This window comes from Barbatula barbatula, assembly GCF_947034865.1.
Source record: "Barbatula barbatula genome assembly, chromosome: 18".
Lineage (NCBI taxonomy): Eukaryota > Metazoa > Chordata > Actinopteri > Cypriniformes > Nemacheilidae > Barbatula > Barbatula barbatula.
Genome location: NC_136781.1, coordinates 6,811,561 through 6,932,797, shown reverse-complemented (window position 1 = coordinate 6,932,797; position 121,237 = coordinate 6,811,561). Strand labels below are relative to the sequence as shown.

The 121,237-nt window shown below is 37.8% G+C and overlaps 5 protein-coding genes and 1 long non-coding RNA gene across 9 annotated transcripts; 4 read left to right on the top strand and 2 right to left on the bottom strand.

Annotated features, from left to right (window-relative positions):
• The first annotated feature begins 761 nt into the window (after positions 1 to 761).
• chrnb3b (cholinergic receptor nicotinic beta 3 subunit b) lies at positions 762 to 5,354 on the top strand. The gene is made up of 6 exons (XM_079479623.1): positions 762 to 1,014; positions 1,684 to 1,832; positions 2,876 to 2,920; positions 3,112 to 3,221; positions 3,312 to 4,188; positions 4,612 to 5,354. The coding sequence occupies exons 1-6, from the start codon at positions 954 to 956 to the stop codon at positions 4,756 to 4,758; spliced, it is 1,389 nt and encodes a 462-aa protein (XP_079335749.1). The 5' UTR covers positions 762 to 953; the 3' UTR covers positions 4,759 to 5,354.
• Positions 4,893 to 13,777, bottom strand: itga6l (integrin, alpha 6, like). 2 transcript variants are annotated; one of them, XM_079479622.1, is made up of 26 exons: positions 13,692 to 13,777; positions 13,350 to 13,543; positions 12,640 to 12,767; positions 12,413 to 12,504; positions 12,095 to 12,332; positions 11,860 to 11,964; positions 11,410 to 11,626; positions 11,064 to 11,269; positions 10,881 to 10,975; positions 10,660 to 10,787; positions 10,367 to 10,456; positions 10,217 to 10,281; positions 9,513 to 9,658; positions 9,293 to 9,436; positions 9,031 to 9,146; positions 8,538 to 8,694; positions 7,925 to 8,008; positions 7,748 to 7,827; positions 7,532 to 7,606; positions 7,270 to 7,372; positions 6,602 to 6,778; positions 6,359 to 6,469; positions 6,112 to 6,222; positions 5,919 to 6,017; positions 5,670 to 5,795; positions 4,893 to 5,479 (listed from the first exon to the last, which is right to left on the bottom strand). In XM_079479622.1, exons 2-26 carry the CDS (start codon positions 13,523 to 13,525, stop codon positions 5,438 to 5,440), a joined length of 3,111 nt encoding a protein of 1,036 aa, XP_079335748.1. In that variant the 5' UTR covers positions 13,526 to 13,543; positions 13,692 to 13,777; the 3' UTR covers positions 4,893 to 5,437. The 2 variants fall into 2 exon arrangements, with proteins under 2 accessions (XP_079335748.1, XP_079335747.1); XM_079479621.1 differs by lacking the exon at positions 13,692 to 13,777 and having other exon boundaries at positions 13,350 to 13,654.
• Positions 13,778 to 22,678: 8,901 nt separating this feature from the next.
• LOC306907814 (signal-regulatory protein beta-2-like) lies at positions 22,679 to 26,972 on the top strand. Its single transcript, XM_079480205.1, has 6 exons — positions 22,679 to 22,753; positions 23,440 to 23,790; positions 23,971 to 24,315; positions 25,124 to 25,240; positions 25,425 to 25,465; positions 25,578 to 26,972. The coding sequence occupies exons 1-6, from the start codon at positions 22,705 to 22,707 to the stop codon at positions 25,722 to 25,724; spliced, it is 1,050 nt and encodes a 349-aa protein (XP_079336331.1). The 5' UTR covers positions 22,679 to 22,704; the 3' UTR covers positions 25,725 to 26,972.
• Positions 26,973 to 28,318: 1,346 nt separating this feature from the next.
• On the top strand, positions 28,319 to 32,304 carry LOC306907968 (V-set and immunoglobulin domain-containing protein 1-like). 2 transcript variants are annotated; one of them, XM_079480513.1, is made up of 7 exons: positions 28,320 to 28,393; positions 28,905 to 29,261; positions 29,360 to 29,439; positions 29,533 to 29,704; positions 30,500 to 30,616; positions 30,801 to 30,841; positions 30,963 to 32,298. In XM_079480513.1, exons 1-7 carry the CDS (start codon positions 28,345 to 28,347, stop codon positions 31,107 to 31,109), a joined length of 963 nt encoding a protein of 320 aa, XP_079336639.1. In that variant the 5' UTR covers positions 28,320 to 28,344; the 3' UTR covers positions 31,110 to 32,298. The 2 variants fall into 2 exon arrangements, with proteins under 2 accessions (XP_079336638.1, XP_079336639.1); XM_079480512.1 differs by having other exon boundaries at positions 28,319 to 28,393; positions 29,360 to 29,704; positions 30,963 to 32,304.
• A 5,548-nt stretch (positions 32,305 to 37,852) lies between these two features.
• Positions 37,853 to 39,295, top strand: LOC306907971. The gene is made up of 4 exons (XR_013787957.1): positions 37,853 to 38,505; positions 38,589 to 38,742; positions 38,882 to 38,958; positions 39,084 to 39,295. It is a non-coding gene; the product is annotated as an uncharacterized lncRNA (long non-coding RNA).
• Positions 39,296 to 48,902: 9,607 nt separating this feature from the next.
• Positions 48,903 to 102,785, bottom strand: fgfrl1b (fibroblast growth factor receptor like 1b). 2 transcript variants are annotated; one of them, XM_079479281.1, is made up of 8 exons: positions 102,398 to 102,785; positions 102,063 to 102,230; positions 74,887 to 74,974; positions 62,044 to 62,316; positions 52,389 to 52,442; positions 51,933 to 52,211; positions 51,452 to 51,805; positions 49,630 to 50,903 (listed from the first exon to the last, which is right to left on the bottom strand). In XM_079479281.1, exons 2-8 carry the CDS (start codon positions 102,123 to 102,125, stop codon positions 50,530 to 50,532), a joined length of 1,485 nt encoding a protein of 494 aa, XP_079335407.1. In that variant the 5' UTR covers positions 102,126 to 102,230; positions 102,398 to 102,785; the 3' UTR covers positions 49,630 to 50,529. The 2 variants fall into 2 exon arrangements, with proteins under 2 accessions (XP_079335408.1, XP_079335407.1); XM_079479282.1 differs by lacking the exons at positions 102,063 to 102,230; positions 102,398 to 102,785 and adding an exon at positions 75,172 to 75,395 and having other exon boundaries at positions 48,903 to 50,903.
• Between the last annotated feature and the right edge of the window lie 18,452 nt (positions 102,786 to 121,237).

Sequence of the window (121,237 nt, the reverse complement as noted above, 5' to 3'; positions counted from 1 at the left end):
GTTTATTCCCATATTCAGAATGATACAGAATTGCATGGCGTGAAAGAAAACAGACCCTCGCTGAGGCCACAGCTGGTCCCAATTGGAGCAGAAAATCATCTGAGCACAAACTGAAGCCACGAACACTGGGGAGAAATGTTTTTGTGTGTAACTGCTTGTATGTGCTGGTGATGAGTATCTGTTGGTGCAGACTATTTCTATTAGTAGTGATGGAGTTATTATTAATGGTAGGAGTTCATAATAGTTAAGCTGTGTACTGTAGTGGATCTCTCATTGCTCCTGATCAGACAACATGCATCAGAACTTCCTTAGATGAAAAATGAAATCAGTGAACTATTCACTTCATTTTGGGGGCTGCATCTTTTCTGCATGTAAATATTTAATGCAAAACAAACATGTATAATAGTTTTGAGTTAAAAGGGTCACATGGGCGATGCCAGTAGCACATCTAAAATCCCTCAATAAAAACCTGACAAGCACACCATTGGTATTAAAAAAGATGATATACAGTTCTTATATCTAGTATATTTCAGTAATTGCAAATTTAAAAACAAATCTAAAAACATAAACCTAAGTAAAACCTGTCTTTACGCAGACACACTGCTGTTCAAACGTTTAGGGTCCTCTTCCTCATGAAATAATTGCTCACGAAAACCCTCACAAAGAAGGACTTAAAAGAAAAGGTGATACCAACGTCACCTTTGATTTTAAGCGACCTGTTTCTTTAAGGTCGCGTGCGCTCCTCCCTCCCGCCCCGCCGTAGGAAAGAAGCGCGCGGCTAGACTGTCTCTGGGACGGAGCAGCTCAATTAAACACGTTCTCAGCCTTTATGGAAATGTAGTTTTTTAATGCAAACTTTCTAACAATTGTTTTTTTTACAAAAAAGGTTATTCTTAAAGCGCAGTGGAATGCGTTCACGGTTATTTTAGTTTGTCATTATCACCTCTCCTTCAATGATGTTGGCGGTCATTGTTTATTTCACGCTGTTTGCCAACATCATCGCCATTACGCCTGGTAAGTACCGTCCTCTGTTTATGCTTGTCAATGTTCGTGTTATTAAATAACAGTTCGCAGGACTTATGACTTATCATGTTTGCTTATTTATCGTTTTAATTAATGCGTTGATGTATTGCATTTTACCGGTTATTATATAGGCCTACAATACATTTTATTTTTCTATAGTTGACCTAGCTAATCAATATTACTTCAGACCAAAAGCGCAAGCTAATAAGATAAGTCGTAAAGTTCGGAGTTTTTTCTTAGCCGAACAGGGGGTTCTACACTTCTTTGCTTGTTTGCTTTTTCATAATTTCTTTGTTTTTCATATGTATATTTACATATGATGTACGATCCAAGCAGTCTGCCTTGTACAGTCGATGAGTGCGCATGTCCTCATTTAAGGTCAGTAAATGGCCTTCTGACTGTCTAGTATCCGGTTTCTGTCCTTGTCTGTACTTTGGCTATATTCACGTGACTCTTTTACTTTAGTATCAACCTTTAATGAAGTTCTACAACTAAATCGAACACTAATACCTAGTTGAGATGTAGCTTAAGTGTGAAAACATTGGTTGTACATAGTGCAGAAATGATAATGGCAAGGTCATGGAAATAATTATAGTCATTTTCTTATTATGATCATTTATCTAAAGATAAAATAATGTATCTTTATTGTGTTTTTATCAGCAAAAGACTTTGTATCTCTGGCGGAGAGAGAAGATTCTCTGCTGAGAGACTTGTTTCAGGGATACCAGCGCTGGGTCAGGCCTGTTCTGCATGCGAACCACACTGTTAAAGTCCGCTTTGGCTTGAAGATATCTCAGCTCGTGGATGTGGTAGGACAACACACACTAATTCAATCTGATAACTTAATTTGGATACACAATCTTAACGGCTTGGTTTATCCCTGTCCATGGTACTGAAACACAACTAATGTCGCTGTCCAAGGTTTTGAAAGTCATATAGTTATATGTATATAGATATGTATTAAAAAGATCAATATTTCAGTTGGTCTGCTTCCCTGTATATTTCATATCATCTCTCCCTGCCTTTCTCTAAAAGGGTTTTACTGTTCAGAAGACTTGTATGATGGAAAATAAATTATTAACAGAGCTGAGATTCAGTAAGCTCACTTTTGTAAGCCCACCTTCTGTGATTCATTTATCCAAAACTGAACTGATAGGAACAGCCTATCTTTTAAAGCAGTATTAACAGCGCTCTTTTGTGGGTATTAATTTCGTCTCAGTTTCGAATCAACTACATACAAACAACAACCACTGCAGAAGTCACCCAAGTTTATTTGAGTCTGAATGGGTAAATAATATATTCAATGTGTAAAAACTAGTTATGATTTTACACACTGGGTCTGATATTGGCAATAGTGTAAAGTCTCTATAGGTTAATAATAGGATTTTTGGTATTGTATGTAATGTATATGTTAGTTCACATGAAAGCTTTCCTATAAATATAAGCAAAAAGTATGACGTCAATTTACTGTTATGGAACCATGCAATCTGATTTACTAGAGAAGGGCTCAGATGTGCCTATTTGATGTTATTGACTTTTTATAATTCAGAGTATTAGATCACTTTTAAAGTGGTTATGTTGGACATTTATTGAAATAAATGATTAATAATATTGAGGTATATAAAAATACCACCGTTATGAACTGAATCAATCCTGTCAGTTCGACTTTGCCTTACATATCTCATAACAGAAAGATGTTTATTTTGTGGTTGTTATGTTTTTTTAATGGTAATTAATAATGAGTAAAGTCATCTAATATATTGAAAAAATACATTTATAAATCTTATTTTATCGTTTACATCTCGGTTTTGGTTTATGGTGTTACATTCCTATTTTCTGTTTTTTTATTTAGGATGAGAAAAATCAACTTATGACCACTAATGTGTGGCTTTGGCAGGTATGTAACCTCATTTTGATGCATTTTGATTAATATAATGAGCTGTTAAGTTGTTGTGCATGGTGACGTTTTTGAATTCATTGCATTCTAGTATAAAACTAATTCAAAATATGACAAAACTAAAAATGCTACCTGACATTGGTTTTGTTGAAATTTAAAAAAAAAATCAAGTTCAAAATCTGGCTTTGTAGGAATGGATCGATTATAAACTGCGTTGGAACCCTGAGAATTATGGTGGCATCACCTTTATCAGAGTACCCTCGGAGAGCATCTGGCTTCCAGATATTGTTTTATATGATAAGTAAGTTGCTGTAAATTATTTTAGAAACTAGAATAATTTCATTCTGAAAATCATATTGAAATATTAACAATGTCATCCTGTCAAATTTAGTGCTGATGGACGTTTTGAGGGCTCGCTTATGACCAAAGTCATCGTGAGGAATAATGGTCTGATCACCTGGAGACCCCCCGCCAGCTACAAGTCAGCTTGCACCATGGACGTCACGTTCTTCCCCTTTGATCGTCAAAACTGCTCTATGAAGTTTGGTTCCTGGACGTATGATGGAAACATGGTTGATCTTGTCTTAGTCAACCAGCAGGTGGACCGAAGTGACTTCTTTGATAACGGTGAATGGGAGATTCTCAGTGCAACCGGTGTTAAAGGCAGCCGACAGGATGTCCATCTTTCCTACAACTACATCACGTATTACTTCATCCTGAAACGTCTTCCTCTCTTCTACACCCTCTTTCTAATTTTTCCCTGCTTGGGCTTGTCTTTCCTCACAGTGTTGGTTTTCTACCTTCCTTCTGATGAAGGAGAGAAAGTTTCTCTCTCCACCTCCGTCCTGGTGTCCCTCACTGTCTTCCTACTAGTCATTGAGGAGATCATTCCTTCTTCATCCAAAGTCATCCCATTGATTGGAGAGTACATGCTCTTTATAATGATCTTCGTCACCCTCTCTATCATTGTCACTGTGTTTGTTATAAATGTACACCATCGTTCCTCAGCTTCATATCATCCCATGTCTCCATGGGTGCGTTCACTGTTCCTGCAGAAACTGCCGCATTTGCTGTGTATGAGGGGAAACACAGATCGCTATCACTACCCCGAGCTGCACCCCCAAGGCCCTGATCTCAAGCCCCGAAGCAAGAAAGGGCCACCTGGCCCTGAGGGTGAGGGTCAAGCTTTGATCAATATGCTTGAGCAAGCTACCAACTCTGTTCACTACATCTCACGGCATATTACAAAGGAGCATTTCATTAGAGAGGTAAGATCCCTGGGTAATAAACACAATGTTAAAGGTATAGTTCCCCAAAACCATTTATTCCCCTACATGTTATTTCAAACCTGTTTGACATCTATGACCACAGACATATTAGGTTTTGAACAACATAAGGGTGAATAAATAAGGACATCATTTATATTTTTGGATGAACTCTCATTTAAAATAAATACACTTGCCCCTGACCTTTGAATGAGCAACACCAACATATTCCTCTGGGTAGACAGTAGATGACATTGATGATGATTTGTTGTAATAAGGTCACTCTATCATGGCTATCATCAGTATCGCTTTATGTCAAAGATGACTTTTGATGTTAGCTAATGGCTGCATCAGTGATTATCGTGACTATGACTGCTAAAGATAACAACTGTAATGCTAATAATGATGATTATTTGGCTCTGCCAGGTCGTACAGGACTGGAAGTTTGTGGCACAGGTCTTGGACAGAATCTTCCTCTGGGCATTCCTTACCGTGTCTGTGCTGGGCACCATCCTCATCTTCACACCTGCCTTGAAGATGTTCCTGCGCTCTCCTCATCCTCCTTCCCCATGAGACACATGGCAAATTTCACCCAAATCTCTAATCACAGGCAACCTCACATCATGCAAGAAAACTATTACTGTCCTTTCACCAATATTACATTCAGAGAAACATAGGTCAACAATACACCAATACAGTGAACAACACAAAGTGGAGGAATTTTTATTTTTATTTTGTCAGATATAGGATTACAAAGTGAGTTGTTTAAAATATAATACTGCTGTCCTTCTGAAAGGAGGTCACCTTTTAGGTTTGTCACTGGGTTTTGCAAATACCTAACCAATAAAAAGTATTAAAAAGTGCTTGTCAACTTTTACAACACAGTGTTTTTTCACACACACACACACATTTTTTTCATTTCCTGAAAAACTAAATTTAGATAAATCTGAGTTTTTGGAAGGACAGCGACGATATTGTGGTTAATACCGGCAATTAACATTAACAGATAAGTTTTTGATAATTATCCAAAAAGATTAGTGTTAAGTAAAACATGTTTTATTTGCAGACATTTTTGTGGTTCATTTTAAGACATTTATTTACAACAGTAAAAAAACACTGATAAGTGCACAACAAAATACATGAAATAAAGATCTATTATTGACCTCTGCAGAAAAAAACATTGAATCAGAGAAGTGTTTGCCCCTTTTTTGACAAAACACTTTTCTTTATTGTTTCCTTGGTTGATGTCTTTTTACACATTCTTCTTGCCACCACACAATTCACCCTTGAAGAACTTTAATTGAGGAGAAAAAACTATTTAGTGAAAATAATATAAAACAGAAGTATACAATTATTTTTTATTATTTTCTTAGCTTCATACTGTTCATAAAGATGAAAGTGTTTTTCTATTTACAGTGTGTTCAAACAATACATTTATTATGATTAAGTAGAAGTGAAAGTTTTAAATAGTAGATACACATTACCTTCCACAAAAGATAACCCAGCAGAGCTGTTAACATCAGTGCAGTCAGTACACTGAGAAAAATAACCCACCACGGGACTCGGCTGAGCAAAGCTGGTTTCTTCTCAGGAAAAACAGTCAGCCTCACCTGTGTGCGTCATAGAAATATGCTGTTACTGCAGGGAACCCCACCTAACATTGCACAATTTTACTAATACTGCATGATTAATGTGCTCTGGACATATTTTTATACAGTACTCATCCAAATAACCTTAGTCTCAGATGGCTGGATTCCAATATTCCCAACAGTTCCATTAAGGCTTACTGACACATCCAGTACAATATCCAGATAGTTTAATGAGCTATACTCCTGTAAAGCAAACAATGTTCGGGATGATTTTATCACAGCAACCGAAAGTCAATTATTTGCATTTTCACTGTTCCCAATCTTAAAGAACCCGTACCTCCAAAAAAGTGCTGTTCCATAAGCGGGAGTGAAGAACAATAACTGCAGTACTGTCTACTGCCTCAAGAGGACAGTGTACCACCACACATTCCAGTTCATCAGCACAAGTCTGAATCAGCAACATGAAAGAATATGTACTCAGCATAGCATGTGGAAAATCTTTGATTAAGCTTTTACAGACACAATTTAATATTGTAACTAGTGATTTTAAAAGCATGGGCCATTGAGATCTCATAAAAAATTACCAGGATTTTGTACTTTCTTGAATTTCCTAAAAACGGCAGAAATCCGGCATCAGTGCTGAGAGCCTCTAGCTCTGTCCCACGCCCCACTTCACGCTTTCCTCTGGGTAACAACTAAAGAGTTAAAAAACACATAAGTCACTTTATGACTAAGGTGTGTATTATAGCGGTGATTCTCAACCACGGTCCTCCTTTTATGTCTCCCGTACATGACACATGCAAATATTTTATATCCCAAATGATTACCTCGATTTTTTTGAGTGGGTTGGTCGCTTCTGAAGGCTTGCATTGAATGACCTTTTGTCCTTGTCCAGTGACCGCCACAAGGTACAGGAACGGTTTTCCCTTTTTGGTTTCTTTTGGCCACTGGATGTTCAGCACAGCAGAAGCGAATGACTTCAGGGGCCGGCCAGTGTTACTAATCTGATCCAACAAAATAATTCACAACATACAACTATGCTCAAATAGGTAAATATGTAGTTACAAATTCTTTAACTAAATAAGCTAAATTCTAAATATTTTCAGACATGGAGACAAAAGAAGGTTTCAGCGGCAACAACATAAACAAACATTATATGGCCCAAACTTAACTTCCAGTAGACCTGTGCAAATAATCAATAAGTGTTGAGTAGTTTATATTATAAAAGCTAAATGATTGCAATTAATGTTCAATAAAAGATTAATATATTGTAAATTAAATATAAAGTAAATTGTTATATTTGCCCCTAGCCATACTTATAACCAAACTCATACCGTAACTTAACTTCGGGCCAGGCATCATATTGGATAGGAATAAACAGATTAACAGCTTAAATATACTGTAATATTTTATCTATTACATTAAGTATTGTCATTTTATATAGTAACTAAATACGTTTTTTTAAGAGTGACTTTGTTTCCCATTAGATACCAACCCGGAACTCATATAGGACCGGTGAACCAATATCCTCTTCTTTTTTAATTGTTTTCTCATCTCTCACATCTCCTCCAAAAAACAGCTGGGAAGGTTTAGCAAGACTACAAAGAGAAGAGACCAATATTATTATTATATTATGAGTCATTTCCTTAGCAATGTAAGAGCACTGAAAGTGCATTTAAAGAACTCTATGAATCAGAAGTATTGTGAAAAATTCATTTTCTAAAATGAAACATTTTCTAGTATTTAAAATGACTTACCCAAAGACTTGCAGATGCATTTCAATGAGAATCTTTGCCTCTGCAACAACTTGTGGAATGTTCTGAATGCTTATTCTAAAACAGAGAAATCCAAAAACAACAAATAAATAACATGAAGTGCAACAAAAAGTTGTAGGTGGTATTCATACTAAAATGCTGTTATATACTGTTGGTTTATTTAAAGTATAAAGTTGAAAAACATAGCGGTTTTCTTACGTTTTAAGAGACATTGTCACGTTAGCCCCCGTCACACTCAATGACAGTTTGTCAGTATTTAGTATCAGATAGAATGAAGTCTGAAATTGGTGAACAAAATGCATTAGGAGACTATAAACTGAAAATGCACTTGATGGACTGAAATAAATAAAAAAACTAGTTATGACATCCACTTACATTTGAGTCTCTTTTGAAAGGATTTCCAAGATAGCAATCAGCCAGTGTTCTGTTTTCATTGGCGCTACACTGCACCTGTGTTTTCTGCACAGTGGAAAAAACCCCACAAAATCCTTGAAATAATTGTAATACCTCAAATTCATGCAAACAAAACCTAGCTACTGTACACAATTCATATAGAAAGTTTCAGCGGCAGCAACATAAACAAACGATATGTGGTCCAAACTTGACTTACGGTAGAAAAATAATTAATAACTCTTAAGTAGATTTAATTAAGTTGAATTAATATACAATAAAACATTAATATGACAGACAAATGAAAGCTTTTGTTGAAACTAGTCACTTTGTATAAGCACCTATTTTACTATTGCTCTTTGTATGACATATCGCTTATTGCTCTCTTTGTAAGTCGCTTTGGATAAAGGCGTCTGCTAAATGACTAAATGTAAATGTAATGTTATGTAAATTAATATTATTAAAAATGTAAAATGTTATATTGTTATATTATAACTAAACACACACTGGAAGTTTACTTGGGGCCAGGTCCGTGCGTCCAATGAAACTTGTCCGAAAATAATTTGATTTGTTGTTTCATGTACTCTAGGTGACTCACACTGTTGCTCTTTGGTACAATTGATGATAAGCGCAGATATTCCGGAAACTTCACAGCGAGTTGACTCTGATGTGCATCTTCTCCACCCTTGTTGGTTACAGTAACCTCCAGGGCAACATTTCCATCACCGGGAGAGATGACAGGCATGTGAGGATACCTTTAACAGACACACCCACAATCATGCATTCCAGGCTTACTTGTTTCAACCCCTATTTAACAAGATATTTGAACAAAATGTGCCAAATATAACAAAAAAAAGCAAATGCATTGCCTAACTCCACTATATTATTCAACGCCTTATAATTGGACTTGCATTCTTAATGTTCAAATCAAGTGTTCTGGATTTGTCAGTACATGCAAGTTTTGGAGCTTCATTAATATAACTCCAGCCAAATAATAACAATGCACTCCTTCCTCTTTAGACTTATCTGGCTGCCAAATGCACAAAGGCAGATACAAAAATTCATGCATGAGCCAAAATAAATGTCATTACCCGCTTAGTGGGATGCACTTGTCCTGGTATTTGTCTTTGGTGCAGAATGTGTACTGGAGTTGTAGGTTACTTTGGCAGATATTGTCGCTTCCACAGTCAACATTCATAAAGATAAACTGAGGGGACAAAAGATTTAGACAAGATGGGATAAAGAAAGGTGAGGGTACATCCTAGATTTAATTGAAAAAGTAATATTGCAGGGTTTTATGTGTTATTTTGATCAACTAAATGCTTCGAAAAAAAAACAGAATGATGAATTTACTTCTGCTTTGGTTGTGTTTTCTTGCAAAGTGTTGAGAACAGGTTGTAAGTCAGGGAGGTTTCTAAATGTCTGTTTAGGGGTGTCAGATGGCAGAGAAACTGATAGATCGATGAAAATGCTCGTCAGCTTGTCTTGGATATCTCCCTAAAACAAAACAAAATGTTTTTAGCATACATTCTTGGAGTTCTCAGAGGCAGTAAATCAGACTAACTGAAAGTACCTGCAGTTTGAGCTTGGTTTCGACACACTGCTTCTGACCCTGGCCGGGCAGTTCATGAAATCTCTGTGCAGGATCTACAAAGACCACTCGTGGAGGAAGACCCCTTTCTCTGCGTTCTGCGTCGGCAGTTAGGCTGTACTCGATTCCTGTAAAAGGTTCCTAATAAATATGATTCTTCAAAACTTTACTACAAGCTAATTTTATGCATTAACAGTTAATGCAAAGGTAACATAAGCTGGGAATAAACAACACTTCTTCAGCTTGTATTAAAGGGACGGTTCACCCATCATTTACTCACCCTGTTGGCATTTTTGAAGAATGTTAGTAACCAAAAACCGGTCCCCATTTACTTCTATTGCATGGACACAAAACCAATGCAACTCAATGGGGACCAACGGTTTTCATTCACCAACATTTTTCTAAATATCTTATTTTGTGTTATGCAGAAGTAAGAATGTAATACAGGTTTGAATTGACATGAGGGTGACTAAATGATGAAGGCATTTCTGTTTTTGGGCGAACTATGCCTTTAAGCTAGGTTATTCATGACTTGGCATTTAAGGAAAAGCAGGAGAGAATACGTTTTAACAGGCTGATGTTTGCCATCCACACCCAGTCTGAATGACTCACAATAATGCAGCAATATCGCCCAAAGCTTACTTTATTTAAGAATGCTCTATGTGATTCAAAAGTAATGGACTCACTGATTTTGTGATTGTATGTCGCTGGTTGTGCAGTGTAAGAAAAACAGGAGCGTGCTGTAATAAAGCTGAAAGATGTCATTAGAATGTGTGTCAAAAAGACAAATGTATAATACAAAGAAATTTGTGTGTTTCATGTAGCTGTTGTCTCACCATGGATTGGTCTTGCAGTCCTGTTTTTTCAAATCAATTCTATCAGGTGTTAAAGTAAAGCTCTTTTCAATGTTTATCACTGGTTTAGACCTTCAAAAAGAAAACGTGAGCTTAGTATTCCAACTTGTACAGAATCTGTATGATAAATGATGACAGTGCAAAATGTGGTGTGGGAATAGCATGCTCATTGAAAAGTAAATACAATAAAAGTGCACAGGGAGGCCAGCACCTTTCTCTTACTTTTTGGATTACTGAATGTGATAGCCCTTTAGAATTTTTTTTAAGAAACTAACCTATAAATGAGCACAGAATCTGAACCTGAACCCACAGCAAGGTCCGGATAGCCATTGCTGTCTACATCCATATTGCTAGCCAAAGAATAGCCAAACAATTTGATATCATTGTCCCCAGCTTGTAAAACCTAAATACGGAGAGTAAAAAAACATGAATGAGAATTAAAAATATCAGAGTAACCTGTGATCTATTATTGCGTTTGCTGAACACTTTTACACACCTGCTGTGGTTTCTGATGGAAGCCTGCAGGTGAACCATGATACAAATACACTCGACCTTTTCCAGAATCCTCATAGGGAGAGCTCACTGCAAAATCTGTCCATCAGAAAACATCAGTTGTCATACAAATGCAATGTAAATATTGTAGCTTAAAACAGAGGTGAAAAAAGACCTTTCCATCAACCTTGGTATCCATCTTGATTTATGTCTCCAGTCTGTGCCACTGCCAGTCCAAACATGGAGTCTCTTTTCCCATAGAGAGCCACTGGGTCGATTCGGTCCCATCGCTGTGCTCCACCCTGGTTGATGTAAACAAACACGGCCCCTCCCACATCTTTGTCCATGTCTTTCAGGGAGAACTGGGGTGCACCCACAACAAGGTCATCCCACCTGCCACAAGACAGTCATCATTATAAACTGTCATTAATATAAACAGAGATGTGAATGTACGATGCCCCGATTACTCATATAATATTGCAGAACCACATCCTGTTTAGTCATGTACGTTTCTGTGTCTAGTGAGGACTCACCCATCTGAGTTTAGATCAAGCACAGCGAGGTCATAGCCAAAGGAGGAGGCCAATTCAGGACCTTTAAGGATTTGTTCTGCTTTCAAGGTTTTAGGCTCCGATTTTTCATCCGGACTCAGCAGCACAACCTCTCCACTGTGGCCTGAGCGTGGAGCCCCTGCCACTACATTCAGTTCTCCTTGCTTGATAATGTTCATCCCACTATCGAGAGCATAGCCTGAGAGATCATCATCAAGTTATTTTTTGTTTCGTGCCAAAAGCAAAACATTTATCCAGCATATCCCCATACATGCACAAATAATTCTTCGGACAAAAATGAGCAAGAATCAGGTGTTTAGAAATAATAGCATATATTAAATTAAAAAAAAATATTGTTGCTGATGTATTCACATTAGTGGAAGGACATCTACATCAAAGTTTATGAATAGCATCTAAAAAGTGGACAATCACCTAAATAGCTGCTGATGCCGACAGGAATAAGATCTTCTCGACGCTGATCTCCTGTTTCATAGGTGTCTAATAGGAAATCATCAACAGGCTCCATCTGCACAGTGCCTTCCAAATGAAAAACACATTTTATTTTATTATAGTAATACGTCTGACATAAAACGGTTTAGCATTTATTGACTATGTTTTTATTGAGTACTTTTATATCAACAAATCTGTCTATAAAGCTTTGTAGTACCTTTCCACTCATATGCTCCTGGAGCTCCAAAAACAACGTATTTGCTGTCTCTGGTAAACGCTACTGAGAGGCCCTGTTGACAATATCCAAACATATGCTTCTCTGCTGGACGATTCTTGCAAAATATCCTTGTGTCCTCGTCACCCGCCTCCACCTTAAGGTCTTGTCCCAGAACAAAACATCTGCCCAATACTAGCTGATTATCAAAACTCCAGTCTTGATACCTATGGGCGCAAGTCTAGATAAAACCCCATTTATACATTAAACATAGCATCTAGAACGTTGGGATTTTGAATTTAAGCATTACTTTCCACTTACCACTACTTTTTTTCCTGGACCTTGACTTTTTACACGAACACCCAACCATTGGTTTTCTCTGTGGTCTTTTCCTGCCCTCTCCTTTGGACGAACTTCAAGTATAGACAAGGGAGTTAAGACCGAATCTTATACTGCTAACATTAATGAATAGTCAATAAACACAAAGCACTGTGCATATTGGTACCGAATTCAACAATAACACATAGTATAATTTAACCACAACTAACCTTCTACGTCCAAGACGATGCGTTCACAATCATCAGATCGTGTGGTGAATTTACACCGATACAGACCTCCAGACATATTGGCTTTTTGAATGGGAAACCCTTTTGCACGAGGAGCTCCGATAAGCAAGCTGAGGACGCACGTGATGAAGTTTAGATCAAGTGTTGGTATAACAATACAAACTGAAATTGTAATATTGTGTATTATGTCTTCTATTCCTTTCTTAAATATATCCTATTTTATATTTGTTCCCTTCCAACTGATAACGTCCCACCAAAAGAACCCAACACATTACCAGTAGAGACCCACAGAGGCTATTCCAGTTTCCATTAAAATCAATGCAGTTCCAATAATGACCTTTAAATCCTAATGAATTAATTTGATGTTTTCTATTGTTTTTTATTGCTTTACCTCGGATGTTAAATTGTTGATTTACTGCAAGGTTTTATTGTTTATAATAACTGCTGAAAAAACTATAAATAAGTGGTATGTGATGAATTCTATTGTTGGATTGTTATCTGGCAGATTAATCACAATGGAATAATGCCACAAAACACACTGCATTTTTGCTAAATAAGAAAAAAAGTTGTACTATTAAAGGCACAAACACCTTACTGATTTAATAAAAGAACATAACAAAACAAAAAACCACTGTCCATTCAATAGTTTGCATGCGTAAACCAAAGACTCCATAAGGTGAATAATGTCTCACAAACGCTCGTCAGACGGCTGGAGCTGATGGTGCATGGCCATGGAAAATCCAAACAATGTGTTTGCCTCTCCGCGTTTCTTGATGACGCTCTGCGTATCCAAGTTAAAAGAAGAAATCTGCTGGATGATGCTGAGTAGCCACACGGTCACGGCGATACCCCAGTGCTGGGAGATCATGATGATATTTCTCTGGAGCTGAATAGGAACCGAGTGAACGTCTCTTGTAAAATCACAGAGAAAACACGATAGAACAAACACAGGGTGAGGCCTTTTATATAAGCCTCGGTTGATTTATCGCTCCGGGGTGGGGATAATAACTGTAAAACAAAGAGTTAATGTTTACCTGCACAGGAAACTTCAACGCACGCCCACCTCCTGGCAAGTTTAGTCAAGTTCAATCTGCCTGTTTCAACAGCGCAATGGATTGGCAATGAAGCAGATCAAGTTGGTAGATGAAGCGTAGTTTATGCGCACTATGCAGTATACAATAGCTCTCCAATAAATATGTATATATATATATATATAAATATATATATATATATAAATATATATATATATATATATATATATATATATAAAGTCGAGTATATACCTCCAAACCAAAGGAAATTGTGTGGCTGCTTAGTAGTGCAAAGAAAAATGTGATTTGTCCACTCGCTGGGGTGAAGTCAGGATAGCGTTTTTAAACATTGCACCACAAGATGCCGCCAGAGATTAATAGAGTAAAAAATGATGACCGATCGATTTGAATTAAGTGGATGTGGATATAAAGACAGAGAAACACACAAAATAGATGGAGGTAGTCTTCACAAAATCAGGCCTATAAATAATATTAGCAACGGCAGTAATGCTTGTGAGTTTAACTAAGAATGCAATATATTTAATACTATATTTAATGATTTAAAAAAGGCTGGAAACACACATCTGTTTCATACATTTAATTCATACAGTTTTAACGTGAAATCACATCTTATCTCTTTTCTATTTAGTTTTGATTAACTAAAACAAATAAACAATCAATAAGGGATAGTTCCTGGTTTGAGGCCCACCTCTCTCTGTGTCAACGTGGGTTTCCTCACGCTAGTATGATTTCCCCTACAGTCCAAAAACATGCAGATTAGGTAAATAGAAGTGAAGAAATTTATTCCAAGAGTGTGAATGTGTTCTGGGATAAACCTGCCAACTATTGAGGGTCTACCCTACCTGCAGCTCAAGATGCAATAGGATCCAGCTCCCCATAGACATTCAGAGTACAAAGAGTTTCGGAGAAGCGATAGAAATAAAACAACTGCGGCAACAGTTGGGTAATGGTAAAGTTTATACTAGAAAAAAAATAACTGCCCTAAAAAAGTAGGCCAGTAAAAGATATAAATTAGGATAAGAGATGCATGTATTATTTACTGTATATGTGTTTGTCAGATTATGACAGTAGTTGTTTCGAATAACATCCACTACTAAAAAAGGTACTTGTTCTGTATTCTTGAGAAATCTTTTTTTTCTGAAACCTGCTGACCATGGTTTGGAAACTTAAGCATCAGCGTGGTTTCAGCTCTGAGAGGTGTTAGCCCCATGAGCTGCCTTCCTGTCTACCAAAGAGTTACAATGAACAATTATTGAAAATTAATAAAACTAACATCTAAAGTATGGCTATATTCTTGTGCATGATGTGTATCAGTGTTATCCAAAAATCACATTATGTTTTTATAGACACTTGCAAATAAAAACTTGCAAACATGCAAGCAAAGACACAGACAAACGGTGATATATGTGCAAGAATTTATGCACCCACACCTTCCTACATTTAATTTACCTTTTTTATTGATAGCACCTGGACACCTTTACTTGAAATGACAGCATGCATTCAATATGTGCTAACTTCAACTGTGCATTCACTGAGTATTGCAAATAAAAATAGCATTACATCCTGTGGAAATTTTAAAGTTGCGGTGAGTTGTTTACTGCAAAGCCAAAAGAGGACGGTTTGAAGGGTTTCGAAAGATGACTGGTCATGAGCATCATAAGCGAGGCGGTGGTGAAAGATCACTATGGTAAAGAAAAACAGCAGTTAAAAGAAACCGCTTAAAACAACACGTTGCAGATGCACAATGCCAACCTACTTTACATACAGTCTCACACACCTCACACCATCTCTCACAGATACAAACGCATGCTTGCACAAGTACATGCCCATGCACATAAAAATCCATGTTTTAACTCCAATAATACACACACAAACACACACTTACATACTTTCATGTAAACTCCATCCTAAATTAACTTTCCGATCTAAAGTGTTGTTTGGTCTGTTCTCCTAAACGTGTTTAAGGGTTAGAACTAATGCATGAACTTGTCTAATCCTCTAATAAGTTGTGCTTTTGTCTTCTCTGAATCACAACCAGAACAAACTTGGTTATTCAAGCTCAAATACCAAAAGCACATTAAGAAAAGACAGACAGACAGAAATGGGCACATACAGTGATAAAGGAGTAACCTAAATCACAGGGGCGGTACTAGACGTGCTCCTTGGAGAGGGAGGTCAGAAGGTTTGGTTGGGCACTTTAGAAAATGCACTGTTCCTTAACCGTAATGCTTTACACAATTCATGCATTCACTATTTTCAACTTTAAAGGGGTATTATTTTGCCCATTAGATGTATGATGTGCTAAACAATAGGTGTTCCTGTTTGATTTGCAAAAAATGCTTTATATTTGACAAATTTCTCCTGGGCTGCATGAAGCCACGACAAAAGTTAAAGTAAACGGTGGTGCTTTGAACACCCTGTTCTGATGACACAAGAGTTGCAACTATGGCAGCTGAGACGGCTATTCATTGTGTTCTTTTTGAAGAATTCAGAGCATGATGAAATCGGTATAAAAACATGTTTAATACTGCAAAACTGCTTCAATGTATCCCTGTTTTTGACACCATTATCATGATTCTTAGAAAAAGGTCCATTGAGTTCCTGGTCCTGTGAAGTCCCTCATTCTGAACACTCTGATGTCCCACCTCTATCCATGTTTCAGGGGGCCATTCATTATAATGTCTTCCTTTTCTGTGAACTATGAACATTGTGACTTGGCAGATGTAGTTTATGCTAAAACAGCTATATCACTAACTACATTTAAAGAAGTGAAATTCCCCCAGACCTCCCCTGTAAGTCATTACTTGCAATGTGCATTTATGCATAAGCACATACTTTTGTAGCATGTTGTTCCCTGAACAATACTTGAAACTTTACATATCAGCACTTTTCATGCTATTGCATCCCTAGGATGAATCGCATTGCTTGACTTTAGATAAAATCATCCGATGACACATAAATTTAAACAATAAAAACAACGATGATGGATAATGGTGTTCATGGGCTCCACAAAATAAAATTAGTTTTAGCCTCAATTATCATGTCGTATGACAGGTTATCACGCATCATCTCAGCTACAACAGAGGATGATATTACCACACACAGAATTCACACATTTGCAGCACATCAACACCTGCATACCTGTGTTGTCTTCTGGTGCATCAGATGATCAGTGCTATAAATAGACATTTCAAGTAAAGTAAGTAATATCGTTTATGGGAAATATAAGTGTGATGTAGGGTGATGGTCCACAAGCTTCAAAAGTGAACACTCATCAGTAAACCTTTGTGATGAGTTACACCTGTTCATCATAATACAAACCGGCAGTATTGTTTTATGTATATTATTTTTTGTATTTTTTGCAGACTTGGACTTTTACTCCACTACATTTCCTGTACAATATGTATACTAATACTCACTTCCCCTAAGCATTTCCGTTACTACAAAATAAAAGCAGAGAAACTGAAATAAAGGAGTCAGTGATCCGGTCACCATGACAATGCTGAACATATCATTGGTTTAAGCTCAATGTGCAAATGCAAAAAAGTGCTCTCTGCAGTTAATTTCAACACAAGGATTTAATTTCAGGTTCTTTTAAAGATAAACCACACATTTTTCAGTTTCAATTAATTATCAAATTACTGAATTGTTACTGTAAGGGAAATGCAAAGAAAGAAAGAAGTATAGGGCCAGACAGATTTGTTCTGATTTTGTTCCAAGTCAAATCAAGTCAACTTTATTTATATATTGCGTTTTACAATTTTCATTGTTGCAAACTAGCTGTACAAGAAAACATACTATAAGCAAAACATATAAGGTTATGCAAGTCAAAGCACAGGTCAAATATCAGACAGACTATAAATTCCTATATGCAGTGTTAAATGAAACTATAAAATTCTAGCAAGCCAGTATGCAGTATGCAATTAGTGGCGAGGAACCCAAAACTCCATCAGAAGAGAAAAAAAACCTCAGAGGGAAACCAGGCCTAACCAGGGGGTTCCAGTTCCCCTCTGGCAAAAGCTGCAGCCGCTGCACAAGCTCGACAGTGCCTGCATTAAAAGGCAAAATAAAAAACGAATTGATTTAAGATTATCATTAATAATCTAAAAGTGGCTGAAATTTTGTACTGCTGCTGCTGGCGACATGTTGACGTCTTGTGAAGCGAATCGTTCGATATTTTTAATCAAGTTGTTCTCTCACTAATATTGGGGGTGGGAATGAACTATCCTTTTACAAAGTTATAAAGTAAAGTTATAAAGATGTGGTTTCTGAACTTGTTTTTATAGTTTAGCAATCTGGCAAGATGTTGTGAACTCTTAGACAGATGGACCCCATTGACTCCCATTACTGTATATGAAGCAAAAGGGGCTGCGGATTTACCAAACAATCTTCTTTATGGTTCTACTAAAGAAAAAAATGTCACCTACATCTCGGATGGCCTGGAGGTGAGTAAAGAAACTGGTAAAGAAATCTCTACAATATGTATCTGATACTTTAAGACTTCTACTCAAGTCATATTCTAAAAGGTTACTTTCACTTCTACCAAAGTAATTTTCTCGGAAGATATTTGTACTTTTAGTCAAGAATTGCTTTTAGGTACTTTATTAATCAATGATGAAAACAAACAAATTGACACATGCTGTTAAAAATACAAAATAAAAATTGTCATAAGTATGCATTAATAAATGGATTAAAGCAATGCAATAGAAAATAATAATGAAAATATACATGTGGTAAATCACAACTGAATCTCAGATTAATACTACATTCCAAAAATATTCATCCTATTTATTTACTCCTTTTTTGTAAATCATGTGATATTGAAGTTTACACTCTGCTGGGATTGTTCTTTCTTTTCTCCAGATTTATTTTCCTCTGACTGAATCGCAGAGCTGCATATGTCAAATTGTCAGCATCAGTGTCCTAAAGAAAATGTTTAATAATAAAATTATTGATTTAACATAAATTGCAGCACAAAAAATATTACCGTTTCAGATTTATCCTGCTCTAGTTTGGTTCCCTAGTATACATAGCATAATCATTCTCTTACCTGAGCACCTGACAGCCCTCCAACTCTGCTGTCTTGTCCAGCACCTCCTGCTACTGTATATGAAAACAACAATAAACATTTATAATGATGATGCCCAAAAAGAGGAAATACACGTTTAATGTAAATATTATCAAATTAGATAATTATTTTTCATGTGCACCTACCCAAACACTGTTGACACATTCCTCCCTTTAAAATCAAACACAATAAAATGAAGATTAGAACTCCACAGAGTCCTAAAGCCACTGCCAAGCCCAACATGACTGGATCCTTATGTTCCTCTGAAATTTCAAAAGACTCCACTTTATAACAATCAAAGTTATGGCATTGACTGCGTATAGAATTGTGTATTGTGGAGACTTTTGTCAGCCAGGTTAAACTAAATTAAAGACAGCAATACCCTTTGCTTACCAGTCTTCACATGTTTTGTGTTGTTTTCATAGCATTTCTGTTGACATTCCACGGAGTCATTCAGATAGTCAGACTTTGAGATTGATGAACCTGAGGTACTTGAATCTTTTTGACCTAGAGTCATAGGATTTCAAAAAGTAAGGTTGAATAAATTAAATAATAGTAATATTAAATTAATTACATTAAATTAATGAAATGTCACAATTTAGACAGCAATACATAACAGTTTATTGAATAAGCACAGATTTTTATGAGTTAAAGATGTAAAGATTGTACCTTTAAATATCATATGTGCTCCTCTTCCAAAAGTAATGTAATGTGCCTTTGATCCACAGTGGTAGACTGCTGCATCCGATTGAATTATGTTTGAAATTGTCAGATTGAAGTGGCTCCTCTGGAATCGACCATCTTTAAATTCATTGTAAATATTCGTTTCACCCTTTTCTTGAAATACGGATATGATTCGTGGCTGGTGTCCAGCGATTTCCTTAAACCAAAGAATTGTGTTATGTTTTACAGAACACTGCAGTGAGACAGTGTCACCAAGTTCCACAGCTATGACTTTATTTTCCTGATAACCATGAGGGTGTGCAGAACCTGAGAAAACTGATAATAGGTTCACAGGTTAAAGCATAAAATTGTTATTCAATCTACATATAAATAACTGATAAAATCACTAAAACTCAAAAACCATTCAAAATACAAAATACAAACTCATTTAAAAAAAACATGACTTACGCACAATACTAGGAATAATAATAAACAACAAAGTAATCATTGTAAAACAATATCACAACTTTCTGTCATCTGTGTACTTAATCTAGCTGCCAATGGTTTTATTTCAAAGCAGGTGTTACTTATGCAGTATACTTCCTTGAATTAGCTCACCAGTTACTAAACCAAATGCCATTGGTTAGAACCTTCTGCTTCTCACACTGGTGTAACATAATTCTCTGCTTCATTTTTGATAGATCAATTTGTGACACATCAGCATTTAATCAGAAGATAATGTTAAATACAACATTACTTTCTATTGCTTTTCCTATTGTGACAACAGACTTATACAACTTATGCAATACATTTTTTTCTTTCAGTGGTGCAGTGACATAAATGTGACATATAAAGCAATATCACATGAGCAAGAGTGCATTTTATAAGCACACTGAATTGCCTGCCTAAGAGTTTACACTAGAACATTTATACTAATGTTACAAGAGTATTGGTGTTGTACGAGAGGAAGGTGTGTATGTGCATTGTGTATGTGACGTCAGCAGCCAGGTAAACAAATCATGGGTTTGATCCCTAAGAACACATACAGTATGATGATAACATGTACACTGTGAATGCAATGTTTGTGCTTTTGAAATAAGTGTATAAACTTAAAAGCCCAATTTCATGCAGAAATTAAATCAGGTTATTTGGATTTGTACGTTTCATCCAAAAATTATCATTCTTCCATCATTTACTGATCCTCATTTCATTCCAATATGATTTCCATATGCACAACACAAAATATATTTGGACGAAAGTTGCTAACCAACCAACACAAAACCAGTGAGACATTTTGCAAAATATCGCATATATGTTACGCTGAAAAACATTGTCACACAGGTTTAGAAAGGTATAAGGGTAAATTAATAATGTAAAATTCCCTTTAAATACAAAATTGTCTTTAAACTTAAAGGGCCACTGTGTAATTTTTAGCAGCATCCAGTGAGGTTGCAAAAATCCACCAACGGTTCACTCGTCCCCTCCCATTCGAAGCACTACGGAGGCTGAGAGAGGACTAGTCATCACCAATTTCCGTCAATTTTGACAGGCCCATTTTTTAAAGGCCCATTCTCTCAAATCTTTTAACAAATGTATTACATTTTTTTACTTATAACACATTTCAAACAATATAAAAACTATTCCGCAGAATTCCGCAGATTTAACAAAAAAGTCAGCAGATTCCGTCTGGCCCTGGTCATCATGTACCTGCTTGTTTCCCGAATAAAATAACGTATTTACAAAACAACAACACATTCTGTAGATCAGTTTGTCCGTTTATGGATTCTGTAGAAAACAACATGCTTAACTCCATGGGACCCACGCTGTTTGCAGACAGATACAGCTTATTCTATGTAAAGAAAAACATAACGCTTCATTATGTATAAGGTCTTTATACACCTCTGAAAATGTATAATAATGTATAATATATTGCATTTCTGCTAATAGATCCTCCAAAGTATTACACACTGGACCATTTAATGTACTGTGGCTTTTGTGTAAACTGTATGTGCTCTCACAAAAGTATGTTTTAGTGCTTTAGGGAATGTAGATATTGAACTGGCAGGGGTTTTCAAAGATGTTTGGAATGTGTTCGCATGCAGATGAACGACCAAACCTTGTATTTTTTATGTACTGACAGTGTAGTGTGGTAGGGATCATTTATTAATTACACAAACCCTAAAAGTGGGCATTTCACAGTTTTCCGTCATTCTGAAGTAAAGGTTTTTGGTTAAATGTCTGAAATAAGGACTGTGGTTAGTACAAGCACAACATCTATTTCTTTTTTGTTGTACAGCATAAAAAAACACTACTGACACTAATACCTCATCATTCTTCATACTATAAACCCACAGCTTCTGCACCTTTATCTTCTCAGGACATAAATGAAAGTGGAGTGGAGCACAACAGTAGAGAGGATGTTTTTTGTAGGTCATACTAATTCGTGTCAAGTGAAAGTGTAGTTAAATTTTTTTTAGCCTGGTCTGTCTGACTGTAGTGGGTGATGTGGGATCATTGCAATTTTTCCATTCTTGTTGCAACCTAACTGAGTATGTTTAATATCGATCCAACTGCTGTATATTTCCAGCCACCTCAATCTAAAATTACTGTACAGTAACTGACATTAAAATTATTGTTATATGCACGTTGTCAATAATGTGTATGGTACTCAATATTAACAACTAAAAACCTGAATAAGTACTAGCTTCAGGCTCAATGGGTGAGTTGACATTTAAGAAGAAGACTTTGGGAACCTCTCTCTCTATGATATGAATGTTATTTATAGACAGAGAGGTTCCTACGGTGTTCCTATTAAACCTTTAATAACAAAGGAGAGCTTGAATTAGTAATTAATAAGAAATTTGTTAATTGATGGCGTAAAAATGAAACCATTGTTATTTCATGTTCACACGCAATGTGATCACTAGTGATGCATATTAAGACAAAGATCACAAATAATGGCATCCTTTGGCTTGTAATGATCTTATAGACAAAATTAACTTTAATGCCCAGCGGTCACTGACTTAATAGTGCATTTTCTGAATGAATACTTACTGAATGAATAATCACAGTATTTTCTTGTTCTTCATGTGGTTTATCAATATTACAGTTGTGCCCATAACAACTGTAGTGGTCTAAAAATGTCTGCAAGAACGCTAACAGGAAGTCTGTGATGTCAGGCTTTCTGTGACATCAGTCAGATGTACATTATAATGTTGCAGTAGTTTTTCAAGAGGACAAACAGCCCAAGACTATGAAGTGAAGATGTGGGTTTCTTTCATAATTTTTGTCTCTTTCATCCTTCCAGATATGTGTAAGTGTATGTACATTACATTCATGATGAAGATAATGGTTTGTCGCCTCAACCTATTTTCAATGTTTGCCTGTTGTATTGCAAATTTAATCGGATCATATCATATTAATTTGATACTTGTAAATGGGTAGAAGCTTTATGTAAAAATTTAACAAACTATTTTCAAGATCTTTGACATTAAATGGTTTTCTGAAGGTTTTCTAGATTTTATTAAGCCTTGTCATATAAGCCAAGCATGGGTGAACAGTATTATTTATTTTAATTTAAGTATTTTTCAAGTATCTCTTCTGTATGAGAGATATGATTTCACGATGAACATAAATGAACTACACTATGGAGCAATATGTCATCTTTTACTCCACTACATATCACAAATACATTTCTACATGTTTTTACCTTTAATTTAAGAATTTAAATTAATCTTTCCCATTTATAAAAGTATAAATAATTTTTTAAAAGATCAGAAGTAGAAGTATTAGATTTGAGCTTGTACTTAAGTATTAAAAGGTAAAAAAACGAAATTATTTTTTAAATGAAGTGTAAAAAAGTATGATGCTAAAATTGAATACATATTTTGTAAAATAACTCTCATAAAGTACAGATATTTAAAAATTTACTTGACGGTAATGTCCACATCTGAACCCAATGAAGTTATTATATGATTTCCTCAATTCTTTCTTCTACAGACATATGCGAGTCTAGGGTTGTCAGTCAACCAGATCCAGTGATGTCTGTCTCTGTTGGTGATAATGTCATTTTGCGTTGCTCAATTTTGAAAGATAACAATGATCCAATTGTTTGGTACAAGCAAACTCCAGGACAACAACCTTATATTGTTGCAATGATGCAAAAATATGTACAAGATCCTGATTTTTATAATGAGTTTAAATACCTGAAGCGTTTTTCTATTGAGAAACACAAAGGAGAGTATAACTTGAGGATTTCAAATGTCGATGCATCTGATGAAGGAATGTATTACTGTGGATGGAAAAATTTTGAGATTGTTTTTGCTGGAGGTACATATTTGATGTTGAAAGGTAAATCTTTTAACATTTGTAAATGCATTATCAAAAGTTTAGCATGTATTTATTTTTGTTAATGTTTGCCAATTCAATTGTTAATGTTCATTGTGCAATAATGTTTACAGTTACAACTTTTGATATACTGTTTGAAATGAATCATGTTTGGTATGTAAAATGTTTTCATTTCTTCTTTAGGGTTACAAAATACCCAGCATAAATTGAATGTGTCTGTTCTTCAGCGTCCTGCATCAATGTCTGTCCACCCCGGAGACACAGTGAGTCTGATGTGCACTGTGCTGTTTGAACGCACATCAGCAGACATCAGAATGTTCTGGTTCAAATCTGATTCAGGAAAATCTGTTCCACAGATCCTTTACACTTATAATCAGAGTGATCAGTGTGAGATTTATTCTTCTACAGAGAGCTGTGCAAATAATATACAAAAAGACATTGTCAGTCAGACAGACGCTGGCATGTATTACTGCGCTCTGATCACATGTGGAAAAATTCTGTTGGGTACTGGGACAAAAATACATGTGGGTAAGTACTAATCATCCTATGACATTTATGTGAGGAGTAATAAAAACACTTGTTTATCCTTATAAAGAGTTATTTAAATAGTTATTTTCTATATTGTGGTTATAGGTTAGGTTTGTGTCAACAGCAATAACAGAGAACAGAGCAGTTCAAAAAATAATTATTTTGGATTGAGTGACCTTAACAAGTATGGACCCTTTGGACACTTGAATCATTTAAAATATATTAAATTCATTGCAATTGACAATTTTTTTTATAATTAACTTTACATTACTGAGCAACTGTCCTCAAAGACATTGATAGCGTATGTATCACAAGTGCTCTTGCAGAATAGGTGTAGTTACATAACGCTATTAATATATTTTTACATTAGGAGAATTTCTTTATTTTAGCATTGAGATAATTGCACAAAGGTTTTGGGTTCAATTTTCACTATACTGATAAAAATGCATTCTTTGAACGCCTGTTCGCTTTTGATTTAAAAACTCTTAACAAATATGTAAATCTCCCTAATGTACTGCAAATGTGCTTAATATATGTTCTAGTATGTTTTGTGGACAGGTCATTTACTGTGTATGAGTTAAATAAAAGAGAGTAGATGAGCCTTAATGTATGAGCGGTGCTCTCCAGTCTTCTGAATCACCGTGACTTACATAATTCATTTGGAATTGTGAAATTGCCTCAAGAATAGAGGCTAATGCCTATTCATATTCACAAACAATCAGAATTATAAATGTTTTATAGCAAATGTGCATGTTTCTCACACATTACATTGAGATACGCAATGTGTTTTACTCGCGCTGTTTTACAGAAAAGCCAGTGGAATATATAGTGATTATATTGGGAGTACTGTTGGGGGTTTGTGTGGTTGTGATTATTGCCCAAGCTGTCTCATGCCATAAAAAACAAAGACATTACTACAACAGAGGTGAGCATTTCATTTCATTTGTATACACTGTCTCTAAAAGAACTAACTAAATCATAACTAAAAATAATGTTATATTTCTACCCGGTATGAACCAAATAATTGATTTCATGTTACCTGATGTAATCAGGTTGATTCAGTGACATTACATAACAATTTTAAACAATCTTTTTTATTCTTCAACAAGAAAATGTTCAAGACACTGATGAAGAACATCCTTCCAGTCAGGTGTGCTTCAAACATTTTATTAGGAATGCTTTTGTGGTCAGAAAGCACTTACTTCCATTTGAAGATATACATTTTCTATAAGGTTATTTACTGCTATGCGTTACTTTCACAGGACTGTAATGCAGTGCATTTGCATTATGCTGCTCCACATTTTAAAGAGGGAAAAAACAGAAGAATAAAAGGAAGAGAAGCTCTGCAGGACAGCGTGTACAGTCAACTGAATGATCTCAGTGTTGTTGAATATAGGATAACTGAGTAAACACTGCCTGTGTGGCAATGATTTACTAGCAAGAGGTGTGGACTGCTGTGCAGAAAATGTATAAAAACATATTAAAAACGTTAACAGGAATATGCAGATGCAGAACTTAAATCATACCTCACAGTGTACATAATTCACAGTGTTGCTTCAATTGTAATGAAATGCTATAATGACAGAAATATGGGCCATAAAATTTTTTAATGGGATGGATCAACTGAAAATGATCTTCTGTTATTACGATTTTTGATCTTCCTCATTAGCGTCAGCTGCACAGACTGTGTTAGAGGTGTGAATCTGATTCCAAAAAGGTGTCAGTGCACTTTTTTCATTGTTGTGACATTAGTGAAGAGTATTGACTCAACAAATTCTGTCTTAAAAACAGTATACAGGTTATTTCATTATCAGATATTTTAATATGGATGAATTTTCTGCTGTAAAGATATAATGGCCAAAACAACACTAACACATATTTAGGAAAATCATTTGTACAACAGAGAGGATTGCGTCTGCACAAAGGTCATTTTTTAGCACTCTGCAGGTTTTATGAAATTTAACAGATACATTTGTACAACACAGAGGATTGCGTCCTGTTTTTTCTCTTATTTGCTGGATCCCCTGTTGAAAAAAACAGCATATGCTGGATGGCAGCTGGTTTGTGCTGGTTTAAGCTGGTAATGTGCTGGTTTAAGATGGTCATGTGTTGGTCCTTAGCTGGAGTAAGATGATCCTGAGCTGTTTAAGATGGTCCTAAACCAGCTCATGACCAGCTTTAACCAGCACAAACCAGCTACCATTCTTCAAAACCTACCTAACGCGCATGCTGTTTTTTTCAACAGGCTCATCGGTAAGAATGTCATGCAATATGAAAAACATTTGATATGGGTTATTGGTCAATATGTGATGAAGATGTTAGTGAATCCACGTGTTTCCATTTTGTTGCACAAAATTTACTTTTCCACCCTAATCTAAAAACCTCCTTTACCTTATCTCAGTCTGGGAATGTATGTGAACGTTTCCAAGCACATTTGTTTTGTGCGAGGCGTGGCCTGAGAAAAGCCCCTCCTTTATGCCCATGGTTGGTGATGCTATAGGGTTTGTCGTAACATGCAATACAAATAAATAGCAGGCAACCTTTTTGAGCATGAAGTGAGCTGGGTAAGTGGTTTAAGTGTGGTTCCCTTAATAAACCGAGGTGTGTACAGCATGGGTTGTGGCAGACAGCAGCCCCCAATAAACACCATTTTGTTCACAAAGACTCATTCTTGTCTGGGAATGTTACTATATATATATATATATATATATATATATATATATATAAGTGCAGCAGATAGTGAGATCACAGAAAAGGTGTTTCTTTTTTATAATAACGTATGTGTTAATTTATAATGTGCACTGATTGCTTCTGCACAACATGATCAGGAGAGATTAAAGGACCAGTGTGTAACTTTTTTGGAGGATCTAGTGACAGAAATGCATATAATCTACATTACTATGTTTTCAGAGGTGTATAAAGACCCTACATAATGAAGTGTAATGTTTTTTTAACTTAGCATGAGGTATTTCTATTTACACCTCGGGTCCCATTGCATGAAATGTTGTTGCAATGTCACCATTTTGTTTTTACAGTAACCTTAAGACAAACAGACAAACTGCTCTATAGAACGTGTTTTATATATATACAATATCTCATTCTGGAAAAAAAGCAAAACGTGATGACATCTTAGGCTTCTCTCTGCTTCAGTAGAGCTTGAAAAGCGAGGGGTGGAATGAGCGGTTGGTTGCATTACACAACCTCACCGTTAGATGGCGCTAAATTTACATAATGTTCCTTTAATAAAAGGTAGTGTTAATAAAACTAGACCTGGTCTATTATAATTTCATGTGACCCTGATGCTGGAATACTTGTTTGTGATGTCATCGGTAATGGCTGATTTGTTCTACCCTGTTATGATTTCATATATAGCCAAAATTTGCTGTCAAATGTTTATTGAAAAAATCAATAAATTTTCGAAATGGTTATTTCCTGGATGTATTTAAAAAATCACAAAAATGATAGATTCTGAAAACAACCGTTCAAAATGTATAACTCAGCATCCTGGTACCGAGAGTCAACTTTAGTGGTGCAGTTTAATATTATATGTTAATTAAACATACTTTTATTAATAACATATGAAACCATATTTTGAAATCAAATTGCTCTTTCATATTGTTTTAACTTCATGTTTTGGCTTAAAACCAGAAATAAACGTATCCAGAAATAAACAAGTTATCCCCCCAGAAGGTCTAAATTAATTATCGCAAAATACAGTGTAAACCCTCCTAAGTGTGATACAAGACCCTCCGCTTTGACAATGTGATCAAGACCCATGCAGTGTTTGTTCTGTGATAACATAAATAACAATGTGGCTGTAGCCTACATTAAAAAACACAGCAATCGTATGTTCTGGGTGTTACAAAGAATTTTATAATTGTGCCAATACAGTTGTTGTGCAAAAATGTTTACAAGAAAAGCTAACAGGAAGTCTGTGATGTCAAGCTTTTCCGGACATCAGTGAGATGTACAATATAATGTTGCAGTAGTTTTTCAAGAGGACAAACAGCCAAAGACTATGAAGTGAAGATGTGGGTTTCTTTCATGATTTATGTTTCTGTCATCCTTCTAAATATGTGTAAGTGTATGTATATAAATTACTTCGATGATTAGTATATAACGGGTTGTAACCTAATATTTTTAGATGAATTTTAAAGTTTTATGTCATAAATTTTTAAACATAATTTTTAGATTATCTAAATTTAACAGAGGAGAACATCATCTTCAGTTATTGTAAAGCATGTATTACTTTAATTTTTTTTACTATTGCTAGGGTCTTTAAAACATTTGTTTTTGAGTTTATACGCATTGATACTTGTAAACAATCAGATGCTTAATGTAAAATTCGGTGTAAAAATATTGTTTTTATGTTAGAAGCAGACCTATTAACATACTGTACATTTTTGCTGCCTTACATTTTTCTGTTTCAGGTGTAACTTGAAAACAAGTTGAAATTGCTTTAATTATTTTGACGAATAATGTAATGTAAAATACTTTTTGACAAAAAAAATTTTACATCGAAGGATTATTTTATTAAGTAGTAAGAATATTTTTTTAATTCTTTCCTTAATTCTATCTTTATTCTACAGACACAAGCAAGTCCGAGTTTGCCAGTCAACCAGATCCAGTGATATCCGTCACTGTTGGTGACAATGTTACTTTGCGTTGCTTTATTTTGAATAATTACAATGATCCAGTTGTTTGGTACAAGCAAACTTCAGGACAACAGCCCTCTATGGTTGCATTGGTGCAGATGGTGAAATTTGTGGAAAATCCAGAATTTTATAATGAGTTTAAATCCCAGAAGCGATTTACTATTGAGAAAGCAACAGGACATTGTTATTTAAAGATTTCAAATGTTACTGCATCTGATGAAGGAATGTATTTCTGTGGAGGGAAGAATTATGCAGTTTCCTTTGCTGAAGGCACATATTTGAAATTGAAACGTAAATGCTTCAATTTTATTTTATTATTAATTTAATTTCAATTTCATATTACAAAATCATGCAATCTGGTATATAAAATGTTTTCATTTCTTCTTTAGGGTTACAAAATACCCAGCATAAATTGAATGTGTCTGTTCTTCAGCGTCCTGCATCAATGTCTGTCCACCCCGGAGACACAGTGAGTCTGATGTGCACTGTGCTGTTTGAACGCTCATCAGCAGACATCAGAATGTTCTGGTTCAAATCTGATTCAGGAAAATCTGTTCCACAGATCCTTTACACTTATAATCAGAGTGATCAGTGTGAGATTTATTCTTCTACAGAGAGCTGTGCAAATAATATACAAAAAGACATTGTCAGTCAGACAGACGCTGGCATGTATTACTGCGCTCTGATCACATGTGGAAAAATTCTGTTGGGTACTGGGACAAAAATACATGTGGGTAAGTACTAATCATCCTATGACATTTATGTGAGGAGTAATAAAAACACTTGTTTATCCTTATAAAGAGTTATTTAAATAGTTATTTTCTATATTGTGGTTATAGGTTAGGTTTGTGTAAACAGCAATAAAAAAGAACAGAGCAGTTCACAAAATAGTTATTTTGGATTGAGTGACCTTAACAAGTATGGACCCTTTGGACACTTGAATCATTTAAAATATATTAAATTCATTGCAATTGACAATTTTTTTATAATTAACTTTACATTACTGAGCAACTGTCCTCAAAGACATTGATAGCGTATGTAAGTGCTCTTGCAGAATAGGTGTAGTTACATAACGCTATTAAGATATTTTTACATTAGGAGAATTTCTTTATTTTAGCATTGAGTTAATTGCACAAAGGTTTTGGGTTCAATTTTCACTAAACTGATAAAAATGCATACTTTGAACGCCTGTTCGCTTTTGATTTAAATGTCTTAAAAAATATGTAAATCTCCCTAATGTACTGCAAATGTGCTTAATATATGTTCTAGTATGTTTTGTGGACAGGTTATTTACTGTGTATGAGTTAAATAAAAGAGAGTAGATGAGCCTTAATGTATGAGCGGTGCTCTCCAGTCTTCTGAATTACCGTGACTTACATAATTCATTTGGAATTGTGAAATTGCCTCAAGAATAGAGGCTAATGCCTATTCATATTCACAAACAATCAGAATTATAAATGTTTTATAGCAAATGTTTCTCACACATTACATTGAGATACGCAATGTGTTTTACTCGCGCTGTTTTACAGAAAAGCCAGTGGAATATATAGTGATTATATTGGGAGTACTGTTGGGGGTTTGTGTGGTTGTGATTATTGCCCAAGCTGTCTCATGCCATAAAAAACAAAGACATTACTACAACAGAGGTGAGCATTTCATTTCATTTGTATACACTGTCTCTAAAAAAACTAACTAAATAATAACTAAAAATAATGTTATATTTCTACCCGGTATGAACCAAATAATTGATTTCATGTTACCTGATGTAATCAGGTTGATTCAGTGACATTACATAACAATTTTAAACAATCTTTTTTATTCTTCAACAAGAAAATGTTCAAGACACTGATGAAGAACATCCTTCCAGTCAGGTGTGCTTCAAACATTTTATTAGGAATGCTTTTGTGGTCAGAAAGCACTTACATTACTTACTTCCATTTGAAGATATACAGTTTCTATAAGGTTATTTACAGTTATGCGTTACTTTCACAGGACTGTGATGCAGTGCATTTGTATTATGCTGCTCCACATTTTAAAGAGGGAAAAAACAGAAGAATAAAAGGAAGAGAAGCTCTGCAGGACAGCGTGTACAGTCAACTGAATGATCTCAGTGTTGTTGAATATAGGATAACTGAGTAAACACTGCCTGTGTGGCAATGATTTACTAGCAAGAGGTGTGGACTGCTGTGCAGAAAATGTATAAAAACATATTAAAAACGTTAACAGGAATATGCAGATACAGAACTCAAGTCATACCTCACAGTGTACATAATTCACAGTGTTGCTTCAATTGTAATGAAATGCTATAATGACAGAAATTTTTTTTGATGGGATGTATCAACTGAAAATGATCTTCTGTTATTATGTTTTTTTTGATCTTCCTCATTAGCATCAGCTGCACAGACTGTGTTAGAGGTGTGAATCTGGTTCCAAAAGGTGTCAGTGCACTTTTTTCATTGTTGTGACATTAGTGAAGAGTATTGACTCAACAAATTCTGTCTTAAAAACAGTATACAGGTTATTTCATTATCAGAGATTTTAATATGGATGAATTTTCTGCTGTAAAGATATAACGACCAAAACAACACTAACACATATTTAGGAAAATCATTTGTACAACAGAGAGGATTGCGTCTGCACAAAGGTCATTTTTTAGCACTCTGCAGGTTTTATGAAATTTGACAGATACATTTGTACAACACAGAGGATTGCGTCCTGTTTTTTCGCTTATTAGCTGGATCCCCTGTTGAAAAAAACAGCATATGCTGGTTAGGTAGGTTTTGAAGCTGGTTTGTGCTGGTTTAAGCTGGTCATGTGTTGGTTCTTAGCTGGAGTAAGATGATCCTGAGCTGGTTTAAGATGGTCCTAAACCAGCTCATGACCAGCTTTAACCAGCACAAACCAGCTACCATTCTTCAAAACCTACCTAACGCGCATGCTGTTTTTTTCAACAGGCTCATCGGTAAGAATGTCATGCAATATGAAAAACATCTGATATGGGTTATTGGTCAATATGTGATGAAGATGTTAGTGAATCCACGTGTTACTTTTCCACCCTAATCTAAAAACCTCCTTTACCTTATCTCAGTCTGGGAATGTATGTGAACGTTTCCAAGCACAATTTTTTTGTGCGATGCGTGGCCTGTGAAAAGCCCCTCCTTTATGCTCATGGTTGATGATGCTATAGGGCTTGTCGTGATCTGCAATACAAATAAATAGTTGAGCATGAAGTGAGCTGGGTAAGTGGTTTAAGTGTGGTTCCCTTAATAAACCGAGGTGTGTACAGCATGGGTTGTGGCAGACATCAGCCCCCAATAAACACCATTTTGTTCACAAAGACTCATTCTTGCCAGTGGAATCTATAGTGATTATATTAGATTCAACTTTATTGTCATTACACATATACAAGTTCAGTGTAACGAAATGTAGTTTAGGTCTAACCAGAAGTGCAGTTAGCAAGTGCAGGATATACAGTTAGAATAAATACAGAATACAATATGGGAGAATATAATACAGTGGGCATGGACTATAAAAATATTTTGCAGTAGGAATGTTCTATGAAAATATGACAGTAGGTATATACTATGAACAATATATACAGATGACTATATGCTATGAACATTAATGTACAGGTGGATATGAACAGATAATAATTTAGACTAAAATAGTGCAAGTGACTTAGGTATGCATAATTTATTGACATTCGGCTATTTTTGAGTACTGTTGGGGGTTTGTGTGGTTGTGATTACTGTCCAAGCTGTCTCATGCCATAACAAAGAAAGATATAACAACAGAGGTGAGCATGAAATGTCATTTTCATACACAGACATTTTAAGGAGGGTAAAAACAGAAGAATGGGAAGAAAAGAAACTCCTCAGGACAGCGTGTACAGCCAAATGATTGATAGTGTTGTTGAATGTAGGATAACTGAGTAGACACCATAGATTCACAAGGAGTTTTGCCTCACCTGTGTGGACAAATATTATAACGTAGGACAGTGGCGACTGGTGCGCATGTTTTAAGAGGGGGCGCAACAAACCATTTGACATGTGACGTAAACGCAGGGCTGGACTGGGATAAAAAAAGGGCCCTGGCATTTTTGCTCAGACCGGCCCACCACAATCGGTCGGACACAACCAACCAGTACACCATCCTTGCGGTCCCTGTAGATATGCATATCTACTTTTCCATTCCCAAAAACCCCTACAAAGCTGAGAACTAAGTGCCATGGACCAGTGTACTCACTCTCTCTTGACTGACTCCGTGGTGACCAAAGGTGGCAGTGGAGTAGGGCCTACACAAAGTGAGGGCATCCTGAGAGAGAGAGAGAGAGAGAGAGAGAGAGAGAGAGAGAGAGAGACGAGAATGATAACTGAATGAGAAAAATGATCCCCATACAAGTATCTTTAATATATAACAATGTAGAGAGATGGTTGCACATATTTTATACTTACTTAGTGGAAATGGCTCCATGGTGCTCTGAACATCAAAGACAACGAACTACAAACGTGAGGGCATCCTGAGAGAGAGAGCGAGAGCGAGAGCGAGAGCGAGAGAGAATAACGAGTCACATTTCAGTGTACAATATTATGAATATTTTTATAATAATATCAATAATCTCAACTCACCTTACAATAACAGCAGTTTCCTCAGTAGCTTGCTCTTCTCTGCAACTCTGTCAATTACAATGTGCTCCATGTTATAAAAGCTAGTTAACATTAGAATAATCAGCCAAAGTTGCAATTGAATAAGTTAACTCTGCTAACCTAGCTACAAAAACAATGCAAAATAGCTTATGCTGTGTTATTTGACTTTAGCTGACTGAGTGGCTAGTGCAGTAGGTGACAATCTGACAGACATTATAATAGCGACAACGATTATGTTGTCTTACTATAATATTCATTAATTTAGGTAAATCATCATCTTCGTCGTGGCCCAACCAGGCCCACACACTGTGATGTCACCGTCCGGAGCAGAAGGTGGCAGTAATGCACCAAAAAGCTGTTTACCGTAAAACACGAAGAAGTCACCCTGTATGGTGGTGGCGTCACTTACTGGACCAGGATCGGAGATCCTTAGCAGTTGTGTTTCCGAAATGAGCTTGTTCTTCAGAAATGTTTGCAGACATCCCAACCTGCAAAAAGTCATTTCAGGGAAATGCTTTTAATTACATTCCATTGCCATTTTAAATATGTCTAAGGTGTTTTCACGTAACTAGTTGTTAGCCGACCTGAATAATATGCGCATGAAATCAAATAAAACTTGATGAACTCACCTCAACATGTCTTTACAATCATTAAACCCAGTATTCAGTTCGGGACTAGGGAGAAGAGACAAAAGCCCGCCCACACTGACAATTGATTGGTTGATTTACCGAAACGGGCCAATCAGGATGCTCTCTGTATTACCTGCGCTTCACGAGGCACACACGCAGACTAGCACAAACACACACGCAAGCAAGGTATCGCGCTCCCTCTCTGCTGTGCGCGCGCTACATGTGTTGAAGCACAGTCTCTGTCTCGCATGCGCGCTCTTGATCACTCGCTCTAGATTCCGGGATATTTTAACTCATTTGCGGGCATCAGGGAGCCGCTATCAATATGCGGGAGACTCCCGGAACTTCCGGGAGACTTGGGATGTCTGTGTTTGGTAATGTGTAACGTTAGCTTGTGTGGACGCTACCGCACTACTTGATCAACAAAAGAGCTTCGCTACGGAAAAGCTATTTGATTCAGAAAACAGCGACGTTACCACCACGCTACTGAAAAATGTAGTTAAGCTAGTAGCGTCACTGCTTGTAGCGCCCAACACTGCTTACCGTTTCAAGTACACTCTCCTGCTCACTCTGTCTCTCCTTGAATTCACTATCAGACACCTACTCCTCTTCCTGGGTGCCGCCATGGCTAGTCACCTCTCCTCCATGTGCTATGTTCACCTGTTTTTGCAAAATGTCGTTAGGTAAGCTACTATAGGCTTGGAAACTGAAGCTACAGCACTTAACATGTCGGTTATTTTTGCACATGTTGAGGCATCAACCTCTAGAATTTGTATTTGTTTGGCCCGCAACTTCTCCGCACCCCCCTTGCCCTTGCGCTTTTGTTTCTCCATCCTAAATCCACAGATTTCTGGCTCTGACCCACTGACTGCATTTGACACAAGAAACCGAGGGGGAGGGGTGGAGCCCTAACCCTAAGAGATGATTGGGCCAGCCCAGTGTCAGTATGGATAATGAACCAATGGGCCGCTGTCCCTGCTTTATGGGCCGGTCGTTGGCAAATAAAAAAAAATAATTTTATATCAACCGGCCCCCAAGTGCGTCGGCCCACCGGGCATTTGCCCGGTATGCCAGATTACCAGTCCAGCCCTGCGTAAACGTATCCTCACTGCTTAGATAAAAAAGGTGTGGGAGCAATTCTTTGTTTTGTAATTTTTGTACCGTAGTGAACATTAAGGTACACACAGAAAAAAATGGTTCTTCACCGGTTCTTCACCGGTTCTTCGGGATGATTGAGGTGCTATATAGCACCGCTACTGTATAAAGAACCAGTTAAGCACCTGTATGGTTCTTCAGTGGTTCTTCATTGGTTCTTTGGGGTTGTTAAGGTGCTATATAGCACCACTGCCGTACAAGTAAACCGTTAACCCCTCAGTATATAGTTATTTAGGATCTCAACTCTCTCTTAGTCTCTTTAGTTGGGGAAAGGATTGAAAACAACATAAACAACAAGATAATTCTGGGATGTGAGAGCTGTTAGTTGTAGCTTAAATTATCTGGAAGGAGAAAGGAGGATGAGAGAAAGCTAAAACATGGTGAACGGCTGTAGTCTTTGAATGAATGTAAATGGATAAGACACTTCACATGGGTGTGCGAAGTCACAGAAATTATATCACAAACTCAATTTTTGGGCTATTGCCTTTTTCTCATATATTAACTTTGCTTTGTTTTATTTAGTGAAATATTATATATGAATGTTTTGTGATTTAAGCTTATATAATGACCTTTCTGTTGGAAACTGCATTCAAGTAGACTACTAATTTCCAATGTCTTTAGTGTGTCACATACTGGGTGAAAAGCAAAATATAATAAATTATAAATAGGCAATATTCAGATAGATTATCAAAAGCATTCTCAATATTCTCAATAACTATAGTCTTGATATTAGACAAAATACAACAATGGTTATGTGTCCTGCCCACAAAAATGAGTTGGAAGTGTTTTTTATCACACCATTGTTTTAAATTATATCTTACATATATAGTTACATTTCATTTATAAAAGGTTTAGACCGTACCATCTTTAATCTTATTTACATAGATTATAAAATCCCACCATGAACAAGAATTTAAATCGCTAAAAACCTGAGTAGGACCTGCTAAGAACTACCTTTGACCAGAGCACGTCACGTAACCTAGCAACCATTCGCCAATCAGGTGGACGCACCATGCAAGCGCGAGTTTAAAGCTTCCTGAGGAGAAAACTTCATCGTTGGACGCGGATTCAGACGGAAAAGAAGCAAATATATATCGAGGTGAGTAACAGTGCCACAGAAATAGGATCTTTAGTAAATGTATTCTACAGGCGACATTTTTATTTGTATTTGTAAACGTAACTTTAACTTATAGCGTTTTGTGACAGAGCCAAACCAACCGCGTAAGGTAACGCTAAATTGCAGATTTAGTTTTCTTTAATATGCGATTACCATCCCATTCACGCTCAAAAAACACCAACAAAGTCGAACCAGCTGTAATTGCTAGTTTTAAACAAAAAAACGAACCAACCGACAAAGCTCGAGACACATAACGTTAACGTTAACCTCGAGACTAAAAAAACAGGGTTCATTTAACGTAACAGAGATAAGTTTACAAACAGTAAAGTGTAACGAAATATCCTTGGTTTCATAATTACGTGTATATTTTGTGTATCTGTATTTACAGTAAGCGATTCATTGCAAGTGTTAATGAATTGGATTTAAGACATTTAATGGCCTTGTGGTCATTTAACTGATTTACAGTAACTGTTCAGTTTAAATTGTGTTAAACTACTGTTCTAGCAGATATGAGTAATTCAGGTTTTCATGTAGGCATAATAGCAGATAATGTTATAGGCTAACATTCACCTTTATTTTATCTTTCTCTTTAGACTATGACAGACTTTAGGAGTTGGACTTCTGTTCAAGTTTGCCAGTGGCTAAAAGATATCGAATTGGGGGAATTCTGTGAAACTTTTTTGGGTAAGGTTCAAGTATTCTGCAATTGATGTACCAGTGCCCTAATTGCCATGTAAGAACATTCACTTACAACAAATACCTCAGACACCTGCAGTATTTCCATGAAAGTGAGCCACATTTCTTTGTTGTATGTGGACACAGTGGCTGCCTAAAAAGGTACAAAAGAGTAAGTTCTTTACGTATCCATGTTTTTCGGACTCATAAAATCCCAAAGTGTGCCAAGAAAATATCCCCCACACCATAACACCACCATCAGCCTGAACCGTTGATACAAGTCAGGATGGATCCATGCTTTCATGACGTTGACGCCAAATTCTGACCCTACCATCCAAATGTCACAGCAGAAATCGAGACTCATCAGACCAGGCAACGTTTTTCCAATCTTCTATTGTCCAATATTGGTGAGCCTGTGCGAATTGTAGCCTCCGTTTCCTGTTCTTAGCTGTCAGGAGTGGCACCCGGTGTGGTCTTCTGCTGCTGTAGCCCATCCGCCTCAAGGTTCGACGTGTTGTGCATTCAGAGATGCTCTTCTGCATACCTTTGTTGTAACGAGTGGTTATTTCAGTTACTGTTGCATTTCTATCAGCTCGAACCAGTCTGGCCATTCTCCTCTGACCTCTGGAATCAACAAGGCATTTTCTCCCACAGAACTGACGCTCACTGGATATTTTCTCTTTTTCGGACCCTTCTCTGTAAACCCTAGAGATGGTTGTGTGTGAAAATCCCAGTAGATCAGCAGTTTCTGAAATACTCAGACCAGCCCGTCTGGCACCAACAACCATGCCACGTTCAAAGTCACTTAAATCACCTTTCTGCCTGATTCTGACGCTCGGTTTGAACTGCAGCAGATCGTCTTAACCATGTCTACATGCCTAAATGCATTAAGTTGCTGCCATGTGATTGGCTGATTAGAAATGTGCGTTTACGAGCAGTTGGACAGGTGTACATAATAAAGTGGCCGGTGAGTTTAGTATTGTGCCTTATTTAAACATAACATGGCATAGTTGACTGGAACAGGTTATAATGTCATTGATCACTTTAGTATTGACACTTATTTGTTACATTTTATTGACAACCCTCATTTATGACAATTTAACTTCCCTTAATAGGTAGATGCCGGAGAAGATGAACGAAGCATCAAGGAACATCTGTGAGCAATGAAGGTGGAAACTGAGAAGCTTCGACCAAATATAGAGCTCAGAAAAGAAAAGTTGGCACTGATTAAATGCTACCAAAGAAATTTTATGTCCAACCACAGCACAGAGGAGGCTCTCTGTGAGTTCACGTGTTTTAGACTGGCCAAAATAGTAAATACAGTAGTATATTAATTGGCTCCTTTAATTGAGTTATGGCTATATTTTAATACGCGTCTTTTTTACTTAATCGGAAGCTACTTTGGACTTTGAGAGACCACACATCTGTTGATGTGGACCAACGACTTCTTGCGCAGCTGTCTGTAATGGCACCTCGAGTCCTTGAAGAGTCCCCTGAAAAAGAGATTCAGGCGCAAAATTGAGGACTGTGTAAATGGCAGACTAAAAAAGGTAATTCAATCTGCACTGCTTAGATAGTCTCCCTGCATGTTTCTGTCTGCACAGTAATGAATGTTTAAAAAACTAAACAAGTATTTGGTGAAAGCATCCACCATGTTATGTCAACCTAATGAGGTTATTGTATTTAAAGGCCTACTGTTGGAAGCAGCTATTTTGCTCTTACCTGCACTGTTCAAGGAGGACCCAGGGTTGCTGTTTGAGGTTGAGGTAAGCCATGAACATTTGATTACAGTTTGAAGAACTTATTGCACATTTTTTACATTGAAAACACTGAAATGGAACATTTACACAAGTAGTAAACTTAGTTAGTTATTTACATTCACACTCCACAGAAGTCATCTGCATTGGTTTGGTTCCGATCGGTCGAAAAACCAAGGACTAGTTCGCAAAAGTAGGTTTTTTACATCATCAGCGATAACTCGCAAACCGTTTGCTGGACAGAAGTGGTTCCAGAGGCAAGTTTCCTGTAGCTCAGTGGTAAGAAATAAATTGTATCCTGTATTTATTCTAACTGTATATCCTGCACCTGCTAATTGCACTTCTGGTTAGACCTAAACTACATTTTGTTACACTGTACTTGTATATGTGTAATGACAATAAAGTTGAATCTAATCTAATTTTGTATTGCCTCTGTTTATTCCCTTTATTTAAGCATAGATTTTATTTGCTGCTTAAATGCATAAATTTAAAGGTTTTTAAATCTATGGTGTTTTGATACGATTGAAAAATGTTTTTTAATAAGTGTCATTTATTAAAGCATTTCAACTTGTCTATGGTAGTATCTGGCATTAAAATGAGCCCTACTAGATAAATTAAAACAATATACGACACCTGTTATGGTTCTACCTAGCACCTTTTGATAAATGCTATAACGCTTCTTTATAAGTAGGTGCCATATAGAAGTTCTCCTATGATTATGATCCAGAGAACCATTGTTGGTTCTGTTGAGCACCATTAAGCATAAAGTGCTATATGGCACCTTTAATGGTTCTACATAGCACCATTTGATAAAGGTGCCATATAGCACCATTTAAAATAGGTGCTATATAGCACTAAAAATGGTTCCCCTATGATTACGAGCCAAAGAACCACTTTTAGTGCTATATAGCACCATTTGTTTTTTGTGTGTATAATACAGTATTTTACAGGTTATCAACTCACAATTGTAGTGGAGTGTTCAGTAAACCCTGGAATTGTTCATAATGACCATGGAGACAGTAACACGGTTTAGTGTTTTGGTCGACCATCCACCTCTTCTTTAACAAAATACGAGAGTAACTTTTCAGCTCACTTCAGGTAAGTAAAGACTAATAACAGTTCATCTGTGTCTCGTCATTTATTTGTGTTAAGCTTGCACAACAACTATAGTTAGTAATACTTCAAACGTTTATAAAATCTATTTATAAAACGGTCAGTTCTGGTTCTGTAATAAAATAAAGTAATAAGCAAAAGTAGGAGGGTCTAGGGCAAACAGAGTGCCTTGGCGACGTTCTGAAGCGAGCCAATTAGAGAGCAGCCTCAGGTCACCTGACTGCCAAAAGTTTATGTACCTAAATAAACACTAATTTGTCCGGCACCCCGCACATAAAATATATATGTGTGGTCAAAGAAATGAACCAAATACCATTTTAAATAATGACTGCTAATACAACCACCGGGCAAATAAAGTGTAAATAAATCTGTAAATCTCAAAATTATTTAGCAATTTATAATACATGTTGAACTTATTTTTAACAGTCTTCTCAGGATAATTAGGTGGGGCATGCCTCTGCACTCCCTATTAAGCAGCAGCCTCCCCCTGTTGTAAGGCTTTCATATCTGGCATATATTTTGACTGAAGGAAGAAACATTCTAGAAAATGTATCAGAACTTGTGATAAGATTAGAGCACATTTAAAAATGAATATTTGCATGTTTGCTTTTTAATCTTTTTATGCCAACGGAAGGTTTTTGTCAAGATCCCATATGAAATGCCACTTAATATTTGTATGTGACATTTTCAAGTTCAAGGCACATATTAAAATCGTGTACTTTACAATGTTTGAATGTCAAGGCAAATGTTAAATTATAGTGAAATGTTATTACAGGAATATCAGCTATACATTTTTTTGGGGTTGTCTCAGTCGATTCTGCTTTCATCATTTTCCTTTCAGACTTCAATATTCCTCATTAGCATCATCTTCACATTTTTCGCATGAAAACATTGCATATTAACATTGATACCAGGATCTCTTCATTCTCTGTCTCAATGCATTGCCTTTCTTTCTCATTCTGAACTTTTTCTGTCTGGCTCAGTTCCAAGACCTTCACTTTTACTCTGTTCAGTCGATTCTGAGGCAGTTTTATCTTAATATAGAGAATGAATAACACTCATATTTTAAATACAATTGTTAGGCTTTGTGCTAATTCAATTTATGTTCTTGTAATATAATTACTCTTCCATTCAAATAATTTAATGTCTATCTTTCTTGTTATCAAACTCTAGCATATTCAGAATCCTTTACTGTCAGCCAGTTTAACAACAATTACCTGTAAGTGGCTGATGCTCAATGGGCTCTCCCTCACTCTCTGAGCCTGCCTCTGCCTCATCTTCAACGGAGTAATAAGTAATAGACATTTAATTTCATATTAGCATACAGCATGAATCTACATAGCCTATGCTAATATACAACTCATTTAGAGCCTATGATGTGTTAGTCAGAACTAAGACAAGTGATTACAATGGGAAATACATTTACAATAATTAAACAGACAAACTGTGCTAACTGTTCTAACTTTTTCTAACTATATGTTGCTTTACCTGCTGGCTTTCTGGAGCTTTGAATCCATGTTTGCAGTGTTGAACTGCCTTTAGCAGCCTCCCTTCGCTCTTTCTCTCCCAGTCTTCTTTTTTTGTGAAGGCATTGTTGTAGGCTACATTGGTTTTTTTTGGGGGGGGGGGAGTGTCTACAAAGTGTGCCAACAATAGGACATGTAGTTATTTCTATTATTAAAATCTGATCGTTGAGTACAATAATTTGATTAGACAAGCAGCTAACTTTAATTCTAAGAACGAGGATATGTTGTACAAGTTTTTTTATTTGTTTATTTTATTTTTTATTGAAGAAAGTATCAAAACAGACAATAGAAATACAGTACATTTCAAAAGCTAGGGGGAGGTACAGTCAGTATTATAGGAATACTTTAAAGAGTGTACATGCTTGCAGAATTTTAATAGCTTTTTGTTTCTTCGAGGGCAATATTGTCTCAATATAAAACTTCACTTCATTTTCAAATGCAACAAAACACGGCTTTTTCCCTGAAAATTTGCATTTATGAATGTGGAATTTAGCCATTAAAATAAAAAAAATAATAAAATACGTGCAGGGTTGTTTATCTTTTGAGTTTACAATACCTAGTAGAACAATTTTCCACAGTAATGTAAAATTTTCATCAACATTTCCAACAATGAAACAAAGTACATTTTGCCAAAAAAAAGATACATAAGGGCAGTGCCAAAATAAATGAACAGCTGTTTCTGGCTTCTTTTTGCAAAAACTACAACTTTCATCAATATTTTTTTTAAATTTGGTTAAATAGTGTTTAGCAGGGTATATTCTATGAAGAAGTTTTAAAGATACGTCTTTAACCTTGTTTGTTAAGAGATAGCGATTGGGTAGAAGCCAGACTTGTTTCCAGTCAACATCACTCACAAATTGACTCCAGTAAGCAATAACATTTGGTCTTGAAACAATATCTTTCTAAAAAAAGGGCTCTTATTGACCTGTTATAATTATAATGACTAGAGAAACATATTTTACCTACAAGGGACTGATTTGGTGAGAGGGGTGGAAGTTGCTGGTAATCTAATCTTTTTTGTTGATATGTTGTACAAGTTGTTAGCACTAGTAGAAGACCAAGAGCAAAACATTACCGACATACAAAAAATAAATAATACCAAATGACAAATTTTGCAGATTCAACCACTGTCTCTTGCATAACCCACCTGTTAATGCGACAGCTTTCGTTAACTGTCGTGTTCACTCTCAGTTTCAAGCAGGGGCGATTTTAGGGTCAAAGCTTTAGGGGTGCTGAGCACCCAATGAGCCCCACTGCCACCACCCACCCTCTTTTCACACAAAAACAAAAAATGTGTCTATTGAAAAATAACTTAATCATTTTAACATTGATTCAACTAACTCCAAAATCCAAATGATTTTTTTGACACCTTTTTTGAGACCTTTTTTGCAGAACAGCTCCTTGCATGGCAATCCCTTTAAAGTAAGAACGTTAGAACAGAACCGTTTTAACTAACTAAACTTAAAATACTGAATGAGTGGTCGCTAACACATACAAACAAGGTTTGAGACCTTTTCAGGACACCAGCTTAATTGTGAGAGTTCACACAGACAGCCCCCTGTAACAAACACAAAACCTCCTTCACACAGCTTCTCCTGACCCTTAACTCTATATTCCTCCTTCTGTATCAACAGTCATCAGATTGGTTAGATTAGATCTTTATTGTCATCGAACAAAGTAACAGGTACTTGGACAACAAAATGTAATTCACCTTCTGTAAATTATTTACAAATGACCATCTCTAACATATCTGGTCGCACGCCAGTCTGAACTTTCATAAACCGATATAAGTCATATCAAAATAAATAAAAAAAGAAGGTAAAACCAAAAAGTCCAAAATATCCAGATAATTTACAGAGGTCTTGAAAATACTTAGAAAGTAAAGATATAAAAAAAGAAATAGAGGGAAATCTTTAAAGTATTTCCCCTGAATCCCCATTTGGCTCTACTTTAGGAGAGTTAATCTATGTCGCCACACTTTGAGGCTGGCAAACCTGTCAATGACCCTTTGGGGTTCAATTATTTCAAGCAACTCCTTCTCAATAGACATCACAGCTAGGTGCTGGAGTCTGCTTTGGCCTGTGGTCCTCCTGAGCCATGTATGGAGCCGACGCAAGGCACTAAAAGACCGCATAACAGCTTTCAGTGAAGGGAACGCGAATCCGAACTGTACCAGCATCACTCTTGCGCTTCAGAAAGAATCACTTCCTCTGACACTCTGGTCCAAACGCCAGGGCGATCATGTTTCCATGACGACTGACCAGAAAAGACGCACGTGACGTCATGTTTACGTGACTCCAGACTGTTAAAATGAGTATCAAATGAACGATAAACTTTAACAACAGAGACACAGGTCCGCAGTTTAGTTGTTTTTGTTTCACGCTCTAGCAGTTAATAAACAGAACTGAATGCGTCTTGCGGAAGAACTTATTAACCGGCGCTACTTCTCTCCGTTTATGACTATGGACGAGTCACCCAGGTCCTGTGCTACTCCACAGCTGCGGCGACCCGCTGGGCTAAAATAGTCTGAAAATAAACACTTGTTATAGGTGTACCAAGGTGATTTAGGGTACTGACTCCAGTACTCCCCGATATGGTTTCGCAATCGGAACATCTCTATGCATCTCTTGGAGCAACTTTGTTTATTCACAACACTACATAACGGGTTCTCACTCCGCGTGTGTCTCGCGCTGGATGACGGTCGCGCTGAGCGGTGCAGGTACAGAGGAGAAGTAGAAGAAGAGAAGAGGATGACACCATTTGCTAAGCGGGGATGTTTCATTTTCATCCTTAACACATACATTTTAAACAAAAAACTACGGAGTATGTTTTGCACATTCTTTAACCTTGTAAAAGACGATTTTTTTCAGAATAACAACATTTCTTACTCCAAGTTTTAGGGGTGCTGAGCTTGGGGCTAGCTACGCCCATGGTTTCAAGAGAGAGAGCGCGCCGCACAGACACAGTGAGTGATGCTGCGGATACTTTGCGGTGGGGGTGGGAAGAGGGGCACCTGTGCTCTAGCCACCGGGCCACACCCTGTGCACAGCCCTTCGTATGTTAGCATATATCGGCATTAAACCAACCTGTGTCTGTGTCTGTCTAACTAGTGCGCATAAAATAATACGAGACTTGACAAACAAAGCAACACAACACATGGTATTAATAGTGTCCGGGAAAATGAGTTACAAGTGTGAGTGTAATCATGGGACGATCGGGTGCAAGGGACTATGGGGAGTGTAGTCCATAGGGTTGGGGGCGTAGCTGACAGACGAGAGGGGATGTTACAACAAGCTTTTTACATCACCCTTACAAATAATAATTGCCGTTTCCTGTTTTTATCAGATTGATTCTATGTCATTATATAACATTTTCTCTTGATAAGATCAGTTCAAGTTACCACTTCCACTTGCGTCAACTTTTTTTCCTTTCAACCAGAAAATGTCCAAAGCCTTCCAATCAGGTGTGCCTCATCTATTCATCTATTTATAAGTGAAATCTATTTGGAGTCAGAATACATTTGTATCTATTTAAGGAAGTACATTTTCTCGAATTCTTCGTGCATTTTTGCACTAATATCAGGTTTTGTTGTCTCTGAGAACATTAGGGCTGGGAGGTGGTGAAAGAAACTGTAGATGAAGCTATTGAACACAAAAGTAAATTAGTATTTTGTGTTTAACAGTAAATCAAGATTTTCATGCACATTGTGTCAAGAGATTCATTTCAAAGATCATTTTCTAACCACACTTTAAATCAATTGACACAAACTAAATTAAGCAAATTCCATTACTAAAATATAGCATCAATATTTGTATGTGTGTTTTAAACGTGTTTCATTTAATCATTCCTTAACCGCTAATACGGCTATGATCCATTTAATGTAAAAACCTTATAAATTCCGCAGTAGTAGATGATGCAATGCAATGCAATGCAATCTTTATAATCAAAACACATTCAAGTGCCTTTGAAATAATAGAAACTGTAACACTCTTTTTAGGTCTTGAAATCGAAAGAAATACGGTTATACATAACTACTGCTGCAGTACTATTCAAATATATTTGAAGGCCAAAACAACACCTTTTTAGTAACAGCATCACACCTGCCTGGAAAGTCTGCACAAAGTTCATTTTGTAGCACTCTAGAAATGATACATTTGCACAATAGAGAGAAGTGCTTCCTGTTACTTCTTTTATTTACATTTAGTCATTTAGCAAACGTTTTTATCCAAAGCGACTTACAAATGAGGTCAACAATGGAAACAATTGGAACAACATAAGGACAACAATAAGCATTAGAGCAATAAGACGTCTCATAGCTACCACAGTATACAAAAGAGATAGAAGTCAGAACTGATGGGTCAGGTGCTGATGTCAAAGATGTGTTTTCAGATGGGTCTTAAAGATCATTGAAGACCACTTTTGCCGCTGCATTCTGGATCATCTGTAGAGGTTTTGTTGTGCAAGCAGGAAGTCCAGCTAGTAGCGCATTGCAATAGTCCAGTAAGGACAGAACAAGAGCCTGGACTAGAACTTGCGCATGCTCGGATAGGAAAGGTCTAATTTTCCTAATATTGTAGAGGTTGTGGCCTAGGGGTTAGAGCGTTGGGCTTGTGATCAGAAGGTTGCCGGTTCAAATCTCAATGCCAGTAGGTCATGACTGAAGTGACATTACCCCTGATTGCTCTGCAGTAATGTAATGTAATGTAATGTAAAAAAAACTACTTGTAAGTCGCTTTGGATAAAAGCGTCTGCCAAATGAATAAACGTAAATGTAAAACTACAGGGCCGAGTGGTGCTGGCAACCTGATCTGTGAAGTTTAGCTGATCATCGATCACCACTCCCAGGTTTCTGGCCTTTCTGGAAGATGTGATGGTTGATGAGCACAGTTGAATGGAGAAATTGTGATGAATCTTTTTGTCTTTTCAGTGTTATCTGTAAGAATTTGTGAAAGATGTTTGAAAGATACAGGAATGGGTCATGTTGTAAAATAGGTGCTAAGGTGATAGAGGTGATGAAAGTCAAACCACCTATTTCCCTTATGTCAATTTGTTGCAAAAAATATTCTGTAACGTGTAAATGTAATCGCTGTTTTTAAGAAATACATTTGAACGTTGTTTAACTTTACTTTAGCTAAAGACAGACGATGCAAATGTGAATGTCATTGAAGATCGAGGCAGGAAACGGATATCAGGAGGCTCTGAACACAACGGCTGTTTATTTCTCCAACGAAACACCCATTTTCTCAGGCTCCCGTACACAGAGGGAATTTATAATCCAAACACACACACAGAATTTGCTCAAAGGGCACATACTGCGGCCAGCAAAGAAGTCCAGACTGAAGCTGCATGCATGCTGTAATTTGTCATCTACCAAAAGATTAATAAAAATAGATTTTAAAACGTTAAAACTGTAATTTATGTAAATTATGAATAATCATGTAAGATTTTGGTTGCGTTTCCTTTTAAAACATTTTTCATTTGCTAAGGTTTGCTGCCCTCCTAAGGTAAGCTTGGAGATTGCAGTCATAAAATATTTATTCAATGAACTTGACAGTTTTTAACAATTAAAAGTTATTTTAAGATATTTATTTACAAGACATTAGCTATTTTTAACTACGCAAGCATTCTTTCATTAAAAATTTTTAGAACTGCGAAATTGCACAGCAATACAATGATAGCAGAACACAAACAAAATTTTATGTTAAATACTTGTATTTTGACATCAGGTGTATTTGAGTAAATTTATTAAAGTCATTATAAAACATATATGCTACAATAAAATTGTATTACATGCTAATTTAACCATTTGTAATATATTACAGAGAAGTATATAACATTTTCATCCAACCAACATCTATTGGTTGAAATAAAATGTTGGTTTACAATTATTTTTTACATAGTGTTGAAAGCGGAAAACTGCAAAACCTCTAAATTAAAAAGTTAAATAATCTGTTTTAAAAGTTTGACTTTAAATAGATGTTTGGTTACACTTGAGACAAAACCAAAATAGAAGATATCAAGAAGTTAATCAAGTATAAAAAAAGAGGACATGAATAGAAATGTATATTATCAACAACACCAATCTTTAAATTTTGACATTTTAAAAGTAGAGTAAAGAAAAGTCATTAATGTTACCTGTACGGTTTCAATCCTTTCAAGAGAACTTCACATCAGAGTACACACACTCTTCAGCTGGTCTCTCCGTCTCACTATTGTCACTATATATATTCAGTGCAAAGTTTTCTGTTTCATCAGTTTGAACCTACAAACACACGCATATCTATGCATTATTACAGTATTTGTGTTGGTTAGGAGTATTTTATAAATAATTTATGGTGTATCACATATCTTTTACTGTGAAAACTGTTTTAAAAATATGACTAAATGTAAAATGTAAAAATGCCTTTGCATTTTACCTGATCATTCAAGTCATTTGATGTGCCACTTCTGCACCATACAGCTAAATAATGAGCTGAAATGACAATAGCACACAGCTTTTGAATAAAAATATAAGTAAATACATACTTTCTACGAGTAAGAAATATCAGTAGGCCTACTTACTGTAAAAGTTTTGACATGCTTCTCTATATCTTGTCATGCATATTAGGTAGACATTTACAGCAACTGAAAGCAACAATGCTTGACAGAGACATACAATGACAGGAATGTATATGTTTCCATTATTGCCTGAGATATAAAAATATGAGCTTGAAATTAAGCAATGTAAATCACACAAATGTACACAAAAATAAATATTCTGCAGACAGAAAGAGATATTTTTTACCTGGACTGTTAAGTGTGCAATTTTTGTCAGAGTCTGAATAAGCAACAACTTTATTTAAACAAACAGGGCTGAAAAGTAGCAGAACAATTCTGAGCCGCATATTTCAGTTGCATTGACATCCAAATAAGGGATAAAAAGTTGAGCACCGCCTCTATAAACACTGACCACTATAGATGAAGAGCTTTATATGATCACATGACTATAACATAGGATGAAGAAAAAAATATATTTTAAAACGTGAAACTATGAATAAGAGCAAACTAAATGAAACACTTAATCTACACACGTCTAATGGATATGTATCAGCTAAAAGAGCTTCACGAATATTCTTTCTGTTCATCCAATGCAAGTGTTAATATGTACAGATCAAACGATGTCAAGTATTCTGCGGTACTTCTGCGGTTAGGTTGCGTGTATATGAAATGTAGCATAAAAAATAAGATATGCATCTGCTGCTTTTCAAAACCATACAGCACATTACAAAAGACCACAAATAGGCAGATACCAAAGAAAGCAATTTAAACGTTGCAGACAGTACTGTTGTTTTTATTATTTTACACATCTATCTAAAATAGGAACTCTTAATAAAGGTCAAAGGGGTCTTAACAGAGGATGTGAAATTCGTTGGTATTTTATTTTTAGAATTATAACAGTGATGTGCTGTGGTGAAGTACAAAAGGAAGGAAGTCCCAAAATTGACACTGAAACCTATAATTGTCTTTTAACAATCGGTGGGCCAAACAGTTAACATATAACACATTTTGTAATTTTGTTTGCACCTCTATTGTGTTTCAGTTGAGAACATGCACATCTGGTTGAAAACATTTTCATATTCATTTTGAAATAAATACTTTTTTTCATAATTAATTTCATTCCGTATTTCACATTAAGTCGCAACACCAAACATTGCCTCTAGGTGATGCCCTAACCCGATTGGCAACAATGTTAGCGTTTCTTGCCTTTGTCATCCACAGGGAAAACAGAGGAAACAGCCATATGAACTACATCCCTTCTGCGTAACCCTATCCCAATATTAATACCCATCAAATCCAGCTGGGAATATTTCCCTTCTTTCCTGGTGTCGTAAAGAATAACTTGATTTCTCATCGCATTCCTCGGCCTGTTGAACTAACAGCGGTCTGAGGCCGTGTTGGGTAGGCATTGAGTCAACAGCCACTGCGGTGGCATCCAACTTTCATTTCCCAAATGAATATATGCAAACGTTTGTGTGAATTATTTGGAGGTGAAACTATAAATGAATAAGAGAAAATAGAAAACGATTTATTTCTTACAAAAATACTATTAAAATATACTTACATGAGCACCAAAGTACAATTGCAGCATGCAGTTTTTCAGATAAACAAGTTCTCACATATATAGATTTTGTATACTATAGAGAGCATGGCTCAACAGGTCACCTGGTAACTGACTAGCTCTGGTTTCAAATATTATGGTTACAGCCCATCTAAAAGTTGAGTAATATTAAACAACTAGCTAAAATGTGGTGTGCAAAAACAGTGTGATTGCTTTGGCATAGAGAAGGTACGTGAAAGTAATACTGCAGTTATTAAAAAGTTGAGCTCAATGCAAAAAGTACCTTTGAAAGCTAATACGACAGAAGGCCTTACCCCCCTCTTCTATTTAGTCATCCATCCAGTTTCCCTGACATCAACTTCTTACAATATAACACACAATAACACAACATCTTTACATTATAATGTTACAAAACAAACAAGAAAAGAAAACACCACATCTCGCTTATATACTGACAAGTTCAGAAGGCATTGTAAACAGCTTTGCTAGTGCTACTAGCATTCATAATAGATCATCACAGTTTCTCTCAATTTAAAATAGTTCCTCTGTAGTTATCCTCAGTTTGCTTCTTTTATTTCCTTGTTCTCTGAGCTGAACAATAAAACCTCAAATACATTTTAGGTCCACGCAGAGTGGTGCTTTTACTCCTGACCTGAGACATCATAACCTAAAGGGGATTCACCAGAGTGAACACATCAGGAATGTGGTTCCGAAAATCACAGATCTTTCATCACTACTCATGGGTTGCTATGCAGCTCCACACTAAAGTTTGTGGTCCTCAAGTGATGGCTCTCAGCTCGTAGGAAAACAGACAGCAGCATGAGTCAAGTTGTAAGTAACCGGTTAACACTGGTAATGAAAATGCTGGTGCACCTTCCCCTCCACGTGTGCGTGGGAGTGTGTGTGCGTGTGCATATCTGTGTAGACCTTGGTGTAAATGTTTGGTGGACCACTGAGGGCTGGAGGGCCCATTAGTCTTTGACTGGGCATGTCAGGCGTGATGCTGCTGGGCTTGCTGAGTTCTTTGTCTGGAATGTGGTGGTCTCGATACACCGTCGGTCTGGGAGGCAATGCGCTCTGGCGTCGACGGCTGTGGCACAGCCAGAGCACGATGGCTCCAACGATGAGAAGCGCTGCAGCTGGGATGCCAATAATCAGGGGCCAGGGAAGACCGGGGCTGATGTGCCGTGGAATAACTGGCTTTTCCACTTTGGGATCTGTAAACAAAACAGGCTTTTTGTTAAAATGTATTTCCAAAATGTCTAAAATGCATTTAGCATGTCAAACTGTCACAGTGGATGAAAACCTTCAACGACATGTACATATTTTTGTCAGCAGCGGTAAAATTACTGTACGCACAGTTTTGAAAGTAGACGTCTATTGCTAATATAGTAAAAAATGTATTTCTATCTGCATTGTTCATTTTTATATTAAATTATTAATTGTAATTACTTTATTAATTATGTATTAATTATAATTTAAACAATAGTTAGTAATTATTTATTTTAATGCATTTTAATTACTTAATTTATTTACTAATCATTTGAATTAATAATTATGAATACTTACTAAAATTATTAAAGAGATAATTGCATGTCATTATAAGGACTGCATTTAATAATTCCCCCAAAAATTAGAACATAGCTTGAATAGATCATACTATGTAATTGAATTTTTCTATTTTATTTGCTTAAGATAAAAGCTTATGTAACTTCTATGAGGTGAGTAAAAACCTTTATCCATGTTTCTACAGTTTTTTACTGACCTGAGAGAACAGTAAGTTGGGCACTGCGAAAGCTGTAGCCCATGGTATTAGCGCCTAGACAGATATACATCCCAGCATCTTCATCTCGTGCTTTGACGATGGCCAGTTTGTTAAGATAGGAACCATCCGGTCTGGACCACACGTCCCCGGTGGGAAGCACCACAAAGAGCTGACCACCAACCTCCAGCGTGGAGTTATAGCGCCCCTCTGTGCCAGGATCGACTCGCTTCAGCCACTGGACCACTGGCTTCACGTCACTGTGAACTTTACACTGGAAAGTAGCCGTTCCACCGAACTCCACAGTTGTGTTGACAGGATGGGTACCAGTGAGAATGGGCTTCGAGTTTGTGCGCTCTGTGGAGGAAAGTTGTGAGACAGATTGGAAATGAAAACATTTGATTAATTTCAGTAATGGGAACACTGACCAACTGCATTGATTTGGATAATGGAGTAAATACACACATATATTGTGGGTACTCACCAATTACATCCACTTTGTATGTGGCATTGATGTGCCCAGCTACATTGGAGACGTGACAGGTATACTTGGCACTGTCCTGAGGCTGAAGGTTTTTCAGAGTCAGAGTCCATAGGGGGCGCTTATTCTGGTGCGGGCTGGGCAGCTGGGTCTGGTCTTTCCACCATGTGATGACTGGTGTTGGATTGCCATTGGCTAGACACTTGAGACGTACCGAGCTGCCCACAGGCTGCTCCAGCACTCGCCTGCGCATCTTTGTGGGCTGACTGAAGCGTGGCTTCACTGCGGAGGGACAAAGAACAACTAAAGCATGACGCTATGATTGCATGATAGAACATTATGTGTCGAGTAGTCAGAAATAATTTTTCACATCCTTCGTGGCGTATGCTGATGACCTCATGTGTTGTGTAATGCAGAGTGAAAGTGGAGGAGGGAGTGTGTCATGCAGAGCTAGCTCACCATTAGGCTCTGCAGCGGCTGGGGTAGGCTGGTTAGGTGGCACAGCTGCATCGTCTGAAAGATATCATTTGAATGAATTTACATTTAGTCATTTAGCAGACGCATTTATCCAAAGCGACTTACAAAGAATTCAGGGAGCAATAAGCGATATGTCATACAAGTACAGATTATGTTTGTCAAGCTTGACCTCAAACTCTAATGCCATCCTGGCCTTATTCTAAATAAATGAAAGATCCAAGACTTATTAACATATAACTTCAAACGAATCTCTGTATTGCAGAGAGCAATTAAGCGTCAGTTTGTTTCAACATTCGTGGATAAAACAGTACAAAGCCATTTTCAAATTTACAGCAAAATGCAGAGGTCACACTTGACTTTTCCCTCCATTGACTTCCATTCATACACATGCGAATGCGACAGACTGGAAACGCAAGCCCGTCCAACGATATTTCGCATTGCGCTGCGTAGCAAAGTTCCAGTTTGGTGAACTCTGACCTGCGAATTCACATCACGTTAGTGCGTGAGACCATTAGAAGTTAAAATGTCACAGCGTGACCTCTCGGTACAGAAATGTGAAAATTAGAGGAATCGCACCCGGCCATTTTCGTACCACCGTCTGAACGATCTTCAGATGCTCAAAGTCAAGTCTGACCACGGCTTAAGTGAACCCCTAAAATCTTTAGCACCCCCGGTCTTACATTTCAAACCAAAATCCTCATGTTCTCAGCTACACTTTAAAGGATTGTTTAGATATTGGTCTGTAAATCAGCAGACAGGTGTTTTTCTAGCAATATAAGTTCTTTCATCTCCATACCCACTATAAAATGCTACAAACAGTGTTGTGTAAATCATATTGAATGAGTGGGTCAATGCAAAGGGCAACACTTGGAGGGATTTATTTGTTGTGCTCAAAGAGCCAACGGAACCCCTCTGTGCAAAAACGAGCATTTCAGCTTGGAGATTGTGGCCCGAAAGGTGTGTGAGGGCTGCGTGTTTTGCTCCGGAACGGTGAAGTTTTAGATCTCTATGGGAACGATAACCAAGCTAAACCGCGGTGTTATTCTAAAGGTGTTTGCGAGTCAGGGGTGAGCTGACACTGCTACATTGCTTCTTCTCTCCAGTTTCCACACTGTTTAAGACGCAACGTTGTGTTGACTTAACCCTGGACAGGAAACCAATTTACTGACTTTAACCTAAACTGCGCAGACAGAGTTGAGAGCCCTTCTTTGTTTGGGATGAATTTCTCTGGCCCGGCCCACAGGAATGCACAGAGAAGCCATTCTCACTCCCCCGAATCCAGAGCAGAACCAACACAGACGCACATGCACAAGTGTGTACGTGAACATCTTTATGTACACAAAATTACTTATTCTGGGTAATCCCAAATCAACAAATAGCTCTCATATACGTAGGTGAGGAAACTACGGAATGAAATACACCCTCCCGGAATTCTTTCCACGGCTCTTAACCATCACCATCAATGGTTGGTACAGCTAGTGCTTCACTTACGGAAGAAAACACAGAAAGTTAACTGTGGTACCAGTCAACTTAAGGGTATATACAGTTTTTGATGGCAAAAAGTTGTAAAATAAGCAATGAATGGTTAAAAAATAAGTATGTTTATAAGTGTTCTATTCACAGAGTGAGTATAAAAAATGTGCTAGAAAAGCTGAACTGAAATTTAAGATGAAAATTTGGTATGTCCCGGCCCGGATTTGTTAAATAACCTTAACACTCAAGCTGCCAAGACAACTGGCACAAGTTGATGCAAAACGTTTATGAAAGCAAGGAAATCTTACATTTTGTGAAAAAGTTTAATATGCTCAATGCCACCAAATTGCTTGCATTTCATACATTACCTTATAGAATAAAATATTAAATATTTCTCCTATTAATGTTTCAACTTGTTTTGGTGCTGTTTCAATCAAATGCCATTTTTTATATGTGGGGATAAACTGCTTTTACCAAAGTCACAGTGATAGTTCACCCAAAAATGAAAATTCTATCATCATTTACTCACCCTTGATTCTTACCTGTATACCTTTTTCTCTACAGCAGAACACAAAATAAGATATTTGGAAGAATGTTGGTAACCGAACAATGGCGGTACCCATTCACTTGGATTGGTTTTGTTTCCATACGATAGAATTGAATGGGTACAGACACTGTTAAAATATCTTCTTTTGTATTCTGCAGAAGAAAGTCATACAGGTTTAAATGATAAGAGGGTGAGTAAATGATGACAGAATTAAAATTTTTGGGTGAACTACCCCTTTCAATGGGGTAAAACAATAGTCAAGTCTCAGAGTCAGCTGTATTGAAGGCCCTTCATCCAGGCCAGCCAATTTGTTTTCATACTGTCTATTTCTCAACAGTTTATGCTTTGTCCTGAGGCTGTGTGCATAGCTGGGGTACAGAGCGAGCGCCTCGTCTTTGTCCACGCTAATCCTCATATGCTGAGCCTCGGCCTTACATGCTCAACGCAGACAATCAGTCAGACCAGGCCAAAGCTAGCAAAAGTGTTTTCACCAGCCTTCAGCTCATTGTTAACATTGGCCCCGGGGTATAGGAGAAGTAAGCCTGTTCATGAGCAGCAAAGTGGAATCAGCAGAGCTTTATGTTGGCTAAAGTGGTCTTACTGCGAGCCGAACCTTGTGCTCTCCATTTCTGGTTTGTCTGTGAATTCTCTACACGTGTGTCCACAAGGATGAAGAATCCTACTGACACGGTATTTTGAAGCTGCGGCTTGACTTGAAGGGGATGCAATGCATTATGGGTATTACAATGCACATATCTATTGGGAAAAAGTCTGGCCGGGACACATTGGATTCACGGTAGTCCATGCACTTACGCTCAGGCTTACTATAGGTGTGGGCGAAAAAAAATGCTGCCATGAGGCCTCTTTTCTCAGCTGCCGCCTCAGAGGCACACCAGGGAGGGGCTTTCCAAAGAAGGCGGGTTTGGTACGGAAATGTCTACAGGCAGCCCTACAGATCAGCTTACAAAATGATCTTCGCTGGGACGAATAAGGCTCACATATTTTTTTTCCAACTTGGGAAAGACTTGAAAGCTGCACCTTCAAAAAGGTTCATTCTCCATTCATACCTGTGTGCAAACATACTTAGCAGTGGTTTTGTTATATAGAGCTCCACATGCTTGGAAAAAAATGAAAGCAAAACAAACACAAGCAGGGTGAAACGTCACTGGTGATTTTCATCGATGAGGGGAACAAAACAGACATCAAAGGAAAGAGGTCTTTTTACCTTTCTTTTATCAAAGATCTCGTAAAAAAATTGGAGTTCGTGGAGAAACATTACAGAATTCTTTTGGCTAACACACCTGGTGTATTTTAAAGTAATAATCTATCACTAACTAAAACCATGCCTGTTCCATTAAATCAAATGAAAACACTGCCAGTGCTGTTTGCCATAGTATGACTATAGTACTAAGAATAAAAAAGGTATGAGCTGGTACATTTTTTTCGGCTTTAGAAAAATAAAGGAAACTTTTTTTAACTCGAGTGCTTTCCGGTCCTTTTGAGTCCTTTCAGTGTTTTGTTTTCTGCAAAAAGTCCTTGATGAACAAATCTTTAAAGGAGACAACGGTTTTCCCCTCTCATGTCTTCGAATGTATTCAAAAACACTGGCGAGAGATGAAAGGTAAACACAGAAGAATAGATTAAACTCTTAGGAAAGCAATCAGTTACCCTGCCAAAAATATCAAATCCGATTGGTAATGTAGGTAAGTGCCCATGCTTTTAAAAATATTATTTGATATTTATTGCCAACAAATATGACATGAACTTTTGTTAGCCTTTCACATTGGTCTATTTTTCGACTTTGTATTTGGCAAATAACCATAAGTGGCGATTAAAGTCGGAAAGGCAAATTAAAGAGTGTCGGTACATTCACGGCAGGGAAAAGACATTGAGGAGAAAAGGGTACTTAGAAGTCTCCTTGGTGTCTTTTATAGAGCCATAAGTGGTTAGCAGCAACAGTCGTAGGGCGACCCGGGAGGAAATTGGCCAAATGTAATGTTCTTTTCCTCTCTATCATGAGTGGAGCGGGCCTGGAGCATACTGCAGAGGGCCCGGCCCTGCCTCTGGCCCCTCTAATGAGCCGGATGAAAGGCTCTTTAATGTGGCACTCTGATGAAGGTGGGTAATTTGCATCCTTTTAGTCTAATTAAAACCTTCGCTGCCTCTGCAGCTCAAAAAGAGCTTAGTTGTATGCCATGAAACCAAAGCCATGGTGTTCTGCTTTGAACTGCACATACAGTAGTAGGAAAACCATGCTCATCATTATGTAAATGAAATATTTTAAGCAGTATCACATTAGAAAGAGTGCAGAGTCTTTAGTTGTGTCTGTGTTATAAGTTGCTCATGGATGTATAAGACACATGAAATTGCAAAAATGAAGGAACACAAGATACATTCTATCTAAAAAAGAATGCTCACCAAGACCTGCCTGAAACACCTCCTGTAACCATGCCCCCACAAAAGCTTCGTTAGTTTGTGATATGATTTGACTAAGACCGCCCAAATGTATACTCAAGGAAGGTGTCAGTACAATTGCTTTGGAACCTGATGTTCCAAATATGGTAAGTGGCATTACATTTCCGTCACACGTTTGCAATACTCGACCAATCACTACGCACTGGTTAACTGGCCCTTAAAGCCAAATGCATAAATGTAAATAATGTATCAATATCAAGCAACTAATAAGAAACAGCTCCAAAAAAGCAAAAGCAGCACACAGAGACTGAAAATAAGTACATAAGTCGATTGAAGTCCACTGCAGCACCACTTAATGTTTGTTTGTCACTCAAACTAACCCTTTTAGAAAGAAACATCAAAGATGAGATCTCTTTAATATCTCAATTATTTCACCTAGATATCTAAATTTAAATTCTCAGGAATGTCTCTTGAGAAATCGAGCCAGAAATCTCACAAATGTCTCCATTAGAAATATTATTTAAGATCTCTAAATAACCAAACATTCGGCTCACCTAATTTACCCAAATCCAGATGATTTGACCAAAAATCTAAATCTATTTTATACCTCCTCGTGTTACAGTTTTAACAATTGTCTCATTTGTGTCAGTTTTCATTTTCTTGTGTAATTGTAGAAGAAACAGGGGAGACTTTTAATTAAATGAAACCCGCAATATTTGTCTCTGGCCAATCACTTTTAATAAAAAATAATTGAAGAAACATTTTCTGGTCAGAGTGATCAAGAGAAAGCACATCCTCTAAAAAACAGCTCATCACCAATTCAAAATCATACATTTCTAAACTCTACATATACTGTACATATACATGACACAAAATATAAGCACTCCGAAAATGTTGCTGCGCCAATGTAATTCAGCTTAATTCTAAAATCGCATTACAAACTGCAGCTTTAGTAAATAACTCAACAATTTATCAAAGTATTTTACCGTCAGCACAAACTTTCTTCAGATTGTGTTCTCATCCTCAACCAAGTTTAACTGTATCATCTTTTATCTGGTGTCCTGCTGCAGAATTTACAGACGGTTGCGTCTGCTGTTGTTTTGCTCAACTCACTAACCTTGCCTGAACTCACTACTACAGTATGCGCCACTACAAACTCTTTGTCTCTCTGTTCCGCTTAATTTCACGTGAAACCGGACTGGTTTCAATTCTATCAAGGATCCTTTCATCTTTCTCTTTTTTCAGCTACGTCTTTTCTTCTGTTACTCCCAAGCATGAATTAATTTGTGTCCACATGTGTTTGTGCTTTCAACTTGCCTGAGCTTATTTCCATACAATGAAAGAAATAAAACAAACACGCTCTTGCGAGCCCGAGTTGTTAAGCTAAGTGTTGCATTACAAGCAATCAGAATTACGAATTACATCAGAGTGCCGCGGTCGTGATGAAAGTGTATTTTTCTGTTCTTTTGTTAGACATCAGACAAATAAATACTCTTTACTGTACAATTCTTTTTTCCAGCTCTAAAACATGTGCTTCTTCTAACTTGAACTGTTTAAATAGAAGGGACACATTATCCAAATAAGGAGCTGTCACGGAAAACGGACGTAAATCAGACTAAACACAAATAATGTGAGTCTGTTCTGTGCTCAGCCATAGCGAATGAGTAAATGCACGTCTATTGGAAAGGAAAAGAGTTTGAGCAGCGGGAGAGGTTACGAGTGCCATCTCGAATGAATGAACACCAGTGCTGTGATTCCCAGTGGACCCCAACTTGTTCAATGTGGTACCTGTGTGACCCAGAGGCTCCCGCAGTGGGCCCCTCCCATATCCCACCTACCGTTTTGGGTTGGCTTGCGAGTGCAATTTTGATACAATTATCCATTTAGGTGTGGAGGACGCTGGCTAAACTGCAACACATGTAACCCGCGGCCTGCAAACAAAGAACAAAAGGCTACTGCTGGAAGTTCTCCATCAGTCCCCTCATAAAACAGGCAGCCCAAACCACCGTCTGAGTGGAAGCCACAGTCTCCCCCGCTGCGTCCCTGCACAGCGCAGGCTTCACGATAGGTGAGCAGTGCAGACAAATAGGAGCCAATGTCTGAGAACAGCAAAGTTCTTGAATAGTGTAATCATGTACAGTATAGATGCTAACTACAAAGAAAGTTAATGGAAATGAGAACTCTGTTGTCATTTTAAACCTATATGACACAAATGGAGATGTAACAATGTTGCAGGATGTACACATTACTATTTTCTATACAATGAAGGTGAATGGTGACCAGGGGCTGTCAAACACAAAGTGCCACAATAATAGTTCTGCTATATTTCAAGTCATACAATAGCAAACATGAAAATTGAAGTAAACTTAACATGTATGATGCATTTATTGATAATCTCATGCTTTCATGGTGGTTTTTGTCATTTATTGATCTTGACATGTCCTGGTCACCATGTACTTCTATTATTGGCCTATTTAAAAATAATTGTTAACTTTCTCCTATTATATTAATAAAAATCTAATCATACTGGTTTGGAGTCTTATTATATTTACTTAATGACATACATTTTATTTTTGGAGAAACTTTTTTATTTAAGTTGTGGAGAACAAACTTCAGGTCCCTGTTCATGTTAAAACTTTTATTCTGGACTCCTGCAAAGAAGTGCTGTGAGAAAACAATGCTGGCAGTGTGTGGTGCTGTTTAAAACAGCAGGGGTGTAGGGTCAGACTGCGGGACCACCGCTGGGAAGGAGGGAGAGGGGATGCAAGGAAGAGGCCCAAGTGCTAAAGGACATTATGAAGTAAAAACGGTCTAAATGAGCTTGCTATAAAGCATCAAACAGAATCTTACATGTATCATCTGTCACATACATTGTAGTAAACTGAACCTTTAACGTGACTGCTCAATAGCCCGTTCTCACAAACCCAAACTCCCAGAATTCCCGGTGCCAGAATGCAAACAGCAGAAAACATGTGAGCACCAAGTTAACAGTCCTATTAAAATGCCTTAAAGCTATAAAGCAGCACTAATATCTGTCTATATTTAAAACCTTTAGCTTTACTATAGTTCTCATGAAATGCAGACATTATTTAAAAAACAATTCTCTCTACGCATGTGGCACAAAGACTTTTCAAAGATTGTAGTTGAAAGAAAAAACGCAAGGTTAACCTCAAGCTCGGTTTATTGCCAAATGATTACAGCAAGCCATCAGTATCCAAGTTTGATAAGGGCTGAATATAAACAAAAATCTAAAATTACACATTCATGAAAAAAATATTTGGGGTTTGAGTTGCACACACCCATTAAAATACAAAAGCCCGGTTCTGCCCACGCCTGCTGGGAGTAAAACTCCTGGCAGAGATTGGACCCTCTCTGATGGTAACAGATGCTATTGAATGTCACCAAATGACTCTCCTAATACCATCAGTTGTGACTGGTGTTGCTCTTTTGTGCTTTTGTTGTACATTCATCTGTATTAAATAGGTGTTTTGAAGGAGGATCTCTCAAAAGACCACCTGTAAGTTATTTTCCAATTCATGCTTTCAAAGTCACATACAACAATGTTTAATTAAACATGTTATTACTAGTACAGCCAGACAGACAGACATATTTAAACATATGAGGAATGGAGCATCTAACAGGTATTTTGTTTTGGGTCTATTGGTCATTGCAGCTAATGACTCTGTAAACTCTGAGAGTATATTGAGGGGAGTGACCTGTCCAATGGACCATAACTCCAATCCCCTCAGTGCTCTCAATGATGAAACGGGAAAAACAGCAGGCCGCCATCACTCACCATACAGGAGACCCAAAGCACACACACGAAGGGGAGGGAACAGGAACACACTGGGCTGGTCAATTAAACGTACGGTATAGTTCGCCCGAAGATTTTGAATTCTGTCACAAATTACTCACTCTCTAGTTGTTCCAAACCTGCATTTCTTTGTTTGGTTGAACACAGAGAAATATATTTGGATGATTGCTTGTAACCAAACAGTTCTTGGACCCGATTGGCTACTATAGTAGGAAAAATGGCAATGGTAGTGAATAGTGCCCCAGAACCTTTTTGTTGTCCTACATTCTTCAAAATATCTTCTTTTGTGTTCAACAGAAAAAAATTATAAAGTATTTTTACTATTTACCATGGTAGTCAATGGGGTCCAAAAACTGTTTGGTTATAAGCATTTCTCTGTGTTCATCAGAACAAAGAAATGTATTCGGATTTGGAACAACTCAAAGGTGAGTAAATGATGACAGAATTTCTTTGGGGGGTGAACTCTGCCTTTAAACATCTCAGCTCACCAGACAAACTAATCACTGCTTTGCATCCCTACGCTGCCTCAATCCCCTATCGAGTGTGGTGAGCCGTACAGGAAGAGCTGAGGGCTCCTGGGTCATCTGAGCCTCTCAGTTCTGCTGGACCAGTGCAGATTTATAGCAGAGAAGGCAACAGGTCGTCTATGTCTCCTCTTCCTCTGCAGAACAATTTGCTTGAAAATGTCTGGGCTACGGTCCCTCAGCAGTCTTTTAGAGAACAGCAGTTTCCTCTCACAACAACTACAGTACGCGCCTCCATACTGCATTCTTTTTGAGGTGTGTATTAATTTCCTTGCCTGTCAGGTTGTGAGGGTAAAAGCCTCCAGTACCCAGTTAAAAGGAGGAACATTGTATTAAATTACATCCTACATAAACAACAGCAGGTATTGTGTGACAGCAGACATGAAGACCTCCTTTGTTCTCTGGATTTGATAATGCAAGACGGCAACAGTGCCATATGCCCCTACAAATGCTAACAAGTCATACATTTCCATCAGTACAATGCTCTCTTGTGCCTTTTTTATTCAATGCCTGAAACCACACTTGGTTTTTAGAACTGTGCCAGCGATGTCACTTTTGTCAAATATGATTCGCCAACAGCTTCACATGAATCCGACTGCCCACCCGTGCCACAATTAGCCTTTTGTGAGGACATGTAAAAGTGCGCCTGCTCTTTTTGGCCAGAAAGCTCATGATTCAAGACTAAATACCAGCTAGTTGGGGTAGAAATAGATATACAGCCCGCCTCGAACTCCAGCGCATGTGCAACGGAGCAGGTTTTGATTAAGTCTGGGTGACTGATGTGACCTCTGAGTGAGCAAAACTACGAAGAACAGAGAAATAAAGGGTTGCGGTGAATGTGGAGTTGTGGGAGGTTGTCCTTACCAATTACAATTAGTGTGAAGTTGAGCGCAATGCTGCCAAATCCATTGGTGATGCGGCAGATGTACTCTCCAGCATCCTCAAGCTCCACTACTTTGATCTTAAGGCTCTGCTTTAGAACCTTGTAGCGGCTCCATCCAGGGTGCACATTCCTCCCATCCTTCACCCAAAGAACCAGCGGAGGTGGGTCGCCCTCCACCGGGCACGGCAGTCGTACCGTGTGGCCCAGTCTTGCCGTTGGCCTCTCCTCTACCTGGCGATTGACCCTTGGTGGACCTAGAAGTAAAAATTTGCAAAATCAGACAAACAGTCATTCAACATTTCTTCAGCTTTATTAATATTTATGGTGTAAACTTCCCAAGTTGCTTCATCCGTTCTTTAAAGAACCTTTGACTGAATGGTTCTTTGTGGAACCAAAAATGGCTCTTCTATGCCAACACCGTGAAGAACATTTTAAGCACCTTTATTTTTAGTGTGTAACGTTTATATAGAAGAAAACATGTAAAGAATTTACAAATTCTTCCCAAATAAACATATAAGATATGAGAAATTAATAATAATCATTACAAAAATAAAGAGAAAGCTAGGAACAACTAATAAGAATCAAGTATTCCAAAGAGGCACAATGAATACCATATTCCAGAAACATTTCATCTGCTTACTCCTGGCATATTTATTATATGGGAAACGGGAAACATGAACTTGAGAATGCATTAAGTGTGTGCGCTACGAAAGAATGTGAAGATTCTTGCACCCAAAAGCCTTACATGCTTTTAAATTACAAAGACAACACCTCCAAAACGCCCTGAGCACAAAATCTCATGAAGGAAAATCGTCTAGAGATCAGTGGTTCTCCGGGTCTGTGGCCCACAAGGGAGGCCCAGCTGACTTACAAGGGGGCCTCAGGATGATTAATAATTTTAAATTGAGAATGAAATCAATTTTAATGCAAAAAAAATTGCACATTTCTTATTATTTGTTCTTTTTTATATTACATAAACACGTTTCCAGTTAATACCAAGCTCTGAGATGTTCTACTTATTTTCAGTTCTTGTCAGTGGGAGGGGGGCCTTTGAATGTTGTTTAATACAGTGGGGAGGGGTGGGGGTCAAAAAGGTGGAGTCAAATAAAGGAATACAGTGGAGTCAAAAAGGTTAAGAACTCCTGATCTAGATACACCTTGCCACTTCAAAAAAAAATGTTAAGGGGGACAAGCACAACAATTTACAGGGAATCTCTCTTTGCTTAGTCCCAGTGTGCACAACGTCCTTTTCATCCGTTCCTTGCAGTTTGCGTAAACTCCCATGAACACTTGCTTTCCATTTCCTTTGGCCGTGCTGAGCAGCCTAGCACTGGTGTGTGTGTGTACATTGGAAGGCACCTCTCATTCATGCCTGGTACTGTCACATCCTGTTACTGCCTCAGCAGCTGCTAGGAGAGGCCGCCAAAAATATGGAAATTTAAACGACACTGCCCCCAAATGTACTTTTTGCCTCGTCCGTCTGCCTTTCGTGTCTCTCCGTTGGAATGAAATGTTTTCACCTGAAGTTGCTGGTTGCAATCCAGGAAAGTGCCAGGAGGGCAGGCAAGGGGAAAAAGAAATGGTTGTTGTGCAAGAATTGAATTACGGTAAATTCCAGAATGTTTGACTAAGAAGGGGCTAGAATGCTCTTAGAATGACAGAAATCCTCTCTGCCAATTTAGCGGAAAAGGTGAAAATGAACATCACAGCAGCAGAGAAACCTATGTTTGATGAATTACACATAGTTTCCAAATGTTGGTCAAGTTATTGGTAGCTTGATAAATATCAGAAAGGCTTTGGAACAGAACACAGTTGTGTGTTTATAATGATGATTTCCATTATTGGAGGGCACCAGACAATGGATCTTCTCGCTGGTGGCTGTGAGATGGGTGGAATATACAGTACAGGTGATGTTTATTTTGATGAGTAGAAAAGTAGAGGGCGACACGAAATGTGTTTTGTTTCAGTATTATTAAATCAACCTGCTGGTTACAATATGGCAGAAGGTTAAAATAGCTCATGACACTTTCTTCCACAGTTTTTCCATGCAGTACACACCATGACTACGATTAAATCATAGTTCACAGAAAAATTTTGAAACATGTTGGTATTCAAACAACAGTGGTACCAATTTACTTGCATTGTAAAGACACAAAATCAATGCAAGTCAATGGGTACCGTCTTTGTTCGAGTACCAACATTCTTAAAAATATATTTTTAAGTCACACAGGTTTGAAATAACAAGAGGGTAAGTAAATAATCACAGAATTTTCCTATTTTCAGTGAGCTATCCCTTTAAAAAAGTGTCAGCAAAAGGCCACTATTCAATCTGGGAGAAACAGGACAAAAAACTTCAAATCTGGTCCATCACTCAGGCTATGTACTTGGCACAGAGTGAAGCTTTTTTGATGTGAGGTGGGAGGTGGCTGTGCATGCTGACAGATAAACATTACCCACAACAGAGGAAAAGACGGGAGGATAATTGCGCCACACACACGACCCATAAACCAAAAACATGGTCTGGATGAAACTGATGGCAGAAAGAGTCGTCTCCTATCTGATGTGTGTTTGTGGAGTACGGTCCAACTCAAAGGCTAAGCTGAAGAATGAGGTATTTGGACTTTATCAACCTCATGTTTGTCTCACGTACCTTAGCATCTTTATATGAAGCATCATCTATGTTGTATCATGTATTTTATCTGTTGGTAACTATTTTATATGTTTTAAGTGCACGAGGAACTGTGTCACTTTAAAAGCTCGACAGTTTAGACAAAAAAAGAAAAGAGATATTAGAAGAGACATCATCTTGTCTCCATATGCATGATGAGGTTCTCTGACAGACCTCCCAGAAAACCTTCAACACCACATCCAAAACCAGATCAATGAACTGATGCTCCACTGCTTTCATACATACTGTATTTTCTGCCACCCTGACCATATGCGATACATTAATCCAAAGACATAAATTAAAGTTTGATGATAACTGTACAGCATAAATTGGATATATAATCAGTTCAAGCTCTATATAAATGTCAGAAACGTTTATAGATTATCAATGTTTTATATAATCTATTTTACTGGCCATCTTTGTTTCAGACATCTTGATATGGGTTTTCAAATTCTTGGATTTATGAACGGGCCTCATAGACCGCAGTGGAAGTACTTTAAAGCCTTGGAAGCTTTCATAGATTTAAATGAACATCAGGAGTGTCACATGAGGATCTTCAAATCCAACTTGACAGTATGATGCATAGATAAATTATTGTGTGTGTGTGTGTGTTAGAGAGAGAAAGAGAGAGAGGGGGGACGCAGGGGCTACTGTAAAAGAGTAGGTGCAGGAGTTACACTGAAAACTATTTTGGCTGAATGATTCAGGCATGGCAGCCAGTTAATTCATTGCTGTTGTCAGAGGACACGATCTATCCAACAACCAAACAGTACAAACCATTGTGAGAGCAAGGGTCCGTGCGGCACATGTTTCTGTCAGAACACCCCAGATTATTTTTGCTTTAAATCACTCGGTTGCTGTTACGAATTTGTTCAAGAGAGCCTATGACAACCTAACAAAGAAATGTTTAGTAGAAATTGAATAAAATGTTAAGCGGCAATGGTTCGTAGTTCTGGTGCGACCAGTGCCAAGCTTGTGGCTTTGATTTGCAGAGAACACACTGTTAAAAGCTGATAAAAGATATACACTCGATGTACTCTTGTTTGTTTGTTGAAAGCAATTTAATGTTAATATAAAATTTTTACAAATTTCAGGTCATTTACATCCAATGTTCATTTGGAGTCTATTTCTGTAATTTTACCCTTTTAACTCATTAAAAAAATATGTGTAAGTTCTGTAAAATGAAAGAGAAAAAATATTTTTATCTCATTATTGGTTTAAAAAAGTAAAATACGAAAATGTTTGCACTTAGAACATTTGAGGAACATTGGAAATACTGCATAAGTCACATTGTGTGCATCTTTACTTTTTTTCATACAGTGCTCTCCCCTCTATGAAAAATATCAAGGACAGATAGCAGCAGTAGCCAATCAGAGGGCAGCTCTTGCCAGGTCATCTAGAGTTTGATCTTTAGCTGTCATGTGATCTAGGCAGCAGCTTTACTTTTTATCTTCTAGCTGTGTAAGGAAGTTTGATATAAGACTCTGCATGTGATCAATGATAAAGGCAAACAGACCAAACAATGCAATGCCTGGTCTTGGGTATGGAATGTGACTCTTTTATCAGTGAGAGATAATGCCAAAGATTGATGCCTGATGTTGTTTGCGCAGAGCCACTAACTCTGAAACAAACTTTAAGAGGATGACTAGGTAAACAGGTCTGTTTACACCAGGACTCCTCTTTAGTTCTCTCTGAAAGACTTAGCATAAAGCACCGGGTCTCTCAAAGCTTACACCTGTCCCTCGACTGTGTGTAATCAGATCTTGAGCCTCGATCATCTGCTCTCTGGAGCCAGGCTAACTCAATAAGACCTCGCTGCAGTCTGACGGACATGTGTGCGATTCTTCAGGCGCTTACATGCTAGAAAAAGCTTTGACGGCATGTTCAAAGGATAGATTTGCAGAGGGCATAAGATTGCATAAGGTTTGTTTGGAGGGCGTGGAAAGAGCTGTGTCAGCTTGAAATAATACCCCATAAAAACACAAAAGAGAGCTTTTTAAAGGGATAGTTCACCCAAAAATACAAATTCTGTCAAAGCTTTTACCCTCGAGACATTTAAAACTTATTAAGTATATAACTCTTCTAATAAGAACACAAAAGAAGATATTTTCTGTCCATACAATGGAGGTCAATGTGGGTCAATGTCGTTTGGTTATGTTCTTTAAAATGTCTTCTTTTGTGTTCTGCAGAAAAAGAAAGTCATACAGCACAACCGAACAATGGCTGTGCCCATTGACTTGCACTGGTTTTGTGTTTATATGATAGAAGTGAATAGGCACTGCCATTGTTTGGTTAACAACATTCTTCAGAATATCTTATTTTGTGTCCCGCAGAAGAAATAAAGTCAATGCAGGTTTGAAATAAAAGAAGAGTGAGTTAATGACGACAGAGTAAACCATCCCTTTAAGTTGTTTAAGGAGTTTTTTGCTTCTCTGAAAGTACCTACTGTATATGGACATGTAAAGAGTCTTTTCAAGATTTTTCAATAAAACATATTTCCTAACAAATTCTTTCGAATAATACTGTGCATAATTAGTATTCCAGTTCTTTCTTAACTGTCTCATGTCTATTTTAATTTATCTGAATAAATAAAAACAAATAAGATAACATTGATGCCTTCATGAAAAACAACTGAGATCTCCATTAGCTCTCTGAAAGTATGAAAAAGCAACCCCTGAGCAATAGCATTTTCTGATGCCGTACAATTGTTATGTACTACACTGCCATTCCTGCACTGACTTTCTCCTCCGGTGCCTAAAGGCCATTCTGGGGTCTCCCTCCTGTCAAATATTGAAGAGGACGCAAAGCAGCTGTCATCCACTGAGCCATTTATTACATTGACGGAAGGATGTCATGTTTCACTCAATATTCTTACAACCGTGATGACATTCATCTTACCTAATGAAGCTCACTGGCTGGTGAGGATGGGATGCCAATGATCTCAGGTGATCCCTTGACATTTAAACTGGCAGCTGGGCATTTGCTGTGCTACACTACAGCCCCGTCAACCCCCTAAACCATCACCCATGAGGGGGATATTTTGAGAGCTGAAGATGAGACTCAAGTAGTGGCTATAAGTGACCTATAGAGTATCCCAAACTTTTATTTGGTCGCCATGTTTCCATTTACAGCAGATTGACCAAAAGATGGACAATGCTAGAATATTGCTTTTTAACTATCTATTGTTTCATACTAATCTCTGTTTTATGGTTTTCTGAGAATGCAGAGAAAATGCTGAGCACTGTGTAATACAGTATATGAAATGCACATAACTGAGAATTTTATTGAAGGCTTTTGTGGTTATTGGAAACCATAATTTATTAGGAATACTACACTAAATACTGACTTCATGTTGAGAACTTCAGACCCCCCAAACGTGACGTTACGATCCAAGAACCTCAGAACCTCTCAATATAGGACAGCATCTCCTATTTCTTCAGCATTGCCTATTTATTTCCTCCTCATATGGACCACCAGCAACTTTCAGACCACAGGGAAGGGCAACGCAGCATGCCAAACCCATCCTCGTAAACAGTACCACAGCTCCGCAGGGTTTCAGGGGTAATATTGAGTAACCTGGGCTCCAGCACCTTAATGAGCACCTGCTTATTAAAGCTCGCCCTTTGTGTCAAAATCCCAGCCGACAGCTATCACACGCAAGGTTTCTAATCCTGGTTTGGCTCTCTTTTAGCTTCTCCTTTTTTCTCTGCGCGGCTTTCACCCTACTTTTGTTTACATGTTGAGTTATGCCTCGCAGCGCAAGCTACTGCTTTTGCATCGACACTGACAGAATTGCGTGCTAGAGCAGACGCAGCTGTTCGCGAAAGACAAGACTGCACACAACGCATCTGTGAATCTAAAGTTATTAATCACAATTGACCCTGAGTTACACTAAGAACAGAAAAATCCCTTTTGAATTACTTTCTCTTCTCGTTCGCCTTTTTTGTCAGATGCCAAAGTTTACATTCACAAGTATGCGTTTGACAGATGCTTTCATCTTACATTGCATTCAAAGAGAGCCGTTTTGATGGGTTTGTGCATTTCATACGATTCTAACCTGTGACCCTTGTTCTGTACCTCATAAACTAGGGGCCACATCTCTTTTATGCCACAGGACACAGCTCAGTCACTGTTTATGTTAACACCCTAGGTGCCTCTTCTGCCTTCACTCTTTGACCTACTGCAGTGACCCACGGAAAAGTAGGCCCAAGTCATCAATATGGGTGAGAGAACGTAAGAACCAAAAGGTAGGAAATTAGATCCTCTCTGACCAGACACTGGTTCTACATTTTTAGTGTTACTGCCAAAAAGACTTTTTTTAAAACAAAGGTGCTACAAAAGGTTGTTTACAGTGACATCATAGAAGGACCATTTTGGTCTCCAAAGAGCCAATTAATCAAAGGTTTCTTTCAAACGGTTTCTTTCTGACTTTATAATAAATAAATATAATACAAACTTTAAATAAATGTTGTTATATAATATATGTACATTTTATATGTAAATGCACATACATACACATTTAACAAATACTTACATAAATGTATACAGCCATTGAAAAAAGTAAGAGACCATTCACCATAATCATTTCTAGAAGTATTGTGGCCATTACAATCGTGTGTCTGTTGAATTTCAGCAAAATCAAACCTCAGGAATGACAAAGTCAACCAACAGCAATCTGAAAGCCTCACAGCATAACAAGACATGCAAACTGCATAAAAAATCAAGGTTAACACATACAAAATATTTTTTGAACTTTTCCTAAATATATGTTCAAATATTACTGTAGTATTTATTTAAAAGTGAATATGAACTTGTTTTCTTTGCAGTATTTGAGGTTTAGAAATGCAGAGCATCTTGACCCATTTCTACAGTTTTCATTTTCTGCTAATAAATGCAAATAGAAACAATATTTTAATTTTTAATTTAGCAGAAATAGTGTTAGTAATTCACAGAAGAAAACCAAAATGATAATTTACCTAAACACATGCCTGTAAATAGTAAATTAACAAAAAACTATATTATATATAAATGTAATGGATCTGCACCGGCATACTTTCACACCGTCCTACACTCCTAAACCCCATCATTTGTTGCGTTCAGCAATAAGGGCAGTAAATTGCTTTCCCGCTCATTCTCCTTCACAACTCTTTCCTGGTGGAACATTATTGCTCCTGTATGACATATCGCTTAGTGCACCCTGAACTCTTTGTAAGTCGCTTTGGATAAAAGCTTCTACTAAATGTAAATGTAGTTGTGTAAAGCATTGGAATATTTAATTTGGGTAGAAATTGAGAGTGTAGGGGCCTTTAAAAATTGTTGTGGACAAAAACAAAAAAAGTTACAATGCACTGTTTTATAGCCAGTGTGACAGTGGCAAACGAATCTTACAGCTGACAGTGAGCATTTGACGCTTGTTATGTTAGACACCTGTAATCCTGCGGTGAAATACTACATAATCCCTTTTTTGAATGGGGGATAAAGAAACTCCCACGATGCCTCATCTACTGACACAGAGAACCTCCCATACATAGCAAATTGCACATGACAAACACACAGCCCGGTCTTGTATGAGGACTCTGCTCTGACAAGCTCAGTGCACCGTAATGGGGGGAAACAAAAGTGGGATGGCAGTTCTCGATCTCGCATTTTCTCTCCCACCTGCGCAAACACCGCATCTTGGTAGGTCGCAGGTATGACAAATAGACATGCAAGGAAGGACACATCGTTGAACTCTCAAAACAATTCAACCACTAAACCGTTTTAACTAAGACCTGATTATAAAAAGTTCAAAGGTTTGGCGCCATTCCTTCATGTTTTAATACCTCCTCCATAAATACCAACACTGAAAGAGCAGAGTTGAGCCGATACCGCGCCGACAAACGCAGCTCATTAACTGCTTTGTTTACGTAAACTGACTTTTCACCCGCAAAACCAACAGCGTTTGTGATGTGAGCGCACGTGTAACATCACAGACTGCAAAGGCAAGCTCTTAAACCTTCAAAAGAAGGATAATGGGAAATGGTTCTGGTTTTCATCTAAGATTAAAAAATATGGGGTCAAACATTAGTTTTGGGTTTGTGCTGTCTTGACCATAATGTTTTTGCATGTGTGCGTAAATGCTTGAATTCTAAGCTCAGTGCAGGACCTGAAATTATGAACCTCATGTTCAAATTTAATAACTCCGCTATTCCCCATTGAAACGTGCTGCTTAAATCATTGAGCTTTTACTATGCTAAGAACCATATACACACACACACACAAACACAGGTGTTTGCCAAATTTGCATTTTTCAGAAAAGCAGTACAACAGGGGAACAACTCAATTGCCACTAATGCACACTTCAACAATATTCTCTTCCCGTACCAAGACAAAAATCCCCATCAGGAAAATAACGCCAAAGTAAAATTTGTTATTCTTGCAAAAACATGCTGTATCATTCGTCTTACAGTTTGGACACCGCACATCAAAAGGTCTGTGTTGTGTTTAACTTGTGTCAGTTTGTTCTCTCGACAGACAATAACTGTCTGCAGTATATGAAGACAGACAGGCAGATAAGCGCTGCTCTGTTTTACAGCTGTTTGTATCCTTAGGCATTTTCAACCCTGTGCCAGGTACATCATTTCTTGAACACAGAATACAGTACATACAGAAATTACTTCTGAGTGTAACACTTTCAAACTGTAATAGCCACATACCACATACAGTAGAATAAGGAAACATACCGGAATTCAAATTGCACAGTCTTATTTATGCAGTACAAATCAAAACTAGGGATATATTTGTAGAGACAACCACAGAAGACAAAATGATGATGGAAAGATATGATTGAAAAGGGTGCATGCAATGAATGCAGAGATAGTGAACATATCTACACCTATGTAAAATGCAACTTAACTAAAAGGGATGGTTCACCCAAAATGGAAAATTCTGTCATCATATTCACCCTCTTGTCATTTCAAGCTTGTATGACTTTCTATCTTCTGCAGAAAACAAAAGACTATGTTTTACAGACTGATGGTAACCAGCACTGGCGGTACCCATTGACTTGCATTGGTTTTGTGTCCATATAATAGAAGTGAATGGGTACCGCCGTTGTTTGGTTACCACCATTCTTCAAAATATATAAAAAATCTTGTGTTCTGAAGAAGTAAGTCAAAAAGGTTTAAAACGACAAGACGGTGAGTAAATGTTGACAGAATTTGTTGCAAAAGGTTTGCAGTGTTGATAACTTTAAATGTAATGAAGACAACTGGGTTGAAAAGACAAAAAGGACTGACATTAAAAGAAATGAAGCAAATATACGGTATGTAGCCTGACATTTCCAATCCATGGCAGTATTAGTTACTGGATACACGAGGATTCTGTTCACTTGTTTCCCATTTTATAAACAAATTCTAGGAGAAAAGCTGTCAAATGTATTTATATATGATATTTGGTAAACTGTGTTAAACAGAGTCACTCTGAGTACTACCGGTGGCTGGAAAGACTATAAAATTAGCTGAAATATTTACTTTGGTCTTGGCGGGGTTTCCATTCAGGACTACTAATTCCTAGCTTAATATATGAGCCTATGCTATTACAGTGCTTTTGGCTTCTCTATTATTTGGCCAAAGCGGCCCGGGGACTGACGCCTGCATTACTGTTGTCCTGCAGAGGCAGATCACAGACACAGCATGGCTCCAACAGAGCTGCTCCATTATCATTTGTTTGATAAGCAGAGCCCGTCTGCAGTTCTGCATTATCTGTCTAATAAACCAAGAGATCCTGACACCTGCCGAGAAGCCAGGCAGCGCAGCATAACCAAAGCCTGTTTTCCTGCTCTTATCAAAGCTATTTCTACTTTAAAGGCAGATCATTGAAGTTAATAGAGCATGAGGGCCAACATCTCCTCCTCGCAAACCCAGAGTCTGGAACTGATTTAAATATTTGAGAGGGGAAGACAGCCTTAAAATGCAGGGAAAGCATTTCACCATATCTGACCTCTTTATAAAGCACGATGCAAGGCTTTGATACACGTGCCTTTCTAAACAGCCGGTAACAGTGACTGCTGAATTTTTTGCTTTCATCAACCTTGAACATCGTGTAAACGGTCTGAGGCAGCAATCATGAACCGGATCAGAACTGCTGTCGAGAAAAATGGGCCACACGAGAGAAAGGCGAAACAAGAACATTTCTCAAACCGCTGTGTTCACACTTTGCGAGCTGACTGGTGTTTGTGTTTGTAAGGGTTCCTGGAGCAATATCATGTTCATCTGAGGTTGACCATGTTCAATGAAACTAATGAGGAATTGAGATTTAAATCACATTGTGGCAGATTTCTTAATCTGTATTTTGCTAAATACACACTTCTCGGTTGTACAATGTTTGCCAAGGTGTGATTCTTTTATTCAAAGTATTTTTGAGACTTATAAATAGACATTAAATCAGGAAAGACCTGCTCTGACAAAATCTGAGCTCAGTGGTGAGACAACGCAAGGTTGTGGGTTCGATCCCAGGGGATTGCAGATACCTATGTAAAATGTATAGGATAATGCAATGTAAGTCACTTTGGATAAAAGCGTCTGCCAAATGCCTAAATGTAAATGATCATGACAAAGTGACTATTGTCTTGGGCTCAATCTCACGTTTCTGCACCTCATAATAGTCACTTTAACTAACAATCAACCCTCTTAAAAGGGCACATTTGTCTGACAAACTGATGAAAGAAAATTCTGAACGAAATATACTATCACTCTTTATGTTCCTAGGCTTCAACTGGGAATACCACTGTTTTAGTAACTTCACCAAAGCAAACCACACTCAACCCAAACAAATGTGTTTACCTGTCTGCTACAGTACCCCATGTGTGACTACAAAATGTATCTAACCAACATACCATATAACTCACTCCAGTTTCCTCATTCACACCTATAAGCACACAGATAATGTGAAAACTTGGCTCCAGCATTCCAAGAATGGCTGTGGTAGGAGGAAAAGAGCAATCCAAGGATAACACAGATTGTGAAGCCCCCTCAAGAATGGTTCGTACACACATTTAGCACACAATCAGGGAGAAACAGAGTCAACAGATGGACCAATAAACAGTGAAGACAATGGATTATTTGCTTAAGCAGAGGTCAGGCTTTCAACTCGGGGTTAACCTGACATTCTTATGGGTTCAGTAAAAGTAATCACCTTTAAGAGAGTAAATACTAGAATTAACTTCCAGATTTATTATTGTGGCCGTAATGTTGTTTCAGATGAGTGATAACAAACAGTGGTACCATAAAAGATAACCAGGCAGGCATTCCAGCATGAATCAATGCATTATTTTTAAAGAAACATTTATCAAGAATAATATAAATCAAATATAAATGTTCATTTTAATAAGGAATATCTTAATGAATTAGCACATTCCGGTATATTTTTTCTTTCACATAACACATCTGTTTTTATTGTGTTTTTATAAAGTGTAATTTAGGCTCACAGCAGGATCATGACACATGTTGATAAGGTCCACACCTTTTCATAGTAAAGCGACTCTTCTAAAAACAGTAACAGTAATCTCCAGCACAGTAGGTGACACCGGGTTCACTATGATTTATGTAAACTTCTTTTAAACTTGGCAGGGAACACAGGGTTATGTACCTCTACATTTCCACTGCAGTTAAAGGGACCTCTTGTTTGGACTGATACACCCCAGTGCAGATACGCTATACTGTAGATGTGACTTCGAAAGAATGATTTTATGTGTGCCCACAGCGAGTCTGTATGTGTCAGTATATACCGCACATGTGTACTCTCTGATGTGCTTAACATGCTGTCCAGTTTGTTGATGGACCATGTTAAGCACATCAGGGCTTAAAAAACTGACTTAAAAAACAATCGCCAATACGGCATTGTTTTTACATATTTTATATACATATTCTAATTGTATTTTATACAGTGATAACTTTACTGTAGCACATTCCACATACGTCACAGCTTTTCCCCTACTAATTTATTTTGAGTCCTTCATAATTTATTTTTACTAGATTTTTCTTCCAACTGGGACCAAAGGTAAGGGACAAAAAGTTAAACTTGTCCTATACATTACTTATTATAAGATGTTAACGTTGTGTATCATCAGAGGAAACACTTTCTAATAAAGTCTCAATGAATGAATACCACGACTCACCTCTCGCTTCACATGACAGCGCCAAGATCAAAAGCCCAGTCAGAAAAGTCAAGCTTCCTCCCTCTGAAAACATTACGATGATCCAGCACTAAGAGAAATAATCATAACAATTTTAACCATTCAGAGGGTCACGTTTTACAGCCAAACTTCAGTGTGACGCGACGCGGAGAACTACAACGCGTCTATAATCGCGACGCGTTTAAGCGCACGATTGCGAAGAAGAGCCTTAACGAAAAGCTTATTCTGTCAATGTAGCGTAAGTGGGTAAATACTGAAAGTACTCACGTATCTTAAAATGAGCTCCGCAGCTTAAAGTTATACGATTTAATACCAGGATGATTACGTTTCCTTTAAACCCTCTTGAGCACCCAGGTCGTCCTTTGATGTGGGCTTGTATATTTGTTGTAAAAGAAAAGAAGTCCAGGAGCAGTTAGGTTCCACTCGCCTCTTCTCTTGACATGTCCCGTCAGCATCCCTGACCGAGCAGCGAACTGAAGATCTACAGCTGTGAATCACAGCAGCGCTCCGCCAACCCAACAGCTGGAGACGGGCAGACAATTACGTACGAGCGCCCCCTGTATGAGACTCAATGCAAGCACGGTTCTACAAAGTGCATAATAACGTGAGAAATGTTCAATACATTTTTTTTTCTGTTTTGATTTATCAAATGATTATTGATTGGGACGAATAAGACCTTATTATAATACCCCACAATATTTTGTATTTTAAAATTTAGAAAGAGTTTAGGAATTAGGACATTTCAGTGATTTATATGACAATCAACAGCAATTATATTTAACTGAATTTAAAAGTTCAGTTGGATAACTATTGCTGCCTGCTTGTTTAAAGTTGTACATCAACTATCAATGTAGTTGATTATTCATTTTATATACATTATATAATGGCTCACAACATATGGGTTTCCCGCATCTGTAGTAAAAAATCTCTGAAGAGGCAGCCTAAAAAATCATACATTGACCAAAGTCAGTCTTACATCAACCGGGTCTAGGCAGCACCACAATTTTGCTGTCAATATCACCATAAAAAGAGAAGCATGTAGCCTAAATTGACAACAAACGCAAAATAGTTTAAGTTTCGAAGAGCACCCTAAACTAAACTATTAGTCCCGCCCTCGAGAACAAACGGAACATCTGATTTGTTGACAACATCCCACACGACTAATATTACTGTTCTGATTGGTTTATCAGAGCTCGAAATCTTCGGCTTGTAGTATTTTTAAAAGTACTGACTTTGAATCAAAACCCAACTCATCTATGGTGTTCTTACAGCGGTTGGCTTACTGATTTCCAGGTAGGCTTTACGTATACAGACATGCGTACATTAATATCATCTACTAGCCGAAAACAGCGTTGAAACGCGAGCAAGTTGCTTACAGCATTTATGACGATCTCCCAATAAAAGAGTATGCACATTATTAAGCACAATTAACTGTGGTGCCGTTTTATGGTCCGCTTCCTCATCGTTGCATTACAATATTACAACACGCCACACAGGGGAAAAGTGTATGCATATAAAGTAAAAGAAAAGTCATTCTTCCCATGTTCAGAACTCAAGAAACTCGTGTAATGCTTTTTCAGATGTGGTTTGCTCTGCCATGTTCTCATGCTGTTTTAAAGATTCATATACGCTTGTACCAGTAGGTGGTGCTCCAAGTACGTATCCAGTTTCCATTAGAATTCTCTCAAAGATCCATTTGGCGTTTTTCCAAAACTTAGATCTTCCTAATAACAAAAGTTGCATATTCTTTTACCAAAGACTAACAGCATGCCAAAGCCAAAATCCCATCGCTTGGAATAACATCAATACCTTTTTAATAGCTTCCATTTGAACATAGAAGAAAACAGCAAACTAGATGATGGAATCCACCTTATATTAGGTTTTATGTGTTTCTGATTTTGTCATAAGCATGGCTGACTAAGATTAAATGTTTTAACTGGTTTGCTTCATTTCTCTATCATTCTAGTCCTGCAATTCAGTGTCATTGCAACCTTGTTCATGAATCAAAAATGAGTTTTGTGTTTGCAGAAGCTCTTGGGGGACAGGGGTGAAGGAGGGGGGTTTATGGTTTCAACTCCTTTCCTTCAACACCATTCCCAGGGCGATCTGGCGCGGGATTAGAACCCGCACATAGGCCTCTCACCACCCCCGTGAACCCCTTGGCGGTTCCACAGCATCCACTCGCTCTTTAGTTCGGTGGTGGGAGGTGATTTAACTGTACTTTATAGCCATTTATAGTCATTTCCTCTTGGGTAAAATATAATGCACTTTTCTGTTCTCATGCTTTTTTCATTGCCCAAAAGTTGCTTTGACGTTTTTACACTATTAGTAATGAGAGTAGTACAGTAAGTGATATTTGCATTAACGCATTGGGCAAATGCTTTTACTCAAAGTGAATTTTAGTGCATTCCGGCATTTATAATGTATTTACTATGTATTTATTTTTAATCTGTATGCACATTCCCTAAGAAAATCAGCCCCATAACTTTGCATTGCTTGTGTTATGCTCTACAGCAAAGTTGTTTTGAAGCATTGCTGATACCACCTAGGTTTTGACTTGGCATGTTCTATTATCAGTGTAATGATGTTGTGTGAACTATTTCAGAGGTAACACAAATCGTAGGATGACTAGACACTTGTTGAAAAGAATTGTCTGTTCTCCTGACATGTTCAATTGGAAATCTGCCGTTGTGCTGCTCAGAAAGAAAAGGATCAGCTGAATACAATCATTTGAGCTGTTTGGAGGCATTTGGAAGCATGAGTCTGATTGCAGACCAACCCAGACTGTCACAGACTTTGTAAATATTGACTGTATTCCCACAGAGACCACACGATAGAGGTTTGGATTGTAGCAGTGCTAAATCAAAGAACATCAACTTACAAAAGCATCTCTTTAAGTGGTCTAATTGAGCTAATGTTCTTTAATATAAAATACGCAGTACTGGCTTTGGTTGTAGGAGGATCTGCTGCTTCATTTAAAAGTGCAGTTTTCTGAAAGAGTTTGGAAAACAGTGTCACGTTCATCAGCTCGAGCCACAAGGGAGGGAATGCAGGGTAAATCAGGTTAAAGATATTTGAAGCACTGATAAGAGAGACTTGAAGATATAAATCTCTGGTGTGTGTCAGTGCATGTTTAAAACTGTAAGTGCATGCAGAAAGTAGATTCTTTTTTTATGTTCTGTTAAACAGAATATGTTTTGAAGAATTTAGGAAAACAAACAGTTCTGGGGCACCTTTGTCCTATGGTAGTCAATGGTGCCCCAGAAATCTCAGTTGCTAACATTTTTCTAAATATCTTTCTTTCTGAACCACTTGAGATTGAGTAATTCGTGATGACAGAGTAATTCATTTTTGGGTAAACTGTCCCTTTAATCAATCCAAATATAGATCTAAAACACATTCAATTTTAGGTGCCTTAGGTCATTTTGTCTTTCAACACTTAGATTATTCCACGACCCTTTAGAATACCTGATTCTGATTCATTTCTTCAGTCAAATATTTTTAATAATAAACTTAATACTGTGGAAAAACAGCTGAGTACATATGCGATTGTTCGAAGGCCTAGAGAGGCGAAGGAATCGCTAGCCTATAATCTTAACAACAATGTCAGTGAAGGAGAGGACAGTAGCAACTTGTGTGAATTCATGAGTGTCACTACTGGCAGACTTCAGTAACTGTCATAGTCCTGACAGGTGACAGGTGTATATCTATCGGTAACAAAAAGCAAATCTGGAAAGAGCTTTTCTCTGGACCCCGATGAATCCCCTCTGGTGTCCTTCATCGACACTCCTCGAGCCTGTGTAACAATGATCTACCTCATTTGTTGCTGGATGATAAGCTTTCTGTTTTTGCTTTTACATCTAACTGCTTAGTATAACCACAATTTCAGAGGAAAATCATGTTGCTCACATTTAAACAGTATACCCCTGTTGCCATGTAACCTCTAGAATTCTTGCTCTGTCGCTCATTGATCGTTTCCAAGAAATACATGAACCTGAATGAATCCATTCTGCTGGAGTTAGGGCTGTCATTATTAACTCAAGGGGCTTTCATGCACTTGACCCAATGGCTGCCGTAAATCAAGTGGCCAGTTTCACTTTCCATAGTTGACACTAAACCTATTTTGACTGTTTTTTAGAATAGAACCAAGTGCTGTATTTGGTGGATTTGGAGTGCTCCTTCTGAACATTTCAATGAGGCATGGGCCATTTCTTAGCACAGCAGTGGAAGGTGAGGTACAGAAGTGAAAAATCTGCATATGAGGATTCAGTCTGTATTGTTGTAGTAAATCCCTGATCCTCATTTTAAAATTCAATATTTTTGCACATGAGGTTCTTACAGGTATCTCCATAAAACGTGTGTTTATCTTTAACTCTTGATTGTTTAAGGTTTATTTCTTTTTGCTTCAGTATTAATTAAAAAAGTATTTATGCTCCAAGCTTACACTAGAAAAACAGATATGTGAGTTGAAGCTATGGAAGTGAACAAGTGAAAGAAACGCTTAGAAATAAATTTCTCACCAATAGATGGCACTGTTGGTCTATGTGGTGCTTTAAGAATTGAAAGGTCTTTTGGATATCAGAAGTTAATGTGCAGTTAAGCCGCTCACTGAACGAAACTAAATTAATATTTTAGTAAATCACAAACAGATTTATTTCAAATAAGAGATTTATTATAAAATATATAATAATAATTTGTCATATTGTGAAGTAGTATACCGTAGTTTAGTCAAATCTATAATGCATGAAGCATATGTGTAAAATCTGTATCACTCGTGTAAAAAATCCTTATCTTAATCTTGGTTTGACATTTTCCCTTAAATGTATTCTAAAACGTGTTTTCACCTTTAAATATGGCCTCATCCACCACTTTATCTACACTTGAGGTCAGATAAGACTAACATCTGTTAATTCCACCTCAAGGTTGTCTTTTTTGAATTCACATACATTAGTATTGAACATTGCCATACACATAAAAAATATGTAATTTAAAAAGCGGTTAAAAAATGTGTGGCAAACAAACTGGTTCGTCACTTGTTGTGTGAGCATTGGCACAAAAGACTTTGGTCATCCCCACATGTTTCCATTATGACATCACTCATGTAGACGCAATGGGAGTTTAAAAAAAAGCCAAATCACAAGGCTTAGAGACTGACCTTGTTAGATGGGAGCACACAAAATGATTGTTTGTTGACCTTCACAGTTGGTTAACATTAACGCATTGCAATGTATTATTGCGAGCAACTCTAACCGAACCGTGCGTCCAAAATAGCATTCTGCTGCTACTACAGTAGACACTGGATTACTTGACGTACACTGTAAATGTTTTTGCTGTAGTTATGTAGCTAGTTGCCAGTAACTTAGATTGATATTTATTTTATTTATAGGTCAACAGTTTGTTCAAAGATAAATGAATATTGAACATTATCTTTATACATTAAATAGGTCTTTATTTATTCAGAAAAAAACAAAAAACAAAAGACTCATGCAAAGCATTCTGGGAACCAGAAATCCACATACACCTTTTTCTATTTTTCTAATTTTGGTTCCCAGAATGCTTTGCATGAGGCTGATATTTTATCACTTTTCATAAATGCAAATCAACAGTAAGTTACTACTGGCAAACTGCCACCAGTAATACTGTAATTTCTACAGATTTTTTTACAGTATACTGCTTGATCATTTATATTGTATGTGTTGGTGAATGGACATACTACATTTTTCATGTTTTTTTGTCATGTGAGTCATGATCCATATGTTTGATGACATGTTAACAACAGCGGTGAGCATATTTTACTCAGGCTCAGTTTTCTGTTATTGTTGTACTTTCACATTTTAGAATTTGGCTGCCCCTCAGCTCCCATGTAGTCTCAGAAGATAGAATTGAAATAGTATCTCTCCGATGCATACTGAGAAATCTAAGTGTTTTTGTAGACCATCAGTTATTTCTTAAAAGAGGTTTTGAACATCCTGCTCATATTGCATACTGATTTTGACATTTTGTATTAGCAATAGGTGATTTTGCATGGAGGGTTGCGTTTTGAAAGGATTGTTGGATTGCAATAGAACAGCAATAGGCTCATTGTTGGTTACCTAAAAGTATTCAACCGTGTGGGTTGAGCTGTGAAATAATAAATATCATAGATTTACTGCACATCGTGTAAAATTTGCTGTGCGGAGTCACTCTGAAACATTACCTTCTGGCTGGGGTTGATAAAATATCAAGATTTGGAAAAGAACCAGCTTCAATTTGTAAGTTACTGTTGCTAAACACGATATTTCTAAGTTAAAAATGCTTCCACACTTGATAATTCATCTACACACCTCAGTAGTCACCTTTTCACCTTATGTGGGGAAGAAACATTTTATCTTTTTCTGAATGATGAATTGTGTAGAAACGACATAATTGTTAAGTTCACCAGAATCCTGCAGAAGAACATTTGAAAACATTGCCTATACTTTCTTTGACATTTGTTATGTATAACAAATACAAGAACATGGACCAGCTAACGAAGATCTAAATCTAATCGTCTGCATTTGTATTTGTTAGCAATCTGTTGATTTTTCATATGTTTGGCCTTTAAAAATGTAAACAAATAGGGACAAAATAAAAAAAGAAACTAAATTAAACATGTAAAATAAACTTAATTGGGATAGCATCCGCCTGCCTGAAAGACTTGACCCACAGCAGGAAATTATGTGGGATAAGAGCCACCTAATCATTCCTAGGCACATGACTACACACGCACACACACAATTATGTTGTGCTTTTTTATAAAAGAAAATGCTTTGTTTACTGTCTGAATGCGTCGGCACACAATTGTATGCAGAACAAAACAGCGGTGGGGAAGGGAATCAATACCATGTTTTGGATGCAGAGAAATGCCTCTGTTATGTGGTAGTGCCATGGTTAAAGATCTGAGCTCGTAACCTAAAGGTCGTAGCTTCAAACCCCCCTAAAGTGCGCCCACATAACAGCAGGTTGCTCCCAGGGGAATACCTCTGCATTAGAAATGCTTTGGAAAAAAGCATCTGCTAAATGTCAAATAGACATATTAAGAAGGACTCTCAGAAACGTCACCTATTAACCCTATAGTGAAATAGTCATTGCATTTAGGCATGACAAGCAGAGGTTTTATTAAATCACACAATTAGCATGAAAGCATTTTTCAACCTAATTCATTATTTATAGTCTTTGTTATCAACATTCTTCCACGTGCTGTCACTAAGTTCAGATGTTCTCATGGATGCTGTGGCGTGATATACATAGTAGCTATATGTTTTATTTCACAACTGTCACAATATTGCAAATACAAGCATGCTTGAACTGTTGTATTGAACAATACAGTTCCAGCACTGTGACAATGCATTTCATAATGATTGTTAAATGCCTGAAGACTACAATCTTGAATATTCAAGTTATCACTAAATAAAGCCAGACATTTTTGATACGTGAAAAGTATTATTTAGATTATTTGTGCTACCACAAGGAACCTTAGATTTTTTAGAACATGAAAAATCGCTACGTAACAACTTTTCTTAGTCTCTTATTGGACAATTCTCCTGGAAAAGCACGCATTCATCAAGGAGACCGGGAGAAGAAGCATGCGCACATGTCACTTTCACTTGTGTGCAGGAGAGAGAGAACTACATTTGCGAAGTTCAGCTGTGTTTGTCTGTTCACTGGATTTGGGTGATGAATGTTATATAAACAGTGGATATAACGATGGATTTGGAGATCGTTTGTTACTGATAGCGGTGGTTCAAGCCCTTATCGATGCCGGACATGAACCGCACGCAGTAAGTGAAACGTGCTTTGGTTCTGCCTCATCCTCCCCCTTCACACGCGTCGCATGTTTTCGGAAATAATCGTACAGCTGTATGTCTTTTATAAATGTGATCAAACTAAAGACTCTACTGATATTTGAAGGGTATGATACCATTCTGTAAGTACTCAATATTAACACGAGATATGCAGAAACGGTTCAGTTAGGGCCGCTTTAAAATATCTTATTTTTGGGTTCTGCAGAAGAAAGAAAGTCATACAAACAAAAGGGTGAGTTAATGACTCTTATTTTAACATAACATTTTTTGGGGGAACTATCCTGTAAATTCACGCCTGAAAAGAAAGGACAAAAACAAATGCTTGATATTCAAAATAGCTACAGCTGTTTGAATTCTACAGTTTTTTCAAGTTCGTAGGAAATCGACAACTAAAGTCCAAGGCTATTCGAAGTAGAGCTCCCCTTTGTAAGCGTGTGAGATTTCAGTAGCTTGTGTTGTTCATGCGGTTGTATACTGTTGATACTGTGCACAAGTGTATTCGGTGAGGTGGAACTCAGTCAAGAGAGTAATTACTTTTAATCACGAGATGCAGAAGCTGAAGACAAGGACGCAAGCCAGAATCAAGACTATTCTTCCTCGAGCTGAAGAGGCACCAATCAGTCTGCCGTTCAATGTCCCTTCGAAATGCACACACACACACACACAATCACACACTCCTTTTTCGCTTCTCATTTGTATCATCAGCTTAATGACTGGATTGGGCAGTTTGCCTGAATCACTTTGGAGCTTGGTCCAGAGTGCCGGTGGCTTTATTAACTTGGTCTGTTTCCAAGCTTCCCATTACCAAGTCCGGCTGTAATTCCCATCCCATTCTGCCTTTCCTCTCTGCATCATTTCACCCGACATCACCCTATCCACTCGCATGGCCTATTCTAACACCCCTCTATTCAAAAAATTTAATTTACCCTGCAGAGAGAAGGCGAGAAGGAGGAGAGAAAGAGAACATGACTCCACTGTGCTGTGTATCTATATGATTCACTAAGAAATGCCTGGATAACCTCTTTCTTATTTCTACTAGAGCTGCAACTAACGATTATTTTAATAATCGATTAATCTGTCGATTATTTGTTCGATTAATCGATGAATCGGATACAAATTTTTAAAAGCATTCATTTTCAACCCTTTATTGAAAAATAGAACTGACATTGCAAAACATATTTCAAAAGCTTTATTATTACTTATTATATTATTATTACAGCTGGCTGTGGTTTACATGATGCATTTCCCATCAAGAAGCCTCTCATGGTTTGCTGTTTTTTTCTGGAATTTTTTCGGGTCTCTCTGATGGTATTTCCTCTACCTCCGCTCTGCTTTTTTTATTTATTTTTTCTCCGCTATGCTGCGCGGCGCGATCAACTTTTTTTAGTCCTGTGACACACTAGATGCGTGGCGTGAGCGTCTCAGAAGCCTGGCGTGACCGTTTTTAAATCGGCTCCCATGTTAACAGGTTAGAGCTTGCACACTGCCTGCGTGAGACGAGCCGCACGGAAAACGCGTGCATGCTAGGAATTGAATCGACGCCTATTTTTCACGAGACACGCAAGCGTGTTGGAAGCGTTTCCAGGCAAAATAGAATAGGAAAAGATGTTTATATGTAATTTTGTACACGAATACATATTAATGAATGCCATTTTGATGTTTGAAAGCTAATCATCATTTATTTGATCGTATTTTCAAATTGAATTTCATTAAACCAACATCTACACGTTACGGGGTTTACATGTCCACTGTAGAAAACATCAGGACTTAAATCATGTTTATAATGCATTTTTGGAGAAACAACAAGTGAATATTGAAATAAATTATACATTAATATTCCTATTAAGTATGAGATATTATTACTAAAATGTTGCAAATGAATACTCCAATTAACTACTTTTTTCCATAAAATCTTCCTCCAAGAAAATGCTTAGGCTATATCCAATGAAAAGATACATTGCATTGAATGGGAATATTAATTTATGTCCATCTGAAACACATATTGCATAAAGTAAACTCGTGCATCAAATGATTACGTTACAACTTTAATAACATATCTGAGAATCATCTTAATACGAATTGTGGTTCGTATTAAACCCCAAAATGTATTGGTGACTGAATTATTTTTGTTTTTTATGCTCTTAACAATGTGATTAAAAATGGAAAAAAATATGACACACTACAATAACAACGTAGTCTAGTGTGTCATCTGAGTGACGGTCCAACATCAGGTAATAAATCTACAAAACATTTGGAAATGTTATTTAAATAAACAGACAGCCTACTTACTCATTTTTCGGATTTTGGAAGGTGTAGGTTATGTGAAAAAAGTTTAAACTTGTCGTGAATACAAGACCCTTGTCTGTCGGCGGCCTCCCTCTATGTCACCTATAGCAGCAGCAGCGCGCCAGCGCCGCGTCAGGCACGGTGCTGGTGTGCAAAGATACAGAAAACACGACGCAGCTGCCACAGAGCTGACACGCAACAGAAACGCCACGCTCACGCCACTCAAACATGTGGCGCGCGTTATAGTCGCGCGATACAACGAATCGATAATGAAATTCGTTGCCAACATTTTTAATAATCGATTTTTATCGATTTTATCGATTCGTTGTTGCAGCCCTAATTTCTACTCCATAGCAGTTAACAAGTCTCACTTGGTTTGTGAGTGTTTCCAATCTCTTCATATCATCCGCTGAAGAAATTAAATTAGTCTTAGAGTATAGTGAGCCAGCACACGCTCTGCCCAGACTTATATAATTTTAATGGTTCTTTTCGTAAGTTGACCCGATAAAGTATTTATTTACTAGTCCTATGTGGAAATTCTCTTTTATTGTGTTTCTCCGGCAAGCAGTAAAGCTGCAAACAGCACACCAACAAAAAAGTACCATGGTATTACCACAGTGCTTTGCGAGGCGTCTGGAAGCATTCATCATAAAAATGTGGTCCACAAAAGCAAAAATGAATGCCTATTTACAAAGATGAGATTTTGCAGAATGTGCCGACTACTTTCAGTTTCGTGATGCACGTCAGGTGGCTAAGTGTTAAGTCTGTCAGCTAGTTTGACAAACATTTAATTATAGCCTGCTAATTTCCATCGCCTACCTAATGAATGTGGTTTAATTCATGGAATTGTGATTCTAATTATAGTCATCTAGTGTTATTCTGACAGTAATAAGTTCAGCTGTGAGTTTGTACATTATGGGCTTTCAACGCATGAGCATTCTTTGCGCCTCGGAGCATCTCATTCCTCAGACTATACTCACTGTTGACCTTTGAAATGCCAGGGCTGATGTCCAGGGCTGAAGGTCTCTGTCGCTCCACCTCTCTATACTTCTTTCTTTCTTTCTCCCTCTCTCTCTCTCTCTCTCTCTCCTTCCTACACCCACACAAACAAACACCAGGCACGAATCTGCACCACACAAAAAACCTTTGAAGTTGCTTATGATCTGCCATTTAAGTTGGAGAATAGACCCAATCACCATTCTGGATCCCATCACGAGCAATACACAGATTCACAAAGTCATAATTGCATTGTTTATTGCAATGTCAAAGAATGTCAACATATTTTGTGATGTGGCTGATAATGGATATCAAATTCCATTGTATTGGCTGAAGGCAAACATTAATCACTGAATGATAAGAAGTTAATAGGATTCACAGGTGATGTTGTGGGCACCTCTTGGCAGCCATGCTGAAATGAGAGCAATATCAGCTCATAACAGAGATGCACTCGCACATACACACACATATAATACACTCAATAAATCTTATTATGCTGAAGATAAACTTTAATGACAGGGAGTAACGCTTGTATTAAGGACTGGAATACCTCCAGCAAGCCCAAGGAAGGGAAAATACAGAAAGCTCATGGAGAAAATTGTAGCAAACAGAGGGACTTTTAAGGCATGCAGAATTTAACCAAGGATGGTTTTAAAATTTCAGACTTTGATTTAGTAGCAAAGTATAATGCAGATTAATAAGTCAAATAGAGTTCACACAAAAGGGTGACTTGAATCTTGTCATTTCAAACCTTTATGCCTTTCTTTCATCTGCAGAATACAAAATAAGATATTTTTTAAGAAGATATCATTTTTCATCCCTTACTTTTGGGCGAAATTTAAATGGTAGTATGGAAATACTACAACTACTTGTGTAGTAAGTCTAGTATTAATATGATTATCATTCTGCTCCAAATAAACACTACCACAGTAATGTTTGTAAAGGTTTAAACATAAATATCTTTGCTATTCTTTGCATATGAAAATACCAGACAACAATGAAGAAGGCCCTGTTCCAATAGCAGCTTAAAGGGATACTTCAACCAAAAATGGAAATTCTGCCATCATTTACTTACCTTCGAGTTGTTCCAAGTCTATATACATTTCTTTGTTCTGATGAACACAGAGAAATACATTTGGAAGAATGCTTATAACCAGACAGATTTAGCCCCCCGTTGACTACCATAGTAGGAAAAAAAATTAATATTTGCTGTCCTACATTCTTCAAAATGTCTTATTTTGTGTTCAACAGAATTTGGAACAGTAAGTAGATGATGACAGAATGTTTTATTTTTGGGTGACGTATCTCTTTAATCCTTCTCTGTTGAATGATGATCAGCCCCCTCAAACTATCACACTATCACTTTTTAGGAAGCGAATGGGTGGAGACTAACCTTCACAAACTGCTTTCCTCTTTTCTATTCCCAAAGCCTCTCTCTCCACTCCTCTCTCACATTAGCAGTATGATTGACAGCAAGTAGGATGGGTTTTTAATGATGTATCATAGCACATTAAGCTGATGGCTGTTAGATTGGGACAATGTGACCTCACCTCTCAACACTTAATGCATCCTGAACCCCCTATCTGTGACACATATGCTTCTTTGTGCTCTTATACACTCACACACAAACATACAATTTTGCGTCATGCACTGCATTTTCACAAACAGTAAATTGGCCTTATTTATGATTCCAGTTATTTTAATGGCGTCTGTTTACTCTGAATTTGTTTTTAGACAAAGGATATTTTAATGAATAGTTGTCTTTAAACGAATAATAATTCAGATTTGAGTGAATTGAGGGCATCTGACTTGCAATAAGGTCACATTGTCTCATTTGTACTGTTCTCAAACACTGATTCCAGAAGGCCAAGGTCAATTCTCCTTGGATGTCCAAAATGAGACGAACAAACCAATTCTCTCTCTCTGCAATCTCAGACCTAATGAACTGCTGTTTCAATTAGTGCCCTCACTAGTCTCAAACAGACCTCTGTGCTGAGGATTTTACCGGAGGAGGTCACTAACACAATTATAACCTCTATCTATTTTTGAAGACTTTCACAGTGGCAACAGTATGACCTTGCTTGTGAGAGTAAGTATATAAAGTATTATATATAAGTATATAAAAAGTCCATATAATTTTTTTTAGTATGAACAATTCTCACCAAACTAATTTAAACCCAATTACTCACTATAAACATCATCAAACATTTGTCTAATTTGTATCTTTTATCTTGGAAACAACACTCAAATCTCCAGAACTCGCCTTTTCTCTCAGAATAACTTGTTAAGGCATACTCCAGTCCGCAAATGTGTCCTTCATTTACACACCCTCAAGTTGTTCAAAGCCTCTATAACTTTCTTTGATCTGACGATCACAAAGATATTTGGAAAAATGAGTGTACCGGATTCACTAATAGAAGGAAGCAACTGGCACAAACATGCCCAATAATGTGCTGTTGTACAAGCTATATTTTATCTGTGGGATACTTTTTTATATTGTAGTGTATTGTTCAGTATAAAAGCAGAGTGCTTATAAGTGATGGAAGACCTACTTTATGATTAATGAATAATTTTATGTATAAGAGTGATTGTTCTTCATAATTGCTGCAATGATGCGAGTTATGTTTTTTGCTTGATTTCACTGTATTGTGAGGCCTGACAGGTATTCTGCAGCTGTGGACCGATTCCCAATCACAACACACTCCATTACTCACTGTTCCGTAATTATGGTAACAGTGATTTTCATCTCAAAAACAAATTAATCTCTTATTTTATACTGGTTGGCCCCTAATCAATTCAGGGGCATTTTTTGTTGTTGTGTGGATATGAGCCCTCAATCATTTTGAATGTGTGTTCCAGATTTAAGCATTGATGTCATGAATCTCGTGATCAAGATATGCATACTGCTTCTTGTGCACACGTGTGCTAGTTCCATTTTAATTTCTTTAAAAATCGATTGAAGTGTTCTGTGTTTCGTGCCAGGGTGACCTTATATTCATGCACACGTACATTTTGGTTTATTTGTATAGACACTAACCATATGGGTAATGCTCCTCTCGACTGGGTTTAGTACAATCCAGTACTGGGACTCTCATTTATCAGTAAACGATGTAAAAAAACTTGTCAATATTATTTTAATGGCATGTTGCAAAGATGGGACGGATAAAAGTTCTATAAAAGTAATTTATTATCAAAGTAAGTCTGTGAGACAGTACAGTGTTCAGTGTCTATTCACAAAAGCAGAAAAGATGCAATATGGTAGAACCATACTTTATGCACTTATAGTATGAAAACGAATGAGATGAGGCCATTTTTGTGCACTTGTAATGTTATTGATGTGAGACTATTGAGTTGTATGTTTACCTGCCGTTCTATCCATTTACCTAACCCAAGGGTTCAATTAATTTTTTATGCACTTAAGCATTGTTATATGTGCTACATTTATAGAGGACACACTTGTTTAGTCCAAGCTTTCTCATTATGCACTCATTGCAATCGTGTGTCTATCAGACCCTTATTTATGAATACATATCTTTTATGATTCTACCCGTTTTATTCTTTGGCACCAGTGTTTTTGATGTATGAATAGTTTTGATCCAGCCACTGCATGTTCTTATGCTCTCTCTAGGGGCCACATTAATGACTGCCCTATTGTAATCACAGTTAAAGGATTATGCCTTATATTCTAAAAAAGCTTTGCGAGTAATGTTAAAAGATGAAGCACCTCCTTGTCAGCCGGTTCGTGTCTCTAGGTAGTCAGCGAGCCCTTTTTTCATGGTTGCCGCCTCTTAAACGTTTTATTCCTGATGACGGTCAGAAAAGAAAAACAACAACATCTAATTACACCGTAAATGTGCTCAGGGGACAAAACATCCCTCAAATGACCTTGAGAGATTGCTTACAGTTTGTTAAAATCAAGGAACGCATACTCCCACCTCAAACTTTAGCCACACCGTCAGCACGGGGCCAATTTCTGACGGTAATACATTTACATATTCTTGCGTGGAGGTCAAATATATGTAAACACCTCTCTTTGTTCTAAAATGTAAAACCGCATCCCACGTAATGAGGTTACAAGTGCACTTTACAACAAGCACAACAAGCTTCCAGCTAATTAGCCATTGTGCTAGTTGAGATTCATCTGCTGCGAACGGTCTGCGTGCCATGACCAACAATGTATCTTTATCTTTCGTCATATAAAAATCCTGTTGGTTTCCCCGGATGCAAGCTTTAGTCATTTTCAAATGTCACCTGCCAGGCTTTGCAGCAATGCACGTTTAAAGACAGTCACCAAGCGTGGTGAGGAGTAATCACTGAGACTGAGAAAAAAAAGATGAATTTCCCTATTTTTGTATAGGGGTAGTTGAAAGGGTCCTATGGTGTGACATGGTTAAAATTTAGGGGGGGGAAACAATGAAGTTGTTCTCTCTTATGCTATTTCATTAACATAAATGTAAGTATTAATAATACAAATAATATATTAATAAATAATTTGCTGTCACACCACATGACACATTTACAGACACATTTTACAGGAAAATGTCATGGTTACAGTGACGTAGTGCTGTAGTCAGAAAGGAACTGGTGACTGGTGTATAGTCTTACAAGTGCTTGGTAATTAGATTGTGATATCTTCTTTTCCCTAGGTAGTTGTTGAACAGTCAGTATACATTTTGTGTTTGTTTTGAAGTGTTTTGAAGAATGTTGGTAACCGAACAATGGTGATACCTATTCACTTGCATTGGTTTTGTTTCTATAAGAATAGAAGTGAAATGGTACCAATGTTGTTCGGTTTCCAATGTTCCTCAAAATATCTGAAAATAAATTTCAAAGTCACAGAAGACAGATGGTAAAACTTGTTTTTTTCACGTAGAATAAAGAAAGTACGTTTGAATGTGGTTTTACCCTGTTTTTGTTCAGACAGAAAATGGCAAATACATTGAACATGACTTCTCCGTAAAAATAACCATTTTTTGTTTTTTACCAACCAGTCATTACCACTTTTTTAGGAAACTTTCCGTATCCAAAAAGAGAAAATGATCACATTCCATCTAAACAGAAAATCAGAAAGAAAAATACCCAGAAACCCATCAGAGAAAGGTCGTTTATGATTCACAGGGCCATATGGAGGTATGGTGGTAGCTTTTTGCTTTGGAGCGTGAAAGGAAATGGCTTTGAGTTTATCTGAGCTGCATTCTGTAGAGGAGTGGAAACGGTGGCTGCCATTTTCATTTCCATAACAATTACTAACCCTAAAAATTAGGCAGCTCGCCTCCTGACACAACACTCCATCTTCATTCGGACTACCCTTGCAAAACAATTCTGTAGCGCTAGAGAAGAATACTTGTGTGGAAGAGCATGGCAGCTCGTTCCATTAAAAGCCGGCGTGTTGCGTTTGAAAAACTACTTTAATTCAAAGTTTGAATCCGCTGCACCTCCACACCTTCTGTCATTAGATATTAAGCTGTTTAATTTCCTGATTATTCATTCAGAGCATTTGTTGCTGCGACACAATCTGTTACTGTCTTGGCTTTGGAGGCTGAACAATACCCAGGAGTATTTTGCAACCTCAGGTTCCATTTGGGAAAAACAAAACTCTTTATTTTCCAAGATTAGTGGCACACAACTAGAAAATTCTTAAATGAAACTGAAACAATGTCCCTAAGCATTTTCTTTTCAAATCAGCATTGGAATCTTCACTTTTTAGTTGCCCCTAAGTTATAAATGTCTCAATTCAGTCTCCTGGGGGACTGATTCTTCGATGGTCACACATACGTGCAGATATACACGCTGTCACAGCGGTAATAGAGTTGCGGGCTCTTGGCAGCAGTGGTGGTGTATGGCAGTCGGGCGATTACGGAAATGAAAAAGCTCCATCTCAGAGTGGGGCCTGAGGGGGATGGGCAGGCCTGGGAAAAGCCCCCAGGGGGGTGATTTGATTTGGGAGATGATGTACAGCCGTAAACTGATAATATCACTCTATAAACTCTGCTTGCCTTTCTCAGCCCCAACAAACATCCACTCTTCACAGACAGTGCCAGGGAAAAACCAACAGCTCATACACACATGCATTGCACACACATTAATTTTACGGCCCTCATCACAACATTAATCCAATAATATTCTTTTGAGAGAATATTAGAGACATCAACTCATTAAAATGGTTTTATCATACCACAAATTTTGGTTCTGTTTGTTACAACACACCTCAATTTGTGTTTATCTCAACTCCATCATTGTAGAACGTTGCCCAAAAATGTAAATTCTGTCATCAGGACTTTCTTTCTTCTGTAGAACAGTAAAGAAGATATTTTAAAGAATCCTGGTAACCGAACAACAGCGGACCGCATTGACTTGCATTGGTTTTGCGTCCATACAATAGGAGTGAATGGGTACCGTCATTCAGGTTTAAAATAACAAGAGGGTGAGTAACTAATGACAGAATAATTTTTTTTGCCTGAACCATTCCTTTAAATGGTGAAAAGTCAAAATAAATAAATTAGCATTCAAATAAATGAAATTGAAAATGTTTTTTTTTCCTTTGAATTTGCATTGATCTGCATTCAAGACAGCCACTATCTTCAGCCATTATTTGTCGAGCTTTAAGGCATCACATTTGTTGTCATCTGTCAATTGCATAAATGTAAATGTGATCTTATATCCGTGTCAGTGTTTGCACGCATGCACAAGCATGTATGTGGAAGAACATAAACCTTAAAGATTCGGAGCGAGGTCTGATGGCCGAAACAGGTTGCAATTGTGGCCACCACTCACACATAATGTCACACATTACTGGTGTCATTTTCTAGACTTCATGAAGACTTATACAACATATTACAGGGTGTGTTCTGAAGCCTGATTGTTATTACTATCCCACAGTCAATCAGTGTTGGGCTGGTGTTGAAATCGAACACGGTGAGTGCTAGGTAGTTTAAGTCCATGTGTAATAACGCTCTTCATGGTCTACTGAGTGCTACCTTTGGATCACACAAGAGCATGCACAATGTGATTTACTAATGCAATCTCATAGTACCATGAAACCTATAATCAAGTAAAAGGGGTTTTAGTGTAAATGTGTGTTTGTATATATGATCGTGTACCAACGTCTGCCTGTTTGATTTTACGTCTAGTGGAAGTTTTAAAGCACAATTCATACAAATGTCTGAATCGAATCTACTCTAAAGAGGTAAAGGGAGAAGCTCAGTGGGGTGGCCCTTACAGTGATAGTTCACCCAAAAATAAAAATTCTGTCACCATTTACTCACCCTCTTGTCATTTCAAACCTGTTTAACTTTCTTTCTTCTGCAGAACACAAAATATATTTTTAAGAGTGTTGGTTTCAGAACATGGCTGTACCCATTGACTTGCATTGGTTTTGATCTATACATTAGAAACGAATGGGTACCGCCATTGTTTGCTTACCAATATTCTTCAAAATATCTTGTTTTGTGTTGAGGCTTATTATTTTGATACAGTATGAGAAGCATTAGAATTGGGACAGAGTTGTTTTGTAAAAATGGTGCAAAGAAATTTTAAAAACCGCAGTGTCACCACGGAAAACAATAAAGAACCTGAACGCGGCGAGCTGAAAGATGACCTGTCACCATTGCGAGTGTATCACTGCGAGGCCATCTGAAAGACAATCACAGCAGTTCCCTTTCTATTTTGCTTTATGTTTTATATAGAGAAAAGGCAGAGTGATCATTCCCATCCATTCTCTTCAGCCCTCGCCTTTTTTAAAACGAACATGGACTTTGACTATCACCTTCTAGAATTCCTGTTTTTGGCAGAAATAGCCTCAGATGTGTCATTGACCCTCAATATCTGTAGTCCTACTGTCTTTCCCTGTTTCTCTCTCTCCATCTCCATTCTTGAACCCGTATTCTCAGGCATTGAGTCAGAGGTGTGCTATTATCCATGGGTGAGTTGGAAAAGGAGGGCACCAGAGATCACTTATAGAACGCAGGGACATCCTGTTCACATCACCTCTTTTATTTCACTCTCTTCTCTTCCTCTCTCTTTAATGAACTCTTGCTGCATTGGCTGGCAGGGAAATAAGGTTAGACGCTCTCATACGAGAGCAGATACAGCCCCTCCCCTACAAAACACGATAAGGTCTTTTCACTAACCTGCCCTCCAAGAAACCTTGTTCTCTTGTTCTCTCTGTGTCTCCTTTTAAAGTGGGGAAGAGGCATCATTACCTCTCAAATGAACTGAATGCCAGAAAGGAGAGCAGGGCAGGATGGAAAGAAAAAGGGGACAGGTGCTCCAGTTCACTTTTTCTTCTCATCCATTCAGTTATTTCAGAATACCTCAAGGCAGGTCTGAGATAGAGAAAGATTAAATGGAACCGAAATGCGTTTCAGCAAAGCATTTTTGGAGAAGAATTACAAAAGTACAAAACAGGATAAAAACTCTACCCATTACGTAAGGAAGTGGAGCTTTATAGTTTTTACTAGCCCTGTAAATGTCAAACAGTATAACTTCACTATGGTTTTATCAACCCAAGCCTTTGAAACTCTACAGAACTGCCAACTGAGGTGTTAACATGCTGTTAGGTGCCATTTGGATTTGTATCCTTAAACGCTTGCAATCAGTAATTGTTTCTTGCTATAATTTATCAACGTTCACAAGTTGTTAACTGCCATCTTTTTTTAAATTAATTGGTTTATGTTGGAAGGTGAGTTGGTATAAATAAATAAAGCTGGCTGCTTTGGCTCATATCAAATTGGCTGATACAAGAGTGAATCCATTGAATTGGCTAAATCTGCTGATTTAGTCACAGGATTGCATGCCATCACTTTTGCTCATTTCTAAGTCTTCTTTGTCTAATTAGTAGTTGTTAAAATTACAGTTATCAAAGATTTATCAAGAAAATTGACAAATGAACAAATCATTCAATGAATAAAATACTAACATATATATAAGGTAAATTCACTTTTGAAAACTTCAAAACTAATAAACCGATACATTGAAAGCAAAAATAATAATGTGACAAGAAAGATGTCATTAACTGTCTTATCAGCCTGCTGACCTCTGGGCTGCAGGGAGGACCCTGTTGCCATGGTGATATGAACTTTCTGAGCTTCTTTAGTGGGCTTAGTGAATGGTAATGACTCGAAAAGCAGATAAGCAGGATGTGTCAAACATGTCTCACTGATACACACATTGAAAGTAATGCCTTGCCGGATTCAGAATAACAACATAATAGAGGGAAACAGAGTAACCAGAATAGACCCACGCAGTCATGTGAAAAGACATGTTCTCACACAAACTTCATAGTGAAGTCGATTTGCTAAATAACATAAAAACAAGTGCTTATCCAGTATCCATCAATTTATACACACACACATATATATATACAGTATAATATATATATATATATATATACAGTATAATATATATATATATATATATATATATATACAGTATAATAAATATATATATATATATATATATATATATATATATATATATATATATATATTATACATACAATATACTGACATTTTGTAACCAATTAAGAAAGGAGATAAATGTGAATAATACATGTAAGACAATGAAAGCATTGGTCTGTGTTGCCAGAAAGCAATTGGAACAGGCCCTTTGCCATTTAAAAAGTCTGCTGCAATTAGTTGTAGGCTTCTTTTGATTTTTCTGAGTCTAACTCTAAAGCTATTGTACTGTCATCGAATGTACTCAGAGAGTGGCCCAAATAATATATTAACAATTTGTTTGCATTCGATAACAAACTATCAAACCAAGTACCATTTAATATAAAAAAGTAGACTTTCCGTGTGACAACATGTCCATATCGATGATTGCTTCTCTGCAAGGAAAACTTAAAGAAAACTTTTCACTAAAATCACCTTGACTCTAGATGCCACTTTCCTCCCACAAATCTGTCAGAAATCTAAAAGTAAGAAAAAATTGTTTGCAGCTTTTTGCCACTTGGTTTGATGTACTGCTGCTTAATGAAATGGGACATTTGTTGCCATATTCTTTGGGGTTCTTCCAACATTCTTGCCATCATACCTCTTACTGTATTGAGCTTATGGACCCGAGTAAAAAAGCATATATTGTACATCAGTGAGACCCACAGCTGACCTGCAGAAAATAAGAAACACACACACTACCACACACACACACACACACACACACACACACACACACACACACACACACACACACAATAAAACAATACAAGCTCATTACTTGGAGCGGAAAGACAAATATATCCATCCAGACCTCAAAACATGAATTTTTGATTGTGTCATGTATGGTAATTTGACATTTGAGAGTGTCACACTGGCAGAAGAAAATAAGGCAGTGATTGTGGTACTTGTTAAAAGGATAATCAAGTTGACACATTTCTTGCCTATTTATGTGATTGACTGCTATTATATTGTGTTCCATTGCTAGAGAGAGCCACAGCACTGGGAGTTTCAGAGCATGTGCACGCGTGCAGATCTAGTTTTGTTTTTCTTTTTTTAATGTATTATTACCAACAGAAAGCGATACATAACAATTGTGTGGGTGTGTTTTCATTGCTTCAGACAAAAAACAACTACAGGCTTTCGAATAATGGTTGTGATAGCTGATACTCCGTGCACTCTGCCCTCTTTGTGTCACCAGCTGAGTGAACACAATTTCAAGATGGATGAAGGAGAATAAAACTGTCTTTGCCATTTCTCTGCCTTGTGTGTTTCTGTGATCATGTTATTCTCTGTGGAACCATGTGACAGGGATGCTGAATATGAGCATCTCCATCAAAATATTGCGGTGATGAATAAGGCAGGCGAGTGATGGGTTAAGTTAGCTATTTTCTTTCTTGATCACTGTCTGGATCACAGTCACTGATACATCTGGATTGTGCAATGCAGACTTCTAAATCATGGAGCATATTCATATGCTGGTCAATATGCCATGTGACCCGTAGGCTACGTTCAACTTCATATTTTTATGCCCTTGCTCACTCTCAACTCTCCTCCATCTCATCTACTAAGATACACGTCATTGCTTTAAATGAACAGACCTAAACCTTTGATCACTGCAGATTTATGGAGCCCATCTTGTATCCCATTTTCATTTAGATCTGTTATGATGTCACATTCTACCTTATGATGTCTCATGGAGTTTCCAAAAGCATTCATATGAGTAGGCTTTTTCTGACACTGTAGAAACACAATATCAGCCCTGATTCATTTCTTCGGAGACCAAAAGCATTCAATAATGCAGTAGTTATCGAGATAAAGATTTCACCATGTTTGTAGCTTAAGGGCCGGGGCAAACTGTTCTGACTGCCTAGCAGATCTCTTGTGTAATCTACACAACACAACCATCAGCTTTTAATCATCGCGGTGAACAAGTGACTAGCATGGCAAGACTGTACTTAACACATGCCGGTTATTGGAGGGATTTCACATTTATTCCAGGGTTATTCATATTTTATTCTGTGCACTTAAAAAGATGAAAGCAGCCTCAGTTTGACTGAACATGTTCAGATTCATTCACCTCTGAAAATGGAACATTTAATTATATCAAATTTCCCACAATGACGTGCGTGACTAAAAAGGGGTTCTGAAAGTGACATTTCCAAACACTGGTTCTTCTATTTGCCATTATGGTTCATTGCGGAGCCAATAACAAAATGGCATGATGTTAGTTTTATATCTGGTTGAAATGAATGGTCCCCTGTTGCTACACTTTGTGATCGGGTATCATGCTATGTCATGCATTCTGACTTCTTTACACTGTTAAACGTGCTGGCTAGCATGGACATGGCTAGTAGGGTCATGGTCAACTTTTAAAAAAAGAGTTGGACGTATGAGGTGGTATTTCTGTACTTGATACACTCCCGGCACATATTTCGGAAAGTTCTTTTATAATTCTGGATGTCTGTGTTGTCAAAGGGATCCTGTTCCTTTCATTGGCCATTCTCCCACAAAAGCATGGTAAGGCGAAGGAAAGAGCCTGCCCACGAGCCAGCCAAGATTATCTGCGCTACGTCAAGATGGGCTGCGCTGCAGCTCGTTTCTCTCGCAATAGAGAAGTTTAGTTGTGTCTGCCATTTCAGTTATGGATCTAATATAAACAATGGGTATAACGCTGGATTTGGAGATCGTTTGAAACTGATATAGTAGATGGCGTGGTCCTCGTGATAAAATATGCCGGACATGAACTGCACCCGGTAAGTCAAACTAGTCATACGTCTGTGTTTTGTTGGTAATCGGTGTGTACGTGCATAATGTACAAAACACGAAGGGATTAATGTGATGATGTGTTGCTTGCTCGTGCTGTAGTTCCATCCCAGCCTTAATATGAGATTGGCAGAAACTGCCTGATACATAAGGAAAAACAGGCAGTTTCTCTTATTAAAAATTTGAAAAATTAAAAAAGGTTTCTGTGGTGTTTCAGAGTATGAGATATAAAATAGCATAAGCAGAATTTAAAAACAACAAAAACTAGTGTGTCTCTGGATTATTATTCATTATTCATCAAATGGAATGATAAGTAAAGTGACTGATTTTAGTATGCAAGATGAACTAATATAGAATCTGTTTTAAATACTTCAACCACAGACAACTTGAAGTAAATGATTTATGTTTGATCACAACACACAGTCTCAGATGATGGTCCTCACGATTCTGAATTCAAAGTGTTCAATGCTGACCATATTGAGTGTGGGTTCAATGACACTACAGAAACTAAACTTTGAGCCGTTTCTTTGCCACGCAAGAGCAGTTACAGGCCATCACAAATATAGCTGGAAATTGTTTATTCTCAGGTCATCTAGTTCTGCTACATAACCATCATCTCTCCATGATGGAGAGAGCGTGCGGGGGTTAAAATATCTCCACAATGACACTAAAAACTTGAAATCACTTACATTATGGCGACCATCCAACTGTTCCCAGGAGAAATGGCTTAGTAATATCTTCATTTATATCTAAAATTGCAAACAAGTTTTAAAGGTTTTAAGGTTTTATAATTTGGGCATAGAATATCATTAAATTAAAGAAATTACAATCTCATATTTAATAAACCAGGATAAAGAAAACTGTGCATGCATAATGGTACATTTATTCTTGAAACATAAATATGTAGCAACAAGAAGTCTTCAGTAGTTTTCACATTACCTATATTCATACATAATTTGCATGTTTTCTTGAAAAGATCCCCATCCTCTTTTCCAGACGAAGACTGATACTATACTTGGCCAATAGGGGGCAATGTTGCCATTCAGCTAATTCTGAAGTGCAAGCGTGACAACCAGGTGAGCGGGAATGAGAGGGAAAGAAAAGAGAGACTTCTTATTGACTGTCTATTACAAATGACTGGAAAGGAAATGATATGCGTCGCCGTTCAGTACTCCCTGCAGTCTTCACTCAATACACACGCACATACACATAACACACAGCATGACAATTGAGCTTTTATTTCACACCACACACCCTTACACACAGGGCAAGAAAATATTACCTTCCACAATGAGGGAGAGCATGGGATTATGGGGGAAGACACAAACAAGAGCGATAACAACAGATTTAAAGGATTAGTTCATGCCAAAATTAAAAATCTGTCATGAAGTCATGCCATAACCAGTATGACATCGGGTCTGAAAATAAACATGTTGAAGAATGTTCCGATCGCTCCATTACAATGAAAGAGGAGTTGAACATTTTAAGCTAAGAAAGCTACACAAAATGCGTTTTACTACGTAGACCTCACTTAAGCTCAAGAATTACGCCCTAGTCCTTAAAAATCTCTGCGGAAGCAGTAGGCTGAACAAGACGTTATTGTGTACTACTGTTCAGACCAATTAGTGTATGACATACAAGTAGCGCAAGAGCAATTTGAGAGTCTGCTTCGTAAGTGTTTAAACTTCTCGCACGGTACTCTGATGTCACAGGCCGATTCATCTGCGCAACGCTGCATTAAGTTGAACACATCTGTCAGAGGCACGCCACCAATGCTAAAATGGACATGCGTCATTTCTAGGTGAAATTATTAGGTTTCTGTTGCCCCAGTCCGAAGCTTCAACAGAGGAACTGTGAACATAATGAAGTTAAATGGTTCTAGCATTTACGTTTTACAAACACAATAAAAAGGTAGAGATGGCGTCATTATCAGCCTAGTATTAGCATAGTTTTAATCTGCCGTGTTGATAACTTATAAATAACGTTTCCATTATTTCATAGTAAACACATTTATCCATTTATTGCGTTTTTAACATCATTGTTGTAGTGAATATTGTATATTTATATTGTATTGGTAGATAAAAGCTACTATGTTGTGTCTGAAAATAATGTTTTCCTAAAGCCCCTGGATTCCCATAATATCTGCCCTGAGCCGTGGTTATAAATTATTGAAACATTATTGCTTACTGTAAAAAGATGGCTGTTGCTTAACATTACAACCTGTAGTGTATTGACATACAGTGTTGTAGACTTACTTTAATATTCTATGGGTTGTAGTCTAACGTAACATCTCTACTTTTTATCATACAGTTGAGTCATGAAAGATGGGCTTTAGGTTAGTTAATGGTCAAGTAATGATAAAGGTGAACCACTGCTTGAAAAAGGACCATAAAGAGATGGAGAGAGAGGGTGACAAAGATGCAAAGACCTCAAGTGTTAGGAGATGACACAGAACTGATGGTCTGGTAATAAAACTGTCAGTGCTGTCACACCTATGCTCTATAAACCAGCTGCGGCACGCTGGTGTTCAGAGAAAAGCAGAGAGAAAGAGCATGCGACGGTGAGAGTGATTCTCCTGTCATTCGTACTGTTCCCTCCTCGTCTACCACCTCTTTTTGTGTCAGCACTAATGTGCTGCTTTTATAAGAGCTCAGATCATAGAGACCTGCTGTCTCAGGACATCGTGTTCGCACGCATTAGCCTCTGCTTTTAATCCACACATGGTGAGTGTGTTAATGTCCATGCAGGCATTTAAAGTGGTGAATGGACTTGAATGAGTTTGTATTGTTGCGTAGGTCACGTTTAGTGTGTGAATATGCTTTCTCATGTATCCTTTTTGCTGCAACGTGATAGACGGCTGTTGATGTAGTTTTCAAGTAGTTCTTAGATCTACATCCATTGTTACTTCTGGAACACCCATTCTATCATTCAATCAGAACCTTAATGTAGTTCCAACATTAACCATTAACCAACATTAAGAAATCAAAAGCTTTGATTGGTTCATGTTAAATTTCCTTACTGGGGAACAACAAACGGATGTTGATCAAATCCCGTTAAGCTACTTTTTATGTCCCAGAGCGACTTTCATGCAAATTACTCCAGGAAGACATCTGGCATGAACATAAAAGTAAAAACAGAGCATTATGCTGTATTTCACTTATACTGCTTTAAAAAATTTAATTCTGACATAATTTACAGATTTTAAAGATGTTTCAAAACTTCCCTTTAAGATTTTTCTTTCTTCCATGGAACACAAAGTAAAAGTAGCAGAAGGATGAAGCTGATTTCCCAAGATGCACACAATGAACACAGTCTAAAACAAGTGCAATTAAAGTCTATATTCACATCTTCTGAAGCCAAATGTTTTTGAGAAACACGCAAGAAACAACAGAGTTCAGTCTCATTGCCGTCAAACCTGGTGGTGCATTATGAACAATGGCTCCAAACAAAACTATTGTATAGCTTTAGAAGACTTTGCATATACTGTACATTTTGCTCTAATTATAGAAAGCTTTTATTGAGATTTTGTGCATTGACTGTCACTCCATGAAGTGAGTATAAATCATGGTGGAATATGTGTGTCCATCTAATCTCTGTTGGCTGTTACATGAAGAATGTTCATTTTTAAATATTGTAATTTATAAATTCACAGCAAAAATCGAAGATGACCTTTTGCATATAAATGTGAAAGTTGAACCTATATTTGGATCTACCAATAATAATAATGAAAGGCAACAACCACAGATAAATTGGGGTAAATATCCATTTATGTGCATCGCGGGACCACCAAGCTGCATAAATGGGATGAGCATTATATCCGATTGGCCAGGCGACACAATTACAGGCAATTTACCTGCTGAGACGGGAGGCGTGCACCCAAGTGCTTCTGGGTAATGACTTTCAGTGTGACTGACATCAACGGTGACTTAAGATGACACGGGCTTCGCGTGCCGTCGCTGGGGTAACCTTCACACAGGTTCACAAGTTGCCGTAAAGATGACAGTTCATTAACCCGTTAAACCTGAGGACATACAAAAGCAAACAGTGATCTGATAGATTGTCCTAGACAGGAAGGCACAGTACAAGTGTGGTTGGGGTGGATGTATCTGCCAGTGCCAGACACTGCTTCCTGTAAGATGTATTGGCTTATAATGGTAGGGTTAAATATTAAAGAAATTAAATTCTTACCAAAAGTATAATTTGACATGACTAAGCCCACAGATATCCTGATGCTGCCTTTTGGGTTAATGTTTATACACTGAGGGTCCATCCACTGTCTCTGTGTGGGGTTCACTGCTGATTGATTCATCTCCGGTCTTTTTTTATCCTATTCTTTACTAGTGCTCCGTCCTCTGCCGGATACCAGGCCATAGTAGCATTTCTCCTTTTGTACTTATTCCATGTGACTTCTTTTAGGCTACACTTTCTCTCGTTTTCTACCCTTTATTCTTTAGAGCAGGGGTCCCCAAACGTGTTCCCGGAGGGCCGGTGTCCTGCAGAGTTTAGCTCCAACCTGCCTCAACACACCTGCCCGCAAGTTTCTGCTGTGCCTAGTGAGACCTTGATTAGGTGCTTCAGGTGCGTTTGATTAGGGTTAAAGCTATAACGGCAAGCACAACTCACATTTTTCTTCTAGTTTTCTTTGTCGTATTGAAAATCTGCAAACGTTGCATATTTCTTGTCATTTTGACCAGTTTTTTCCCTTTCGATTTTCTGATAATATTGAAAGAAAATTACTTTTGTCACTAGTTCACAGAATCAAGCAATAATAAAAATATTACTTCAATACATACCTATAAATAAATAATTCTGAAAAACGGAAAGCCTTTAATTTTCTTCCATGGCTGTATGTCTACGTTTCGATTTTTTATGTTAATAAACTTTTTATGTTAAACTGTGTAGACAAATGACAGCATTTTTGGATCCTTAAAACTTGGGTATCACATGATCTCTATTTTCTAGTCTTATGTTGCACTCACGTTTCTTATTATGACAGTATATGAGGCAGCACAAAGTATGTTGCAGATAGTGATTATATTTTAGATAGTGAGTCATATTATATTTCATTTCTTAAATAATTTTTACCCTAGAGTAACAGCCGCGCCCCGCACAATAAATCTTTTATCCATCCTTTGATTCTTACTATTCAACAATACCAAAGGTGGCTTTAGAATTCTTAGAATGGCCATTGTATGATCTGTAGACCCTATACTTAGAAAATGCTTAGAAAAAAGCCATCGGCACTTTCCAAGACATTAAAATATGCTTTTCTATACTGACAATCTTCGTTCAGCTAAACATGCAGAACTGCATCACGTAAAGCAAACTGGAAAAGCATTTAGTGCGATGCGTGTTGGCTTTAGAATGGAAAATGTCATGTTTTGCATATCACACAAACCCGCACACACGCACACAAATTAATTCAACAAATACTTTGTTTGCGTCATTACTCATTTATGCTTCTCTCTCCCTGTTTTTTACCCTCTATCAATCTCTTGTGCATGTACCACTCGTGACTAAATACAGTATTGTGTGTGCATGCATAGTTTGACAGTGCGGATGACTGTGCCTGCAGCTCTGCTTATGCATGTTTTTTTCAAAAGGGTGCATTAAAACATGGCACCCTCAAATGCCTCTGTGTTTGAAGTCTATTCACGTGCTAAACACTGTCATACATTAACCCTGTGTAGATGGCACACAGTTCCACATAAAGAGCCTTCTTGTTCTTTGGGAAACAGCCAGAAAAAATACAATAAATTATGCTTTTCCCTCTCCACCATAGCTCGTTTTCCTCATGTCCTATCCTCTCTCTCATACTTGCACTAACACAGTCAGCCAGGAGAGTTGTCCTACGGTCCCTCCTCTGTTTCTCTCACAGAGACACTCGTCCCAAAGCAAAACATTTAAAGCGCCTCTAACCCACACACAAGCACACGCTTCAAAAGGCTCATGTTCATGACTGAGGTGAAAGTCTTTGTAGTATAATTAAATAGGATGAAGATTTATTCAGCATTAGCTTGTGAAAGAAGCGCACAATCTCATTCATACGTACGTTCTGCCTGTGCTAGGGATAAACAGTCCCCTCTCCCTGTCTAACTAATGCTGAGCTTCAGTGCTTTGAAGTCCTTCCATCCAAATGAGAACTGTCTTCCCACAGGAGCTGCGCACCTGACATAGAAGACATGTTTAATAAACATGTTTTGAAGGAAGAGACATTTCAATTTAAAAACATGTCATTTAAAAACATGTGATTTTAGTTTTGACAGGTATATACATATTGGTTATTAGAAAACAAGCATTTTCTCCGTAATTAAAATGGATAGTATATGTAATTTTTTTTTAATAATAGTCCTCATAACTCACCTCTTTTGTAGCCATATACGTGAGAAAGAGACCAAAATCCTTGTCATCAATTACTAAAAAATCTCTCTTATACTTGCCCTGTGATTGCATAATGCTGCTTAGTCTCAATGGCTTCAAAGCTGGCACATTGCATTCTTCACACAACATATCTGTATTCAGCATATGTACAAGATATTTGAGAACTGTTTGAGAACAATTATATAATAGGCCACAATGCTATAGCTTCATAAGACTTTGAAAACAAGCACAACTCGTTTGCACTATTTAAATGGACAGTTCACCCAGAAATAAATATTCTGTCATTCATTACTCACCTTCGAGTTGCTCCTTATACTGTAAATGTCTTTGTTCTGATGAACACAAGAAGAAAAAAAATTGGTAGAATGCTTGTTATCAAACAGTTCTTGGCCACCATTCACTACAATAGGAAGAATTCCAATGGAAGTCAAAGGTGTCCCAGAACTGTTTGCTTTCCTACATTCTTCAAAATATTTTATTTTGTGTTCAACAGAACAAAGAAACTAAAAAAGCAATTTTACAATATGGTCGTCAATGGTGACCAATTATTGTTTGGTTACAAGCATTCTTCCAAATATCTTTCTCTGTGTTCATCAGAGCAAACAAATTTATATAGATTTGAAACAACTTGAAGGTAGAGTGAGGACAGAATTTAGATTTTTGAGTGAACTGTTCCTATTTTTATGTCCTTTTTGCACCCTTTGTTTAGAAAACTTTAGTATTAACAGAAGTTGATTTATAACCGACGGTAACAATAAAACTGTCTGGCCAAGCGCCACGTTGGCACTGGCATATAAGAGCAGAATTGCGCTCAACAGTTTACATGGATATTTGTTTGATCGCTTGACGTGCCAAGCAGATTTTTATTCCTTCTGTCTCTCTCTTTCTTCCCACCCTTTTGCTCACCCATCCCCAGGATGCGTGTGACAGCTTATTGCTGTGTGTGTGAGCGTGGATGGGTTTTAGAGGTGTGCCGGTCTTTGTGGCTCCAGTGACTCCTTTAAGCCATGGCTTTATGATGCGTCTGCCAGTGAGCAAAGCCATCACTCCCCTCTCTAATCCCACAGAAAAATAGCAAAAAAAGATACAGGCCTTCTGTCGGAAAACAACACACAGGAAAAAACTAAACAAAAAATCTCTTCTCACGCATGCCACTTTATTTGATCCTTCTAAGACTCTGTCAAATAAAAAAACATGAATACAAACGAAACAGGCTGGAAATGTTTGTGTGAGGCAGCTGATTGAAAAGCAAAGACAGATGTCTTTATCCTCCCGCAGCTGAGCTTACAGGACTGTCAGCTTTAAGGCAGGTCCAAGATGAATGTCTCCTGGACAAAATATTAAAGGAGCAACAGGACATATTTATTTCTGTTCTACAGACACACACACATCACTGCTGTAACTAAAATAAAATCCAACTGATTCATTTTCAGAGGTTCAGGTAGACATATGCTTACCTGCGAATCATACAGCATAGAGGTAGACAGGCTGTCGTAAACAGTTTAGTGTGTGAACATCAGGTTTACTCGCACATGTAAAAAAAGAAACGCTCTCTGCTCTTTACCCTAGGACCAGATATTGTTTGCGGGTGTCCAGGTCTGAGAGCGATACACAGTTGCACACCTGTCTCCAGTCCAAACAGCACTCTCCCCAGCAAATGGCAAATCTAATCTTGCTGGTCAATACAACTCTAGTGATTGCACAGCAGATGGTCTTACACTAAATGCTTTGCTTTTACCATTACTTAACTGCAGACGCTGGCCGAAAGCATTACCCCTGTGCAGCCTCAACTATATAAAGAGAGTTTAGTAAAGGATATCCGTGCGTCTCTTGTGTTACTGATCTCTCTCTATTTAATTATTGAAAATTGCAACATCAGAGCACTAATCCACAAAAGGTGGTGCATTTTTGAGAGTTTACTGATTTGAGTTGTCACAAAAATAAAAATTCTGTCATCATTCGCTCACGCTCCTTTCATTTCAAACCTGTATGACTGTCTTTCGTATGCACATTACAAAAGAAGAAGTTTAGAAGAATGTTGAAAAACGAACCACTGCCGTAAGTATTGACTTGGATTGAATTGGAGTGAATAGGTATCATTACCAACATTCTTCAAACTATCTTCTTTTGTGTTCTGCAGTAGACAGAAAGTCATACAGGTTTGAGATGAGAAGAGGGTGAGTAAAAAATGACATGAGTTTCATTTTTGGGTGAACTATCACTGTAAGGGGTGTTGTTGATTAAGCTAAGAAAATTATAATTATTATTAAAAAAGTCTTCTGCGGGGTTATATAGTTCAATATAAGGCACGTCATGGTTGCCAGGCAATGTTAAATCTTGGTGCACAACTGTAGAATTGAATTGATGTGTTTTTTGGCCATTTTACAATGGTTTTCAGGTCACCCAATCACATTTTAGAGCCTGACCGGCAGTTTATGGATTGCCATGCTTTAATGCAGGTGATCCTGGCTTAAGTTGGAAGAATAAGGTGGCTTCATTGGATCTCTCTGGGTTTCATTCTACCATCTCTCAGAGCTAAAAGTGCCTCTGCCTCCCATTGGAAAACTTCTGGACTCCCGTTGGAAATGCTGCTGATTGAGTCATCCGCCTTCGAAAGGCTCTTAGCGGGAAACCCAATCGGATGTGGCTCTCCGATTTTCCATCCGTCTCTTCCACCTATCTCTCTCCTCTTTCTCTCTCTCCCACACGAGGCAGTCAAAAGCCCACGGGTGTGATTTCTGCTATTCGCCTCTATTCACGCGCTAAGACCTTCAGTCAGTACCTCCGGGGAATGAAAGAGGGAGAGAGTGTTAGGCTGATTTGAGCTGGATGAGTGGAAGGATTTGAAGATGACCCGTCTACTGCCGGTGGCGTGTGGAGGGATGTGGGTGGCTTGGCTCCTCTGCTGTGCCTTTTAAGTTTTAAAGGAACAGTTCACTAAAAATGAAAATCAGTCTCATATGTCATTTTTCACTGGAAAGCAAAATAAATGTTATGCTCCTTTTTCTACGCAATGAAAATGATTACCGTTTGACAGCAAGTTGATAGTTAAAAGGTAAAAATGATAAAGAAGTGGTAAACATTAATTGTAATTGAACGTGAAATAAGAGTGTAATATTTCTCATTTTGCATTCCACCAAACTAATGGCAGAATCTTCTATTGGAAACTGTTCCTTTAAAGCTTGCGACCAGACGATTTGAGACTTGATTTCATCTGATCATAATGTTTTCTTGTTTAGCAAACTGAGGTGATATTAATAGAGTTGACGGGGGTCAGAGGAACAGATGTTTTCACAAACATTATGTGATGACTCAAATTGCTCTGCTGCCTACAGAGAATCTTCGGAGATAAAAAGAAATATGCGATGCAGAGAGGTAACAGTAAAGGATATATCTGCTCTATTCAGTCTCCAGTGTAGCTTTAATAATGAAATGAATTTCAAATGTTAACAGCTGCTCTGCAGGGGCAGTCGATACAAACCGGATCAGTGCCTGGCAACTGCTGTTGTCCTGACACGGGTGAAAAGAGAGCATCATTCTGCACAATGATAGGACACAGATCAGTCTAGCAATTACTAGTCTGGTCAGGTCATTCGATGTGATGTACAGTAAGATACGAAGAGAAGAAAAAATGAAAGGAGAGAGTAAGATTGGTATGTAACTATAGAGACAATACAGTATAGCAGAAAAAGCTATTTTGTGTGTGTGTGTGTGTGTGTGTGTTGTGTTCATGCAATGTGCATCGATTGCCTGTTGAGGGGGTAGAAGCAGTATTGTATCCTTTTCATTTTACTCATTTAAATATCATTTTTATTATTTGAAGATATTGAAACAAAAATGAAATGTGACATGTTTTATTGATAATAAACAATAACAAAACAAGCATTCAGTCACCACAGTGTAATTTCACTGGGCAGGCAGAGACTTTTTTGTCCTGAAAAGTGTTTTTCAGAAGCTTGAGTTTTTAACAGGATAGCTTTCACATTACCTGCCAGTATACTGTGGTTTTTGTTTGCCACCAGATTTCCCCAGGTTACCTCTTGTGGCCTCTGGTCTAAAAAGGATCGATTCACTTCAAGTAGAATTAACAATAGCATGTCAACATCAGAGCGGTACGCAGTGACTCAAACATGCCCAAAATCTTACATTTGGTCCACTTAGCGACAGATGCCTTTGGTGCAGATAGAAAGTTCAGACACATTTTAATTTATCTTGGTGATAATTGATTAGTCAATGCACAGACTTTATGCTCTAAAATGCCTTAGTTTGCATAAGCGACAATATTGCTTTATGGAATTAACGCAGACCAGCACTTAAGCCAAGCTAAGCTCAACAGTTTTGTTATTACTCTTCAACTATAAAAGGTTCAGAAATAATATAGGTTTTGCTTTTAAACAAAGCGGGGACATCTTTACATTTTTCTTTTTAAACTGTTATTCATGGTTTAGGTGAATAAGAGGCCATTCGAATGCCATAGAAGTCCCTCAGGGAAAAGATGAAGCGTTGTTTTGTGTGCTCAGATGTTCGAGCACTTGCGTTAGACCCTGGTTTTCATTAGAATGCATTAAGGACTCTAACATACAAAAGCAACCTAATTCAGGCTATAAAACGATACCCTCCGGAGTTCAGGTAATAATGCATTCCTGAGATTCTTCATTAGCAACGAGGTAGCAACCAGCCATAATTTATAGCGTTTTAAAAGCAAAATTGTTTATCACAGTGTGTAAATGGTGGCATTCAGGTTTGGACGTCTAGATGTTGGAGCGTCTTATTTCCATTTCTGTGACTGGAGGGTAGGTAAAGCGCAGGGAACGAAGAGAGAAAAACCAAGATGGCATGGCAGACACACATTGGACTATTTTAGTGTAACTTTTTAATTATCTTTTATGCTGATTTTCTTCATCAGGCCTTCAGGACAAGAGAAAGCATCAAAAAAACAATTACAGAAGTCTCTGTGTTGTTCTTAGTATTAGAGGAATGCTACCGCAGGGCCCGATCCCCATTTGCTTTCATTTATACACCTCTTCCATGCTTCACGTTTCAAGGATGTTCTGCGGGGGACGAGAGAACGCGTTTAAGTGTCCCGAGGAGATTTCACTGGAGTACAAGTCCTTTTTAGAAGAATCTTATTAAGACATATCTGAATTAATAGGAAAGCAGGCAAAAGATAGTCAACTAAGCACACAGACATGTTAAAAACAGTATATGCTATTTTTCCTTTATTGAAGAGATTATCTTCCGAGGTGCTGAAGACAAAGAACAGTTCACATTTTTTTGCTTTTTAAATTTGCCAAAGGGGACATCTCTCTCTCCATCTTTTTGTCTCATACCAGCTACCTTTCTTTACTTGTCTGTCTCTGGTGAGGTAGCTGTGCTCTCTGTGATATGTCTATAGCCTGCAGTGGAGCTCAGTGCCTAAGGTAAATTATAAAGCGAGGGGTCTGGTTTGTGGCTTAGTGCTTGACGGGCAGCACAACTTCTGAAATAGACTGTGATGAGTGAATGAACGTAGCCTCTACTCTAAGCTTCAGCCTCAGGCATGTCACAAATCACAAGTTAAAGTAGAATATGTTATCACTATGTGACATCTAATTATTTACATTTTATGCTTATGTAAGTCATGTTTTAAAATGTATCAATAAATTGTCTTTTCGATCAGCAGAGTTGAACAATTCATTGAACACTCTTTGAAAATGCAGTTCTAAGCACAAGAAATTCATTTTTGGATTCCTTTCATTTGCTGCTTTTATATGTATATATATATATTATACAGTATAAAACATGAAAGACATTTAGTGTACAATCAATGTATACAGTAGCACATAATACATTTCTGTATTGACCCACCTTAACCAGCAACAACAACATTAGAAAAGCTCACTTTAAAGAGTAAGAAAAAAAATCAGCTTTCACACATTGCTTGAATTAGTGTTTACAGCAGTACGTGAATGATTCTCAGAGTTTTCTGACCTCAGTCTTTTCTCTCTTTTAGCAGCATCCTTGAAACTCAGAAGTAATTAATAACTCTCAGTTCTACTGTGGTCTGATCTCTTCTCAACCTTGGAGGAAAATGGAAAGGAAAAAAACAAGAGATAAACCCACAAGTGTTCAGCTCAGCAACAGGGTCTCAGAGCACGATGCAATAAATCAAAATACACACAAAAAAGCAGACTGCCAAACCCGTGTGTTACCTTGGCCTGTTCTCCCTAGAACTTTATGAGGAATCTATGCATACACACACACTTTAAAAATATGCAGAAGCATCAACACGGAGACATATGGTAGATTTTGTTTTCTCCAAGCTTGCCGGATCCAAGCCTTAAAGTCGCTTTGAACCGGAAGTTGCGATCGTTTTTACTTCTGTATTCTGACGCATTTCCAAGTGAAAAGCAATTTCAAATGAGAAAATGTGTGGGTGCGGCTTGCATTTATTACAGCGAATTGATTGGATGTACAAAAACAGGTGTTGCATTTTTTAATAAAACTGGCAGCAGACCCACAGTTGAAGGGGAGGAGTTAACGGATGCTCCCCCCAAGCCGCCTTGATCATGTGGGCACATGAATTTTAAAAAGAAAATGACTCACATTGATAAGCTATTTACTATAAAGGCTGCAATATTTTGTTACAAAAGTAAGAATTGTAGTTTTTAATTTCACTGGTACTTTAAGTAATTTGTTGCCGATTTTTGGAGCATTAACCCCTGCCATATGGTGGCGCTTTTCAAAGTTTATAGGCACGATTGCAATAAAATGTAATTATCAGGTCAAACCAAAGAATTGAATTATGAGAATTATGTCCACGTAATTGTACAGTTTAGATCACGAGAAAACATACTTCATTTTGAGTTGACTATGTTATTCAATAAATTCAGGTTGCACTTGTTGACATTAGTAAATGCATAAGCCATTACGAACTGACGATGAGCACTATAGCTTTTCAGCATCTATTAAAGATTAACGGGTTAGAACAGCATGTAGAGTTAACAGAAGCTTGTATACTGTTTAATGTCTCGCTGTGCTCTTCTCGTTTCATCTTACTCTGACTTTCTTGCTCTCTTCCTTTGGTGCACTTGGGGAAAAAATCAGCCCATTGAAACGCACACACACAATATTTTTTATTCGGCCTCATTCAGGCTTAGTGACATCTCTACAGCAGACTATATCTTCCCCTCCATATGTCAGTCTGAGGCAAAACATATTACTGCTGACACTTGCTCAGACTATCATAGACCAGCGCAATACAAAAGAAATGACTTGGGAACTGTAGTGATGGTTTTCTGGGGCTATATTGCAATATAGCGATGATTAGAAAGAGATGAGAAAAGTTTTGCGTAGGGAGTTAAGTATGGTAATAATGTAACAGCCTATCCAAATCAAATGGAAATCAGGAAGCATGTTTTTATTTCAGAATTTCTCTTGTAGAGCTGTCACACTTTTCAGTCATATATCTTGAAGATTTATAGTGCATGCTTGTTAATATGTATTTTTTTCTCTTTTTTGTCTTGAATATGTAACAAGAAATAGTCCAGGAACTAAGTTTTAGTTGGCATTATGCATGGGATTCATTCTCATATAGTTCAGCTTTCAAGTTACCCAAAACTGCAAGGCCATCCATTTGTTGGACTTATTTATAGCATATATACAGTATTTCTCTCTACATTTCTCAAAACTGGCCTGAGGATGTCCTCGCTTCCTTGCAGTCCAAGAAGGATTTTTACATTTTTTCTATCTAATAGTACTGACTTTATCTTTTAACAGGGTGTTATGACACAGTCTGATACAAGCACACCGTTAGAACAAGTTGTTCAATATAACAAGGATGATGTGAGATCTGTGAAACTTCAATGTTCAATGTGATCAGACATCGCATCTTTTCATTTTTGCGCAGATTTGTTTTCCACACTAAGTGAACTGAAAATGCACTGCAAATTTGCTTTAGTTAACATGAAGTGATGATTTTAAACTGTTAACGGTAGGAGCTGTGAGTGCTGGATGAAGACTTACCAGTTATCAGTCTATGTCTTAGCTCTCTCCCTCTCTTCCATATCGCTAATTCTTCTGTATACTTTTCACTTGAATGATGGTGGAAGCAAAGACGATCCAGTCAACAGTTCTGAACGGGAATACCTGTGCTCGTTCCTCTTTCCTTTTATCCATTTACACTCTATCCATCCACGAGCTGTGAGCTCTCATGGGCGAGGGGGCTTTGAAGATGTCTGACAGTGTCGTCCATCATGCCAGCAATATTTACATTTAACTTTTATTGATAAGGGATGATAAAAGGAAGGATAGAGGATTGAAGATTGTGGGGATAAACATGTTATGTTATGTTGTGTTGTGTTCACCATGAGATAAAACATGCATGACGTAACCCAGACCAATAGTATAAATAAGATCATACATAAAACATATTAATATAGCATTAGATTAAAAAAACAATAAACAGTAGAGATTAAGACAAGGGGAGATGCCTGTTTGTTTATAATATGTTGCTAAACAGCATTGTATGTTACACATTCTATCTAAGACAGGATAATGTGAACTGCTTACAGTACACAATAATGAAGATAGTCTGTCTTATTTTGACTCCAAACTGATAATATTAGCTGTTATTGCAAGGCAACTTTATTTCTTGCCTGCCTTTCTATGCACTTTTGTTTAAATCTTTACATTATCTGCTTGATTCTTTTCCTGTGTTGTCTCAGCGTTATAAGGCTCAAACACCTTTCATCTTAAAGCAGCCTCTTTTTTTCACCAATAGATGGCACTGCGGTACCAGAGTGCCAGCAATATCGTCAATCTCCTTTAAAAACAGCAGCAAAATGTTGAGGAGTGCATCGATGAATATGAAGAAGGGGGCTAAAGCGATGGAGAATCGGATTGAGGGGTGTAGATTGGAGCAAAAGGCATATTCAGTTACAAAGCTATTACATAAGACAAATAGTCTGAGCCTGAAAGGCATTGAAGCACACCACTGTGGACTATGAAACAGTTTATGTCCACAGAAGCCCTTTGAAACCTTGCAACCTTTTCAAACCAAGTGTCATGGTAGCGATCAGAAACAACCGGGACACCAAATGGTAGAGTGAGTCTGGATATAGAAGAACACAGTCGTGTCTAAATTCAGCTGCTAGTCTTGACAAGACCTTGTGCCCTGAGTTTGTATGAGTGAAGATGTGTGTAAAGTAAAGGACAGTGTGAGTTTTAGCTCTTCTTTCTGGAGAACGCTTTGGGACACTGTGACTGGTCTCTTTATGACCTCTTCTAACAAAATCAAAGATCTCTGTCACCTGTCCACATCAGGTATCACTTGATTTATAAGCGGGCCAATGCTTTTGTGTGTGTATTGTTAGTACTCACAGGAAGTCCCTATGACTTCTCTGTGCTGAGTCACTAAATGGTTTGCGCAGACTCATTCTGAACCTGTGTGACCCAAATTGTTTGTCATCAATGCACCGAGTAAAATGAACATTCCCAACTTGTTTTTCAAACTTCCAGGTGAGTTCTGAGACTCCTGGGTTACAGAAACCCCAAGTTTTTGGAGGTGAGGTGCGTTAATTCTGCATCATATAATGACTGACGTGCAATAGTCTCGCTGGGAACTTGGGCTGCTTTTTGGCCAAGGCCCGCCTAAGAGACATATGACTGACAGGTAAATCAGCCTATACATGGCTTACTTAAAGTTATCTATACACATTCAACTTTAAGTGTGAAGACCAGTCAATTTCAAGCTGCAAAGGCCAAGCAAATACGGAGGTATAGAGACTATACATCCTGGTGAGAAGCAATGGAAGTCTATTTGATGTTCTCACTTATATGGTGAAACAAACAGCTGTGTGTACTGAATGCGTTTGAGTGTGTCGATTGAGAATGGTGTTTCCCAAGGTGCTCAGCAAGCCTGCATGTTAATTTACTGTTAACTACCCTCTTATTCACAAATTAAAACTCAGCTAATGAAGGCATAGGCTATTACTGCGTAGTGAGAAACATCCTTAGAGCCAAAGCTGGCCTACCGCTCTAATTTTTGAACTGCGAGTGTGAGTATACATGTGTCTGTGATTTGCACTTCAGGTTCTCAAAGGCTTTTGCAGGCTGTTAAAATGAAGTAGTCCAAGGCTGGATTTCTAATCGCCAGTCCCTTCAAATGATGTGAAGTCCTTTCAGACTTAGTTGCTGAGTGGTTTCTCTCCCTCACTTTCTCTCGCTCGCTCCTCATGACTAAATTCCGAATCTCTCTGTTATTGACTGTGCCGTGAGGTCTCTGTGTTTCCAGACTGGCCTCCGGGGCTTCAAAGAAGTGAGAGTCCAAACCCCGAAAATGGGGTTAAAGATGGTTCAGAGCTGTTCCTCGAGGCCTAGTGCTTATATTGATCCCCGCAGCCATGCAGAGAGGAGGCATGCATTTAACATTAGCCGAGTCGAAGAGAGGCAGCCCGTCCCGTAAATCAATCAGTACGAAATTGAACATTATGCCTCCTGACAGAACAAAGGAGCTGATGTTTCATTCCATTTCCGTAAAGAGGAGGAAAAACTTTGAGCGAGTATTATTCCCTCAAACACTGCACACGGAGGACTCTCCATGGCAGGCTTCAGGAAGACATTTGTTAATTCATTATCGACAGTCGGTGTTCAACAGAGGAGCCAAAGGATTACAGGTGTTGCATGGTGCGACCGTCTGCATGTTTTCATTCAGCAGATTCTTTTGCTCTCAGACTTGGACCATTTTAACCATTGCAAAACCAGACTTTAGCTCTATTGTCCGAAGGGTCGTTTCAACTATTGGCTGGGCTGATGGTATGCAATGTGCTCTTTGGATTGGCAAGGTTGAGTGAGCTTGTTGCAGTGTGCCCAAGGGCTTCATGCGGTCTTAAGCAGGGCACACAGCGGAAGAGTGACAATGAAAACCTTCTGAATCCTAAATCTGCATATATGTGTGTTTGAGCGTGTATAATACCCTGCCAACAGTCCTTTTATGTTGGGGTGGATCATATGAAAATGGGATAGCCTTAATAGTTTTGCGTGCATTCGCTCGTTCATCTACAGTGAGACATTTTTCCTTTGAAATGCTCTGTTGTTGTGTCTTGTTAGCCTGTCTGTGTCAAATGAAAATCTGAGTTGACATTGCTGTATTGATTTCCTTACAGGCGGATAAAGGATTTCTCCGATAGGTGATTGCGGCAAACGAAGATGGGCTAAAGACCACACACACACACACACACACGTGCACACACAGAATGTAGATTACAGTTATTAGTTTGCACCTGTGGCAAAATCAATAGCCAGACTCAGACGAGATAGGTGGCCAGACATATCTTCTCTTCTCAGATATTGTTAACTTGAGGTTATACACTTACATTTGAAGATTATTGCCAAATAAAGAACGTTGGAGGCAGTGTGTACAGTACGTTTTCTTTGCATGAAAAACACAATGCTGGAAGACGTGAAGTTCTCATCGGCCAATTTGAACTGTTAACAAAATCAAGACCTGCAGGTTCACCTGCTTCTTAATAGTTTAACTAGCACGTGTTGCTTGTTTAACCAGCTTCACCAGTTAAGATTGACGTTTTATTGATATAATTTGCACGTTCAGTTTGCTTAAACGACAAGGTTGCATTTTTATCTGTGAAATTCTCCAGCGTAAACAAAAACAAACTAATTGGTGGAGAACATGACAGTATGACATCCTGATAACAAAGAAATATATTTCATAATTTGCTTGGTTGTTTACCCAAATCTCTACTGTATCTAAACGTGTTTTTAAAGACAGGGAATAATCTAGGTCTCTAAATAGCTCTGCTGTGACGTTCATAGGGCGCTTGGTGTTTTGTTAATAATGAAGCATAGTAGGACCTTGTCTGCCTCATCCGCAAAACAAAATGACAGCCCCTACACAAGCTCTGAATTATTCACGATTACAAATGCACTCGCTCTTAAACACGCCTTCCAAATGTAATGTATGTGTCACATCCCAAAAACATAAATAAGGAAATAAATGACGGCAGATTTCAGAGAGATCTGAATCTCCATTTGGTTCTGTGCCCATGGCTCCTCTGGTGGCGTCAGACAAGGTGGGGATATTTTATTCATGTTATCAGGAAGTTTCTCTCTCTATGCCCCTGCATTTGGCTTCTCAAATGGATGAACAAGATGAGGCTTTGAGAAGAAACACTCCAATTCGAACATTCTAATTTCAGTTTTTTGAGGTTGCCTTCTCTCTCTATGCCGCTGTGTATGCATGAGGCAGCGAGGCGTCTGTTCTGCTACGTTCAAAAAAGAGCCCTTGATATTCCTCTGCTTTTCTGTCTGTCTAGTCCCAGCTTTCATTTTCTATCTCTTTCTCACTCTCTTTCCTCCTGCATGTCGCAGCCTGAGTTTTGGAATGGGGTTTTTCCAATCTTTCCAAAATAATTACACCACTTGGTCTCCATCTCTTCTCACACTTTCTTTCCTTCCATCTGCTGTGTCTTTCTCAGTAGGGCTGAATATTGCTTTAGCAATCATGCAACCGGAGGGACCGGACTCTTACATTGTTTTTTGTGGTTCTGCCACTGCTGGAATGAGTGAGAAGGAAAGGAGGATGAGAGAGGGAGACGTTGGCTGGGTTTTAAATGGCTTGCTTTAATACTGCTTTCGCTGTAGCAGTAGTATATAGTATGCACGGTTGGCTGACCTACTATAGACTATTTCACAAGACGGTCCAAACGCAATACAGTTTTTACATTTTGTATATTGAATTAAGTCTGAAAGATGTTAGTTTTATGTTTTGAAACCTTTTCTCTTTAAAGGTACACACTAATGAACGCTTTGGGACCACCCACATTCTTGTGATGCTCTTGTCTTCAGATGTCACGGTTTACTTCCAGCGGGACATATACAATAGAAGCTAATACAAAGTTACTAGTTTCAACAAAAGCTAGACCACTACCTGGTAAGAGAATAGGGTTAGTATACTTTTTTTTGTCTGTCAAGTATTCGCCGAAGTGGTGTGTTTTAAGTAGTTTTTTGAAGGTTGTGAGAGATGTGATTGACCGGACCACATAAGGAAGAACGTTCCACCAGGAAGGAGAATGAGCGGGAAAGGGAATTAGTGCGCTTATAAGAAGGTAATAAAAGGCGCCGCTCGTTTGCTGAACGCAGGGTTCTTGATGGGGTGTAGGAGTGTAGTAGGGTGTGAAAGTAAGCCGGCGCAGATCCAGAGATAGTCCTGTATGCCAACATCAGTGACTTGAATCCAAGCTTCAACCGGTAGCCAGTGGAGAGAGATGAAAAGGGGTGTCGCATGAGCCCTTTTGGGCTGTTGGAAGATGAGGCGTGCTGCTGCTGAACCAGCTGAAGTGGTTTGATAGCCTTTGCAGGAAGACCAGCAAGGAGAGGTAGGGTCTAACCTTGCGAATGTTAAATAAGGCATATCGGCATGATCGCGTTGTATTTGCAATGTGATCATTGAAGGACAGCTGTTCATCAAATATGACTCCGAGGATCCAGGCTGACTTGGAGGGAGTGATAGTGGAATTGCCAAGCCGGATGGCGAGATTGTGTTGGACCGTGGTGTGAGCCGGAAACACGAGTAGTTCTGTCTTGGCCGGGTTCAGCTGCAGGTGATGCTCTTTCATCCATAGGTACACACAGATAGATTAGTCAGGAGGGAGAAAAGATGAGATGAGGAGGTAGAGTAAATGACAATCCACTCCTCCTCTTCCTGTATCAAAATGGGGGTCATAGTCTGGGCAGGTGCTACTAATTATGAGCCTTTTCAACAGAATCCAATCCAATCAGTCTAAATGCAATCAGTTCAGTGATCCTCTCTCTCTGTCTCTCTCTCTCTTACTTTCTCAATCTCATATAATCACTCATGCACTCTGGTCTGCAGGTAAAGTTAGATCAACCAATTTTTGACTGGATTTCAAAACATAATTCAGCACTATAGAGACGTAATTATATCTCAAAAACTCAAAGGACTAAAAATGATTTGCACAGCAATCGTGCGCATTACTGATATTCTGACATCAACATGGCAATAGGAAATGGCTTTTTACCACGCTGTGTGGTTTTAATAGCCTCCCTTGTTAGGGCTTTTTGGCTAAGTGTTCGAATGAGGTGTGAGAATGTGATGTTTATTTGCATGCACATCATTGTTCTGTTTCCTTGGTTTTGGTGATTCAATTAAAGACCAGTTGATGAAATATGAGAAGATGCAGGTGCAGGAAAAAGAATGCAGATCCAGTTTTTATGATATACGTTTTTATTTCACAAGCTCTTCTTTGGTTGCACCACGGTACCTTTTACAAAGTGTCAGTGTGCACCAACAAACAGAGCACCAACGTATTTACTCTTTTCAACTTATGAATTGTTGAGAGAGTAGTCTGCAAAATAATGCCGGGGCCTCACCAAAATATTGTTTTAATCCTATAAGAGTTTTAAACTGTGAGAGACCACAAACATTGAGGACAAAAATGTAATTGTTTTGCTCTTATAATTTGTGGTACGCCATGATGTGACACCACACACGGACTGTGAACACAGGAAATCTTGCAAAATCTCTCAAGACTTAAGAAAACGTTTTTATTATTTCACTGTATGTTTATTATATATGTGTTCAATATAAACAAATGTGTACTGTACATATGACCTATTATGTGATTTAAAAAATATAATTTATCGTTGAGAAATTGCTCAAGCAATGTAGTCTAAAGGTGGCATAGAACTAGATATAATTTTATTGCAATTTTCAAATATTGATGTATTTGTGTCTTCACAGTAACTAAAAAAGTATATAAATACTGTTTTGTAAAAAAATGCTGCTTATATTATCACCTGAAACAGTCCACTGGCTTCACTAGCTTTCTGGACCTATTTTTTCTGTTCTACCTCAGCACACTCAAACTCCTTCTACTATCGTAATATAGCGGATCCATATGTCCATCACTTGCACATAACCTGAATATTTTATTGAAATGATTTGTAATTCTAATGATAGTTTTGCTTTTGACAGAAAACAGACAGAAAAAGAAAAGGGTTTGGTTGAAGTCTACGGATGTTACGCTGTCAGTTGGCTTTCTGATTGGGTATCGTCTGGTTCCATGTGACAATCAACATAGTTCTTGTGTGTTTTTCCTCTGGGTTTCCCCCACACATCAGGATTTCTGATTGTAAATATTCCACACGTTGAATATTTACTATTCGCAATCGGGGTGGCACCGATTTTCTTCCGATCAGGTTCATTCACTCTTAACACAGATCACACCACAGGAAAATCTGATAAAATAATCTGTAGAGCCCTTTATTATCATTGGGATTTTTCCTAGGATTGTAGGAAGGGGAGAAATCGGCCGGATTATCTTGTGGTGAGTTCCCGGCATAAACTTGAATAGAAAGTACTTTAGAATAAAATATGACTTCACCTTTAAGATTTCAAAGAGTTTTAAACCCGGCAAAGGATTTGTATTTTCCCTCAAGCCTCCCAATATGAACATGCATGATCAAGGCCACAGCTGTAATACACACAGAATATTCATTATTGTTACATCATATAATATAATTACTCAGTTGAATATTTTAGTGAAACTTTCAGAAAATGTCTCAGTCTGTGTGAGAAAACGTAGGACTCACTGTCTATAATAATGCAATGCTCCTTTCTTATTGTGGAATAATAGAATTATGCATGGTATTCGCATAACAAATCCCTACTCCACCAATTAGTTTAGCCACGTTGTGTTTTTTTTGGCTCTGTCTGTCTTGTGCATTATTATCATTTCCATTTCTTCTCCTAAGTAAGGCACTCCAGTGGCCCACGGCTAATGTTCTCTGCCTTTCTATTGGGCTGGAAGAGTCCACACAATAACACAAATCCACTCTGAATAACAATGAGGTCAGAGTGCATACATTATATCCATGATGAAAAATATTTTGTGTGTGATGAGATGTTTCAGTGTGACAACTGAAATACACAAGCAACTCTGTCTACAGCTGCTTTCAGTTGAAAAAGAGTCAAGTCGTCTGTACTCACTACATAAAGTACTGTTATAAAGTACATGGTGACGAGTCTGTATTCATATAGTACACAGTGTTGGCAAAGCTACTTTAAAACTGAACCTGGCCAGGTTAAGATGGTGGTCAAATTACAGCCACATACACAGTCTGGACTAACATTCCCATATTTCCTTGAAAATGAGCAACCAAATGCACAGCGAGAACAGAATGAATAGTGGGCAAAAGTACCTGTCTGAACGCCCACTTGCTTGCCCACTGCTGTGAGAGATAGAAAGCGAGAGAGAGAAAATACGGTTTCTGATTGTTGGAGTCAGCAAGTAGAGCTGTTCAAACAAGCATGTGACAGGACAGCTGTCAGCTCCTGATAAGCAAGGCATTGCATTTTGGCAGACAAAACATGATTGTTGCTTCAGCGTTTGATACTGTGAAAAAGACAACTGAGACCTGGCTCGCGCCGAAACGCTGAGAATTTCTACGTGGGCACCCCTGTATACGACGTGTGTGTTTAGGAGTGTAATGAAGCTTGAGAGAGACTAAGCCCAGTGGCTTTAAGCAGCAAAGTCTGAGAGAAACAACTGTCTGTTCAGCTCTCATTCTCTCACGTCGCTCTCCTTCTCTGAAACACACATGCACTCACCCAAACCTTAGTAGTTGTAC

Bases quoted from the DNA above. Each gene is read 5' to 3' on its own strand.
- chrnb3b (XM_079479623.1), top strand. From the start codon at position 954: ATGATGTTGGCGGTCATTGTTTATTTCACGCTGTTTGCCAACATCATC. The intron at 1,015-1,683 runs GTAAGTACCGTC...TGTTTTTATCAG, and splicing joins CATCATCGCCATTACGCCTG to CAAAAGACTTTGTATCTCTG. The intron at 1,833-2,875 runs GTAGGACAACAC...TTTTTTATTTAG, and splicing joins TATCTCAGCTCGTGGATGTG to GATGAGAAAAATCAACTTAT.
- itga6l (XM_079479622.1), bottom strand. From the start codon at position 13,525: ATGATCTCCCAGCACTGGGGTATCGCCGTGACCGTGTGGCTACTCAGC. The intron at 11,270-11,409 runs GTGAGTCCTCAC...GTCTTGTGGCAG, and splicing joins CTTGATCTAAACTCAGATGG to GTGGGATGACCTTGTTGTGG. The intron at 7,828-7,924 runs GTAAGTGGATGT...CACCAATTTCAG, and splicing joins CTTTCAAAAGAGACTCAAAT to ACTTCATTCTATCTGATACT.
- LOC306907814 (XM_079480205.1), top strand. From the start codon at position 22,705: ATGTGGGTTTCTTTCATAATTTTTGTCTCTTTCATCCTTCCAGATATG. The intron at 23,791-23,970 runs GTAAATCTTTTA...TTTCTTCTTTAG, and splicing joins TACATATTTGATGTTGAAAG to GGTTACAAAATACCCAGCAT. The intron at 25,466-25,577 runs GTGTGCTTCAAA...TTACTTTCACAG, and splicing joins AAGAACATCCTTCCAGTCAG to GACTGTAATGCAGTGCATTT.
- LOC306907968 (XM_079480512.1), top strand. From the start codon at position 28,345: ATGTGGGTTTCTTTCATGATTTATGTTTCTGTCATCCTTCTAAATATG. The intron at 29,262-29,359 runs GTAAATGCTTCA...TTTCTTCTTTAG, and splicing joins CACATATTTGAAATTGAAAC to GGTTACAAAATACCCAGCAT. The intron at 30,842-30,962 runs GTGTGCTTCAAA...TTACTTTCACAG, and splicing joins AAGAACATCCTTCCAGTCAG to GACTGTGATGCAGTGCATTT.
- fgfrl1b (XM_079479281.1), bottom strand. From the start codon at position 102,125: ATGTCAGTCACACTGAAAGTCATTACCCAGAAGCACTTGGGTGCACGC. The intron at 52,212-52,388 runs GTGAGCTAGCTC...GTCCCTCCGCAG, and splicing joins AGCCGCTGCAGAGCCTAATG to TGAAGCCACGCTTCAGTCAG. The intron at 50,904-51,451 runs GTCAGTAAAAAA...TTTTGTTTACAG, and splicing joins CCAACTTACTGTTCTCTCAG to ATCCCAAAGTGGAAAAGCCA.